The sequence below is a fragment of the Etheostoma spectabile genome, unplaced genomic scaffold (genome assembly GCF_008692095.1).
Source record: "Etheostoma spectabile isolate EspeVRDwgs_2016 unplaced genomic scaffold, UIUC_Espe_1.0 scaffold00018858, whole genome shotgun sequence".
Classification (NCBI taxonomy): domain Eukaryota; kingdom Metazoa; phylum Chordata; class Actinopteri; order Perciformes; family Percidae; genus Etheostoma; species Etheostoma spectabile.
In genome coordinates this window covers 1,645-145,823 of record NW_022604523.1, presented here as the reverse complement: position 1 = coordinate 145,823, position 144,179 = coordinate 1,645, and the positions used below count along the sequence as shown (strand labels likewise).

General features: G+C 41.0%; 3 protein-coding genes, 3 long non-coding RNA genes, 9 other non-coding genes and 1 pseudogene across 17 annotated transcripts; 7 read left to right on the top strand and 9 right to left on the bottom strand.

Moving 5' to 3' along the window:
* The first annotated feature begins 4,400 nt into the window (after nt 1–4,400).
* Nucleotides 4,401–19,798, top strand: LOC116682856 (deoxynucleoside triphosphate triphosphohydrolase SAMHD1). Its single transcript, XM_032509798.1, has 14 exons — nt 4,401–4,579; nt 7,724–7,884; nt 8,121–8,236; nt 8,804–8,898; nt 9,714–9,872; nt 9,963–10,063; nt 10,945–11,053; nt 11,724–11,815; nt 11,953–12,068; nt 13,304–13,437; nt 14,719–14,805; nt 14,955–15,059; nt 15,142–15,279; nt 18,645–19,798. Exons 1-13 carry the CDS (start codon nt 4,526–4,528, stop codon nt 15,256–15,258), a joined length of 1,446 nt encoding a protein of 481 aa, XP_032365689.1. The 5' UTR covers nt 4,401–4,525; the 3' UTR covers nt 15,259–15,279; nt 18,645–19,798.
* A 3,438-nt stretch (nt 19,799–23,236) lies between these two features.
* Nucleotides 23,237–23,308, bottom strand: trnaq-cug (transfer RNA glutamine (anticodon CUG)). Its single transcript has one exon. It is a non-coding gene; the product is annotated as a tRNA-Gln (tRNA).
* A 4,790-nt stretch (nt 23,309–28,098) lies between these two features.
* trnat-ugu (transfer RNA threonine (anticodon UGU)) lies at nt 28,099–28,171 on the bottom strand. The gene has a single exon. It is a non-coding gene; the product is annotated as a tRNA-Thr (tRNA).
* A 771-nt stretch (nt 28,172–28,942) lies between these two features.
* On the bottom strand, nt 28,943–29,015 carry trnat-cgu (transfer RNA threonine (anticodon CGU)). The gene has a single exon. It is a non-coding gene; the product is annotated as a tRNA-Thr (tRNA).
* A 666-nt stretch (nt 29,016–29,681) lies between these two features.
* Nucleotides 29,682–29,754, bottom strand: trnat-cgu (transfer RNA threonine (anticodon CGU)). Its single transcript has one exon. It is a non-coding gene; the product is annotated as a tRNA-Thr (tRNA).
* Nucleotides 29,755–59,329: 29,575 nt separating this feature from the next.
* trnar-ccu (transfer RNA arginine (anticodon CCU)) lies at nt 59,330–59,402 on the top strand. The gene has a single exon. It is a non-coding gene; the product is annotated as a tRNA-Arg (tRNA).
* A 16,610-nt stretch (nt 59,403–76,012) lies between these two features.
* On the top strand, nt 76,013–76,636 carry LOC116682859 (uncharacterized). The gene is made up of 2 exons (XR_004330492.1): nt 76,013–76,128; nt 76,525–76,636. It is a non-coding gene; the product is annotated as an uncharacterized LOC116682859 (long non-coding RNA).
* Nucleotides 76,637–76,704: 68 nt separating this feature from the next.
* Nucleotides 76,705–78,080, top strand: LOC116682858 (complement C1q-like protein 4). The gene is made up of 3 exons (XM_032509799.1): nt 76,705–76,708; nt 76,848–77,015; nt 77,588–78,080. The coding sequence occupies exons 1-3, from the start codon at nt 76,705–76,707 to the stop codon at nt 77,854–77,856; spliced, it is 441 nt and encodes a 146-aa protein (XP_032365690.1). The 3' UTR covers nt 77,857–78,080.
* A 1,941-nt stretch (nt 78,081–80,021) lies between these two features.
* On the top strand, nt 80,022–80,137 carry LOC116682864 (U5 spliceosomal RNA). The gene has a single exon (XR_004330495.1). It is a non-coding gene; the product is annotated as a U5 spliceosomal RNA (small nuclear RNA).
* An 11,608-nt stretch (nt 80,138–91,745) lies between these two features.
* On the bottom strand, nt 91,746–91,862 carry LOC116682865 (U5 spliceosomal RNA). Its single transcript, XR_004330496.1, has one exon. It is a non-coding gene; the product is annotated as a U5 spliceosomal RNA (small nuclear RNA).
* Nucleotides 91,863–115,068: 23,206 nt separating this feature from the next.
* LOC116682861 (C-type lectin BfL-1) lies at nt 115,069–118,176 on the top strand. Of its 3 annotated transcripts, none has more exons than XM_032509801.1 (6): nt 115,069–115,167; nt 115,597–115,694; nt 115,970–116,115; nt 116,713–116,847; nt 117,533–117,665; nt 118,004–118,176. In XM_032509801.1, the coding sequence occupies exons 2-6, from the start codon at nt 115,625–115,627 to the stop codon at nt 118,069–118,071; spliced, it is 552 nt and encodes a 183-aa protein (XP_032365692.1). In that variant the 5' UTR covers nt 115,069–115,167; nt 115,597–115,624; the 3' UTR covers nt 118,072–118,176. The 3 variants fall into 3 exon arrangements, with proteins under 3 accessions (XP_032365692.1, XP_032365691.1, XP_032365693.1); XM_032509800.1 differs by having other exon boundaries at nt 115,585–115,694; XM_032509802.1 differs by having other exon boundaries at nt 115,098–115,167; nt 115,603–115,694.
* Nucleotides 118,177–123,441: 5,265 nt separating this feature from the next.
* Nucleotides 123,442–125,214, bottom strand: LOC116682855 (uncharacterized; annotated as a pseudogene).
* Nucleotides 125,215–125,367: 153 nt separating this feature from the next.
* On the bottom strand, nt 125,368–125,790 carry LOC116682863 (uncharacterized). The gene is made up of 3 exons (XR_004330494.1): nt 125,704–125,790; nt 125,561–125,632; nt 125,368–125,458 (listed from the first exon to the last, which is right to left on the bottom strand). It is a non-coding gene; the product is annotated as an uncharacterized LOC116682863 (long non-coding RNA).
* A 498-nt stretch (nt 125,791–126,288) lies between these two features.
* Nucleotides 126,289–126,776, bottom strand: LOC116682860 (uncharacterized). The gene is made up of 3 exons (XR_004330493.1): nt 126,608–126,776; nt 126,452–126,507; nt 126,289–126,368 (listed from the first exon to the last, which is right to left on the bottom strand). It is a non-coding gene; the product is annotated as an uncharacterized LOC116682860 (long non-coding RNA).
* Nucleotides 126,777–130,478: 3,702 nt separating this feature from the next.
* On the top strand, nt 130,479–130,550 carry trnap-cgg (transfer RNA proline (anticodon CGG)). The gene has a single exon. It is a non-coding gene; the product is annotated as a tRNA-Pro (tRNA).
* Nucleotides 130,551–131,177: 627 nt separating this feature from the next.
* trnay-gua (transfer RNA tyrosine (anticodon GUA)) lies at nt 131,178–131,265 on the bottom strand. The gene is given in 2 exon segments: nt 131,178–131,213; nt 131,229–131,265. It is a non-coding gene; the product is annotated as a tRNA-Tyr (tRNA).
* Between the last annotated feature and the right edge of the window lie 12,914 nt (nt 131,266–144,179).

Below are 144,179 nucleotides of genomic sequence, written 5' to 3'. Positions count from 1 at the left end.
AGATACAGTATTAGGGGACCACTAAGGTCTATGTAAAAGAGACTTCAGATACAGTATTAGGGGACCACTAAGGGTATATAAAGAGACTTCAGATACAGTATTAGGGGACCACTAAGGGTATATAAAGAGACTTCAGATACAGTATTAGGGGACCACTAAGGTCTATATAAAGAGACTTCAGGTCAACATGATGACGTTTTAAATAAACTTCTCATTGTTTTTGAATCGGAGGGATTTTAACTGCTATTTGTCTGATTTAAAGACTTGTTATGTACAGAACACATGTTGTGTGGCTGATTACGTTTAGAAGTCAGAGTGACTAAATCTGATCAGATCACTGATTATCTCCAGTTTGTTGTTAATTAAAATCAGCACCAGATCGCATGTAGAACATTCTGAGTGCTACTCTGTCATAAATAAAACAACAAGAGACTGGGTACCAGCTGATATGTGGGTCTAATTAGATTTTATTAAATCTGAATCGCACTACAGTGTTTTTGTCACTTCCTGTTCCGTCTGAAGGCTGCTGGAAACTGTCCAACTGTACCGCAGCTTTTTGCCCCCCCCGCCCCCCATTGGCTGCTGCCGCCTGCTCTCGTCCACTTTACAGGCGCGGCTCACATCATCCTAGTACCGGATGTAATGTTACTCTAATGAGAAGCGGATCCTGCTTGTTCTTCTGTTGAAAACACTTCAGTGGATCAAACACATCAGGTAAGACAATGTTGCATGTGTTGTGGAACAGAGCTAAGCTAGTTAGATAGAGAGCAAGTTGAGCATCAAGCCAGCCAAAACTGGGATCTAGGACATGACATCTGTGACCACACCCATACTGAAAATCAAACATGTTTACTGTATAATTTTGGAGATTTTTGGAAGCAAAGTCCCATACCTCTGCTGTTAGATGACAAAGAATATGAAACTGGAGGAGCTCTAAATAGAACTGGCTCCATAGTTCCAGGCAGTGACTGATATATAAGTACAGGGCATCACTTACTACAATCCTACTGAAAATCAAACATTTCTACTGTATAATTTTGGAGATTTTTGGGAGCAAAATCCCATACTTCTGCTGTTAGACGACAAAAAATATGAAACTTAAGGTGCTATAAAAGGACTTGGCTCCATTATTCCAGACAATGACTGATATACTTGATTACAGGACCTCTTTGACTACACCCACACTGAAAATCAAACATTTCTACAGAATAAGTTTGGAGATTTTTGGGAGCAAATTCCCATTCGTCCATCGTTAAATGACTAAAACTATGAAACTCGAGGAGCTCTAAAATGAATTTCAAGGCCTTCACTCATGATACAGAGAGATCATTGTCGTACTCCCAAAATGAAACAATTAAACTCTTATTGTTTTAAATAATGTAAATAAAATTGTGTTTTAAAGAGCAGGAGTCTATTTCCATGTCAAGCATTACCATAGCAATGTCTGAACCATCTAAACCTTTCAGACCGTGCTAAGATTAATCAGCACTCAGTGGTTGCAGGGTCCAACAACTATTTCAGTCCATAACAAAATAAATGCAAATAATGAACAAGTGCCAGTTCTTATTGTGATTGTACAAGAGATCCAGCTGTTCTTCTCTCGACAGGAACTGATGGGACACTTTTGATGTGCCTGAGATGGAAAGACATATTATGTTCAGTAAAAATGAGTTTGCTATTCTATTCATTGGATGTCTTCATCCAAAGGTTAGAAAGATACATATGCAATAAAAAGATACAAGTGAGGGAATTGACACGTACCCCCATATTTTCCAATATAGTCCCATTTACATGTAACTGAACTCATACTACCAATCCTCTTTTTCTTTCTTTTTTTTTTTTACCAATTTTGCTTTCCCTTTGTCCAGCGTGTTTCCTTTTTTGTAAATCTGCTTAATGTGTTGTGTTTTATGACCAGCGGCCAATTGTTAGTCTGTTACTGACCATTGCTTCTAAACTAATGTTCCTTTTACTACCAAGACTAATATTGTGACAAAAATTGATAAGGGAATGGATTAGATCTACTTAGGAAATAAAAATGGCATACTTCAATGTTTTTGCAGCATGGTTGGAGTCTGTCAGCTCTGTGGAGCTGCATGCTGGATCAACCAAATACACGCTGCTTGTTGCTGTACTGATGTACTGAAAACACAGAACCACATAAAGTATTATTCACAAATGATTCCCAACCTCATGAAAAGAATTCATAAAAATGCAAACAGAGTCACTACTAGCCAGAAACTTCCAGTGTACATTGTGTATGTTCACAATAGACACTATTGCTTCCTAGTTGTCGAAGTTGGTCTGTAACACATCCAAAAAGTAACAATTTTGATTGCTTCTTTTTTATTTATTAAATTGTATCTGCTACTTCATATTGTACACAGTCACACAAACATTTTTTTATTAGCTAACAATGAGTCATCTGTATGTCTACACAACAAAAAACTGCTTACCCTGGATAAACTGTTCCTTCTTACCACTTCTCTCTTCCCTAAGAGGATCACACCAGCTATGTAATGATGGACAACATAAATTCTTCTCCCCAAATTGGGGTCGTTGACAGTGTGATGGAAGAGACTCTCAATGATCTTGGGAGATAGAATAGAATAGAATAGAATAGAAAGCCTTTATTGTCCTTATACACAAGTACACAGTACCTGTGCAATGAGATTGAAGCAATCCCTTTACAGTGTTGACACAAAATATAAGATAAGAATATAAAATATCAAAAATATCAAACATTTAAAAAAATGTAAAAATGCAGGTAGTGCAGAGAAAAAGAAAAGTGTGTGTGTGTGGGGGGGGGGGGGGCAGGTGCAGTCCGGAGAGCAACTGTATGCATATATAAAATGGCTTGAATACGCATTGTGGGAAAGGAGACAACTGTAAACAAATAAATAAATATTGCACAGTAATGAAATGGTTAAGTACTAAATAATAAATAAATATTGCACAGTAATGAAATGGTTAAGTACTAAATAATAAATAAATATTGCACAGTAATGAAATGGAATGGTTAAATATTAAATATTGCACTGTATGAAATTACACAGATTCCAGTGAGCTTTGAGGTATAATATATAACAGTATTGCACAGTCGGAGGGAAGAAAAAAAGTTTGGGGGTCGGGGGGGGTTCTGTGGAGTGGAGTCAGTGTGCATGTGTGAGTTCAGGGTGGTTATGGCCTTTGGGAAGAAACTGTTCTTGAGTCTGTTAGTCCGTGCTCTGATAAACCGTCCTGAGGGCAACAGGTCAAACAGATCAGAGCCGGGGTGGGAGCTGTCCTTGATGCTGTTCTCTGCTCTGCTGAGGCAGCGGGAGGTGTAGATGTCCGTCAGGGAGGGGAGAGGGCAGCCGGTGATCTTCTGTGCTGACCTTACAACCCTCTGCAGCCTCTCCCTGTCTGCTATGGTGCCGTTGCCTTACCATACATTGTTATGACATGACCCCTGTCATGTACATGAAGGAGTCATTGTGAGTGTTCATGACTATTGTGATTTAGTGTCATTCGGTAAATTTGGACACTTTTAATGCAAAGTTAGCATTTGCCAAATGGAAACTTTACCCACATTTGGTGAGTGGCAAGTGTTCATTTCGGACCCTGCTAGGGCTTTGTGGGCCTTGTGCAAAAACATTTTTCAATTTTCATCCTAAGTCTCTCTTTCTTCAATGATGTTTCTTCTTACAAGTCGGATTTACTTACCCTTCTTCACAAACCTTTCGTCAATTTCATCCTTATAAAATACCATCTGTCCACATTTGTGAGATTTTCATCATCACCATTAGCATTAGCATAATCATAGTCTGTATATTACTATGTATTGCTATTTGTTCTTCTGTGTATGTGGGCGAGTTTTACCAACCCAGGACCCAGCAACCAATTGTTATTCAATACAATAGTGTGTGTGTGTGTAAAGAAATAAATAACATTGTAAAGGCTACCATACACACTGCATGGGAATCATATAAATGCTAGCAAATAACAATAAACCCACTATTAATTACGTTATCTTAATGCAGAGTAGCTACTTCATCATGTAAATAATGCACCTAAAATACAAACGTGAGCGAGGGCGTTCAACAATCACCATTATGAATCAACAGGTGTAACCTAGGTAACAGGTAAAGAACACAAACAACAAGAGGACGTCGCAGTAGCATTGGCAGGCTTATTTAATTGTGAGTTGGGCGTTTGTATTTTTTATTCATGGGGCTGTACAGCTCGCACTGCAACATTTGTTAACTTCAGTAGTCTTCAAAGAGGGATTAATGGCTTCCCATCTCTGAACAGTGGTGATAATATGGTGGCCAGAATATTAATTTAGCATTTAATTCAGCAACTTATTGTTCAGGTATGTTAGTTGAAGAATTTCACTATGAGGGCGGGAACCAATATGATAGGTGTGGTGAAGATATAAAAGTGTGGCAGGCTGGCTTATCTTTGTACAGGTCTGCCCTGATCAGCTGTATAAACAACGTGATCCTGACATCTGTGATCCTTACATCGGTTCAACGCAGATACAATGTCTGACAGCTCCAAAACACCACAGAAGAAATTGAAGATGGACGATAGCAAGGTAAGAAATCGAACCTAACCGTACATCACTCTACATTTTCAGGACTTGAGAGAAGAGGAAGACTAAACACATGGAAGCTGAAGAACTTGTACAGTAGAATAAACAGTGAAGGAGTGTGAACTTACACAGTCACTAAGTCAACATTGATTATGTCTACAACAAAAGATGATGAGACGTCGAGGCACGGACAATGAAGATGAGGAAGATTGCAGTATAAAAAAATGTGAAAAAATACCTTTTTACTGGTAAACCTTTGGGTAAATGGACTACATCCCAGTTTTGTTTTTTACCTTGTGCTAATCGATCCATCAGCATGTTATTCCTCGTAGCTTTGAATTCTTGTTTGGGCTCATTGGGTCTCATGCAAGACCATTTTCCTATTCTTATTCTCTAGCTAGCTCGCCGCTACCCTCAGGAGAACTGGAGCCGGGTTTACTGAGTAGTTACTCTGCTGTAAATTGGAAACCAGCATTAGCTTAAAATCCAGTCCTAATCTTGTCCTCACTAACAAGTTTACAATCATTTCACTGGAGTTACCATTATTATTGTTTGCGTCATCAATACCGAATTCCATCTACTTGGATAGGACTATACTGTAGGCTACAGTACGTTACGCTTGACGCACCTCTACAAGACTACTCGACAAATTCGGAGGCATTCTGCATTTATTAGCGGCAAATCATTGCAGCTTGATGGCGCTAATGTTAGCACATAGTAGTATGGATGGTAACATGAAGGAAAATGAATAAAACAGATCCCAGAGATTCAGCAGACAAGCAGCAAGACATTCCCATCATCCTTGGCCTTATCTGAGAGAGATGTTTGAGACAGTAGGCATCAAGAAGGACTCCTGGCCAATGTGCTGGGGAACTTCTTCATTAATGTCTGTTTAGTCATTCATATTTTAATCCTTTATTTTCTTTCCAGAAGCCATATCTGAGCACACACACATACATGTAGATTCCTTTAAATGTGAAGGGGAAGATTAAAAAAGAGAAACTGGATCTGTGAATTCTCACAGAATTACAACTGAATTCATATCTTGCTTCTCAGTGTGAATCTTATTAACCTGGAGTCCCACTCTCTGTCACCATAATCACATACGGGATGTTTTAGATCTGTTGGCAGACATCCATTTACAGTTTTTCTTGATTGTTTACACACATTTTCTGAAAGAATGCCTCATATTCTCAGAACACTACACACAAATCAAAACACACACAATGGGCAAAACCCCTAATTGCTCCTGCAAAATTAAACTTTACATTCAAAACAATATTATTTCTTCTCAAAATGGTATTTTCTTTTCAAATGACACACACAAACCATCATTTGAATAGACATTCATAAGAACCAGTTGAACACTGATGTGCTCAATGTAAAACACTATGATGAGAGGAAAACACTTCTCCATTCATTAGAATGAATTAGGCCGAATTAGTAACAAACATATTTTATTTGTCCCACAAAAATAATGTACATAGCGTAGGCCTACATCCCATTCCCAACCAACACAAAGTTGCACATACAAAACAGAAGAATTTACTGATTTACTGTACACAGCTGCAGTAAAAATTTAAAAAAAATAAAAATAAAAATAAAACTACTCTGCTGCATCCTCTCTTCTGTTGCGGTCTGGCCACAGCACCTCATCCACATCACAAGCAATGTTTTCCCGGGCCAAGCAGCGTGGGAAATATCTCCTAGCATGGCGATTCCAGCCATGAAGAGCATCAGCTGCTATATCTCTACATGCGTCCTCCATAGCTTGGAGAAGAGGTATACGCATTTGTGGATTTCGGTCATACACTTTCCATCTCCAGGCAGAAAAAAAATTCCTCAATAGGATTGAGGAATGGAGAATATGGAGGGAGATAAACAACTAAAAAGCCTGGGTGGGCAGTGAACCAGTGATGAACCAGAGCAGCCCTGTAGACCTGCTTCATCCTAAGATGATTTCTGCGCAAGACACGGTCCAGAGTTGATAAGCTTACCCTATCAATGTTTTGAAACATGTCATTGTTTTCTATTTTTTTTCTTTGTATTTGCCGTAACGTTATGGCGTTGTTTTGCAGGACCATGTTCCTGATTTCAGTTTCCTGTTCAGGAGACAGAAGACGTTCCCGACCACCTTGCGTTGGTAATCTTTCAGTTCTGCCAAACAAATAGTAAAATACTGTAAATACAAAGTAGGTTGACATTTCCTAAATACAAAACATACTTTACAGTATTTTTACAGTCCTACAGAACAGTCCACAGGCAATACTTTACTACTTTACTCATTGAGTACTGTAGTGAAATGCAGTACTGCAATTTTATAGTGAGAGTAGATTTCTTACCTATTCTCATTTCGGAAAGTCCGGATGATGGATGCTACAGTGTACCTGCTCAGATTTGGCTGTACTCTTTGCCCAGCCTCCCTCATTGTTAGACCATGGTTGACCACATGATCAAGCAAAGTGGCTCGGATCTCATCAGAGATTACGGTCCTTGGCCTTCCTTGTCCTCGTCCTCGTCCTCGTCCTCGTCCTCGTCCTCCCCGTCTTCCTCCTCTTACTCTTACTCCTCTGGCTCTGCCTCTGTTTCCAATGTTGGCATCCATTGCTCCATTGAAGAGCTCACCTGTTGCCCTTTTATGCTAAAGCTCTGATTGCTAATTGGAGAACTGTGTGACGGGTGTTTGCCCTTGTGATGGGTGAGTGTGCATATTTGAATGGGGGTGTGTTCCTTGTGAAAACAGGATATTTTCTGCATGAAACCTGTGCCAAAAGCAGAGAATTGTGTGTAGTGTTTTGAAAAAAGAGTGTTTTAGAACTGCAATTTCAGTGTAAAGCAGTCATTGTGTCTCAAGTACCAAAATTTGTGTGTAAACAATTGAGAAAAACTGTAAATGTAGTCAACGGCATACGAAGAGCCTTTTCTTCATGTCCACTGACGTTTCTCAGCTGCACTCTAAAAAATGGTTGTCATTTATAAGGCTACTCATGCTTTTAAGTAAATTTCCCAGCCTGTACTTGGTTTCTTTTACATGAGTAAAGTAGTTAAATCAGTACTTCTACTTTATTTTTTAACACAAGTATCTGTACTTCTACTTGAGTATGTGAAATGAGTACTTTTGCCATCTCTGTCTGTGTGCTCCGTCAGGTGTTTAATGATCCCATCCACGGGACGGTGATATTACACCCACTTCTTATCAAAATCATCGACACACCTCAGTTCCAGAGACTGCGAAACATCAAGCAGCTTGGAGGGGCCTACTTTGTTTACCCTGGAGCCTCCCACAACCGCTTTGAACACTCCATTGGGTATGTGTGGGTGTTTTCAGATAAACAGTTTTGTGTCTTAAGCGAATCACAATCCAAATTAATTTAAGACTAGTTTGCAGTAAAGCACCACTAACATTAATAAAACCAAAGTTAACACATTGCATACATCAGTACAGGTATAATAAATAGTAAATATCTCCAGTCTTTCAGCAGAATCCTTGTGTGGTAATTGTTTTATGATTCATAATTGCTGTGTATTGTGTGTGTTGATAAAGGGTGGCGCACTTGGCAGGTCAACTTGTGGAAGCTCTGCGTGCAAGGCAGCCGGAACTCAACATCAATGACAGAGACGTCCTTTGTGTGAAGATTGCTGGTCTCTGCCATGACCTGGGTGAGTGATACACATCTTTTCACTATAACACTTCATATGTTTTAAATGGTTATTACTGGGTGTGATTAAGAATGAAAATCTTTAGTTTTCAGCATTTATCCTGTGTCCATTATCCTATGTCTATGACAGCAGTTCATTATGATAAGATAGAGGTTTCAGAAACTTGCATGGCAAATATGATACAAATGGTTCATGCAATGAACTTTTTCTCCTGGAAGGCTTTAGTTCAATCATTCTCTACTAATACAACAGAAACTCAATAGTTTCTTTTAGTGAGCAGTCACGATCTGAGACTTGTTTAGATTCACTAACAACTTCAATTTGATAGAAATTCTGTTGAAATTTGCGTTGCAAAAGTAGCGAGTGTTACTGAACGACTCAAAGCTGTGACTTTGGCATGACTGCCATTATGTTGTTGTGTTGACGGGATATAATGCTGGATAAAATGGCACTCATCCTGACTTCATCAGATCAACAAATAACATGGAAATAATGTTGAAAGAAACAAGCCTGTAAGATTTACCAGATCTACAAACGGTTCATTTGTATTTATTTATCCATATCTAGGACATGGGCCCTTTTCCCATCTGTATGATCAAATGTTCATACCCAAAGTACCACATCCACCAGGTCTACTAGGTGAAAAAATGGCAAAGTGGAAGGTAAGAACTTATTAATAAGTATAATTATTAATAATAATAATAATAATATTATTTATGTTTTGTGATGTGTGATATATTAACCCACCAGCCAGGGCAAAGACATAAACAAAAGGTTTGCGTTTAGCAGTCAAGGTTGCAGCAAAACTAAAGAGCCAAAGTAACGTAGTGCTGGCTTGTTTCTTTGTGAGCCAAAATGAAAAATAAAAAAATGATTCATTCTTTAATCTAATTAATTGTTGATCTGTACCAGCACATACCTCAGTCCTTGTTTTCCATGTTCAGTGAATCTTAGTAGGGAGGGATGTAATAATTGTGTATTAATAGTACAACTTGTAAAACTGAACTTGAACATGACCTGAGAACAAGTGGGCACTTTTTGCAATAATCTCAAGTTGCCTCTCACTTTTATGCTTTATATTTTGTTAATGTTTTGTATGACATGGACATTGTCAATTTCTCTTTTAGTAGTAGTAGTTTAATCGACATGTTCTAAGCAGCTTTAGTTCACTAGATTTCTCCCTAGCTTTGCTGGAGTTCAACTTCTTCCAGTATGAAGTAATTGGTTTGAAAGTATCTTAGCTTAGCATAAAGACTGGAAGCCAATAGAAACAGCTAGCCTGGCTTTGTACAATGGTAACAAATCCTGCCTACCAGCTCAGCAGAGGATCATAGGAACATGAGAGGTCAGCGATAATGTGTTGTCTGCCCAACATGGCAGATAAGACAAGATCTCACAGTCTGTGTATCCTGTAAAACTTCTTTAAGTCATTCTTTTTTAAAATCTCATGATAATATCAATAATGTGTATCTTGTAGCACGAAGAAGCCTCTGTGGAGATGTTCAATCATCTGGTGAAATCGAATGATCTGAAGCTGGATGAGCTGAAGCTGCCCAAGGACATGGATTTCATCAGAGAGATGATTAATGGACCAAAAGACCCTAAGGGAGGAAAGAAGAAACCTCTGGCAGTTGAGGTCAGTCCTGACTGTGTGAATTGAGTGAAATCAGTCAGTATCATCATCATTATTGATTATAATTCCAATATAATGCTATTATCTCCACAGTGGCCATATAAGGGTCGGACAAAGGAAAAATCCTTCCTCTATGAAATCGTGGCCAACAAATGGAACGGCATTGATGTGGACAAGTTTGACTACTTTGCCAGGTGGGGCTTGTTGAACAGAAACTGTAGAGCAAGTCATTGTTTGATGCAGAGTGATAAACTGCTATGTGTTACTCAGTCCAGACTGAGGAATCAGTTATGTTCCTCCAGCAGTGTTACGATTGCACAGACTGGGATATTTTTAAAGAATCCTGTAAGGACTTGGATGAAATGACTGTTGTTTGCTCATATGTGGCCTTCTGTACAGATAAGATTATCCTCTGCAAACAGGTAAAGATATACCCTAATAATAAACCATGGGTGAATAGGTCCATAAAAGAAGAAAAAAAGACACGCTCATTAGCGTGGAACTGCCTCTGATCTACATGTAGCCTCCAAGGAACTTAATGTTGAGATATCTAAAGCAAAACAAAGATATAAGTCTAAACTTGAAAACAGTATGGCTTAAAACACCGGCCTGGTCCTGTATGAAAACCATAGTGGGCATCCAGAATCTGCCTACAGGCAATTTGCCTACAGGCATCGCAGGGGAGTAGAAGATGCCACTCTCACTCTGCTTCCTTTGCTCTTTAAACACCTTGAGGGAAGTGGGTCCCATGCAAACATTCTTTTTATTGATTTAGCATCCGCTTTTAACACAATGCAGCTTTATATTTTAACTATTTTCCAACCATTGTGGATTCATTCAACAAATAGGACACAGAGAGTAAAGGTGAACAGAGCTCTGTCTGGTCAGCTTTACTCTTCCACAGGTTCCTCACAGGGGGGTATACTTTCACCCCTTCTGTTAATGTGCCAGAGCAAATATGTAAATAGGACCATCATTAAATATGCGGATGACAATACATAGCATCCTCCTGGTAGCTTTGATTAGTTTAATGTAAGAGGTCTATCACACTTTTCTTCGCTCTGTCTCTTCTCAGGGACTGCCACCACCTGGGCATGAAGAACAACTTTGACCATCTCCGCTTCATTCAGTTTGTCAGAGTGTGTGAGGTGGAAGGGCTGAAACACATCTGCAGTAGAGACAAGGTGCTGACATTGTTACTCCTGCTTTTGTTAAATGCAATTTTAAAACAGCATCTGTGTATTTTATTTACTTTTATTCTATGCCAGTCTTGTTCTATTCTATTTTCTATTCTCTTTAATAAAGGCTTTTAATAGTTTTAACTGCTCATTAATGTGGCCGACAGGAGCAAATGCACTGCAACTTAATGAAACTCACGCAAATAGACAAAACACAAGCAAATTAAGAAAACTTCTTCATTAATTTGACAACACATGCGCAGCATCTAACAAACGCGCTGCAAACACATAAACGGTGTAAAAAGAATAGCACACAAACCCCAAAAACAGATGTGATGCAAAATGAAAAGCAGACAACAGACTCCAGGCCTCTAGGGAGTATCACCTATGACCTGAGCCAATAAAATAGTTCTGTTTTGGGGGGTTTGTGTGCTTTTCTTTTAGTATTTGGTTGTGTTGTGAGTATGTAAAGTCTGCTTTCTAAATTTGTTGTCAAATTAATGAAGTTGTTTTCTTAATTTGCTTGTATTTTCTTAAGTTGCAGTGTGTTTGTCCCCTGTCAGTCACCATAAATGTTTGTTGGAAAGAACTTTGAATTGTCTTGTTCAAATGTGCTGAATACATAAAGTTGCCTTGTCTGATTAGTTATGACTAAACTATAGGTAATCCTCTGCAGGAGGTGAACAATCTGTATGACATGTTCTACACCAGGAACTGTCTCCACAGAAGAGCCTACCAGCACAGAGTGAACAAGATCATAGAGTATATGTGAGTAGCTAACCTTCCCACGTTGGGCCTCTGACAACAATAAGCTTCTTCAGATCCAGCTAATTTTATTTGCTTCATCATTCATTCTATGTTGTGGTATGCATAAACGTGATAATATGTTGGGTATGGTCATCCAGGACCGCAGAGGCCTTTTTAAAAGCAGACAAGCACATCCAGATTGAAGGCTCACAAGGCCAGCTGTACACTCTCTCTACAGCCATAGGTGACATGGAGGCCTACACCAAGCTGACAGGTATGTAGATACCATTGTTTGCTGTGAGCTTGTGTTTTAACATTAAAAACAACTGACAGGTTTTGAACTATTCTAAGGATTTTGATTGCTTACCTGGACACAAGGACAGGGACTATTGAGGCCACAGTTGCACTACTTTGGCAGAAAGCATACAATGGGGTTAGGATAGGATTTTTTTATTCAAGTTTTAATCATCTATCTATCTAGAAGACGTGGAAACAGTGTTTCAGTGTGAGGCTAGTTAGTCCTTAAATATAATAAGGAATATTTTGGAAAAGGTAAGGGTATTTTGTAAAGGCTAAATAAAAGACACATCCCTCCAAACTCTACATGCTAGCCATGCTTTAACTGTAGCTCCACGCAAGTCGCTTTAGCACGTGGAGCATCCTTAACTTTCTTTTCCTAGTTACTGTTGCTAATCTACAATGGGGCTTTTTATATTAAACAAATAGTCGCAAATCCCAAATCAGGCCCGTAGGATAATAGGCTCCCCCACAACCCCCCCAAACAGAACTTCACACCTGGACAGTACTCAGAAAGGTCACTATTATCACACACCTCCTTTACCCATCCTTTCAGTTACTGTCATCAGGTCAACACTATGGCGTCCCATTTGCAAAGAAGAACATGTGTAAAAACCAACCAAAAGTCAGACGTCCAACAGCTCCACTCGAGCTTCTTCTTGTACTGTTTTTGCTATTTGCACGTCTGCATAGTCACTGTTTTTATACTGTTTCTATATGTATCTTTCATGTTCTTATGTATTTTATGTAATTTGAGCCTGCCCTGTCAAAGAGAAATTTCTGTCACTCTTGACAGACAATAAAGTTTTTCTTATCTCATCCTATCAATAAGGAGTAGAAGTAACTTGCTGAAGTTTTGAAGGTGTACATTATTTATAATGTAATGGATATGGAAATAGTAGATGACAACCGGTACTGTAAATATTAAAGTTATAAAGGTGATATACATGCCACATTGAGCTAACTTTTCATCAAAACTTTTTACATAAAATTAATTTCATGGTAGTGGTAGTTCAATAGAATAGTCTTACATTTTCAAGAACATAATTAATGAAGTAATTCTATTGCATAGGCATATTTGTATTGCTAGATTCTTTGAGTTATGCCTCTGTTTACAATCAATTATTTATTTGTAAAACACTATGAATGAATTTGTGACTTTTTCTGTGGTTTGTTTTAACTCAGCTGTCTTTCACTCACTTTGTCCTGTAGATCATGTGTTTGAACAAATCCTCAACTCTTCCTCCGTGGAGCTGGCTGAGGCAAAGAAGATTCTAGAAAGGATCCTCTCTCGAGACCACTACAGGTTTCTGGGTGAAACCAAGCCTCCACAAGTCCCCACCGAGGTATGCATTAATGTCTTTGTGTACCTTTATTAAATCACACGTTGCATCACAGCCAACATCTGGTAAGGTGCTTTTTATGGTCGCTGCATTGTCTGATAAAGTCAAGATGACTAAGTTGTCCTCTAACTTTGCTGCCACACAGAGTCCCGTCTGTGACTGGGTTACAGATACTGCTGGTTACCCTGCCAGTCTGGGACGGCCCATTTTAATACAGCCAGAGTCACAATGTAGCTGTTGATATTTACATATATGGGGTCTCACTTATAAAACGGTGCCTAGGATCCTTACTAAAAATGTACCTACGCCCAAAAGCCACAAAAGTCTGATTTATAAAACCGTTTGTACGAACATTTGTAAGAAATGTCCCCATTATAAATCAGAGATGACCCACAGGTGTATTTACGTGGATCAGCCTCTTATGCCGCCCTGTACACGCCCATATTTTAACACCTCCATTCACCTGTGAATGCTGATAAGCATGTTAATGACCCTGGCAGTTATTCTTTCCTTGCACCGAATCATGACGACTGGTGGAGAAAAAGCAAAAAAAACTCGGGTAAAAATGCTTGGGAAATGCTGCCAATTGAATTATAATTTCGGCCTGTTGTCGCAGAGTGTAGGGAGATCTACAGACTAACTTTATTAATAATAGCTTCTAAAACGGGAGGGATTACGGCTCTCGGGACAGCTTTGATATACCAGATCTATATGTTAAGATTTATCAGAACTATAAATTATATCCAAACAATCCTTCGTATATATAAAAACAAAGTCATGTGGAAGTACTAGTACTGTGACTTGTCAAAATGGAAGGCATTTTAAATCTCTCACCTTTTCTCCTCCCTCCCTATGGAGAAGATTCTCGGTTGGAAAATTGATTGTTAACATAAGATTTAGTTGATGTTATTCTCATCTTGTGGTTGATAAGTGTACTTAGTTTTTTTCCTTCGGTTTTCTCTTTTATTTTACATCGTCTCTATGGGTATTGTACCTCGATTTCATTTGGGCTACTACAAAAGATCAAGATTTCTTGAAGTTGAATTTAGAGGATGTGATAGCAGTGTGAACAAAATCATATATCATTCAGTAATGTAGACTGCAGGCTGGAAACACTTTTTTATTGTAAAAACCACACTAGTCAACATTTTCTGGTGTTTTAAGATTTATACACGCTGAAGAAAGTTTTGAAACAGCTCCATTTTGGGATGAGAAAACCGCTGTTTTAGATGTTTTTATATTGATCTGCTTAACACTCCTCTCCCTTTCTCTTCCCTCCCCAAGGAGAGCCAACTTCAGTGGCAAAAGGAATTGGTCCCTCAGGGAGGCGATGGGGGTGTCAAGCTGACACAAGAGGACATTGTAGTCTTAGTGAGTTTTTATTCTAATTCCTTTTACTCCATTTTTTAAATCTGGGGTTTGTTAATTATCATTTAATGTGTAAGATGTTGCTTTCCACCATTGGAATAATTTTCTTGGGAGTACAATAACAGGCTTCTCGCTCCCCCTCTCTTGTTCAGGTTGCTACTTTTGACTATGGAAAGAAAAAAGAGGACCCCATCAATAATGTGTTTTTCTACAGCAAGAGAAACCCTGACACAGCATTCAAAATCACCAAAGACCAGGTCAGAACTAAAGCAATCACTCCGTAAGGCAGCCTCTGTTATCACATTATTCTCAACTCCATGCTGCTGTCATTCTTGTCAGGTGTCCAAGCTTCTCCCAGAATGCTTTTCTGAGCAGCTGATCCGTGGTTACATTAAGAAGACAGATGAGCAGAGTGTGGAGGCTGCCAGGAAGCACTTCTCCAACTTGTATAAATAAAAAGGCTTCCCAGAACCTCAGGTAATATTTACATCTAGGCTGTTATATACATAGGACAAGTCTTTATGGTTGCAGGTCTTATCCTGTTTCTGCATCCTGTTTCCTGTTATTTTTCTGTGTTTCCTCCCTGGTCTTGTGTACCCCTGTATGTTATGTTTTTCTGTATGTTCTGTTTCCTGTTCTGTTTTATGTTGAAGTCTGGTTTCTGTCTTGTGTTTGGTTTTACTTTCTGTGTCTTCCGGCTCCTGTGATTACCTGATGTTTTCCACCTGTTTCCCAGCCCTCTTGTCACCTGCCTCTCGTTATCTTGTTACCCACTGTTTTTAGTGTCTGTGCTCCCCTCGTCTCTTGTCAGATCGTTCTTATATCTTTGTGCTGTTTTTCTGTGTTTGTTCCTGTGACCTTTGTATCCCAGTGAGTTTTTCCCTGCCTTTATTCATGGTTTTTGTATTGTCTTTTTCCTGGACTCCTTTTTTTTTGGATATGTCTGTTTTGTGCTCCCTGTGTTTTCTTGGACTTTGGAATCAATAAATCCTTGATTACCTGCACCCGCCTGCCTCCATCATCTCTGCTATTGGGTCCTTATTCCGCTTACCCATAACACAAGTACTGTGTAGGGCCCTCAGGCACCATTACAAATACAGTTTTTTTGGATTGCTTAAGCACGATTTTCAAAACAGGGCCCGTGTTTTCAAAACACTACACACAATTAGCACTACCACACACCCAATTAGCAAAACACTACAGATCCTTTGCATAATTAAACACTCTTGTAAAAACTATACACTTCTGTTTAAAAACCACACTTTGTTACCATATGAAACACACACGTTTCACATTACTATACTCTGTTTGCACGAGTTACACTCTGCTCTGATAAACCTAAAACACTTTTAGCACTTCTACTTCCCTATGATTAGAGTTGGCTACCATCAACAAAGTACAAATATAATGTAAATTCACCAAACACTACACAAGACCAATGTTGCAGACTGAAGAAACTCATTTATTTCTCAACACGACCAAAATGTTGACATGGAGATTCATAATACTGTAACAAAATGTCACTTTACGTATTGTACTGTAAGTTTACTGTAAAAAACAAAACACTAGACATTGTCTCTTCGCCTAGCTGGATCTGGCCAGAGAATTTCATCAACATCGCAGGCAATGTTGTCATTAGCAAGACACCTTGGAAAGAAACGTCTTGAATGACGAATCCATCCTTGCATTGCTGCTACCTCCATCTGGTCACAGGCCTCCTCCATGGCTTGGATGAGGGGTACCTCAGCCTGGAGACGGAGATCATATACCTTCCACCGCCATGCCGAGAAAAACTCTTATATAATGTTGAGAAATGGAGAGTATGGTGGAAGATATAGGACGGTGAAATGTGGATGTTGCTGAAACCAGTTCTGAACCAGAGCAGAGCGGTGGAAAGACACATTGTCCCAGACAAAAATGTATTGCATATGATCGATTTGATTTGCTGCTGTTATGTTGTGCAATTGGTCCAAGAATGTGAGTATGAGTGCTGTGTTGTAAGGGCCCATATGGGCATGGCGGTGGAGGACCCCATTCTGTGTAATGGCTGCACAGAGTGTTATATTACCCCCACGTTGCCCTGGGACATTGACTATAGCCCTGTGGCCAATGATGTTTCTTCCCCTCCTTCGTGTTCTCGTCAGGTTGAACCCAGCCTCATCTACGTAGATGAACTCATGCTGGATCTCCTCTCCATCCATTTGTAAAACTCTCTGAAGAACAGTGTCAGGCAAAATTGTGTTCAGTGTAGATCTAGTATACATATTACAGTACAGTAAAAGATTATGAGACAGTATGCAAGATCACAATGCTTAGGTGAATACATACCTCTGCATAATCATGCCGCAGTCGTTTCACCCTTTCGGAATTGCGCTCGAAAGGCACTCGATAAATTTGCTTCATTTGAATATGTTTTTTTATTAGGATGCGTGCCAGTGTTGATGTTGAGACCTGATGGATATTGTTGAAACCGACGTGGTTATTGACAATGTTAGCTTGGAGCTGATTGAGGGTTATAGCATTGTTGGCCAAAACCATGTTTACTATGTCCCTCTCTTGCTGTTCTGTGAACATAGGAGGCCTTCCCCCTCGTCGTCCCTGACCCTCAATCCTATGTAGAGAAAAAAACAGTAAACAATAGTACAGTCATTTCACAGGAAAAGGTAACAGAAGTGCTGATAGTGCATAGAATACAGTACTGTAAGCAGTTGCTGAAACCGTGCAGATGTTTTTGATGTGATGATATTTTTACAATACCTATTTTCCAGTCGAAATGTTCTTATCACACTTGCCACTGTGTATCGGCTTAGATTTGGCTGTACTCGCAGTCCAGCCTCCCTTAGCGTCAGGCCGTGGTTGACAACGTGGTCAACCAGTGTTGCACGGATTTCATTTGTCAGATTCGGTCCTCTTTGAGCACCTTCTCGTCTTCCTCTTCCTCTTCCTCTACCTCCAGCATGGCCTCCATCTCTTCCTCTTCCGTTGATTCCTCCTCTGTTGATTCCTCTTCCTCCCCATCCTCCTCTTCCTCCTTGTCCTTCTCCTCCTCCTTGTCGTCGTCCTCCTTGTCCTTGTCCTCCTCCTTCTCCTCCACCTCGTCCTCCACCTCGTCCTCCACCTCGTCTTACTATTTCTCTGACTCTTTCCATTGTGCTTGAAGACCGATGAACTCACCTGCTGCTTTTTATAGTGCTTATACACCTGATTGGTGTGTCTACAATTAAGCAAACAAGTGTTTGCACACCTGATGACTGTGTTGAATCAATTGGTTGGAAGGTGCGGTAATTTGACAGTCAGTGCTTTGGTATTGCAAGGAAGTGACTTCATAATAGATTTTTGTGTGTAATGTATGTTAAATGTGTTTAGTGTTTTGCAAATCACTGTGTGTAGAGTTTCGCAACAAGTGTGAGGTTGACAATGTGCTTATAGTTGTGCAAATATGGGCTGATGTTTTGCTTCTTGAGTGTAAGGTTTTGCTAATAGTGTACTACTTTTAACTTTAGTGTGTAAGCAATCCAAAAAAACTGTAAAAGCACTAGCTAGTTAGCTTATGACAGCTAAGACATGAAAGGGGAGAGAGAAACTGCTGCAGGCCAGAACCAAACATGCAACATCTACATCAAGGACAGAGCCTCTCTATATGGGCTCTCCTTATTCCACCAGGCTACAAAGGCACCCCGGATTAAGGTGTTTTGGCTTGATTGAATGATCATAAATATAGTCATCAAAACAGCAATTTACTTTCTGTCCATTGGCTAAAAACATCGGTCTAGTGACAAATATCTCACTCTGAACCAGTCTTAGTAATACTGATGCACTTCTCTGTCTTCATCTACATGCAGAATGGAGACACTGCAACACCATAAGTCATTCCTGGGGGAAATATCCAGAACACTCCACCAGACGTTTTGGAACATGGAGAATAAAAAGTGAAAAAGAAATCAAAAACTCCCTTATTACTTATAAACTTATTGTCTAATAATGATTGATTCTGTAAGGTGAGTATTAGCACAGTGTAGTACTAGACACTGTTTCTCCCAAAAACAAATGAGTACCAGGATAAATTACTGCATGTTTGGGTCATATACTCAGTTTGTTTAGAGCCCTGTTCAACACATATCTTTGTTTGATTATTAAACACACTTTAAATGTCATGTTATGAAACTGAAGCATGTTGTAGGGGACCGGTGTATTCAGCTATCAGGAATATTTAGGCTTCTGTGTTTATTCTGTGTGTATTCCTTATAATCAGGACACGCTGTAAAACACTACCCACATGGAGTGGAGTTAAAGTGAATATTTAAATTGTGGTTTAGTGATTTTTAAATATTAAGGTGTTTGGGGTTTCTGTTAATGTGTGTGCATTGATGTGATAATCTGATGATATATTATATAAGGGAAGCTTTGACTTGGGAAGCAATTTGTATTGCATCCATCAAATGAAATAAGAATTATGATTACTATTACCATTGTGATTACAGTGTACTCTAGCCCAGGGGTGTCAAACTCATTTAGTTCATTTAATTTGATCTCAAGTTATTGGGGGGGGGCTAGTAAACGACTCCAGGAAGATCAGCAACTGTATCTGCCACAGAGTTTCTTGTCAGCTTGATGTTGGCAAACGCAAGTAGGAAAATAGTAGAAAAATAATAACGTTACGGACCCGTGAGAGAGGAGTAACATTCTGAGAAAAAACTCAGAATTTCTAAGATTAAATTTGTGCATTTACAGAAAAAGAACTCAGATATTCTTTGATATTAAAGTGGTGAATTTGTAAATTTGAAAACTTCTCTGCAATTCTGCTCTAGCCTATATCACTGTTTACCATGTAGCTCAAACTGCTATCTTCATTGTAACCATCTGAGTGTGATTAAGATAACATTTTTAATATTGTTTTGTTTTGCTCATAAAGTGAAAATGTATTAGATTATTAAAAAAAATATATTTGGGCTGTAAAGGGAAACCTATCAAAGAGATTATAGCCTTTTAACTGTATCCCCAGATTGTGCTGGCATTATTCAAAATAAAATTCTGTCCAACAGATGAAATCATAACACTTGTGTTTTTCAACTGGGATGATGATGCATCTTTTATTCATGGATTGTGTTGACAAAGACAAATTTGGGAACATTTTGTGTATTAGTAAAGAAAGGCCTAACAGCAATCACTCCTGAATGGAAAGAGAAATAAAGGGAAATGTCTCAGTGCTATTAATTTGTATCAATTCCAGCACTTAGTCACGTATTTTGCAATGATTCAAACTCAAGTAAGTTGCTTGTTATATTCTTCAGTAAGTCTTTTTTTTTGCCAAACGGTGACAAAATCCTAAAATAATCCTTGTCTTTGTTAAATGAAACCCCAAAATTGCTTTTGATGAAACTGTTTATTTAAATAGTTTGTTTTTCATCTTCCCACTGTTCCAATAATCCACACTCTGGTTTGGTGAAATGAAACCAGGCTGACAACATTGTGCAGTTATCTTCAAAATGTCCAACTGAGTCCAAAATGCCCCTGCCAGATGGGAAATAAACTGATAACTGTCTTCACGGTTTAAACGTGTCAAATATTGCCGTACATCACCCACATTGAGTCCAGATGTGTCCGTTTTGGTCCCTGATCCATGCTATTACCCCAAAAGTCCACAGCTAGGCCAAGGGCAACTGGACTTGGTAAAAGGTCCTCCGCAGAAGTATTGTCTCTCATCCAAGAGACTTCTTTAGTGTTTTTTTTTTTTACTCAAAGGTTTGGACACAGAGCCCACTCCTCCACCCATACCTGACAATTGAAAGCTGTGGGGAAAGGGGGGTTCCAAAGCTAACAGACCATTCAACAAGCAATTCTGATGCACTATACCAGACATACTCAACTGGCGGACCTCGGTCCGGGGGCGGACCCAAATGCAATGTCGTCCGGACCGAGACCAAAGATTGTAGGCCTAGTCTTTTCCCACGATCTCAAAACAAGGTTGCTTATCATCACTATGGCAACTGACCTGTATATCAGTCAGGGATTTGGGCTAGTTATCAGTTTGGGCTAGTTATCAGTTTTCAGCAAACAGAATTAAACATGGCGTGTTCAAAGCTGGAAAAAAAACGAAAGGTGGATTCAGAAAACCGAGAGTTTAAGGCGGAGTGGACAGAGAAATATGCATTTGTCCTGCCTGCGCGGAGCACAAAACCGATGTGTCTGATCTGCAATGAGACGGTAGCAATCATCAAAAGTTCAAACGTGAAGCGGCACTATGAAACAAAGCATGGGCACTTCGAAGAAAACTATCCCCAAAACAGCAAGGTGAGAACCAGAAAAATAAAACAAATGCAAGAATCATATCAAGCGTCACGAACTGTGATAGTCAGGTCAGCAACCCAGCAAGAGCGCACGACTGAAGCGTCGCTACGAGTGGCATGGGTCTTGGGCAAGCATAAAAAACCATTCACTGACGCCGAAGTTGTGAAGGAATGTATGAACGAGATAGCGATAGCTCTGTATGAGGGAACCCAGTTTAAAGATGACATTACTCAAAAAATAGGCCAAATATCCCTCTCTGATTCCACTGCAGCGAGACGAACTGAAATGCTCGCCGATGATTTATTGCACCAAATGAAAACTGCGGTGAAAAATGCTAATTGCATTTCATTGGCTTTGGACGAATCCACTGACAACACGGATCAAGCCCAACTAATGATGTTCGTCAGATTTTTTGACCCAGAAAAGGGTGCATTTTTCGAAGATGTCTTGGGTGTCAAAACCCTTCTTGGCCATACAAGAGGCAGTGACATTTATGATGCAGTGATGCAGATGTTGCAAGACCAAGGCATAGACCTGAAGCATGTTGTTTCAATTGCTACTGATGGAGCCCCAAGTATGACTGGGAGAGAGAGGGGATTAGTCTCCCTCTTAAAGGCACATCACCCTGACCTCATAGCATACCACTGTGTCATTCATCAGATGGTTTTGTGTGCCAGCTTGGGAAAGGAGTTTTCAGAAATCATGTCAACAGTGATGAAGCTCATCAACTTTTTGAGGGCGTCCTCTGCTTTGCAGCATCGCCTGCTACGCTCATTCCTCACAGATGTGGATGCAGAATTTGATGATTTACTTCTCCACAATAATGTCAGGTGGCTTAGTAAGGGGAAGGTGTTGGAGCGTTTTTGGGCACTGCGGAAGGAGTTAGAAACATTTCTACTGAATCAGACCAGTCCCAAAGCAAAACCATATGTGGAATTTCTCCAAAACAATAAAAAAATGGAAATTGCTGCATTTTTGACAGACATCACTTCCCACCTCAATGATTTGAATTTGAAGCTCCAGGGCAAAAATAACACAGTGTGTGACCTCATGTCAGCTATCCGCGCTTTTCAAAGGAAGCTGGAAATCTACAAAAGTGACCTACAGGAGGGAAGCCTGCTTCACTTCCCAAATCTGAAAAGCCAAGCTGCAGAGCCACAACACTACAATTATGTGGAATTCGTGGACAAGTTGATTGCAAATTTTGAAACCCGTTTTGGAGATTTCCCCCTGGGAAAACAGGTCTTGCTGTGTGTTGAAAACCCATTCCTGGTGAAAAATGTGACCGAATTCTCAAATGAAGCCCTGAAGGTCTGCCCATGGGCTTGTGCTGCTTCTCTACAAACAGAGCTGATTGAGCTTCAAGAAAACCTTGCCCTGCAGGAATCTCTCTGCGACCCTTCCACCTTCTGGACAAAGATGGCACCTGCAGGTGTCTTGCAGAAAATGGCCCTCCAGATTCTAACTATGTTTCCTTCCACTTACTCCTGCGAGTCAGCCTTCTCAACAATGACAATGGTGAAGAACAAATACAGGGGCAAACTCACCAATGAACATTTGCACCAGTGCCTACGCCTGGCTCTCACACCTTTTGTGCCAAAGTTTAAAGAACTGGTGGCACAGAAGAAGTGCAACTTTTCACACTGACTTGGACAGAACCTATTCTTTGTGCATAGTTCAAATGTTTCTTGTTATGGATTTATCATCTTTTTCGTTTGGAGTTCAAATTTTGGATACGCGACGGCCTCGGACCCTGGAAACATTGGAAACTTGGTGAGTGGACCTTTTCAGTTTGTAGTTGAGTACCCCTGCACTATACTGACCCATTCAGGATGAGCACTGTATACTCTGACTGCAGCAACACAAGTTCAAATCTCAGTGATACCTAATTTTTATGGTGATTACAAGACTGAATGCAAAGTGTGTATCCCCCATGTAACTCAAAGCCTATCACTTCCAGTCAATACTGTCAAATTTGGAGCTCCTTCAAGTTACATTAACAACCAGGTGACTCCTCAACATGCCCCCATCAACATACTGTATACAGTCTAAATGGCCAAGGACATTAAACCTGTAAGCTGACTTTAAACTAGATGTGGACAGTTGAAAGGTTGATTTTTTTCACCTGTGCTGTGGCTTAAAAAACAGGTTCCACTGAGATTTGAACTCAGATTACTGGATTCAGAGTCCAGAGTGCTAACCATTACACCATGGAACCTTTAAAAGTGTTACAAGGGTTTGCTAGGCAGTTTCTTTCATAATATACACATGTGTGATATTGAAACACAACAATCACAACGAAGATGAAAAAGCAACAATTACTGGCCAACTTAACCCTTGTATTGTCCTTTGTGTCACAGGGACATGTTTAGTTTATGTGACCTTTTTTACTAGCCTGCCGTTGTGCTTCGGGGTCCCTGAGACACCGCTTTCATGTCATGTCAAATGCCCTCGAGGCCTCATCCTTCGGGTCTCAGAGACCCATCCTTGTTCAATGTCATCTTTCTACTACCCTTGAGGCTGCAGCCTCGCCATTTGGGACCAAGGGGTGTGTGTGTGTGTGTGTGTGTGTGTGTGTGTGTGTGTGTGTGTGTGTGTGTGTGTGTGTGTGTGAGTGTGTGTGTGTGGGTACATGTGTTTGGGTGTACGTGTATGTGTGTGTGTGTGTGTATTCAAAACAGATTCAAGGTTTGGTCGGGGCCTCGTCCACGCGGGCCAAGAGGCTACGGGCAAACACAGTCTGCACAGTAGTAGGCTCGCATGCAGCACCCGCAGATGTATCTCTTGCAGCCACCGCACATGATGTGTGATTTGCGGCCCTTTCTCTCTGGACAGAGCTGACACCGCTTCCTTTTGCTTTGCACCCTCGGTGTGTCCGGTTCAGAATCCCCGTCCTCCTCTAGGCCCCTTGTGACTGTGCCACCGCCGCCGCTGCCGCCGCTGCCACCGCTGCCGTCACCGCTGCCGTCACGGGCGCCCTTCCCAACTGCTTGAGGAACGCCCTCCTCTTGTTGAGCTTGCCGCATCCACTCGGGCCTGAGCTCTCGCTACAGCACAAAGTTGTTGTAGGCGGACACGTCGAGGATGTTGGGGAATATGGCGAGGGGCCAGCGCGCCGTCTTCCTGCGGCAGCTGTACGTGCCCACGAGCTTGTCCAGGTTGTCCACGCCTCCCTTGGTGTGGTTGTAGTGGAGGATGATGTCGGGTTTGGCTTGCCTGCCGGCACTAACGCGCGCATCCCCTGTGTGCAGCGTGCTCAGCAGCACCACGTTCCTTTGCCTCTTGGGCACCTAGGACCCTAGAGTGGGGACGGGCGTGAAGGCAAACTTGGACGAGAAGACCGCGCGGCCCTTGGTGGCGAGCAACGACCCGGCAGCTCGCGCTTGTTTTTGCGCATCGTGCCCACGCGGTGAGGCGCCGCTCAACGAGCAGCCGCTGGGCCAGCGCGTAACAGGTGAAAAAGTTGTCGCACGTCACGTTATGCGGGCCCCTCAGGCCCTCGGTCATGTCCAGCACCACGCGGGCTCCCAGATTCCTCTCGGGTGTGTGAAAGTGGCGTGTCCAAACAAGAAGATGGAACATGATGGAAAGAGATGGAAGAAAAAATTTAACACACACACACACACACACACACACACTAAGACAATTGTATGGCAATGGTACAAAAAACAAAACGAAAACAACAACAAAGCAACAAATACAACACCTCAAAAGGGCACCAGCTGCTCGTCCACCATCACATCGGCTCCCGGGTTGTAGAGGTGAGGCAGCTGCCGCGTCCACTCGTCCCACACCTCTCGTACGGCCGCCGGTTTGTCTGAGGCTCGGCGGGCAGCTCTTGACTTGCGGTCGTCGAATCGCAACAGTCTAGAGTAAGCGTGGAACTGCTTGATTGGCATTGTGGCGCGGAAAATGGCCCTGCCACTCTCCTCGTGCCACAGGCTCTCCAAGGCCTCGTTGCGGGACCGGTTAACGCCCGCGAGGAGCAGCAGCCCGAGGTACGCTCGCAGGTCTGTGACGTCCATCGCTTTCCACTTGCCGGCTGTGGCACATCTCCATCATCCCTACCAGACTAAAATGTGCCTGCATTCTACAATCATGGCCTGTGCTGACCTCCTGTTCCTCAGATCAAACTAAAGTCTGGTGACAATGCATGTTCAAATTGTAAAACTTCCATCTATTGTTCTAGAACTGCAGCTTAAAATTCTAGAACTGTAGGTTAACATTCTTGAAGTTTGACCTAACATTCTAGATCGACAGCTAAACATTCTAGAACTACAAATAACATTGGAGAACTGTAAGTAACATTTTAGGTCCATAACTCTTAAAATTCTAAAACTACAACCTATTGTTCTACAACTGCAACTTAACATTCCAGAACTGCAGCTTAACATTCTTGAACTTAAACCTAACATTCTAGAACTGAATATTAACATTCTAGAACTACAATGTAACATTTTAGGACCGCAACACTTAAAATTCTACAACTTCAACCTATTGTTCCAGAACTGCAACTTAACATTCCAGAACTGCAAGTTAAAGTTCTTGAACCTTGACCTAATATTCTAGATTGACAGCTGAACATTCTAGAAATTAAACCTAACATTCTAGAACTACAACATAACATTGTAGAACTGTAAGTAACATTGTAGGACTATAACTCTTAATATTCTAAAACTACAACCTATTGTTCTACAACTGCAACTTAACATTCCAGAACTGCAGCTTAACATTCTTGAACTTAAACCTAACATTCTAGAACTGAATATTAACATTCTAGAACTACAATGTAACATTTTAGGACCGCAACACTTAAAATTCTACAACTTCAACCTATTGTTCCAGAACTGCAACTTAACATTCCAGAACTGCAAGTTAAAGTTCTTGAACCTTGACCTAATATTCTAGATTGACAGCTGAACATTCTAGAAATTAAACCTAACATTCTAGAACTACAACATAACATTGTAGAACTGTAAGTAACATTGTAGGACTATAACTCTTAATATTCTAAAACTACAACCTATTGTTCTACAACTGCTACTTAACCTTCCAGAACTGCAGCTTAACATTCTTGAACTTAAACCTAACATTCTAGAACTGCAGCTTACCATTCTAGAACTACAATGTAACCTTTTAGGACTATGAGCAACCTTTTGGTAACGCAACTTAAAAAAATTCTAAAACTTCAACATATTGTTCTTGATTTGCAACTCAAATATCTAGAATGAAAGCTTAACTTTCTAGAACTTAAACCTAACATTCTACAACTGCATCTTAACATTCTAGAACTGCAGCTTAACATTCTAGAATTTAAAGCTAACATTGTAGAATGGCAGCTCAACGTTCTTGAACTTCAACCTAACATTCTAGAACTGCCGAGTAACATTCTAGAACTGTAACATTTCAGAACTTTTACGTAAAATTTCTCAGTTGGTAGAGGGTGAGACTCTTAATCTCAGGGTCGTGGGTTCGAGCCCCACGTTGACTGGTGGAGTTTTAGAGAATGGGAATCCCTCAGTTCTGGACAGTATCAGATTACTATATTGGGGTGGATCGGCTGTCAATCGCAAGATTACCCGTTCCATCCCAGTGTAAAAATCCCTGAAATTTACCAGACTAAAATGTGCCTGCATTCTACAATCATGGCCTGTGCTGACCTCTTGTTCCTCAGATCAAACTAAAGTCTTGTGACAATGCTTGTTTAAATTATAATACTTCAACCTATTGTTCTAAAACTTCAACCTATTGTTCTAGAACTGCAGCTTAACATTCTAGAACTACAATGTAACCTTTTAAGACTATGAGCAACCTTTTGGGAACGCAACTTATAAAAATTCTAAAACTTAAACCTATTGTTCTTGAATTGCAGCTCAAATTTCTAGAATGAAAGCTTAACTTTCCAGAACTGCATCTTAACATTCTAGAACTTCAACATAACATTCTAGTACTGGAGCTTACCATTCTAGAAATTAAAGCTAACATTGTAGAATGGCAGCTTAACATTCTTTTACTTCAACCTAACATTCTAGAACTGCCAAGTAACATTCTAGAACTGTAACATTTGAGAACTTTTGAGTAAAATGTTTGGACCGCAACTCAAATTTGAGAAGTGCCTTGCTAGCTCAGTTGGTAGAATGTGAGACTCTTAATCTCAGGGTCGTGGGATCGAGCCCCATGTTGGGCGGTTTTGTTTTAGAGAGTGGGAATCCCTGAGTTCTGCACAGCATCAGATGGCTGTATTGGAGCTGTCAATCGCAAGATTAGCAGTTCCATCCCAGTGTAGAAATCCCTGAAATTTACCAGTCTAAAATGTGCCTGCATTCTACAATCATGGCCTGTGCTGACCTCCTGTTCCTCAGATCAAACTAAAGTCTGGTGACAATGCATGTTCAAATTCTAAAACTTCAACCTATTGTTCTAGAACTGCAGCTTAACATTCTAGAACTACAATGTAACATTTTAGAACTGTAATTAACAGTAATTTAACTCTTAAAATCCTACAACTTCAACCTATTGTTCCAGAACTACTCACACACAAAACAACAAACTTACTCTCATTCAGAAGCCATAGAAGAGCGGTGCAAATATTTCATCACAGTGATGGCTTGTGGTAAGAAATTGGTCCTGACTCTGTTGGTTTTTGGCGTAAAGTGCTCTGTAGCGCTTACCAGAAGGAAGAAGCTGGAATAGGTTGTGGGTGGGATGGGTGTCCGGGGTGAGATGGGTGAGAGGGCGCGAGGCCATCCGTCATCCCCGGCACACTTGATGAGTGTCTTCGGTGGAAGTCTAAACCAATGATTCCCAAAATGGCTGACCTAACAGCGTGCAGCCCACCTTCACCTATTAAAGCCAGCATTCCACTCCACTGGTATAGACTGTTTTCAGCCACATATAATGTTATAAGACAACATCACATGTCACTTTTGTGTTCTGGAAAATCAAGCAACTGGTAACTTTGTTGCACCAGTTAAGAATCACATGCATATACTTCATTAAGTGAGAACCAGGCACTGCTGGGATTTGGACCCAGGATCTCCTATTTACAAGGCAGGCACTTTAACCACTAAGCTACAGCGCCTTCTACAGAGCAGCCTGTCTTGCAAGAATACAATGAGCTAAAGAATAGGGTTGCTTCCATCCATCCATCTTCGTCCAGCCGTTCCAGCAGGGGACCCCTATGAACTCCGGCAAATGAAAACAGCTGGACGTGTCCTTGAGCGATGCCTCAGGACTCACTGTTCATAGGCAGGCCTACCCAGAACATCAGAAGTCCTATCTATGCAAGGTCTTTGAGAGATGAGAGATCCTTTCCCCAAAGCCCTGGTAAAATCCAACCTCCATGCCATAAGTCCCCTCATCATTAACCACTCCCTCCGGTCAGGCCATGTTCCATCAACACTGAAAACAGCTGTTATCATGCCATTTCTCATGGAAAGCCATGGAAAGCTTAAAACACAGTCCTAATTTAGTCCTCCTCAACAGTCAACATAGCGTTTGCTGTGTGGCATGTCTGTTTTTATTTCTCCCATGTTAACAGTATTGACCAATACGGTAGGCATTCTAACCTCAGCTGACACGCTCACGCCATGCAGGCAGTGTGCAGGAGCCCTAAGCTTCCAAGGTAAGACTGAAATTCATGATAATAAAAACTTTATAATCTTCACACTAAAGTGACACCTCTAAAAACACCTCCAACAAAAGGCTTTTATTCACTTTACATGGACACATGTAATGTTATGATACAAAACAACATCACATGTCTCTTTAGTGATCTAAAAAAAAGGCAATAACTTGGTCGCACATCTTAAGTATTGGCAACCATGTGAAAACACTTCATTCAGTGATAACCAGGCACTGCTGGGATTTGGACCCAGGATCTCCTGTTTACGAGACAGGCGCTTTAACCACTAAGCTACAGCGCCTCCTGCAGCTAAGTCCGTCTTCCAAGAATACAATGAACTAGTGAAAAGGGTTTCTTCCATCCATCCATCTTTGTCCAGCAGCTCCAGCAGGGGACCGCAAACTTTCCTTTGCCGAGCCACATCAACCAGCTCCGACTGGGGGATCCCGAGGCGTTCCCAGGCCAGGTTGGAGATGTACTCTCTCCACCTATTTCTGGGTCTTCTCCGAGGCCTCCTCCCAGCTGGACGTGCCTGGACCATCTCCTACGGAGGCCCCCAGAAGGCATCCTTACCCGATGCCCTAACCACCTCAACTGGCTCCTTTCAACACGAACAAGCAGCGGCTCTACTCCAAGCCCCCACCATCCATTGGGTTAGAGATGCCAGCCCCCCTCCTGAGGAAACGCATTTTGGCCGCTTGTACCCTGGAACAGGGTTGTGGACAATAATAGACGTTGAAAGAAAACACTCCTTTGCAAATGTTTTTTAGAAGGGAAATGCATCGAACACATTTGTTAATGCTTTTAAACCTTGTTTTGAAGGGGCTGAACGTGGCCACATGTAATGTTATGGTACAAGACAACATTACTTGTCCCTTTTTTGCTCTGTAAAATTAGGCAACTGGTAACTTTTTTGCACTTATTAAGAATCACAAATCACATGCACACACTTCAATAAGTGATAACTTTGCACTTCTGGGATTTGGACCCAAGATCTCCTGTTTACGAGACAGGCGCTTTAACCACTAAGCTACAGCGCCTTCTACAGAGCCCTGAGAGACTTCATTACAGTTAGTACCATCAATCAGACAACAACGAGCCTATCTCACAAGTACCTTGGGCAGTTCTGAATGACTGATAGGGATTCCTGGGCATTTCAGTTCCAAAGGATCATTTACCTCTTGAGGGTATTCCAGGTGTAATATGGGTAGTTAATCCACCCCCTTTAGATGATCTGATTCTATTCCAAACAAGTCCAAAGTAACAATTAACAAGTTATTGAATCACATGTCAATGAGAAACATACATGTGTACAGACAAGGAAGGAGCATCGCTGCGTCAGAAACGTTTCTGGTGTGCAAAGACCAAGAAAATGCCACGCAACAGAAATGCCATGCTCACGCCACACAGGAGGCCTTACCCCTGACTTCCACCAGCTGCGGATCCACTCTGCTTCGTGTCTGCTCCGTGATCCACAGCTCGTCAACACCCACCAGGTCCGGATTTGTTGCAGGCCATGACTGACAGCTGAAGTCACATGGACCCACGGGATCTCGCGAATTCATGTATGATCACACGATATAACAGGATGTTGTTTCTATAAACCACAAACCCTGATAAATGAACTAGGTGTATATTGTAGCTTAAGGGTTAATTGCTCTGCATTTCATGTGTCATCTTAAATCTGCATTAATGTACTACTGTTGGTGGGGCTCCTGATCATCGGCCTTGGGGTCTCGCTGACCTACCGCAAAATTGGTAAGACAGCCGCCAGCAAATTCACCCACCAGCTGTCTGGGGAACTTAAAGAGTGCCTACACGGAGTGGTTGAGAGGATGAAGGTTTTACATCTAAGGGCTGACCAGTCCTGTGAACTGTCTCGTAACATCTCAGACCGGACCGTCGAAGCGCAGAAGAGGATTGATACCAACAGGGCCCAGTCGGTGGAGTTGCTTCGTGTAACCACCGGACTGGCAGAAAAGGTGGATGGACTGCAAAAATCACTACGTGATATGGATGCTCGCATGACGCTGAGGTCGGTGACAAATGAGTGATGGACATTGATTCGGATAAATTCTACCGAGTCAACCTAAATTGGACTGCAACTGATCAACTACCCCCCCCCCCCGCCACCCTTCACCCGAGCAGGAAAACAACCAGCAGCTGGCCATTCTATCTCGTCCTGTGCTCTGGTTATCTCTTCAAGGTCACGCCGATGGACTGAGCTTTTAACAACACAGACAGTTTGACGCGCACATTGCACACACAACTCACTATCTCACACACACACCATACACTCCCTCCCCCATCCCACCCCACATCCGTATGTCTGCCCTCGATTCTGTGTTTCTCGCTCCCACTCAATGCCACCTCAAAAAATTCCTTCATGTGTTCACATGAACTGTGTGTTGTCATTTGCATTACGTTGTGATGTTTGTATTACCATGTTGCTGTCTGCATATATCATTTTCAAGGAGTGCGTGTGGCGGCGCTTGTATTAGCAGCGGCCCGGAGGCATGCTCCAAACGGTATTTTGTTGCCTTGTACTTGTACATGTGTAATGACAATAAAGTTATCTATCTATCCATGCATTGTATTTGTGTAAATGTAACATGCCTTTTTCATTTTGGGTAGAGATGATGATGCAAACTGAGGTAATCTCTGCAACGACAAGGTACTGCTGGGATTTGAACCCAGGATCCTAACCCTAACCCTGTTTACTAGACAGGCACATTAACCACCTAAGCCACAGCACCTCCTTGTGCACTTTCACCTTCCATCCATCCATCCATCTTCATCCACTTATCCGGTATAGGGTCGCGGGGGCAGAAGCTCCAGCAGGGGACCCCAAATTTCCTATTCCCGAGCCACATCAACCAGCTCTGACTGGGGGATCCCGAGGCGTTCCCAGGCCAGGTTGGAGATATAATCTCTCCTACCTAGTCCTGGGTCTTCCCCCGGGCCTCATCCCAGCTGGACGTGTCTGGAACACCTCCCTAGGGATGCGCCCAGGAGGCATCCTTACCAGATGCCCAAACCACCTCAACTGGCTCCTTTCAACGCGAAGGAGCAGCGGCTCTACTCTGAGCTCCTCTCAGATGACTGAGCTTCTCACCCTATCTCTAAGGGAGACCCCAGCCACCTTCCTGAGGAAAACCCATTTTGGCCACTTGTACCCTGGATCTCGTTCTTTCTGTCATGACCCAGCCTTAATGACCATAGGTGAGGGTAGGAACGAACACTGACCGGTAGAGCTTTGCCTTCTGGCTAAGCTCTCTTTTCGTCACATCGGTGCGATAAATAGAATGTAATACCGCACCCGCTGCTCCGATTCTCCGACCAATCTCACGCTCCGTAGTCCACTCACTCCTGAAAAAGACCCCAAGGTATTTAAACTCCTTCACTTGGGGTAAGGACTCACTCCCTACCTGAAGAAAGCACTCCATCGGTTACCTGCTGAGAACCATGGCCTCAGATTTAGAGGTACTGATCCTCATCCTAGCCGCTTCACACTCGGCGGTGAACCGATCCAGAGAGTGCTGAAGGTCACAGACCGATGACGCCATCAGGACCACATCATCTGCAAAAGGCAGCGATGAGATCCTGAGCCCACCAAACTGCAACCCTTCCCCACCCCGACTACGCCTCAATATCCTGTCCATAAATATTAGAAACAGGATTGGTGACAAAGCGCAGCCTTGGCGGAGGCCAACCCTCACCTGGAATGTGTCCGACTTACTGCCAAGAACACGTACACAGCTCTCACTTTGGTCATACAGAGATTGGATGGCCCTGAGAAGGGACCCCCTCACCCCATACTCCCGCAGCACCTCCCACAGTGTCTCCCGGGGGACCCGGTCATACGCTTTCTCCAGATCCACAAAACACATGTAGACTGGTTGGGCATACTCCCAGGCTCCCTCCAAGATCCTTGCAAGAGTGAAGATCTGATCCGTTGTTCCACGACCAGGACGGAATCTGCATTGTTCCTCTTCAATCTGAGGTTTGACTATCGGCCGAACCCTCCTTTCCAGCACCTTGGAGTAGACTTTACCAGTAAAATATAAACTGTAAAACATGTATTGTTAAAGGACTTGTTATGCTGTCTGATAAAAGAGAGAGCATACCACTTAGTTGTAACAGCGCTTTGAGCAGTTGTTAAGACTGGAAAAGCGCTATATAAATACAGCACATTTACATTTACATTTAGTTTGTGTCACAGGAGGTCTTAGTCTACCACTACGTTCTATAACCCAACCAGTCAGATTACCACAAGAGGTAATATCTTTTGCAGCTCTTTTAAAGACTCTACCATAATACCTCCTGGAGATGCCAGGTCCTCATACGTGTAAAGCATGCGCTCCACCACTGAGCTACATCCCCTGAAGATTTTCAGTTTTTTTAAAACTTTTTTCTGAGATAGACTAAGACTCATCTTTATTAATCCTTTTGGGATGACAAATATCACTGAATAAAAGAAGAAACCTGGGTAAAACATGTAATGTGAATGTGTATAGGGCTTAAAAACCAGTAATTGCAACTGCAGTGGCTGGAAATCAAACCTGGGCAAAATTCTTGCACTGCTATGGTATAAATCATAGTCAAAAAGTAACACACTCGTTGCCTTTCTGCTGGACAATACAACGTTCACTGCAAATCTTGTAACACAGACTGAAAACAAATGCTAAGAGATACATTGGTGGAGACGGATGGCTTCCAGTACCTATGAGATAACACAATATTGTTTGTGAAGGCACATCTGCAATTTGGTATAATGTGATGTGTCATTGGTTTGCTACCACTCTTAAAGAAAGTCTTTCATTATCAGCAAGATTCAAACCTGCGCGGGGAGACCCCAATGGATTTCTAGTCCATCGCCTTAACCATGGACGGGCAAATTGCAAATCGTAGTGCGCTGCCTGTGTCTGTGGTTCCTCATGGAGTCTGCTTGATTGATTGATATGCTCTCTTATTTTACCATAACAGAGATCTAATATTTTATAAAATCGGGTTGGGCAATTACCCTTTCTGGTTACTTCTTGACAAATAAAGCAAGTAACCACACAAAGAAAACTACTGCAATGGCTGGGAATCAAACCCAGGCCAACTGCTTGGAAAGCAGCTATGCTCACCACTATACCACCATCACTGGACAAAGCAGGAAGTGTCCTTAAAGAGGTAATAGAATGGTTATATAGAGTATTTCACGCTGTTCCTTAACGTCTCCTGATAGGGTATGTAACATTTGTTTGGCGGAAAATGTTGCTTTTGCAGTTTTTTTGGCCCTAATGCTACCCTGTTAAATTCACCATGATTGAAACGAGAGGTGTTCTGCTTTATATGGTCTGCTCATGAATATTTAAATGAGCTGCGGCCTGATTGGACATGACCAACAGCACGCACTAAAAGATCCAAGGTGGAGATAGCATGGATACTTTATGTGTTGAACCGTATCTGTTTGAGCCTGAATCAGAGGAAGGATCTGACATAGAGGAGCAACCTGCCAGTAGATTGGAAATAACCCCTTCAGGCTGTTAAGTTTTGTCATTTAGCATTTACTAGCATTTTCAACACATAGCCCAACATTAGCCATTCATTGTTATACTAGTGTAATACTCACATTTCAGTGTTGTAGCCTAAGCATAACTTTGTATTAGTGTTTTTTTTTTTACCATTGTAAGCAACATAAGTTAATTTGCACACAGACAAATATTTTACAACTTGTACCCTCACAATTTCAGTCAAGATGTCCAGTTGGCTGAAAAGTTAGTGGCTAGTTCATAGAGCTGCTCACAACAAAAGTCTCTTATTCACTTTTGTGACATTGTTACCGTGTATTCTCCTGCTGAATAGTGATTGATTGTGATTATGATTATGAGTTCCGTATATTCTTTGCCATGAAGTAGTAATATGTTATCATACAACAGGACGTCCATTTAGCTTGACAGGAGCCTACTATTTCTGTTCAGTTTGTATGCTGCGTCTAACGTATTACTACTCAAACGTTATCTTGGAACTACTATCCTGCTGATTAGATCATCTGACTATGAGATTATTACCTTAACATGTAAAATCAAAGCTACGGTACATCAATCTTACCGTGACCGGTGTACTTGTGGAAACTGTGCACACATGTCCCAGGAGAGAGAAAATATATGTTGTAGAGAAATACCTAAGGTAACTAAAACTAGAGATACTGTACATTAACTCAAGCTACTTTATGCTTTCTGCTCATTCAACATTATGAAATAGCAGCGGACTCATTGTGTTTATTTTTAAAGGTCATGAGAAGAATGATCCAGGTTCCTGAGGAGACGACCTGTATGATTGACCAGCCGGCCTTTTCTAAAGACTTGTTTTGTTGAATGATGAAGTTCATAGGGAGTGTACATACCTGCGTATCATTCCAATGAAGAGAAAAACAACATTTTTGGGAGCAAACTGGATAACACTGCTCTGCTAAATGCCACCCAGTCATAATGCTACACAAACACCAAAATACATCTGGTTTTGTAAGAATAATTAGAAAGGTTACCTTTACTTTGTATGTGAGGTCTTATTGTCATATGAGACAGTTGTGTCCTGCAAGAAGCCACACCTGGAGCATCTGTTTGGCAAGCTGCATCTTTCGTGTGTTGTCGTTCTTGTGGTGTATTCTGAAATTAAAAAAAACTTTTAAATTAATATATTGCAGCCTATAAACACAATGTTTTCACGAGATTGACTAGATATCATATGAAATGATAACGTTTCCAGTTTTGTTGTCAAAGCAAACGGGATCGACATAGCTAGCTAGCTAGCTGAGTAACGTTACAGCTTAACGCTAGCTAGCAACCAATCTATCATGATTCTACTCAGCTGCAGTTAGCTATCTTTCAGAAATACAATAAAACTTAACCTGACGAAGTGCACAAACATTCATCGGGAACTATAGATGTAGCTACATGACAACAAAGGTTATTTGAAAGGAAAATGAAACGTTAGCCCCTTTGCCAACACACATTCTACCTATGTTAGCTACAGGATACGTTAGCATTGCTAATGTTACTGTTAGCGACAAAATCCTACTTAGCTTGTGGTTGGGATGACCATACAGTCGGAACTGCCCCTTTTTTCAGCAACAGCAGCTTAGCAAATCCTGCTTTAAATTGTCCAAAGTTTTGAAAACTGTCTTTGGTGAAATGGTTTGAGCAAATTAATAATTGAGTGTCAAACTTCACAGGGATCTCCTTTTAGAGAAACATCAGCCATGCCCGTTGAGTGTTTGCTTCCTTGGGAGGACTATGAGAAGTGTCTCCGTTCCCTGTACAGCCTGGAACACTGCATTTACGACCCTGGTTCATTGTCAATATCCTGGAAAATATTCCAAACTTTCTTCTTTGTAAATCCCATCAAAGTACACAATCAGCGTTCTCAGTTTTACATACACTTAACCTAGCTACATTCTGAGCTGGTCTCAGGTCAGTGGCCTGTATGTAAATGTTGGGGCGTGACCATCCTCCTAATACATCCATGGGCGTGACAAAGCCACAGGTTTTGAGACATTGACGTCATCTTTCAGCTTTGTTGGGATTCACCAATTTTCAGCGTTAGTTTCAGAATGTGAGATTTGCAGATGAAAGGCAAATCAACGGGATTTTGAGCTTTTATGTATGTCCTATTTACCCACTGAAATGACAAAGTAAAGCCGGTTTTGCATTCTATCACCCCTTTAAGCATCAAACGTCCCTGGGTGGACTTGAAACACCATCCTTTCGGTTAACAGCCGAGTGCGCTGACCTATTGCGCCACAGAGACTGTTCCTGTCTGTGATTATATGAGCGGGAGCTCGATCTTTAAGCCACAAGCATTTGCTTTATGGCTTTTTGAGGTTGAGCTGCACATGTATGCTTATCAGGCTATTTTCCTGCTACTCAGAAATTGGGGAAGCTGACTCATGCGGAATTGTGGAAGCTTGAGGTGCATTGTATTGTTCTTACATGTCAATTGGATTCTGACTTTGAATTCAAATATTTGGCATCCAGGAAAACTTCAGAACTGATGATGTATCAGTCATTTTGCTATGATCATTGACATACTGTTGCACGCCACGTATCACAAAACTGTTGGGTGGGGCCTTATGTATGTATTACATCAAGTGACCTGCATACCAACGACCGTCAGAGATGGCAAAAGTATTCACTGCCCGTACTCAAGTAGAAGTACAGATAATTGTGTTAAAAAATACTCTGGTTAAAGTAGAAGTGCTGATTTAACTTCTTTACTCAAGTAAAAGCAACAAAGTACAGGCTTAGCCATTTATTTCAAGCATAAAAGTAAAAGTAGCCTTATGAATGACAAAGCTACCTGGACCAGACAGAGCACGCTGAGAAACTACAGTGGACATGGAGAAAATACTCTTTATTCTTTATTCTTTATAAGCCATTGACTACATTTTAAATGTCTGTCTGCTAATAGGCCTAAAACATATAGCCTATTTATATTGACAGAGACTGGGACTCCGGGTTAATAAGATTCTGACCGAGTAGCAAGATATGAATTCAAGTGGGATTTTGTGAGAATTCTGTGAATATTCCCATCCAATTAGATTCAATTTGGTATTGATGATGCAAAAGTAATAACTAACTCCAGTGAAATTATTTAAAATTTAGTGAGGACTAGATTAGGACTGGACTTAAAGCTGATTCAGGTCCCAGGTGTGTCTGTTAAAACACAGACGGAGACAACTTCTCTCTGTTGATGCTTTATTACAATCAAGCATCAGTATGAACATGGAGGGGGGGGGCAGCTCTGCTATGGCTGTGTGTGTGGTAATAAAAGAAATAAATAACATTGTAAAGGCTACCATACACAATGCATAGGAATCATATATGCTAGTAAATAATAATAATAAACCAACTACTAATTACATTATCTTAATGAGCAAGGACGTTCAACAATCACCATTATATCGAATCAACAGCCAGTTGTAACCTAGCCAACAGTAGAAGAACGTAAACAAGCTAACTTTTAAATGTACCAGAACTACAGACCAATACAACAACAGGCTTACATGAACTGACAACATCAGTTCTATGACTTACAGTTCTCAAAGACGCACACACGATCTCAACTGGTTATCCTTCAGACAGCTAGTCTCTTTTTCTTTTCTCTCACTTTTGTCTCCGTGTGGCGTGCACGCCTGCTCGTGGTGTGAGGCGCGTGTCCGCGCTATTCTCCGACATGGACTCCAAATCACACCTGATAGACAACCTTTCAGTACAAAACTAAAGTAACAAGCCAATTTTGTAAAATGAAGGGAGTAGTAGTACCGATATTGTGGTAAAATGTAAGGAGTAAAAGTAAAAAGTCGCCAAAAAAATAAAGAGTAAAGTAAAAATATCCGAAAAATCTACTTGAGTAGAGTAATTAAGGGTTTATACTTCGTTATTTTGTTAACAAAGTATTTGTACTTCGTTACTTCCCATCTCTGATGACTGTAAAGATTAGGACATAAGGCCACTTGGGTTATCTTTGGGTTGCTCTACGGTCTTTTGCAGAAGGCTAAATCCCAGAGTTGGCTCACTCCAGGTTTTTTAAACAACAATCGTCCCTGGGTGTACTTGAACCACCATCCTTTCGGTTAACAGCCGACTGCGCTGACCTATTGCACCACAGAGACTGCATATGTCTAATGTTTTATGAGCGGGAGCTCGATCTTTAAGCCCCAAGCTTTTTCTTTATGGCTTTTAGAGGCTTTTCTGACCCTAACCCTAACCCTTTTTGACATACAGTTGCACGCCACTTATCACAAAACTGTTGGGTGGGGCCTTATGTATTTGCTTGTATTACATCAAGTGACCTGCATACCAATATTTGAAAGGCAGTTTGTTCCTTGTGAAGACAAGAGATTTTCTTCATGAAAATTGTGCCAAAGGCAGAGAATTGTGTGGAGTGTTTTGAAAAAAGTGTGTTTTAGAACTACAGTCTGAGTGTAGAGCAGGAATTGTGCTTGTAGTTTGGCAGAATTGGTTCAGGGGGTTGGTGACTGAGTTACATGTTGTGGTCATTGTGTCTCAAGTACCAAAATTTGTGTGTAAACAATTGAGAAAAACTGTAAGATATTTACCTGAACACGTGCGAGTTCACCTGGAGCTCTGTCTCCAAAAAAACTCACCTAGAAGCTCCGCAGCTAACAAAAGGCTCGTTCGAGATGAGCCAGTCCGACTTGATCCCGACTTGCTCTGACGTCATGCACACGTGGGCAACAATAATCTCACGAGAGCAAGGCGGTCGCAGTTCTGAGACGCAGGCGGCGCAGTTGCTTTTTACCGACTGCGAGAGCCAGGCGGACCCAGGTGGACCCAGGCGGACCCAGAGCATGCTGGGAAACGCCGGCCTCTACACTAAATCAAAAGAGCTGATTGGCTCTTATTTGACTAGGGTTTTCATGTTGTGCATTAAGCGGTTATGTGGTTGAGCACTGATCTGTATGTATATAAATATGTATGTATAGACATATATATATATAGGTATGTCTATACATACATATTTATATACATACAGATATACACATTAATGCAGTATATAAACACATATATACATATGTATATATACATATACATACTGTATATACATATAAACTGTACATATATACAAATACTGTATATATACATGCATATGCATATATATACATACTGTACATTTATATACATATACACACACACACACACACACACACACACATGTACAGTCAATTGTAAAGTTAAATATCGGATTATGTTGACCACTGTAAAAAGTAATTTAATGGCATTAAACCTAACCAGAATAATCAATTAACTCATACAAAGTTTGTTTTTCTGTTTCGGTTTGTGAGAATAACATACAAATGCAGGGGAGAGAAGGATGTTAAGCTGACATCCATCATGGACAACACCTCCCCCCCCCTACAAGACACTGTGGGGTCCCTGAGGTGCTCCTTCAGCAGCAGACTGATCCCCCCCCCTACATCATGACACTGTGGGGTCCCTGAGGTGCTCCTTCAGCAGCAGACTGATACACCCCCGGTGTAAGAAGGAGAGGTACCACAGGTCATTCATCCCGGCCGCTGTCAGACTCTACAACACCTGCACCACCTGATAATGTTGTAGTTTCTGTTCCTGTGTTTCATTTAATCCACACACTCTGTATATCTTTATCTGTATTTATATTTTTCCATCACAAGTACTTACTTTTTCAATGTTATTCATGGTCACAGGTGGATATAATTTATATTATGGTTACCTACTTTTGCTTTATTACTTTAATTACATATTCAATCTAATTTTAATGTCACATAGTTACACTGCAATATATATCTTTTTTAATGTACTACGGCAACCGCACTTTCCAAACCTTTATTTGACGCCACTTTACTTCAGTCTACCTTCTGCTCATTGTTTACTGTTTGCCTGTTTTTCTTGTGTGTTTACTTGTTTTTTTGCTCTTATTGTTTAGAATGCTGCTGTAACAAAGGAATTTCCCCGCTGTGTGATGAAGTATTATCTAATCTAATCAAACGCAAACCACATCTTGTGTGTGTATTACAGTTTTTCTCAATTGTTTACACACAAATACTGGTACTTGAGACACAATGACCACAACATGTAACTCAGTCACCAACCCCCTGAACCAATTCTGCCAAACTACAAGCACAATTCCTGCTCTACACTCAGACTGCAGTTCTAAAACACACTTTTTTCAAAACACTCCACACAATTCTCTGCCTTTGGCACAATTTTCATGAAGAAAATCTCTTGTCTTCACAAGGAACACACTGCCTTTCAAATATGCACACTGACCCATCACAAGGGCAAAGCCCCGTCACACAGCTTTATAATCAGCAATCAGAGCTTTAGCATAAAACGGCAAAAGGTGAGCTCTTCTGTTGTGGAGGATTGGAACATTGGAAACAGAGTCAGAACCAGAGGAGTGAGAGTAGTAGGAGGAGGTGGACGAGGAAGAGGAAGAGGAAGAGAAGGCCAAGGACTGTAATCTCTGATGGGCAAAGAGTACAGCCGAAATGTGAGCAGGTACACTGTAGCATCCATCATCCCGAATTTCCGAAATGAGAATAGGTAAGAAATCTACTCTCACTAGAATATTGCAGTACTGCACAGTATTCCTACTTTGTATTCCTTCACAGTATTTACAGTATTTTACTATTTGTTTGGCAGAACAACACAAGGTGGTCGGGAACGTCTTCTGTCTCTTTGACAGGAAACTGAACTCATGAATATGGTCCTAGAAAATAATGCCATACACAACACTACGGTAAATACAAAGAAAAACAATGACATATTTCAACATATTGATAGGATGAGCTCATCAACACTGGACAATGTCTTGTTCAGAAATAATCTAAGGAGGGAGCAGGTCTACAGGATGCCATTAGAACGCAGTTCAGAAAGAGTCAAAGAATTGCAATATTACTAACAAACAAATTAGATTTGGGACAACGGAAGTTTCCACCGGGCTGCTCTGGTTCATCACTGGTTCACTGCCCCCCCTCCCCCCCAGGCTTTTTAGTTTTTTATCTCCCTCCATATTCTCCATTCCTCAATCCTATTGAGGAATGTTTTTTTCTGCCTGGAGATAGAAAGTGTTTGACCGAAATCCACAAATGCGTATACCTCTTCTCCAAGCTATGGAGGACGCATGTGGAGATATAGCAGCTGATGCTTTTCATGGCTGGAATCGCCATGGCGATATTTCCCCCGCTGCTTGGCCTGGGAAAACACTGCTTGTGATGTGGATGAGGTGCTGTGGCCTGACCGCATCAGAAGACAGGATGGAGCATAGTAGTTTTTTTTTTTTTTTTTTACTGTAACTGTGTACAGTAAATTCTTCTGGTGTTTTGTGTGTAGTTTATGTGCAACTTTGTATTGGTTGGAAATGGGATGTACACTGTGTACATTGTTTTTGTGGGACACAAAATATATTTGTTACTGTGTATTTGTGTTTTCTGAGTATAAAAACAATATTCTCAAATATTTTACAACACACTTATGTATGAAGTGTCTGTAGTAAGTGTAACACCGAACAAAAACAAGGCCTAAGTCATTATAATGAATGGAGAAGAAATGTTTTCCATTCATCATAGTGTTTTACATTGAGCACATCAGTGTTCAACTGGTTGTTATGAATGTCTATTCATATGATGGTTTGTGTGTGTCATTTGAAAAGAAAATACCATTTTGAGAAGAAATAACATTGTTTTGAATGTAAAGTTTAGTTTTGCAGGAGAAATGAGGGGTTTTGAGCATTGTGTGTGTGTTTTTTGATTTGTGTGTAGTGTTCTGAGAATATGAGGCATTCTTTCAGAAAATGTGTGTAAACAATCGAGAAAAACTGTAACTTCATTAATACTGTGAAATTTGTGTAACCACTATTTTGAGTCTACATATCACAACTTAAAAAAAACAAAACAAATTACTCACAGAGTCAAAGTTCAGTTTCAATAAATGTATCGGTTTATTTGACAATTGTAGTGACAACATCATCAGTACAACTGTAAAAACACTATGCAATTACTGCTCAGATAGGCACAACCTGTTGGCAATTATAACCCACACAATAGAGCAAGTGTGTGGAGTAGTCAGACAATTAGCTAGGTTTAAAAGGCACTTACAGAACCTGGTTTGGATCACAAACAATGGAGGACAAAGTGTGTGTAACAGTGAGAGATAGCCAGGGTGCTGTAATGCTAGGAGTGAGCAGAGAAATTGCTCAAAGACTGACAACTGGTGAGCAAAAAAAAAAAAAAAAAAAAAAAAAAAAAAGGTAGAGGTCAGTTATCTTAATACCTTTAATACATGTAGGTGGCAATTATTGAAATGATTAATCTTTATGTTTCAGACAGCAGATATGCCAATGATATCCTGGAGCAGATTAGAGCTACAGAAACCAATCAAGGTACATCTTTTTACTATGCCAAACATGAATTCGAATATGCATGTTGACCATTCTTTTCAATGTTCTGACTCTCTTTCTCTGCAGTAAACCCACAAATAGCAAGGGTTGTGACCCAACCTCCTGTCATCCCCACTCCTCAACCTCCCTTCATCCAAGGCCCTGTATCTGCTACTCCCCAGCCTATAGTTCCCCCACCCACACTCCAGTCCATACACAGCCAGCAACCATCACCACTCCTAAACCTCTATTCACCTTGGGCCCTACATCTACTACTCCCTAGCCTATAGTTTCCCCCCCCCCATCCAGTCCATACACAGCCAGCAACCGTCACACCGAGCCCTACACCTGAAACCTACCCACCACAGCAGTCATCCTCGTCAAGCAGCTTCCATCCATTTTCATCCTCACAGCCAGAATCCCGGACAGGTACAGTGAATTTGTTTGTAATCAAAAGGATTATAATATAATGTTAATGCTTTTAACAACACTGCAATGTTTTACAGAATTCACACACAGAACCACAATGCTGCTACTGGAGCTGACCAGACAATACAGCACATATAAAACAACAACAAAACGGCCTTTTACAAAAAAACTGGAACATGCTTTCACAGACAGAGGATACACCTACACACTGGATAAAATCAGAAAGAAACTTGGTAACATGCTTACAACGTACAAAAGGGCCAAGGACAGATCTCAGGCAACAGGTAAGCTGGGAATGTTACCTGGTAAGTGCCTTCTCTGTATGCACATCTTAAATGTTATAGGGACATTCTGAAAGGTTATCAGTCTTCCATATATTCTCAGTATTTTCCACCCATGGCTATAGCACAGCATCAGCACACTCGGACACTGAATATTTATTTATTCAGCAATAAAAAATTAACATTCCTGTTTATGGCTGTCTTGATTTTAACTAACTGTCCTTTCTTGCAGCAAATTTATAAAATATTTGGTGGTTCCGGAGTGGGGAATGCATCACCAGGCACCATTATTTCCACACCAGTCTTCCCCAGTCAGAATCCATTACCACTCCAAACTCCCTCAGACGTTATTCATCAGTCCGACAATGAAGATCCCCAGCCTGGTCCCTCAACTGCCAACCCCACTACTAAACGTACCACACATAAAAAGAGCACATCATTTCATGATACATATCGGTCCCATGCCGAGAGAAGGACGGCTGCATTGGAGTCGCTGGTAAGGCCAGAAGTAACTAGGTGGAGACGCCCAAAAGAAAAAAGGAGGTTGCATGAAGAAAAGAAAAAAAAAAAGTTACTTGCATGGGGCAGGTCTTAACCCAACTAAAAGAAATCATTGGATTTCTGTTAAATTATATTCTGTGTCTGTATTAATACATAAAAGAACTGAAACACCATAAAGTGAGCAGTGGCAAATGGTTCACATTCCCAGTGGTGAAATACTCCCACAATCCCCTGCAGATTTAGCCTGGGTTCTTACCACCAGTTACCATGAGCTGCCACTCGGAGGCACAGCAGAAGTCTTGATGATGTATAGGCGCTTCAAATCAAAATGCTTTAGGATTAAAACTGTAAAGTAACAGTCTCAAAATTGAAGCATTAGATGGGTTTAATGAAACATTTGCTGTAATCCTCAGTGCCTTTTCAAACATTGCAATATTGTATTACTACTTTGCATTTGACCTAAAGTGCCTCACATCACCCTGTGGCATACTGCACACCAGCTCACAAACCTAAAAAAGGTATGACTTCAAACTAAAGAGTATCTCATCCTTAAAGGTGGGCACAAATCATATCTCTGTAATGAAAGGCATCATGGTTGTGGGGCTGTGGTGGGTGTGGCTCTTCAATGTCGGGTTGAAGACCCAGCTCATCTTCATTGACCTGGTCACCAGACTCCAAACAAATGTTGTGTAGAAGGCAACATGTTGTTACTGCTGCACTGATGTTTGCCACTTCCTTCATGTGCAGACACTTCAGGCTCCTGAACTTTGACTTTAAGATGCCAAATGCATGCTCAATGGCCACACGGGCTGCATTGAGCTTTGAGTTAAAGCGCCTTTGCCCAACAGTGAGGTGCCCATTATCCCTGTAGGGCTTCATCAAATGTAATGATGAAGGGTAGGCTGAATCAGCAATGATGTGCGTTCCTTCTGGTACAAGAGCCTGAGGATTCAATTCCAGTTGCCGTGCTACATCAGTGTTTCGAAATGCTCTCGCGTCATGCCACCTTCCAGGGTGACCTACATTGACATGAAAAAAGCGACGCTCGCTGTCAAAGACTGCGGTGAGAATGATGGAGTAAAACTGTTTCCTGTTATAATAAGCTATGGGGTTGTTGCAAAATGGTTTGACGATGGGAATGTGACAGCCATCAAGAGCAAAGACTGTATTTGGAAAGCCGGCTGTTTGAAAATGTAATTGTGATGTGTTCAGTGCTTCCCCTGTGGGCCATGAAATGTGATGTGACAGATGTGTGTTGACCAGGGAACAGAAGTGATGGAGATGGGTTGACATGGTGGATTTTAAAATGTTGAATCGGTCTGCAACACCCCTATACGACTCCTGATTGGCTAGAGTCCACAGGCAGGCAAGAACAGCGTGGGTAACCGGCAACTTGGTATGCTGTCTGTTCGTATAAAAGGGTCCCAACATCCTCATAACATCCTATAGCAAAGAAAAATTAATGATCAAATGTACATACAGGCTACAAATGTTAGTGAGAATAGCGTACTAAAATGATTCAGATAATCTTCCTAGACTTACCTCTACTTGTCCTCTCGACAGTCTGAAATTACTTTTAAAGTCAGTCACACTGTAAAAGGTACGACTTGCTCAACAAAATGTGGTATTTTTGGAACCAACCTAGGAGAAGAATAATGAAACTGATTTTATACAGAGTTATAAAAAAAAAGTTATATTAATATGGTTGCTGACAACTTTGTATGAAATAATTATCTAACCCTGCTGCCGCCACCCGCTCTTGCCTACTTTACAGGCGAGGCGCAGTTCATCTCGAACGAGCCTTATGAGAGAGCTCTGTCTCCTAGACTTCCTTATGTACAGGAGGCGGGGCCACCCACTAATGGCTCAATCAGGAACACCTGAGATAGGCAGAGAGGGAGAAGAAGAACAAGAGGAGAGCATAACACTGCACACTAGAAAATTCTAACAACGGTTTTATGTGGCAGGGCCCCTTTAATTGATAATACATGGCCATAATCACCTGTAGATCTTCATTATTCAGAGTGAATGTAAAAAGGTTTGTTCTCACAGATGCCATTTCATTGAGGTCAAGAGAAGAGCCTTCACATAATAAAAGTGAGATACAAGTCACTCTCCCAACTGATTGCTGCCAAGCTGATTCACCTGCTCCCAGCTGCACAGCAGCAACCCATCCACTAATCAACTCTGCACCATAGCAACCACTCTCTGCTGGCCACATCCTCGGCTCAGCTTAGTCACTTGAAGGCAAGGCAAGGCAAGGCAGCTTTATTTGTATAGCACATTTCAGCAACAGGGCAATTCAAAGTGCTTTACACAAAATCAGTTAAACAGATAAAACACAAGTAAAAACAGTTAAAAATCATAAGCATTAAAAACCGGTAAAACACATGAATTGACAGTTAAAAAAAATAGACACATAAAACACAAGAATAAAAGTTACAGTGCAGCATAAGCAATTTCAAGAAATGAGCATTCATTTAAAGAAAGGCAGCATCAAAAAGAAAGGTCTTCAGCCTTGATTTAAAAGAACTGAGAGTAGCAGCGGATCTACAGGTTTCTGGGAGTTTGTTCCAGATATGAGGAGCATAGAAACTGAAAGCTGCTTCACCCTGTTTAGTTCTGACTCTGGGGACAGAAAGTAGACCTGTCCCAGATGACCGGAGAGGTCTGGGTGGTTCATAGTGTAGTAGCAGATCAGAAATGTATTTTGGACCTAAACCGTTTAGTGATTTATAAACTAGCAAAAGTACTTTGAAATCAATTCTTTGAGACACAGGAAGCCAGTGTAAAGACTTCAGAACTGGAGTGATGTGATCCACTCTCTTGGTCTTAGTGAGGACTCGAGCAGCAGCGTTCTGAGTCAGCTGCAGCTGTCTGATTGATTTTTTAGGGAGACCTGTAAAGACCCCGTTACAGTAGTCAAGTCTACTGAAGATAAAGGCATGGACAAGTTTTTCCAAATCCTGTTGACACATCCTGTTTAACCCTTGATATATTTTTAAGGTGATAGTAGGCTGACTTTGTAATTGTCTTAATGTGGCTGTTAAAATTCAGGTCTGAGTCCATGACTACACCAAGATTTCTGTCTTTGTCTGTTGTTTTTAACATTGTGGTTTGAAGCTGAGCGCAGACTTTTAATCGTTCCTCTTTTGCTCCAAAAACAACCACCTCAGTTTTTCCTTCATTTAATTTCAGAAAGTTCTGGCACATCCAGCCGTTAATTTGTTCAATGCACTTAGTCAGTTTTTGTATTGGACTATAGTCCCCTGGCGATAAGGTTATGTAAATTTGTGTGTCGTCCGCATAACTATGGTAACTTATTTTGTTGTTCTCCATAATCTGGGCCAGTGGGAGCATGTAGATGTTAAACAGAAGAGGCCCCAGAATAGAGCCTTGGGGAACTCCACACGTCATATTTGTATGCTCGGATGTATAATTACCTATTGTCACAAAGTAATCCCTATTCTGTAAGTAGGTTTCAAACCAGTTTAGTACTGAGCCAGAAAGTCCTACCCAGTTTTCCAATCGGTCTAGTAATATGTCGTGGTCGACCGTGTCAAATGCAGCACTGAGATCAAGTAGTACTAAGACTGAAATTTTGCGACTATCTGTGTTAAGGTGGATGTCATTAAAAACTTTGACGAGAGCCGTCTCAGTGCTGTGGTGTGGTCGGAAACCCGACTGAAAGGTATCAAAACTGTTGTTTAGTGACAGGAAATGGCTAAGTTGTAGAAAAACCGCTTTTTCAATGATTTTACTTAAAAACGGAAGGTTTGATATCGGCCAATAGTTGTTCATTATTGATGTGTCTAGATTGTTCTTTTTTAATAGAGGCTTGATTACTGCAGTTTTCAGGGCCTGTGGAAAGATACCTGAAAGAAGAGACGTGTTCACAATCTGTAGAAGATCAGAAGCCAAACAACTTTTGAAAACACCCGTTGGTAGAATATCAAGGCAACAGGAGGAGGATTTCAGATGTTGTATAATGTCCTCCAGGTTTTCATGGTTGATTATATGAAATTCTGTCATATTGGAAATAGTTTTGCTTGAACACTGTGACAACACATGTCCTGTACTTGATATGGAGGCACTGACTGTTTGTCTAATCTTCAGAATTTTGTCTTTGAAGAAGGATGCAAAGTCATTGCAGGCTTTGGTAGATAAAAGTTCAGATGCTACTGGCACTGGAGGGTTTGTTAACCTATCAACAGTAGCAAACAAAGCACGTGAATTATTATTGTTTCTAGAGATAATATCAGAGAAGGACCTTCTTGCATTCCTCAGTTCCAAATTATAAATGCGAAGTCTCTCTTTATAGGTGTTATAATGGACCAGGAGATTTGTTTTTCGCCACCTTCGTTCAGCTTTTCGACACTCTCTTTTTTCTGTTCTCACCAGTGGGACATTTCTCCATGGAGACCTTTTCTTACCAGAGACTACTTTTACCTTAGTGGGAGCAATAGCATCAATAACATTTGTAATTTTACAGTTAAAATTATCTACAAGCTCAGTCACTGATAGCCCAGAGAGGGCGGGTGTGGAGGAAAAAAGCTGAATAAATGTTTCACTGGTGTTTTCAGTGATATACCGTTTTCTGATTATCTTTGTTTGGACACTTTTGGGCACAGAGATAGTGCCGTTAAAGAAAACACAGGAATGATCAGACAGCAACGTCAGTCACCAAAACCTTGGAAATGTTCAGACCCTTGGAGACAACCAAGTCCAGAGTGTGTCCCTTATTGTGAGTGGGCTCTGTCACATGCTGAGTCAGTCCATAGTTCTCAAAAACACAACACAGTTCTTTGGTCCCCCTGTCTTGGGGGTTGTCAACATGAATGTTAAAATCACCCGCAATGATTACACAATCAAAGTCAATACAAATTATAGACAGCAGTTCAGTGAAGTCATCAATGAAGGTTGCACAATATTTAGGTGGCCTGTAGATATTTAGAAATATCGCTTGAGGGGAAGATCTTAATTGAAGAGCAACATATTCAAAAGAAACAAAATTTCCATAACATATTTTCGTACAGTGGAATGAGTCATTAAACAAAATAGCAACTCCACCTCCTTTCTTATTCACTCTATTCTCACTCATAAAACTGAAGTTGGGGGAGCTGACTCAATAAGAACAGCAGCGCTGTTATTATGGTCTAACCAGGTTTCAGTTAAAAACATAAAATCTAGATTGTACTTAATAATAAAATCATTGATTAAAAATGATTTTCCTGCCAAAGACCTGACGTTTAGTAAGGCTAGTGTTAGTGTGTTTTCATTTTTGGGACAGGCTGTAGCTGACGAGGAATGGATGCTAAATTTGCTAAGTTTGCAGTTAAGTGCTTATTCACCATTCTTTTCCTATTACCTATCACAACATAAATTGAGGAAGAATTGAATCCACAGGGCCCAGGCTTGTCTTGGAAAAAGTCATTAGTATCACTAGTCCTGCAGCCAAGGCCCAACACATATCAGATAGTGCTTGCCAGATTTTGCACACAAGTGTCCTTATCAGTCTGGGGGGAAGGAGTTTTCTGACATCCTGGTAGTGGTGCTTGGCGTTTTACTTTTGCCCGGGGTTAAGCCATGGGGGTAGGAAGGGGTGTATAATTGATGGGGGAAAGGGAGTGTGGAGACATCAGTAGAGACAGCGATGAATCCTCAGAAGGTTCGGGGTTGGTAGGGGGGTTTGAGGGGTGCTGGACGGGTGAAGAGGGGAGTGGAGGTTTCATGTCTCGGCTCTCTGGTCTCCCAGGGTCAAATCTTTGCACAGGTGGGGGCTGTGCTGGATCACTGCCGCACTTTGTTTTGTCTTCCTTTTGTTTTGATTCGTCTTGTCTCGTGTCCTTGGCAGAGGGAGCAGATGTGTAGCGCAGAAAGTAAAGCAGATTAGAGGTAAACAGCTTTACTCCTGGGTTGTTAAGGGAAAGTCTATCTGCTTTAAAAAGATGTCTGCGCTCCCAGAAAATGTTAAAATTGTCAATGAACTGCAAAGAATGGACGGTACATTCAGCTGAAAGCCATTTGTTTAGTGCCAACAGCCGGCTGAATCTCTCATCTCCTCTTCTGACTGGCGGTATAGGGCCACTGATAAACACATCTGCGTTTAGGGGGCTGACACTGTCCAGCAGTTCCCTAAACTCCAGTTTCTGCAATTCAGACTGTTGCTTTACAACATCACGTGACCCGATATGCAGAATAATGTTCTTCACAGTTGGGTGTGCTGCCACGATATCTGGGATTTTTTGGGTCAAGTCAGACACCGTGTCTTTGGGAAAACAGAGTATTTTGGTGTTTTACTGTTTTTTAAATCTTTACAGCAGAGTCACCCACAATCAGGGTTTGAGGCCCAGTTGTTAGCTTTTTACTTTTGAATTGCTCTCAGTCCTTACCCTGCTGTGTGGTGATGAGACGCAGTCCCGGTCATCAGATGTCTGTCCAGCGTCTTGCAGCAGAGGAGCAAATCTGTTATCCAGTTGCACACCAGGTTGTTGGGGGGGCATTTTGTTGCTTATTTTCCCTTTTGCAGCTGTCCACGGCTGTGTCCTACTAGGTACAGGGGTTGAAGAGGCGCTCTGCCCGGATGATAGTGCAGGCCAGCCGGTCATATCACAAATCTCAGGGTGCTGTGCCCTGCCCGTTAGTCGTCCTCCCATTTCCCAGGAAAATGATTTAGTCTTAGGCTTCGCACCAGACGAGTTCCAGGGAGGACTGCCACTTGTTGATTTATTACCAGTTCCACCCTCCTGTTTCTTTGTAGTCTTGTTGGTGCTAATCAGCCGTGTGTTAGCATGCTTCTGTCCATTGTTATGGGTCCATGGTAAAGTGGTGTCATTTCCACAAGATCCGTTCACTTCCACGTTCACTTCTAGTAGGTGAACCTTGGTTTCCAGAAGTGCAATCTTCTGAAGGAGTTTGTAGTAGTCTTCCACGGAGAAAGGAGGCATCTTGCTGCTAATTAGCTTTAGCTACAATCACTGTAGGACAGGCTTAAGCTATTGGTAGGCCACACTCACGCAGAATAATGTTAAAATATGGCAATAGCCTACTGTCTACAAAAAATGTATAGTCCAGTGTCTTTGAAGTGTCCAAGAGCCGCTGCTCATAGTTTCTCTCAGAGGAAAAGCAAGATTATCAGCAAAAATATGCAAGCCGAGGCAGGAGCAAGCAGCAAAGCGTCTGCACTGTAAGAAGCAGGAAGCACAACTAGGAAAATGAAGAAAGAAAGGCAAAATAAGAAATGAATGTTGCAGAAGCTGCAAGGGACATACACATACACACACACACACACACACACTATATACATATTTGGTTAGTTTTTCTAGAAGTCAAACCTAACATTCTAGAACTACAAATAACATTGTAGAACTGTAAGTAACATTTTAGGACCATAACTCTTAATATTCTAAAACTACAACCTATTGTTCTACAAGGCAAGGCAAGGCAGCTTTATTTGTATAGCACATTTCAGCAACAGGGCAATTCAAAGTGCTTTGAGAGGGACCCTCAACACTGGCACGCATCCTAATAAAAAACCATATTCAAATGAAGCAAATTTATCGAGTGCCTTTCGAGTGCAATTCCGAAAGGGTGAAACAACTGCGGCATGATTATGCAGAGGTATGTATTCACCTAAGCATTGTGATCTTGCAATCTGTCTCATAATCTTTTACTGTACTGTAATATGTATACTAGATCTACACTGAACACAATTTTGCCTGACACTGTTCTTCAGAGAGTTTTACAAATGGATGGAGAGGAGATCCAGCATGAGTTCATTTACGTAGATGAGGCTGGGTTCAACCTGACGAGAACACGAAGGAGGGGAAGAAACATCATTGGCCACAGGGCTATAGTCAATGTCCCAGGGCAACGTGGGGGTAATATAACACTCTGTGCAGCCATTACACAGAATGGGGTCCTCCACCGCCATGCCCATATGGGCCCTTACAACACAGCACTCATACTTACATTCTTGGACCAATTGCACAACATAACAGCAGCAAATCAAATCGATCATATGCAATACATTGTTGTCTGGGACAATGTGTCTTTCCACCGCTCTGCTCTGGTTCAGAACTGGTTTCAGCAACATCCACATTTCACCGTCCTATATCTTCCACCATACTCTCTAGGGCTGCACGATTATGGCCAAAATGATAATCGCGATTATTTTGATCAAAATTTTGATCGCGATTATTCTCACGATTATTTGTTGATTTTAACCAAAACAAATTTTATTGTCACATAGGCTATTTATAACTGCGAGAGGGAGTGTGATGGACGCTACTCACAGAGAGACGGCTGATCATTATGAACGGGTCCGGCACGGGTCGAACGGCGGATACACACGTCGTGTGTATTAAACGTCTGTATCTTCACTGCGCTGCATTTTTATGAACTATGATATTCTGGCCATGGGTCACATCTCTGGTCCTGGTCCAGGCTTCGGTACAGCAGCTCCGTCTCCCACGCTCTTACTCTACCAACTGAAGTTAGCTGCATTCAAAAACTTCTTCTGTTCTTCGCCGTAGCGGCCGCGATAACAGTTACCCGCGGAAACACTGGTACAAATACAGGTTTGCCCCCTCATACTTAACAATATACAGCTGTGTTAATGAAAAATTAAAACTGTAGACATATATCAGAAGTGTGGACCGGCGGCCGCTGTGTGGCGGGGCGCGGAGAGTAAGAGGAGAGAGAGTAGGACGAGAGAGCGTAGAAAGATCCAACACAGGCACGGCTTTACAGACGAAATGGGTCATGTAACGCAAAATTAAACCGTATCCATATAAACAGCATTGCAGCGGATGCGAGGACATTAGCACCGGTGCGTCCTAGAAGAGCTAACAGCTAACAGACGCTACTAGCTAACAGCTAACAGACGCTAACTAGCACCGACTAGCACTGGTCACTGCTGTTGTCTGAAAAACAACAAATGGGACAAAGTGTTGCGTTTACTGGTAAACTGGTAAACCTTGAGACTGACGTATTACCGACTGCTATCTGTTGAGTTTTCCTCACGCTACTCTGTCCTCTGTGACTGTCTACATCTAGAAACTTAGCTGCACGGGGTGCAGTGAACTACTCTGACTGGCTCATGAGCAGACGGCTTTGTGGAGCGGGAGATTGGCTTTGCAAAAAACCCGGAGCGTTCTATGAAATGACGCTTTATAAAAAATAATCGCTCGATCACGCAAATTTGATCGTGGGAAGTCCAAATCGTGATCGCGATTAAAATTCGATTAATTGTGCAGCCCTAATACTCTCCATTTCTCAACCCTATAGAAGAGTTTTTCTCGGCATGGCGGTGGAAGGTATATGATCTCCGTCTCCAGGCTGAGGTACCCCTCATCCAAGCCATGGAGGAGGCCTGTGACCAGATGGAGGTAGCAGCAATGCAAGGATGGATTCGTCATTCAAGACGTTTCTTTCCAAGGTGTCTTGCTAATGACAACATTGCCTGCGATGTTGATGAAATTCTCTGGCCAGATCCAGCTAGGCAAAGAGACAATGTCTAGTTTTTGTTTTGTTTTGTTTTTTACAGTAAACTTACAGTACAATACGTAAAGTGACATTTTTTTACAGTATTATGAATCTCCATGTCAACATTTTGGGCGTGTTGAGAAATAAATGAGTTTCTTCAGTCTGCAACATTGGTCTTGTGTAGTGTTTGGTGAATTTACATTGTATTTGTACTTTGTTGATGGTAGCCAACTCTAATCATAGGGAAGTAGAAGTGCTAAAAGTGTTTTAGGTTTATCACAGCAGAGTGTAACTCGTGCAAACAGAGTATAGTAATGTGAAACGTGTGTGTTTCATATGGTAACAAAGTGTGGTTTTAAACAGAAGTGTATAGTTTTTACAAGAGTGTTTAATTATGCAAAGGATCTGTAGTGTTTTGCTAATTGGGTGTGTGGTTGTGCTAATTGTGTGTAGTGTTTTGAAAACACGGGCCTTGTTTTGAAAATCGTGCTTAAGCAATCCAAAAAAACTGTAAGCAAACAAGTGTTTGCACACCTGATGACTGTGTTGAATCAATTGGTTGGAAGGTGCGGTAATTTGACAGTCAGTGCTTTGGTATTGCAAGGAAGTGACTTCATAATAGATTTTTGTGTGTAATGTATGTTAAGTGTGTTTAGTGTTTTGCAAATCACTGTGTGTAGAGTTTTGCAACAAGTGTGAGGTTGACAATGTGCTTATACTTGTGCAAATATGGGCTGATGTTTTGCTTCTTGAGTGTAAGGTTTTGCTAATAGTGTACTACTTTTAACTTTAGTGTGTAAGCAGTCCAAAAAAACTGTAACACCCCCACTCGTCCTCTATTTCATCGTCTTGGATTACTGAGGCTCACTGAACATAACGTATATCATAATGCCTGTATGATGTTCCAGGTTGTTCACAGGTTAAACGGCCGGTTATGTGAGCTTGTCCCAATCAGTCGTCCCCTGTATACTTATGATACAAGGGGAAAATACCGAATTACTGGTAAAAAAACGTTGGTTAAAATGTACGAGCCTGAGTATAGTTTGTAGGGGACCGCAGATTTGGAACGAGCTTGAGGAAAACTTAAAGTTGTTGCATTCTGTCTCCATCTTTAAGAAACGTGTCAAGGAAAAATTGCTTTCTTCATATTGTTGATAATTTTGTAAATGTTACAATTTGTGCTGGGATTGTTTGTTTTGTTTGTCCATGGTAATTGAGTTTTGGAGGTGTGTTGGTTATTGTGTGTTTGTTTTCGGGCCCCCTCTGAAAAGCTTTTAGTAGCTTATTTGGGGTTCCCATTTCATGCGTCCTGTATATGATTGTTGTGCCTCATGGAATTGTGTTTGAATGTACAGTGATGAAGTGTGAAATAAAAACGAAACGAAACGAAACGATAAGATGGTGTCGTCTATCGTTGTTTCTGAGATCAACAATACCTTCCGAAATTGAATAGCTATTGCATACCCGGTAATAAATAAAGTATTTCTGATTCTGATTCTGATATTAGAGAAGAGCTCTCGTTGGCACTGTAGGCGGACAATTTAGAAAATTTAGCTACTTTACACTTTGAACTCCTAAATCTCCTCTGAATCACCATGTGCACATTTTCAAGACTCACTGGCATGCAAACCACCATCTACAGTAGGTAAATCACTGGCTAGCTATGCATGAGTACCTCATACCTTTTACCAGGTTCAGGTGGTTATTAGTTATGGTCAAATGAAGCTTCATTAAAATTTCTGAACAATGTTCATCATTTTCTGAACGTATTCACTCAGTAGTGTTTTATTATTGGTTGTGCATCTGTGATTGCCCTAGAGGTCTCTCAGTCCAGCACCTCTCCCACTCATCTTTGTTAGTTTTACACTGTCCAGCATAAATCACTGACACCATACCTCACACTCATCCATGCATACACACTCACCACTGACTAAACTGACTACCCCCATCATTGAATTATCATTTCTTTTGTCGTGGTCATATTCTTGCATTTCCTTCAACCTTTGCACACGTTCTTTTATCCTGGCCTTTTCATGGGGTCATGACAAAGCATCTAGTGTCGATCGTAGCCTTTGTGTGAGTACATAGGTCTCCACATACATTGTTTTTATTAAGATCGAAGACCAAATTGTTAGTTTTTCTGAAATTTTTCCAACCATTGCATCTCTTTTCATAGCCTCGTTGGCGCAGTAGGCAGCGTGTCAGTCTCATAATCTGGAGGTCGTGAGTTCAACCCTCACACGGGGCAGGTGTTTTAAAAACAAAAAAAACACAACTGATGCTGAAAATACAGTGAATTGCAGATGGTACATGCACATGAATGGAAGTTGTGATTCTATGGCTATTTCTGAGATTGAGACAACAAAAGGCACTCTTTAAGAGTGGTAGCGAACCAATGACTCATCAATGACTTGATGACTCATATACCAAACTGCAGATGTGCCTTCATTAACAATATTGTATTATCTCATAGGTCCTGGAAGCCACCTGTCTCCACCAATGTATCTCTTAGTCCAGATGTGTCCGTTTTGGTTCCTGATCTATGCTATTACCCCAAAAGTTTACAACTAGGCCGAGGGCAACTGGACTTGGTAAAAGGTCCTCCGCAGTAGTTTTGTCTCTCATCCAAGAGACTTCTTTAGTTGTCGTTTTTGACACAGAAAGGGTTGGACACAGTGCCCACTCACCCACCCATATCTGACAATTGAAAGCTGTGTGGAAGGGGGGATTCCAAAGCAAATAGACTTTTCAACAAGCAATTCTGATGCACTATACTGGCCCAATTAGGATGAGCACTGTATACTCTGACTGCAGCAACACAAGTTCAAATTTCAGTGATACCTAATTTTTATGATGATTACGAGACTGAAAGGTAGCTATGCTCACCACTATACCACCATCACTAGACAATGCCATGTTCACTGCAAATCTTGCAACACATCTGGGAATTGAGACTGATTTTTGCATTAAGTACCATAAATGCGAGGAGGTCACAATAACCCACAACATTGTGCTATGCAACTTTGCTCAAATCCTTCTCTACTGCTGAGTAAAGCAGGACATGGGTAAAGTGCAGAGAGATGTTAGACACTTGTTAAGACAAATTTCCACTTTATTGCCTTTGTAATACTTGTTGCATCATTTCCTTTGTCAGAGTAAGATACTTTGCAGCCTGGGCCATAATACCTAATGGATATGCTAGGGATTGAACCCGGGTCCTCATACATGCAAAGCATGCACTCTACCACTGAGCTACATCTCCTGAAGATTTTAACACAGATTTTAATAGAGACTGCGCCTGTCTGATTTTTTTTATGAGCGGGAGCTCGATCTTTAAGCCACAAGCATTTGCTTTAGGGCTTTTTGAAGTTGAGCTGCAACATGTATGCTTATCAGGCTATTTTCCTGTTACTCAGAAATTGGGGAAGCTGAATCATGCGGAAATGTAGAAGCTGGACGTTTATTGTATTGTTGTTACATGTGAATTGGATTCTGACTTTGAATTCAAATATTTGGCATCCAAGAAAATTTCTTAACTGATGATGTATCAGTCATTTTGCTGGTGGTTTCTTGGTCACAGCAACAAGCTTGATCATTGACATACAGTTGAACGCCACGTATCACAAAACTGTTGGGGGGGGCCTTATGTATTTGCTTGTATTACATCAAGTGACCTGCATACCAATGACCGTAAAGATTAATATGTACATTGTTTGCAGAACTGTACCTTCTAATAGACATAAGGCCACTTTGGTTATCTTTGGGCTGCTCTATGGTCTTCTGCAGAAGGATCAATAAAATAAAAAAAACAGCAATGCCAGAGAAAAATGATAAAGAAAATCTTTTAATAAAGCATTTGCATTTTTCAATAAAGTTTAAAAGCATACTGTTAGTTACAATATGTTTGTTTGCAGGTAGTGTGGCCGAGTGGTCTAACGCGCTGGATTAAGGCTCCAGTCTCTCAGTCGTGGGTTCAAATCCCACCACTGCCATTTGCAAATGTCACAAAGCTGGAAAGCTTGGAGCTGTATTATTCGTGCTAAACTGTCATGACGTTGCTTGGTGAAGTAACTAAAGTCATTAGAATAAACTTGGTGGACTCCTTGCACAGATTGTTGTGCTTAAACTCGAGATTCAATGATTGGCTAAACCCTCCATTCCACCACCTTGGAGTAGACTGTGGAGTTCTTTAACTACCTCAGCGACTTCCACCAGCGAAATTGACAACAATCTCCCATCATCCTCAAGCTCTGCCTCTACCTTAGAGGATGTGTCAGCTGCATTCAGGAGTTCCTCAAAGGGCTCCTTCCACCGCCCTATTACCTCCTCAGTTAAGGTCAACAGCATGCCATCTTTACTGTGCACAGCTTGTATGGTTCTCCGCTTTCCAGTTGCAGTTGACCTGGGTTCAATTCCCAGCCATCGCAGTAGTTTTCATCATGTGTCTGCTTGCTTTATTTGTCAAGAAGTAACCAGAAAGGTTACTTGCCCAACCCGATTTGATAAAATATTAGATCTCTGTTATGGTACAATAAAGGGAGCATATCAATCAATCAAGCTGCCTCCACAAGGAACCACAGACACGGGCAGTGCGCTGCGATTTGCACTTTGCCCGTGTCTGGTAACTATTGGAAACCACTTGAAAAGTTTATGAACATTTGCACATACAGGTATAGTCCTGGTTTTCAGGTTGTTGTGGCCAAGTGGTTAAGGCAATGGACTAGAAATACATTGGGGTCTCCCAGCGCAGGTTCGAATCCTGCTGACAACGAAAGGCATTCTCTGAGAATGGTAGAAAAATCAATGATAATGACAGATGTTCCTTTATGAACAGAATGACTCGCCAGAGCTAGGTTAGTAACAAGCACTTCTGGAACATGGATGCACACAAATGGAAAGATAAAGGAGAGAAGAGCTCAGTGTGTCAAAGGAAGTCCCCCGGCAGTCTAAAACTATTACAGCGTAACTAAGAGAGACAGGGTAAAGAGAGGAGCCTGGTTGGGCTAGAACTCTCCCCTGCTGGATTGGGCTGTACTGCACTGCCTTCCTCTAGTTTATTATATTATTGATTATATGGTAAATTTTATCTGACGACTATGAAGAAAAGCAGAGAAGAGAAGGGGTGCCATGTCTGCGGCTATACACCCTCCCCAGCTGATCTAGACGAACGCTGCGACTCCTCAGTCATTTACTATAAGCTCTATCAAAGACGAGAGTTTTAAGTTTACTCTTAAATTTGATGACAGTGTCTGCGTAAACTTGCGTACACAAGGTCAGAACAGAAATGAGATTTTTTTGTAGCCCAAGCTCACGTTCAAATTGATAAATGCCGAGCTTTGCGTAGGAATCGGCGTACGCCCTTCCTATGCCTGTTTTAGGTTGTACGCACGTTTCATAAATGAGGGCCAATGTGAGCACAATAAAGATTTCTTGAAGGAAGGTTTGTCTTTTAAAGTTATAGTATAGTAGTTCTATTTTTTTCCCCAATTCTTCTGGTCACACTTGGGACTACTCCACATCTTTTGGCTGTAGTTCTCTATTCTGTCAGGGCTTAACTCTGTCTTTTATTGTCTCTTGTTATGTTTCGGTGCCCGCTGTTGCTAGAAGTTTTATGCTTTTGGGTCGTCCAACCATCTTTACATACGTTCACACTTCCGATTCTTGTGAATGTGATAACACAGGACCCCCTGGAGGGAATTTTATCAAACTTTGCAAAAACATTCACATGAACTCCCAAATCAATTGATGAGATTTTGGAGGTCAAAGGTTCAATGTCAAAGTGACTGTGTCCTTATGTCTGTCCATCCGATTCTTGTGAAGGCAATATCTCTGAACGCCAAGAGGGAAGCACTTTAAATTTGGCATACATAACCACTTGGAGTGGCGGATGAACTGATTTCGATTTTGGAAAGGTCAAGGTTACTGTTTCATCACGTCTCCAGAACTGTATATGTATTTCTCCTGAACTGGTGAATTTGCACTATGAGATGCCCCAGTGGCCTAATGGATAAGGCACTGGCCTCCTAAGCCAGGGATTGTGGGTTCAAGTCCAATCTGGGGTGATTTTCAGCAGAGTGGTGCAGCGGAAGCGTGCTGGGACCATAACCCAGATGTTGATGGATTGAAACCATCCTCTGCTAGCTCCATTTTACTGCTGACACAATGGTAGACATTTTCAAGGGGTGATGCACAAAGACATTATGACCCTCAACCTGATTTCCATGGTGAGATAAAGCACCATGAAAAGTAATGTTCTTGAGGAAAATCATGTTCTGGCAGTTTACTGTCCATTTTTACAAATCAACATCCACTCGACAGGACCCCTGTAGTAATACTGACTTTCCAGTGATGTGATTGGTAAGTGGTTTGGCTGTTTACAGGTTTTGATCATATTCATCGGATGCATGGACGGGACTTCAATACCCCGGTTCTACCACCTGATCGCTGTCTTGTCTTTGTCGTTCGACAACTATTCGGGCTCGCACCTAAACACACCTGAAGCATCTCAGCCGAAAATCACGCTGCACCTCAAAAGTGCTCTCAAGCACTCCCGGCTGTGCATTTGCAGAAGAGCGCCTTGTTTTCTTTTAGCTTGGAAGAAGGCTTTAGCTTATGCGGGGTAAACAAATTGAACCATAGTTCTACTCATTAGTTTGTCCACTTCAGTTATGTATTCAAGCACATCCTTAGAGCTAATGGCCCTCATTTATCAACCTAACATAGAAACCAGCGCAGATATGAGCACAGAAATCCTCTTACGACAGGCTTCACGTGAGATGCATTAAACGTTCGTATCACACCAATCAGAGGGTAAGAATGATCGTACATTGATAAATGCAGCGGCTGGAAATGATCATAATTTAAATATCATGCCCCAATATATTCTCGGTTTTGAAGCCTCGGCCCTACTATTTACGACAAGGCCAGACGTAATCCGGCTAAGAAGCGGCAGTTTTTTCCCCAGAGCTGTCTCTTTATTGAACTCTAATCCTCACTGATCCCACTCCCCTCATATACTGATAGACTCTCCTTTCCCTCCTCACACCTGCCTCCTTTTAGTTATTTGCAATACTATAATGTGCACTTGCTCTGCTGACTGTTACTATAGTAACAACTGTTTATATCTGCATCTTGCACTACTTACCTTGACTGGTATTTCAATTTCCACTGCCGACTGTTTCTTTACAGTACCAATTGTTTACATATACATTTGCAATACCGTACTTTAACTGTAACATACAATTACTTTCCACTGCACTTTAATTCGGATAACTTCTTCCCAAACTTTATTTGTACTACCTTAAATCAATTGTTATACTGCTCATTTTAGCCTAAATTATTACATATATCTATCTAAAATTATGTTTATAGTAATAGCCATCTGTGTGTTATGTTCATTGTACATAGCTGTAAAAAATCTATTTATAGTAATATCCACCTGTGTATTATATTCTGCACATATCCAGCTGTAAATTTTGTTCACTATACTAGTTATCTATATATTATAGTCATAGGACAAATCTATCTGTAAAATTCTGTTTATAATAGTATTCATTTCTATATTTATTTAGTACACATCGATGCCCTGCACTTATGGAACCATTGTATATCCTGCACTTGCTGCTATTGCACTTCTGGTTAGACCCAAACTGCATTTTGTTGCCTTCTAGTCTAATCTAATCTAATCTAATGTAGTAACCAGCGCAGATATGAGCGCAGAAATCCTCTTGTGAAAGGCTTCACAAGATTCATGAAACGGTCGTATCACACCAATCAGAGCGTATGAATGATCGTACATTGATAAATACCGTGGCTGGAAACAATCTATTTATGACATGGCCAGACGTAATCCGGCTAAGAAGCGGCACTTTTCAGAGCTGGAGATTTAAACCCTGAAATCTCAGGTGCTCTGGTGCCGCCAGCTACCACTAGGCCCAGGAGAATATGCCACCTAAGAAAAATACAATCCTACCCGATGAGGTTGAGGGAGATTGGATACACCACTGCCAGGCCGAGTGAGAAGGAGAGAGAAGGAGACGCTGGAACAACAAAGGCAAAAGACATACCAAAGGCATTTATGTTAATAGCGGGGACATTGAGGATTGTCATACTCTGCCGAACAAAAACAAAAAGGCTACTCCATTGGTAATAATCCAGTTCACCAACAGAAATAAAAAGTCAGCACTCCTCAGACAAGGAAGGAAATTAAAAGGCAAGTTTACTGGATAAGTTTGAAGAAGGAATGAATCAAGAGCAACATAGGCCTACACAAGGTAACTGCACACAAACTGAATTAGACATATCAAACACAATGATCGTGGCAAATTTGAACAGAAACTTTTCTGTTACATATGATCAACTGAACTTGGAAACTTTCAAATACACAGAACAAAAACCACAAGACATTGAAAACAACATTGACCCAGATAATAATTTCTACATTGGTTCTTACTGCCAGTGTGAATATTACACAATTAACAGCAGGAGCCTTATTACAAACCTTTCAAAATATCAAGTTTCCAGCAATTGCAATAACAGAGACTTGCCTTACGGTAGAAACACAGGAGTTGGTGGAGATTGAGGGATATATGAACTGTCATTCATTAAAAAGAAACAATCAAAGGGTGGGGGGGTTGCATTATATTTTGACCAAAGATATCAATGTCAAATAGTTAATATATTTTGTTTTAAATACAGTGATCATTTACATGGAGGTTGATGGACATATGCTGCTCTATACACATTAAAAGTATTGATTATTTACATGGAGTCTGGTGGGTTTGGTGATAGTGATGTCGGGGCTGTTTTATGAAAAACTATAAGGATCTTACTCTTTAACTAAAAGCTCTCTCTCTGTAGGGATCCATCCCATAATGTTGTCACACACTTACAATAACAGTCTTTCAGCACTTTAAGTGGATGGAAATGTTCTCTTATTAAGGAGTTTAAACACAGAAACGGCAGGAAGGATAAATCCACCAAATCAAGTCACAAATAATCAGGACGACGCCTCGTTTTATTTCTTTTATTTTGTATTTAATTCCACAAAGTAGGAAAACATGTTAAACTACAAAATAACTTGAGAGCTTACAATTAAAAATGGCCAACTTCTAGTACGTTGGTAATGATGAAAGGACCAATTTAAACAAATATTGAATTTGTGCTTATTGAACTCACAATGCTCAAAGATTATAGTTTTTACCAGCTTTTGGGAGTTTAGAAATATATAAGGGTGACAAAAATGTGTTCCTATAATGATTACACTGACTTCCTGTCAGCCCCCAAAAATGTTATGTTTCTAGAGATGAGAAGAAAGTTTTTACAAAATAAAACCAAAATAAAAATGTCTGTTTTCCAACCAAAACATCTTTAAACATTTTAATGTTTCTCCTTTGGGCCTTCTTCCCACAGTGGGTACATTGTGGTTAGGGTTGGGTACCGAAACCCGGTGCTAGTACGGCACCGGTGCCTTAACACCCGGTGTCTATTGGACCCAATAGTAACGGGGATTTCGAGCCTCATTTTGGTGCTACAGAAACACCAGCGCTGCGTTTTTCCATCTAGTGGTTGTTTTTGTCATTTAGCAGCAATTTACTGGAGAAATATGTTATTACATTTTTTTATTTACATTTAATTTGGACCATATAGGATTAAACAAGCTGTTCTTAAATGTTGCTGACTCTCTTTTAGTGCTCCTTTTTTTTTTTTTTTTTAAACATATGCATTTGAAAAATATATTTTTTTAAAGGATGGGTTCAAGCACCGATTCTGGTGCCTAAATGGTAAAGGGTTCTGAGGAAAGGCAGAAAACAGTCCAGCTGATCCACAACAACATACATGCTGCTCAGAAGATAAAGTTACTGCTGGTGAGCCTTCAATGTGGAGAGAAGATCAGAATATAAGAACACAGCTATCAGGGCATGAGGAGGAGGAAACAGCTTGGCTCTGAAACATGTTCACAACGAGGCAGAGTGAATGCGCTGGTGTCTTTTAAGGTGACTACTATTAGAAAAGGTTTTCCCACATTGCTCACAGCTGTACGGCTTCTCTCCAGTGTGAATGCGCTGGTGAGTTTTAAGGCTACCACTACGAGAAAAGGTTTTCCCACATTGTTCACACCAGTACGGCTTCTCTCCAATATGAATGCGCTGGTGTCTTTTAAGGTGACTACTACGAGAAAAGGTTTTTCCACATTGTTCACAGCTGTACGGCTTCTCTCCAGTGTGAATGCGCTGGTGAGATTTAAGGGCATCACCACGAGAAAAACTTTCCCCACATTGTTCACAGCTGTAAGGTTTCTCTCCAGTGTGAATGCGTTGATGTGTTTTAAGGGTACTCTGTAGCGTGAAAGCTGCCCCACATTGATCACAGCTGTACAGTTTCTCTCCAGTGTGAACTCTCTGATGAATCTTTAAATATCTTGATGTTGTGAAGGATTTGTCACACTGCTGACAGCAATGACGTTTAACTCCTCTTCCTCTCCGTTTCTAGCAAGAGACAGAAAAACCAAGAGAGTGAGTTAGTGAGGTGCCATGCTGTAGAGCTCTATCTTAAACTAGAAACAACATTTAGAGCATGTCTATGGAACATTGTTTGACTGACGCATTACCTTTCTTAATTACCTGCCAACATCACTATTATGGAGTTGCATTATGGGAAATGTAACATACAGTGTTGGTTAGTTTGTGATAAATAAACTACTTTTGATCAATTTATGTGTGGCCTCCATTTTGTTGCCAACCTTTAGCCAGCCGGTAACAAATGGGGGACGATCGGGGATTTTAGTGCCGGGAAAGTTGTAAATGTAACATTTTCCCACAGAGTTTTAGCTTTCACTGGTATCTGTAGGGGTTACCGTGTTGTCTTCATGTTGCTGGAACAGCTCTACTCCAGTAAAGTAAATTGGAACCATTGTCCCTGATACGCATTAACAATGAGGGGCACCAGTTGACCTTCAACCTTTTGTTTTGGGTTGTTGTTTTTGCTAAATCAAACTTGTATAGCCAGCAGTATTGTGTATATAAGTAATATGGTAGTGTAATGTGGTATTGTCTACACAAGCTACATTTGCTCAAGCATTTCTGAAGCTCAGCAGAGCTTTCTGCTGTGCTCTGGAATAAAACTGTTGAGCATCACTGACGCCTCTGAAAAACACTGGCGCATATGTCGTGGTCATGGATGTTTAAAAAATAGCTTTGATGTACAGTTGTGTTCAAAATAATAGCATCACTAAACTCATAAATCATATTTTTTGGTAAAAGTGATATTTCTACATGGCATATAATTTACTAGTAAGTGTTGTAGAGTCCTAGAAAACCAACAGTCATGACATGCATGCTGCTCATTCTGTGGAATTGAATCTGTAATTAAAAGGAGCATGTTGAAAATAATAGCAGTGTTGTGGTCAATTAGTGAGCTAATTAATTCTGTGAAGAAACAGGTGTCAGTTATGGCCAATAATTAATCTATATCCTGTATAAATTTACATATTTAAAGAAGGAAGGAAGCACATGTTGTGCATGCTGGTTATAGTGCATTTCACACTGAAATACAAAATGGCTCGTTTCAGACATTGCTCTGAGGAACAGAGAACTTTGATTAAAAGTTGACATGAGAGGGGAAAACATATAAAGAAGTGCAGAAGATTATAAGCTGCTCTGCCAAAATCATTTCAAATGTCCTCCGACCCCCCTGCACTGAAATCAAGCCCCAGTCCACTGTGAAGACAGTAAAGCATGGTGGTTATGGAATGTTTCTCATACTGTGGTGTTGGGCTTGTTTATCACATACCAGGGATCATGGATCAGTTCCAATATATCAGAATACTTGAAGAGGTCATGTTGCCTTATGCTGAAGAGGAAATGCCTTTGAAACGGGTCTTTCAACAAGACAAGGAACCAGACACACTAGGAAGGAGCAAAGTCTTGGTTCCAGATGAACCAGATTGATGTTATGGAGTGGCCAGCCCGATCCCCGGACCTCAATCCCATAGAACACTTGTAGGGTGACATCATAAATGCGGTTTCTGAGCCCAAACCCAGTAATGCAGAGGAATTATAGGATGTAGTTCAATGGTCCTGGGCTGGAATACTTGTTCACAGGTGACTCCATGCAACACAGAAATGAAGCAGTTCTCAAAAATAATGTTATGCAACTAAGTATTAGTGCAGGAATTCAAACCCTGACACATTTTTTCCGTTAATACAGTAAATATTTGAGTTTGTAAAGAAAAATGCAAAACTGCTAATATTCCTTTTTCTTCACTTCCTGTAAAGGTAGAACACAAACTTAATAAATGTTGGTCATGTTTTGATTTGGAAATGAATGGGTTGGTGCATTGGTATTATGGAATTAAAAGCTATTCTAAAGGATTTTGAGCATTATTCACTTCTTTAAGAACACTGCTGTTATTCTGAACACAACTGTATGTAAAGATTTTGCATACAAAGATGTAATGATAGGTGGGAATGGGGGTGGCCTCATACACCCCCCAAATAATACATGCATGTCCATCAATCTGCGTTTGTATATCAACAGACAGAGTGAGTGAGTTAGTAAGGCGCCATGGTGGAGCGAGCTAAGTAAAACCAGAAGCTTCGTTCACAGCATGTCTGTGTCTAAGTTCCACTGCTGCATTACCATGGTTACGGTTCTTTGTGGGAGTGTTTGACACCCAGTTGAACTTGATCTAGTATCTGTAGGGGTTATCAGCCTCTCCGACTCAGGGGATTGGTTGGCACTCTTTGTTTCTTAATTAGATCAAAAATCTAAATTTGGTCACAAAAAATACTTTACATGAGAACCATAATCCAGAAAAACAAAGTGTGAATATATTGTTGAATCTGTTGAGTTAAATTGGTAGAAATGTACATTACGATAAACGTGACTGCACATTATATGAAAGGCACCGAAGAGATTATCCACACTGATTTTTCCCGGCCTTTATTTATCCTTGTTGCCCCCCCGGCCACTATCAGAGGGCCGCAGTTTAATTGACTACCGGCTTTTCTTTGAGGAATTACGGTATGATCTATAAATCCTAAAAGACATTTGTGAAACCTGTGTGCATTCATTAATATTGACATTAGATTTCTGGGACTCTTCAGTCTGGAGTACCCTCTTTCCTTCACTCGCCTCCTCCTCCCTGACACCTTTCCTCTTGCCCTCTTTCTTCTTCTTCTTCTCCTCCGTCTCCTCGTGTCTCTGCATGTACTCGGTGATAAGGTCCAGGTCCAGGTTGTCTTGTGGCTCCCATGTGTTATCCTCACTGGAAAGGTGAGTGCAGACAGAAAAACATCTCCTCACACTTTGTTTTTTAGGAAATACATCTCACCCTAGCTGCTAATTTGTATTATTCCTTTTATCTGTTGCCATATTGTAAACTTATTTGCGGGTCTGCACCTTAGTGTCAAAATACCAAACCTTCAACTTTGAGGGTATGGTACAATACCGAAAATTATGCTGTAGAATGTGTGTGTGTGTGTGTGTGTGTGTGTGTGTGTGTGTGTGTGTGTGTATATATATTCAGGACTAAAAACACCAATTTTTAATATTCTAGACTCATACTTACTCTGAGAACCCCTTCCATTTCAGCAGAAACTCTACTCTTCCCTTCACCACTCTGCGGTCCAAAACCTTCTCCACCACATACTCCTCCTCCTCTTCCTCCTTCTCCACCACATACTCCTCCTCCTCTTCCTCCTTCACTGCTACAGGCTCCTCCTCCTCTTCCTCCTTCACTGCTGCAGGCTCCTCCTCCTCTTCCTCCTTTCCTGCTCCGGTCGCCAGCTTGACGTCTGCTGAGGACTCCTTTGGTAGACCCGGGGGGGGGGAGATAACGATACAAGGGTTAGGCTGAATCTCATTTCTCTGTCTTACCCTTACTCCTTCCCCTCATTTTTGCGCGTTCACGCTGGACCTAGTGGTGTCCCAATACGTTTTGTGATCGAGGGCTAAGGGGTGCATGGCCCTAGAAACCATAGACAGTGAAAGAAAAAATCTAGGGATAACGCGGGCATACTTCAAACCGAGGGGGTAGGATAGACATGGTGCAACAGGAAACAATGCCTGCCGCATCGACCAGAGAGACGCATAAAATAAGTATTTTCGTCTTAAATAATTGATTTAAAAATTCTGACAGTCTTGTTTTGTGGTCTATGCAGTCCTGTACATGTATACTTGCAACCATGTTCCTAACGGAAACCTTTTAAAAATCGCTAGCTTGCAATGCTAACGCTAATCGCTAACGTTAACGTTGATTAGCACAACAGTCCCACATTTCTCTGCCTTGAATGGACTGTATACATCATATATATATATAAAAATAAATATTAACGGTCTATGATACATCGCCATGTGCTTTACATATACCGTCCTGTATCGCACAGGAGGACACAGCAGCTGGTCCACTTTGGGGCTGAAAACGCAGAAGTTTCCTAAATCATATGTTCATGTTGTACCCATTCATTATTGCATTGGTACTGTATTATTGTAATAATTTTTAATTAATTCCTGTTCATGCAGTTGTATATTGTTGTTGGTTTTGATACGGGACACTGATGAAATACGAGGGGGGAGGTGGGGCACTCATATTAGATATATGAGTGCCTTTTTATGTGTGTGACATGTTAGTTGTGGTTTTAATAGTTGATAATGGTTCTGTAACATAATTTTATGTAATGTTTTTGCCTGTTATGTTTTATTTATTTGTTAAAATGTTTTTGTAAACATCAATGACATCCAAAACGGTGATAACTGAAACAGATATACAACACACCATGTATACATGGTGTTACATGGTGTTACACAGTTTCTATGCTCCTCATATCTGGAATAAACTCCCAGAAACCTGTAGATCCGCTGCTAATCTCAGTTCTTTTAAATCAAGGTTGAAGACCTTCCTTTTTGATGCTGCCTTTCTTTAAATGACTGCTCATTTCTTTAAATTTCTTATGCTGCACTGTAACTTTTATTCTTGTGTTTTATGTGTCTATTTTTTTTTTACTGTCTATTCATGTGTTTTACCGGTTTTTAATGCTTATGATTTTTAACTGTTTTTACTTGTGTTTTATCTGTTTAACTGATTTTGTGTAAAGATCTTTGAATTGCCCTGTTGCTGAAATGTACTATACAAATAAAGCTGCCTTGCCTTGCCTATACATGGTGTATATGTATGTATACATGATACATGTGTATACACATATGTGTTGCAAACAGACCTACATAAAATAACTATAAAATATATAAATGCATATGACACTGTTGTCCAAACCCACACAGTCGCAGAAAGAGAAGGCATCTTGGAAGTTTATGATCATTACTGTATGGTGATGTAACCAAGTGGTGTCCCATTTCATAGGGGTATGTTTTCACCCCTACCACGTAAGTGCCAAGGGGTAGGGGTAAGATGGAGAAATGGGATTCAGCCTTAATTTCAAACCCTTATTCACAACGCGAGAACATGTTTTACAACCATACGCACAAATCTCTATAAGCTATGTCTAATTCTTTGTGCAATTATTGTTCATAAAGAACAGACACCTAGAAAACAACTAGAAAAATAAGTGACTTCAATACACGCTGTGAGCATATATATAAAACAATATTCATGTTTTTATATTCTTCTGACAAGTGGCCGCACCAAAATAAAAAGATTAAGAACCATTGTGGTGTTCCCAGCGTGATGAATGTAAACTACACTACATACATCCTGTATCTAGGCCACGTTATTGGTCCAGGGATGTGAGACTAATTGAGAAGGTTATGAAACCAATGTAAGCTATAATAAAAAACATTAGGCCTACATATTAAGGAGTAACACAAACTGTCCTTTATTAGAGAAGGATAAGGAACAAGAAAATGAAATCATGAATGTATTGGTCTCTGACCAGTCTGCCATTAATATCATCTGGGAATATCACTACATTAATATCGTCACACTTAATCTTTGGAGCGCGTCCTGTAACCTGAAGCTGAGACCACGGACGCTGCGCTGCTCATCTCTACTTTTACAGAGAGAGTGGACACTGATGCGACTCGCAGGTCTGCCGGCAGGTAGCGGCCACCGGCCACCGACCAGCGACCAGCGGCCGCACACCAGGCAGCCTTAAAACACTACCGTCCCACCGGGAAAAGTCCCACTCCGCATCTGGGTGCCAGTGCAACTATTTCTAACCATCTAAACAGCTGTAGTAGGGTTTAAATAAAACTCGCGACAACAATAGTGATAAGTAGACTAATGCATGTTAATAAAAATAAAGTAGAACACATGCAGAAGACAACGGAATAACTGTTAAACACGTTTATTTGGGATCAGACGGCAGCTGATTTGACACATGAGACTCCAGGATTAATCTTAGCCTGGCTGTTAGCCTGCTCTGGACCAGGCTAGCCGCAAAGAATAAATCTCAATGGTTACTTGGCTGGGTTTAATTTAATCTGGTTTCGTGCAACCGAGTCAAAGCCAAATTCAACCAGGACAACTTGAATATCCAGGCTTAATCCCTTATCCTAGTTTTGTGCAGCAAGCCCCTGCTCTTTATGGATAGACCTGGGAGATAAATAACATCCCAGAGTCCGGTCTAGACCTGCTCTTGATGAAAAGCACAATGAGAAAACTGTTTTGGGGATTTTGCACTTTATAAATAAAATTGAATTGAATATCTGTGTGGCCTTTTTGTTGGCGGCCTTGAGCCAGGCGGTAACAACCAGGGGATGGTCTGGGATTGGTAGAGCTGGAAACTTGTCTTTGAGGGAGTGTTTGACTCCCAGTTGACCTTGATCTAGTATCTGTAGGGGTCATCAGCTTCTCCGACTTAGGGGATTGGTTGGCACTCTTTGTTTCTTAATTACATAAAAAATATTTGATCACAAATTAATAACATTATCAGTAACAATTAAAACCGTAGACAAATGTCAGAAGTTGGGACCGGGGGCCGCTGTGTGGCCGGGGCCGGAGTAAGAGGAGAGATCCAACACAGGCACGGCTTTACAGAAGAAATGGGTCATGTAACGCAAAATTAAACCATATCCATATAAACAGCATTGCAGTGGATGCGAGGACATTAGCACCGGTGCGTCCAAGAGGAGTTAACAGCTATCAGACGCTACCAGCACCGACTAGCACTGCTCACTGTTGTTGTCTGAAAAACAACACAGACGGGACAAAATGTTACGTTTACTGGTAAACTGGTAAACCTCGAGACCGACGTATAACCGACTGCTATCTGTGGAGTTTTCCTCACGCTACTCTGTCCTCTGTGACTGTCTCCATCTAGAATCGATCGTGGGAAGCCAAACTCGTGATTGCGATTAAAATTTGATTAATTGTGCAGCCCTACCTCTTTCCTTCACTCACCTCCTCCTCCCTGACACCTTTCCTCTTGCCCTCCTCCTTCTTCTTCTCCTCCGTCTCCTCGTGTCTCTGCAGGTACTCGGTGATAATGTCCAGGTCCAGGTTGTCTTGCAGCTCCCATGTGTTCTCCTCACTGGAAAGGTGAGTGCAGACAGAAGAACATCTCCTCCAACTATGTTTTTAGACAATTCATTCTCACGCTAATTAGCATTCCTATGATTCATTTTTTCTATTTCTAAGGTTATCTATTTTTCTATTTCCATCTTGTAAGGTTATCAAAGTCAAAATACCAAACCTTCAACTCTGAGGGGATGATACCATGCTGACACTTACTTGCAATATGTAAATATTTTATGTATCTCAGGACCAAGATCACCAATTATTAATATTATAGACTAGGGCTGCACAATTAATCGAATTTTAATCGCGATCACGATTTGGACTTCCCACGATCAAATTTGCGTGATCAAGCGATTATTTTTTATAAAGCGTCATTTCATTGAACGCTCCGGGTTTTTTGCAAAGCCAATCTCCCGCTCCATAAAGCCGTCTGCTCATGAACCAGTCAGAGTAGTTCACTGCACCCCGTGCAGCTAAGTTTCTAGATGTAGACAGTCACAGAGGACAGAGTAGCGTGAGGAAAACTCAACAGATAGCAGTCGGTAATACGTCAGTCTCAAGGTTTACCAGTTTACCAGTAAACGCAACACTTTGTCCCATTTGTTGTTTTTCAGACAACAGCAGTGACCAGTGCTAGTTAGCGTCTGTTAGCTGTTAGCTAGTAGCGTCTGTTAGCTGTTAGCTCTTCTAGGACGCACCGGTGCTAATGTCCTCGCATCCGCTGCAATGCTGTTTGTATGGATATGGTTTAATTTTGCGTTACATGACCCATTTCATCTGTACAGCCGTGCCTGTGTTGGATCTTTCTACGCTCTCTCGTCCTACTCTCTCTCCTCTTACTCTCCGCGCCCCGCCACACAGCGGCCGCCGGTCCACACTTATGATGTATGTCTACAGTTTTAATTTTTCATTAACACAGCTGTATATTTTTAAGCATGAGGGGGCAAACCTGTATTTGTACCAGTGTTTCCGCGGGTAACTGTTATCGCGGCCGCTACGGCGAAGAACACAGAAGAAGTTTTTGAATGCAGCTAACTTCAGTTGGTAGAGTCACAGCGTGGGAGACGGAGCTGCTGTACCGAAGCCTGGACCAGGACCAGAGATGTGACCCATGGCCAGAATATCATAGTTCATAAAAATGCAGCGCAGTGAAGATACAGACGTTTAATACACACGACGTGTGTATCCGCCGTTCGACCTGTGCTGGACCCGTTCATAATGAGTCAGCCGTCTCTCTGTGAGTAGCGTCCATCACACTCCCTCTCGCAGTTTTAAATAGCCTATGTGACAATAAAATTTGTTTTGGTTAAAATCAACAAATAATCGTGAGAATAATCGCGATCAAAATTTTGATCAAAATAATCGCGATTATCATTTTGGCCATAATCGTGCAGCCCTATTATAGACTCATACTTACTCTGAGAACCCCTTCCATTTCAGCAGAAACTCTACTCTTCCCTTCACCACTCTGCGGTCCAAAACCTTCTCCACCACATACTCCTCCTCTTCCTCCTTCACTGCTGCTGCAGGCTGCTGCTCCTCCTCCTCCTCTTCCTCCTTCACTGCTGCAAGCTCCTCCTCTTCCTCCACCTTTCCTGCTCCGGTCGCCAGCTTGACGTCTGCCCCAAGGGGGTGGTTTCAAATCGAGTAACCGGGGTAACAAATGATTTTTCTTAATTGGGGTTCACTACTTAACTCTCATAAGAGAAACCCTGGAAAGCAGAATCACGAAGTCAGTGAGTGAGAGAACGAACCGCCGTTTTCGTCTCCAAATCTCTGTCTGTTCATTACAAATTCTCCCAAACACAAAAGCATAAAACAGTCCTCAACAACAACATTCCCCTCGTGAAAACATGTTTCACTTCAATTTAAAAACCGTAACACCATTTTCTTTACTCCCCATTTTTCAGTGGGCAAAATCTTCCACACTCAAATTCCCAGAAATAGTCTCGTCCTTACCAAAATAAATATCACCCTTACTGTACCGTTTCAATAATAATATATATCTCTTCTTTCTACCTCCAAAACTCCTCCATTATACTAATGTCATCATGGAAATCATAAACCCTCTTTGGCTGGAAATAAATATTCAAACGACTTCAGAGTCAAAACATGAACCATCATACACCTGGGGATAATAGTTCAACTTATAATACATTCCTTTTCTAGTACTCTGAACTTTTAGGAAGAACCCCCCTTTAAGAGTTAAACAACATTTTAACATTAACAATCCTGTCAGGATACGTTAAAAACCACAAAATAACTCATTACCAGGGAATGGAAGCACCAGCACCCAGAATCACACACACAACCCTATGTTAACTAGCATGTTAGTTAGCAGTATTTAGCCTGTGTCTATGTTAATGTTAACTAGCATGTTAGTTAGCAGTAATTAGCCCGTGTCTATGTTAATGTTAACTAGCATGTTAGTTAGCAGTAATTAGCCTGAGCCTATGTTAATGTTAAATAGCATGTTAGTTAGCAATAATTAGCCTGTGTCTATGTTAATGTTAACTTGCATGTTAGTTAGCAGTAATTAGCCTGTGTCTATGTTAATGCTAACTAGCATGTTAGTTAGCAGTAATTAGCCTGTACCTATGTTATCTACTAACACATACCTACCTCTCCGTCTCTGCTGATTGGGAATGATTGAGATTTGTCTTGCACAACTACCAGAAGACTTACAGCTTTCAGACAGGTTGCTCACGTCACATCTACGTCTTCAAGCTCAGTTGGAGGCTGCGCAGTAACGCTCAGCATCACCGGGAAAGAGCTTCTAATAGACTTCACTGGTCTCCGTCCAGAGCAACGGGACATATTGGTCCATTTCTTTAACTGTCTATGATACCACCCCGATACACACCTGTTAGCTAGCCGCGAGCTCTATTGTTTACGAAACCGTTTCCCGCGGTTACAAACGCGGCTCTTTAGCTCGCCTTTACACATCATAAACTCCATAACTACCCCCCCACAGCTTCAGTCCACCACACACACGGCAGAAGGAAACCGTCTGTTGTCATTTATACCAAGTACCAACCTGGAAAGCAGAATTACGGCATAAGAGAGTGAGAAAACAAACCGCCATCCTCGTCTCCAAAGAGGAGGAAAGTGTCCGTCACCTTGGTACCGTGGTGTACCGATACCCGCACATTGGTTCCGCTTTCTTTGTTTCCCCGCTACGTTAATATTGCTTACCAATAAAAATGTGAAATTCGTACTAAACGCTACGCTGGTTATTATGTTATCCCTTAAGGGTGTATCACACATTCAAGCTGAAATAAATGTGGCGATATGCTGCTCTATACACGCTATAAGTAGTGATTATTCACATGGAGTCTGGTGGAGATATGCTGCTCTATACACTAAAAGTAGTGATTATTTACAAGACCTGCGCCGCTCGGGCTTCTATTCGCTTATTGTTCACACGCACTCTGGCTGCCGTGTAAATGAGCAGTTATTAAGATATTTACCTGAACACATGCGGGTTCACCTGGAGCTCTGTCTCCGAAAACACTCACCTAGAAGCTCGGCAGCAAACAACACACAGCTATCCCACCGCCAGCCCCACACTTCCGGTTTCCTTTAAATCAGGGCTTTTCAGATTAAAAGTCTAAAAGACAGAAGACCGCCGCCTGCAGGTCATGTAAATAATCACTACTTTTAGCGTGTATAGAGCAGCATAACTCCACCAGACTCCATGTAAATAATCACTACTCTTAGTGTGTAAATGTAAATGTGCTGTATTTATATAGCGCTTTTCCAGTCTTAACAACTGCTCAAAGCGCTTTTACATCTACAGGAAACATTCACCATTCACACACATTCACACACTGTGGCCAGGGCTGCCGTACAAGGTGCCACCTGCTCATCAGATAAACATTCACACACATTCACACTCCGATGCGCAGCACCAGGAGCAACTCGGGATTGGCAGGCAACCGCTCAACCACTGAGCAACAGCCGCCCCATAGATAGATAGTGTATAGAGCAGCATATCTCCACCAGACTCCAAGTGAATAATCACTACTTTTAGCATGTATAGAGCAGCATATCTCCACCAGACTCCATGTAAATAATCACTACTTTTAGCATGTATAGAGCAGCATATCTCCACCAGACTCCATGTAAATAATCACTACTTTTAGCGTGTATAGAACAGCATTTCTCAACCAGACTCCATGTAAATAATCATTGCTTTTATAGAGCACTATCACCAAACCCACCATAATCCATGTAATCTGGGGTCTCATTTATAAAACTGCACGTGAGATCCTTACGGAAAGTGTACGTACACCCAAAAGCCAAAAATGAATCAGTACTCTTTAACCCTCTGAGACCTGAGGGGTAGTTTTACAGTTCATTGTCCGTCGGATTTATTTGATAAAAAAGCTTGTAAAACATCAACCCTGTTGTCTAGATATCAACATCATTTTTTTTAGGACAAAATGAGTTATTAGAATATTTGGGTTAGAATGAGGTCACTTGAATGTTAAAAATGGTTGTAGGGCCTTTAAAACAAATAAATAAATAAATAAAACAGAACATGTATCTTCCAGACATGTATTGATATCACAGACATATAAGTAAAACCTAAGCCATTTTCCATTCTAAAACACTTCTCATATGTCTTGGGTGTCACACTGTGAAGAAATAATCATTATAACTTATACAGTTGACAAAATACATTTTTTCAAAAAAGTCCAGACGCTGTTGCCCTCATGACATTTACTTGCCAATAATAACATAATAATGTCATATTTATTCATATTACACCCACAGCAATACTACACAAGCATTTGTGTTGTCTAAAACAGTTCTCCATGTCATTCACTGACTTTACCCCGTAAGGTCCTCAGCCTCCCTGCACAAACTGCTCCCCCCCCCCCCCCCCCCCCCCCCATTTCCTGGAATCCGACAGCCTGACTGAATAACAGAAAAGACTTCCTTTTCATGTAGTTAATAATTATTCTAACATTATGAGACCACACTTTCACAATAACCAGATCATATGAAGCGTCTGCTCTCAACTTCTCCTCCAGACGTCTTTGCTGCTCTGAGAGAGATGACCGCCTCGCTGGTCCAGCTGAAGGCCGACATGGCTACAGGTACAGTCAGGATCTCTTTACATCGGGTCCCAGCAGGTCAGAAATATAAGTATTTTTCTACGTATTGGAGCAAAGTAGGGCTGCACATAGCTACTGATTATTTTCCTTGTGGATTAATGTGTGGATTATCTTCTAGATGAATGGATGAGTTGTTCTGTCTCTAAAATGTGGATACATTTTCCCAAAAAGCCCAAGATGACATCCTCAAATGTCTCGTTTTGTCCACATCTCAAATATATTCAGTTTCCTGTCCCAGAGGAGAGAAGAGACTAGAAAATATTCATATTTAACAAGCAGACATCATACAAGATTCTCAGTTTTTTCATAAAAATGACTCAAACCGATTTATCGATTATCAAAATAGTTTGAGATTCCTTTGATAAAGGACAACTGATCCATGCAGCTCTACAGCAACGTCTCAATGAACTGAAGGAGTAGAAAAATGAAGCTAACAAAGAAACTGTCTCTGATCCTGCAGAACAAGCCCAGCTAAAGGCTGAGGTGGACACGCTGAAGGCTGAAGTGGACAAACTGAAGCAACAACTGACAAGTATTATTCTCTGATCATTTTTCTTGCTGCTGAGAGATTTATAAAGATATAAGAAGAAATTCAGTTTCCTTTCCCAGAGGAGAGAAGAAAAATAGAAAATATTCATATTTAACAAACTGACATCACACAAGTTTACCTGTTTTTACATTAAAAAATGACTCAAACTGATTCATAGATTATGAAACTAGAATAGATAGAAAGCCTGATTGTCATAATACACAGTGCAGTTGCAGTGCATGTGCAACGAGATTGAAGCAAAACCTTTATGGTGTCAACATAAAATATATAAATATAAAATATAAAACATAAAATATAAAATAAAAAAAACTATACATTTCTCTCTGTCTCTCTGTCTCTCTCTCTCTCTGTCTCTCTCTCTCTCTGTCTCACTGTCTCACTCTCTCAGTCCGACAGGTTGCATTCTCAGCCTCTCTGCTGGCTAAAGGTAAAACAGGTAACCAATATATCGGACCCTTTTCCGCGGACACTACCCTGATCTACAAAAATGTCGAGACCAACATTGGAAACGCCTACAACCCAAACACAGGTAGCTTTGATATTCTAACAACACATTTTAGGGATGCACTGATGTAAACATTTTGGCTGAATACCAATATTTATCAGTATTGTATTTAGACATTATGATCTTTATAAAACAAGTTTCTATAATAAGTGTTTTGTATGTACTTAAACACATCTTAACACTGTGAATTCTTTCGGTTTTGCTAAATATTTGGAAAAACCCATAAATCATAGATTATTGTTATAAGTGTCTGATAAGGGGGGAGGTTTTTAAAGAATATGTTATATAGTACTATATATAGAATATGTAGTCCTGGTCCTGGGAGAGGACGGGCCAGTGAGCAGTGAGCCAGAAACACTCAAAATAAAATTTGTTGTTGCTGCTGACAGACTCAGATCATTATTCTAAGTGTGTGACAACATTATGGGATGGATCCCTACAGAGATAGACCTTTTAGTTTAACATGTCATTAACAAAAGAACGTTTAGTTGATAGTTTGATGTATTGTGCATCCCTAATACATTTCAGTGATATGTTGATGTTCAAACAGTATCTTAAATTTCCATTTGTAAAATCACAAAAAAACCATCCAACAGGTGTGTTCACTGCCCCGGTGAGAGGAGCGTACCACTTTGTGTGGTGGGTCACTTATGACGATGGTGGCCGGCCTGCAAGTGCTGTGTTGGTCAAGAACTCAGAGAATGTTTTCATGGCGTGGGAGAAGCAGGGGAGTGCTTCAAATGGCGTCACGCTGCTGCTGGAGGTGGGAGACGTTGTGTTTCTGCATCTGTGGCCTGACACTGTGGCGCGTGACAACAACAATCACCACACCACCTTTAGTGGACACCTGCTGTTCCCCATGTGAGACAGAAACAGCAGCTCTGTGACAGGTTGTTGTTGTCTCTAACAAGTCTTCATAGCATTTCATAGACTGGATCTGATTTCATCTGCATCCAAATAATAATAATGACTAATAATTGTAGACAGGAGCCTATGTTCCTTCAAATATAAAGTGGTTAATTTTTCTGATTCTCTCTTGTTTCTGTCATTTTAATCAAATAATAAAAACAACATAAACATATATCATTGCAACCATCTGTGAACGTTTCTTTCTTCTAGTTTTAACCCTAACGTATTGAAATCAAACTCAACGTCAGAGAGTTAAGCTGTTACACGACGTCCACATGAGATTCTCTGGATGTTGTCTGATTCAGTCTCTTTCTAACATGAAGCACACAACAGGAGATTTCTAAACTTAAATGAGTAGTTTTGGTGTCTACCCCTAACCAAACGGTGCCTGTTTCCCAGTAAACATCACGTCTCTAGATTAGCTGACCCCGCACTTCAAACCGCAGATCGGTTTCCACATGTCAAAGAGTTGGTTTCACAGGGATTGGGAGCAAGTGACCTTTAACATTTAAATATGTAACATTTCAATTGTAGTTATACTGGTCCCCGTTAGAGGGCGCCGCCTAAAAAAAAACAAGAAGTTTGTTGCCAAGCAACCACAACCTCGTCAGGGCTTGACTGGCAAACCTCATTCGCCATTGGCCCAAAAACAGAAACCTGGACCACGAGAATCGTGTCTTCCAGGCAAGATGGAAACAGATCATCTTCAGGAAATAATTGTACCATTAATGAAAGATGATTTTTGTCATTGCTTCTGTGTTAAGTTCATGATAATAATAATACCCCCCCCCCCCCCCACACACACACACAAGAGACAGACACAGCAGGCACTGCTCTACCAGACACCCAAACATGGGGAAGTGAAGGTAGAAGAATCCAGAAGTTTCCCTTTAAAATGGATTCATATGAATGTTTTCTGCTGTAGAGGAAATAAGTTCAACATTAGAATAATCTGCTTCCTGTCTTTGTTCTTCATGCTGACGTATGATTGGTTAGTACACACACACCTGTCTGCTGTAGTCTTCTATATAAGCACACACACACCTGTCTGCTGTAGTCTTCTATATAAAGCTCCACGGGTATCAGACGGCCCAGACCAACAGGAAACTGTTGTTCTGTCTCTAAAATGTTGATATGAGTTTCCCAAAAATCCCAAGCAGAAGACTGATGTGGACAAGCAGAAGACTGTTGTAGACAAGCAGAAGACTGATGTAGACAAGCAGAAGACTGATGTAGACAAGCCAACCAAAAGACTGGTGTTGAAGCAACTGTTTCTCTCTCTCTCAATACAATTCAATAAAGCTTTATTAGCATGACCACAGTAACATACTGTATTGCTAAAGCACATAAACAGGGAGACATTGATCACATTTACATCAACAAACATATCAGCATCAACATGACAACATTACAGGTTTTGAGTGTGTTTATTGTCCTCTGAGGGAAATTTGTCTTGGGCATCAGTGCTACATAATGCTGCTGTAAACATCAATAACACATAGACTTTACACTCACACACAACATACAATCCACCCTACATTACATTACATTGCACAAGTATCAATGACCCTTCCCTGTCAATCATTGATTACAATGTCAATAAAACCTGAATAATAAAAAACATATAATTCTGTGTAATTGCACTAGAGCAAATGTCCGGTGCTTGTGTCTGAATTTGGAGAAATATTTAGTTCGGACCGGCTGTAGTTGGGTGCATTATCTCTCTTGCTCTCTCTCTCTCTCTCTCTCTCACTCATTCTGGTAGGAAGTGCAGCTCTGTCTCGACTGTGTCTCTCTTGCACAGAAGCGCTCCTCTTTGGGGAGCCATTGTTGTCTGTAGCGGCTTGTCTCAATGGCCAGGTTGTCTAACTGAGTCTGTCCTTGGTCTCTCTCTCTCTCTCTCTCTCTCTCTCTCTCTCTCTTTCTGTCTCAATGGCAAAGTTGTCTCACTGAGTCTGTACTTGGTCTCTCTCTCTCTGTCTCTCTCTCTCTGTCTCAAATGGCCAAGTTGTCTTGCTGAGTCTGTCCTTTGTCTCTCTCTCTCTCTGTCTCTCTCTCTCTCTCTCTCTGTCTCAATGGACAGGTTGTCTCACTAAGTCTGTACCTGGTCAACGGTTGTACTCACTCTGGTTTCTCTTCATAATGCACAAGTCTTTCGCCTTTTACTAAAGACTTCCTTGGAGGGGAACGCCGATGAGTTGAAAATATTTTTGGTGAGCTTTGCTGTTTGGCCGAGTCTTTTATACTTGCTTTTGCTTACCTTTGCTTTTACTCATCAGCACCCTAAATAGGGCGGAAACACATTTATTTTTTTGTGTCGACAGAGTTGAACTCTCAATAACCTTCACAGAAAAATCTCCTTGTCGTGAAATCGTGGCCAGGGCTACCGAAGTTTCCATAGTGCACTAGTTATCACATTGAATACAAGAATATCCTGTCTAAAATTGATGCAGAAAAACTAGTCCATGCATTTGTCACTTTTAAGATGGATTACTGCAATTCTACTAACCAATTGAAAAGTTTATGAAACTTTGTGCAAACAAGTATAAAACTGCTTTTCAGGTTGTTGTGGCCGAGTGGTTAAGGCGATGGACTAGAAATCCATCGGAGTCTCCCCGCGCAGGTTTGAATCCTGCTGACAACGAGAGGCATTCTTTAAGAGTGGTAGCAAACTAATGACCCATCGCAGTATATCAAATTAAAGATTTGCCTTCGTGAACTATAATCTCATGAAAGGTTTGGCTGGCTCTGATTTATTCACTCTATTTGATCCGTAGAACACAGTCCCCTCCGCCCCTTCTCTCTTTTTCTCTCTCTCTCTCTCTGTCTCTCTCTTACACACACACACACACACACACACACACACACACACACACACACACACACACACACACACACATAGAAGGTGTGGAAATAAAAAGAAAAAAAAGAACCAAAAACAAAAAAAATCACACTGATCATAAAAAAATTAAAAGTTAAAAGAAAATATTGTGCATGAGTTATATTGAGTATGAAAACTCTTGTTCATTACATTTTACTTCATAATTGCGACCACATTGTTGTATTCATTGTTGCAAAACTTGGACCTAAACTTTGGAACGCTCTGCCCCTCCATGTCCAAACAGCCCCAACAGTTGAGTGTTTTAAGTCTCGTCTAAAGACACATTTTTGTTTTTTGGCTTTTAACTCCATGTGAGTTGTGTGGTCCTCTGATCTCGCTTATTGTTTTACTGTATTTTATAATTTATTCATTTTATCTATTTTTTAATTTTGCTCTTATTTTGTTTTTACAATATTTTATATTAATTGTTTTGTATGTTTGAGTTTTCTGTGCAGCACTTTGGTAACTTTGTGTTTGTAAAATGTGCTATAGAAATGAAGTGGATTGGATTGGATTGTTCTATATATAGTTGGTTTGTTACCATGACAACACCATTGATCTGAAGCTTAATGCTGATGCTGTCACGTAAATAGTTTCCTAAACAGCAATAAATATAACAATTTCTGATCAACCCATATCAATTACATGCTTCAAATACCATACAGGTTAAAGCCCCGCCCATTTCAAGACAATCCGACCCACTTACGGGTTAAATCCTGTCCACTTCCAGGTTAGGCCCCGCCCAGTCCGAGTACGGATACAGATACAGATAAAGATACAGATAATGCTGTACTCGCTCATCCTTAATAATTATGTGTTCCTAAAAATTTCATGAATAACTTGTTTTGTTAAGTTACTTGCCTAGACCGGTTTGAGAAAATATTAGGTATCTGTTATGATACAAATAAGGGAGCATATCAATCAATCATTATATACCATTTTACCAAATCGCAAATGTGCCTTCATGAACAATACTGTTTTAAATCACAGGTACTGGAAGCCACCCGTCTCCACCAATATATCTCTTGTCATTCATTTTCAGTCTCTATGCCCAGATGTGTTGCAAGATTTTAAGTGAACATTGTATTGCCCAGTGATGGTGGTATAGTGGTGAGCATAGCGCCTTCCAAGCAGTTGACCTGGGTTTGAATCGCAGCCTTTGCAGTAGTTTTCTTTGAGTGATGTTTCTTGCTTTATTTGTCAAGAAGTAACCAGAAAGGTTACTTGGCCAACCTGGTTTAATACAATAATAGATCTCTGTTATGGTACAAATAAGGTGGCATATCAATCAATCAAGCTGCCTCCACGAGGATCCACAGACACAGGCAATTACGATTACAAATACAAATACGATGAGCACTTTGCCCGTGTCTGGTATTACTAATCCGGTTGACTATTGACTTGCTTTCTGCTTCTTACAGTCCAGACGCCTTGCTGCTTGCTCCTGCCTCTGCTTGCATATTTTTGCTGATAATCTCGCTTTTCTTCTGATAGAAACTATAAGCAGCGGCTCTTGGACACTTTTAAATCACTGGACTATACATTTTTTGTAGACATAGTAGGCTATTGCCATATTTTTAAAAATTTTCTGCGTGAGCGTGGCCTACCAATAGCTCAAGCCTGTCCTACAGTGACTTTTTTTGGGCTTCCTGTTTGGCCAAGCCTTTTGTACTTGAAAAATAACATGAAAAAAATATATGCTTTCCTTAAATACGAAGAACTGCTAAGTTCTTTATTCCAAATATCATGTCTCAGACATTTGTTCCAGATAAAAACACTAGTTTTCGGAAGTAAGATTTGAACCCATGTTTCCAATGGAGACCGCGAACTGAACGCAGCGCCTTGGACCGCTCGGCCATCCTGACTGATCCAGCAGATCTTAAGGAGGACCTGTCTCAAAAATTATAATTATAATATAGTAAATTAAACATGTCATGAAATAGTAGTTTTTCAGTCATCCATGTCATAGTTAACAAGGGAAGGTTTCTCAACTGTCAGCCCAAACATATGGGCGTTCATGGAGACATGGAAGAAAGTCACCAGGGTGGCAATGTGCTTGACAATGGCATGGCATTGTGCGGGATGTGAAGGCAATGTGCAATACAGGCCAAATCCTATGGTGGGAATCAAGATCCACCAATGTTTCTGTCCACAATGTCCACCTGAATCCAGAAATGTCCCTGCCAGATGGGAAATAGACTGACAATTGGGTCAACATTGTGCAAATGTCTTAAAAATGTCCAACTGAGTCCACAAATATACCTGCCAGATGGGAAATAAACTGATAACTGTCTTCATGGTCTAAACGTGTCAAATGTTGCTGTACAATGCCCACATTGAGTCCAGATGTGCCTGTTTTGGTTCCTGATCCATGCTATTACCCCCAAAGATCCAAACTAGGCCGAGGGCAACTGGACTTAGTTAAAGGTCATCCGCGGAAGTTTTGTCTCTCATCCAAGAGACTTCTTTAGTTGTTTTTTTACACAGAAAGGGTTGGACACAGTGCCCACTCCCCCACCCATATCTGGCAATTGAAAGCTGTGGGGAAAGGGGGGTTCCAAAGCTAAGAAACCATTCAACAAGCAGTTCTGATGCACTATACTGGCCCATTCAGGATGAGCACTGTATACTCCGACTGCAGCAGCACAAGTTCAAGTCTCAGTGATACCTAATTGTTATGGTGATTACGAGACTGAATGCAAAGTGTGTATCCCCCATGTAACTCAAAGCCTATCACTTCAAGTCAATACTGTCAAATTTGGAGCTCCTTCAAGTTACATTAATGACCAGGTGACTCCTCAACATGCATCCTGCAAAATACTGTTTTCAATCTAAATGATCAACGACATTAAACCAGTAAGCTTACTTTAAACTAGATGTGGAAAGTTGAAAGGTTGATCTTTTTCCCCTGTGCTGTGGCTTAAAAAAAGGTTCCACTGAACTCTTTGCTTGCAGATTGCTGGATTCAGAGTCCAGAGTGCTAACCATTACAACATAGAACCTTTAAACTTGCTGGAAAGGTTTTCTATGCAGTTTCTTTCATAATATCCACATGTGTGATATTAAAGGTTAAACTTAAGTCTATTTCCAGTCTGTTGATGTTTAACAAAGCATCTGTTGCGGATGTGAAATGTCTCCACCTGCTGAAGAGTAAACTCAATGGCATGTCGTACACATCTGGACTCAATGTGGGCATTGCACGGCAATATTTGACATGTTTAGACCATGAAGACAGTTATCAGTCTATTTCCCATCTGGCAGGGACATTTCTGGATTCAGGTGGACATTGTTGACAGAAACATAGGATTTAGCCTGTATTGCACATTCCCTTTCCATCCCGTGCAATGTATTGCCATTGTCAAGCACATTGCCACCCTGGTGACTTTCTTCCATGTCTCCATGTCTCCATATATTTGGACTGACAGTTGAAAAACCTTCCCTTGTTAACTATGACATGGATGACTAAGAACCTCCTGTATAATGACATGTTTAATTTACTATATTATAATTTTTGAGACAGGTCCTACTGAGCATCTGTAGGATCAGTCAGGATGGCCGAGCGGTCCAGGCGCTGCGTTCTGGTCGCAGTCTTCACTGGCGGCGTATGTTCAAATCCCACTTCTGACAGCTAGTGTTTTTCTGAGACATGATATGACATGATATTCCCAATGATATTGGGAATGAAGAACTTAGCAGTTCTTTGTATTTAAGAGGACATGAATGTGCGCAAGAAACACAATTGGAAGTACAGCGTTTTGTGAGCATCTTTATTGTCAACCCATGTAAAGTTACCATGTGTTTGTACACAGTAGACATATCTACTGCTGTATTCACTGTCTGTGGCAAGTCCTTCAAAACCTGTTCTTGACTTGCTTTTTCCCACATCCTCTGAACGCTTTGCTTACTAAATGACTTAAGTTGGCCAATAATTGTTGCTTTTTCATCTTCGTTGTGATTGTTGTGTGCCTTCAATTTTACACATGTGAACATTATGAAAGAAACTGCCTAGCAAACCCTATAAAACACTTTTAAAGGTTCCATGGTGTAATGGTTATCACTTTGAATCCAATGATCTGAGTTCAAATCTCGGTGGAACCATTTTCTAAGCCACAGTACAGGTGAAAGAAGTCAACCTTTCAATTTTCCACATCTAGTTTAAAGTAAGATTACAGGTTTAAGAATATAAACTGCATTGCCCAGTGAAGATGGTATAGTGGTGAGCATAGCTGCCTTCCAAGCACTTGACCTGGGTTTGTTTCCCAGCAATCACAGGAGTCTTTTGTTGTGGGGTTACTTGCTTTATTTGTCAAGAAGTAACCAGAAAAGTTACTTTCCTAATCCAGATTTGATAAAAAAATACTTTTCAACTATGATTTATACCATAGCAGTGCAAGCATTTTGTCCAGGTTTAATTTCCCGCCACCACAGTTGCATTTACAGGTTTTGAAACCATATACAACATTAACATTACATGTTTTACCCAGGTTTCTTCTTTTATTCAGTGATATTTCAATATCCTTGTGGGAGTCATCCCAAAAGGATTAATAAAGATTAGTTTAAGTCTATCTCAGAAAACAATCAAAAAAACTGAAAATCTTTTCACATTTCACTTCAGACACTTATAACATTCAATAATTTTTTTAAATATCAACAGCCTGGATATTGACTTTATGCAAAGCACATGAAATAGCAACAGAAGCTTTAGACATCAACAGACTTAATGCTTATAGAAAGCATAGGGAATAGCAAAGGATGGTTTCGATCCACCGACCTCTGGGTTATGGGCCCAGCACACTTCCGCTAAGCCACTCTGCTCTGCTTTCCCACTGGCAACCAAGGTTCCAACAGGTCATGGGTTGCAAAGTTAAACATTTGGTAAACTATCTTTCATGTGAGCTTCCTGATTACTCACTCATTGATTATTCACATTTAAAACTTGTGATTGGCCGGTGTTTAAAAAATCCATGACAAAGCATCTGTGACTGAATCTGTGTCAAAAATTAACATGTCTAACAGAATTTTAAACATTTACAGTAAAATATGAGTGGTGCATTTCCCCACGAACATGCCAAAACGCTCTTTTCATCAGTTTCCGTAGTCAAAGTCAAAGTCAAAGTCTGCTTTATTGTCAATTTCTTCACATGTCAAAACATACAAAGAGATCAAAATTACGTTTCCCTCTATTCCACGGTGGAGACAAGACATTTTTAACCAATTAGGTCCACAGACAAACATAACATTCAAGTAAACAATATAAAAAGTAAAAATAAGAAGACATATACAATGAGGAAAATAAGAGCAGCAAAATTTGAGTTAAAAATGTGCAATTATGCATACAGTCGACAGTCAATGTAATAGTGCAAAAGTAAGGCAGTAGCATAGTGGTGCCAGTTATGTAGAGCAGCAGAAATGTGTTCCGAAGTGTTTTCAGGACTCATTGATCATGTGCAAACACTTCCGTGTTTGGCCCCGCCAGATACAGATACAGATAATTCATATGATTATATAGAAAAAGCTGTACTTGCTCATCTTTATTATTTAGCCTTTTTACGCACATAACTACAGCTCTGATTTAATACAGGACTAATGTCAGAGATCGTACAGAGCTTTCTGCAGACCTTCACTGACTAAATACCTATTCCCATAGCGGGAGTTGAACCCAGGCCACCTGGGTGAAAACCAGGATTCCTAACCGCTAGACCATATGGGAGGGACTACATGTTAATAACAGGGATTTCATGAATCAATTCATAGTCTGGCTGGAAGCAGACCTTCTCTTGAACATGAAGAAGCTTCTTAACGCTGACATTGATGACTAAGAACCTACTATATCATGACTTGTTAAACTTACTATATTATAGTTTTTTAAACAGATTCTTCTGGATCAGTCAGGATAATGTCTGAGACATGATATTAGGAATAAAGAACTTAGCAGTTCTTTGTATTTAAGATGAAATTAATTTGCACGAGAAACGCAATTGCAAGTACAACGTTTTTTGAGCATCATTATTGTCAACAGATGTAAAGTTACCATGTGTTTGTACACAGTAGACATATCTACTGCTGTATTCACTGTCTGTGGCAAGTCCTTCAAAACCTGTTCTTGACTTGCTTTTCCCTCATCCTCTGAAAGATTAGCTAACTAAATGACTTAAGTTGGCTAATAATTGTTGCTTTTTCATCTTCGTTGTAATTGTTGTGCATTCAATATCCTACATGTGGATATTATGGTAGAAACTTCCAATCAAACCCATGTAATACTTTTGAAGGTTCCATGGTGTAATGGTTAGCACTTCTGGGCTCTGAATCTAGCGATGTGAGTTCAAATCTCAGTGGAACATGTTTCTAAGCCACAGCACAGGTGAAAAAGGTCAACCTTTCAACTTTCAACATCTAGTTTAAAGTAATCTTACATGTTTAACTGTGTAATATACACACTGGCAGTGAGAACCACTTTAGAAATTATTATCTGGGTGAATGTTGTTTTCAATGTCTTGTGGTTTATGTTCTGTGTATTTGAAAGTTTCCAAGTTCAGTTGATCATATGTAACAGAAGGGTTTCCAAGTTTGCCATGATCATTGAGTTTGATACGCCCAATTCAGTTTGTGTGCAGTTACTTTATGTAGGCCTATGTTGATCTTGATTCATTCCTTCTTCAAACTTATCCAGCTCGGTGATGTCCCTGATGAGATTCACTTTTGCTCTCTCAGGCGTCGACCCATGAAGTTTGATGTATATTTTACAATTTCTTGCCCATGTTGCCTGGGTCTTGTTTTGTTTTCTGAGTATGTGTGCTTTCTTGGCGATATCAACGTTTTTCTTGGTGAGGTGTTTGTTGATGTAAACTTGGGTGCCTTTTCATTTCCTTCCTTGTCTGAGGAGTGCTGACTTTTTCTTTATGTTGGTGAACTGGACAATTACCAAGGGAGTTGCCGTTTCGTATGACAATCCTCAATGTCCCCGCCATCAACATAAATGCCTTTGCTGTCCAAAAAGCAAAACACCTGTTGTTCCAGCATGTCCTTCTCCTCCTCGGTAGCTTCACTCGGCCTGGCAGTGGTGTATTCAGCGTCCGCGGCCACCCTGGCATAGTTCCGGTGTTTGGTTCTCAGGCTGCTGATAATCACATCGTATTGCTCGAGGTCAGCAACTCAAGTCTCCTAAAAAGCAATCTTTCAGTCCTTTTCAATGTTTTGCCTCTTTATCATTTGCATTTCACTCATCAGATCCATGATTTTCTTCTGTTGACAGTTGAAATCTCCGCCGACAAGAAGTCCAGAGATTTCTTGATCTCCTCAACCTCATCAGGTAGGATTGCATTTTTCTTAGGCGGCATATTCCCCTGGGCCTGGTGGTAGCTGGATGCACCAGAGCACCTCAGATGTCAGGGTTTCATTCTTCACCTCTAAAAAATGCCGCTTCTTAACCGGATTACGTCTGGCCATGTCATAAATAGTAGAGGCGAGGCCCCAAAACCGAGAATATATTGGGGCGTGATATTGTAATTACAATTGTTTCCAGCCACTGCATTTATCAATGTACGATCATAATTACGCTCTGATTGGTGTGATGCAAACATTTCATAAATCTCACGTGAAGCCTGTCGTAAGAGGATTTCTGCGCTCATATCTGTGCTGGATTCTACGTTAGGTTGATAAATGAGGGCCATTAGCTCTTAAGAGTTGCTTCAATACATAACTGAAGTGGACACACTAATAAGTAGCACTATGGTGCAATTTGTTTACCCTGCATAAGCTAAAGCCTTCTTCCAAGCTACAAGAAAACAAGGCGCTCTTCTGCAAAAGTACAATTGGGAGTGCTTGAGAACACTTTTGAGGTGCAGAGGGATTTTTGGCTGAGATGCTTCGGGTGTGTTTAGGTGTGAGCCCAAATAGTCGTTGAACGACAAAGACAAGACAGTGATCAAGCGGTAGAACCGGGGTATTGAAGTCCCGTCCATGCAACCGATGAATATGATCAAAACCTGTATACAGCCCAACCACTTACCAATCACATCACTGGAAAGTCAGCTTTACTACAGTGTCCTGACAGGGTAGTGGATGTTGATTTGTCAAAATGGACAGTAAACTGCCAGAACATGATTTTCCTCAAGAACATTACTTTTCATGGTGCTGTCAACCACTTTTCCAGCAGTTATATCATTATTCATTTCACCATGGAAATCAGGTTGAGGGTCAGAATCTCTTGATGCATCACCCTTTCCAAGTGTCTAATATTGTGTCACCAAAAGAGAGTTAGCAAAGGATGATTTCAATCCATTGATCTCAGGGTTGGGGGCCCAGTAAGCTTCCTCTGCAACACTCTGCTGATATTCACCCCAGATGGGACTTGAACCCACAATCCCTGGCTTAGGACACTAGTGCCTCATCCATTAGGCCACTGGGGCTTTACATGCACCAATTTCACCAGTTCAGGAGAAATACATATACAGTTCTCGAGCCATAATGAAACAGTAACCTTGACCTTTGCTCTCAAAAAACAAAATCAGTTAATCTGCAAAATGGTCATGTATGCCAAATTTAAAGTGCTTCCCTCTAGGCGTTCAGAGATATTGCATTCACAAGAATCGGATGGAGAGACATGAGGACAAAGTCACCTTGACATTGAACCTTTGACCTCCAAAATCTCATGCGAGTTCATGTGAATGTTTTTGCAAAATTATAAGAAATTCCCTCCAGGGGGTCCTGTGTTATCACATTCACAAGAATGGGAGTTGCATACGTATGTAGAGATTGTCGGACGACCCAAAAGCATAATAGTTCTAGCAACAGCTGGTGCCGAGACGTAAGAATAGACAAAAAAAGAGGTGGGGGAGACAGAGTTAATCCATAACAGAATTGAGAACTACAGACAAAAGACGTGATGGTATTCATACAAATATGTAGTAAACCTAAATATATCTATTTCTGATATACCAAAAGTTGAGCCTAGACAATCCTTGTTAGTATAATGGACAGTATCACTCTGGCTCCCATTCTACTTTTGGAGACTCTAGGAACCACAAGTAACCCTGCATTCTGGGAGTGCAGTGCTCTGGTGGGGTAACAAGGTACTATGAGCTCTTTAACACTCTGGGCCCTGAGGCCATTTTTACAGTTTAATTTCCGTCTGGATTTATTTTATAAAAAAGCTTGTAAAACATCAACCCTGTTGTCTACAGTCAAGATATGAACATCATTTTTTTTAGGACAAACTGGGTTATTAGAATATTTGGGTTGCAGTGAGGTCACTTGCACGTTAAAAATGGTTGTAGGGCCTTTAAGATAAATAAATAAATAAAACGGAACATAAATCTTCCAGATATGTATTAATATCACAGACAGATGAGTAAAACCTAAGCCATTTTCCTCTCTAAAACACTTCTCATATGTCTTGGGAGTCACACTGTGAAGAAATAATCATTATAACTTATACAGTTGACAAAATACATGCATTTTTTCAAAGAAAGTCAAGACGCTTTTGCTTTCATGACATTTACTTATTGCAATAATAACATAATAATGTCATATTTATTGATATTACACCCACAGCAATGCTACACAAGCAAATATGTGTCTAAATAGTGCACCTTTTGGCTTTCCATAGAGCCTATAGGCCTTTTTGTCCCGTCTGGCTTTCCATACAAGAGGGGTGACTTTATCTCCCATATATGGGCCTGTGTTTCTGGAAACAATGGACAGCAGAGACAGAGAGAGAGAGGGCAGAGACGGAGAAGCGAGCTAGTTGCAGAAATGAGCCAAAACGCGATGAATTTTGGACATAAAGTGGACCAATCTTGGATATAACAGTGTGGATTTAAAGCCCAAAGAGGCTGGAAGTTCCAGGCTCAATAGAAAATCCCCTGTAGAGGCTAGAAAGACCCGGAAAAGACCTCCGTAAACGCGAACTCGTCAGGATTTAAATTAACCGGAGGTAAGCTAATCGCTTGTATGGTTAAAAAATGATTAAACTATGAATCAGAGGTGCTTTTTTACTCATGGGCGAGTGTCTCGGGTAACGAGGGTTAAAATGGTTTTGCTTACCTCAGACTCTTGCAATAGGAGAAATCGGAGCTTCTCTCTCCAAGAATAGTGTCTCATTCACCAAAGAGCAGCACCACATGTGGGCGTGGCGGGCAGCATACAGTATTTGGGGGCACTGCTCTGACTTACCCGTGTAGAACGCTGCGTCGCACATTAGTGCCCTGCTAAATTAATATGTTTTTTATTTGGGGTGGCCAGTGACATTTCTAGGCCTCTGTAGAACCGCCACTAAAGGCACATCTGCAATTTGGTATAATGTGATGTGTCATTGGTTTGCTACCAACGCTAAGGATGCTTTTCATTGTCGGCAAGATTTGGACCTTTGCGGGGAGACCCCAATGATTTTCTAGTCCATCGCCTTAAACACTCGACCACAACAAACTAAAAAGTGGTGTTAAACCTGTGGCAGCCCGGCACTCCCAGAGCAAATGCCTCACTGATTTGGGCTCGCCACATCCAGGTCGAGGACAGGATGAGTGTGCTGACATGCCCCAGGAGTGCATAACGGACCTGACCGGGAGGATCTCATGAGACACCATCCATGACAAGTCCCGGAGTCTGTTTGGGAGAGCCAAATGATTCATATTGCACCAAACAGTTGAGGCCTTGCCAAAAAACAGCCCACGCACTGGACTCACTGGTTCCCGCTCTTGCACAACTGAAATCAGAGAGCGATGATATGTTGAAACATACACTTCTTGCTTTAGGTGAAAACATTAAAATATGTCAGAATAAAAGCTTAGGTTGGTGGCAGGATAAAAGACCCAGGTACTTTAAGATCAGAGGGTAAGGTCTTCAATATTCTGAGGTATGATCCTGTGGCTGCTGATAAGTGTATAGCTGTAAATCTGCTCCCTAAAAACAATAACAGGTCCGGCACACCTTTAAGGTAAGCTTAGGTAAGCAAGAGCAAGTGCAAAGGCTCGGCCAAACAACAAAGCCCACCAAAAATAGTTTTGACTCATCTGCGTTCCCCTCCAAGGAAGTCTTTAGTAAAAGGCAAAAGACTTGTGTGTTCTGAAGAGAAACCAGAGTGATTACAGCCGTCTGCTCGAGAGCAGCAGAAAACCCTAGTCGACCCAGTCCAAACCATCGTGGTAAGCCTCACTGGGTGTCCAAACTAAAATGATAAGAGGCAACTTGGTAGACTCCTTACTGATGTTTATATCTGTACTCACAATTCCCTTTTTTTTTAAACACCAGCTAATAACAAGTGTTACATGTGAAAAATCAATGTGTGAGTAATCAGGAAGCTCACACACATTGTTGCAAGGTCTACCAAATGTTTAACTTTACAACCCGTAAGCTGTTGGAACCTTGGTTGCCACAAGTTCCCAAACCTCCCCTCAAAATGTGTGTATATTAAAGATTTTCCAGCCCCAGAAATTGAACAGCAGAGTAAAGTGGCGCTACCCAGAACGTATTTGTCCACTTTCTCATCTCCTTTTCTTACCAATCAAACCCGAAGCTCCCTTCCATTTTCTGCCAATCATGAGAGACTTCATATCCATTTCTTGCCAATCAAAAAAGCGCCTCCTCTTGGCAACGCCCATCTCCATTTCCTACCAATCAAAACGCATTTTGTGCTCAATGGATGACTCATCGCGGTAGAAAATATAAATAGTTAGATTGTACTATGCATACAATACTATGATGTATTGTGATTTATATGTTATGTGTGTTTTACTCTTTGTACAGAATTAGTTTGTTGATTCTCTTATTTTCCTCCCTGGCGTAAAAACCTTTGTATAGTCAGTAATTTCTTGTGCTAAACAATATTATTTGTTACTTAAAGACATATTGTTTTGTTGGGATCAATAATGTAATAAAGTTGGCATGTATTATATTAATTGGCTTCATTTCAATATTATTCCAAATTATAGTGTACACACTGCTGAGCATATGACTTGCCTTTATACACCCTACTTCCCTGCAATGATTACTGTATGACATACTTGCTTTTAGAGAAAAGAGAACTAAAAATGCTTGGTTTTACCTTTCATACATTGTTTAAAGAAAAAGAAAATTATTTATTACTAAACAATACTTATTATAAAGACTAACTTTTAATATTGACCAAATATAGCACAATTACTAAATGTATGCAGTACTAACAACAGATATATTGTTCAAAAGTCAATCTAAACTTTATAAATTATTTGTTTAAATTGTTTCCCAACCTTACTAATATCTTATTCCTCCAAAACTTTGTTTAGTAGAACAATAAAGTTGTGGACAGTGTTATTGGATCTTCTGGCACTAGGTGGGGATCGAACCTGTGACCTTTGAATCCACATTAAACTTCCCTTATTTCCCAGAAACATTCAAATTTCAGCAATTAAATTAAAATCTGACTTAATAGAAACTATAAAATTCTTACACTATGTGTGTAATTTAGCATCTTTCTCATCTTTTCTCTCATTTCTTCTATTTTCCTCCTTTTTCCTCCTCCTTTTCCTCTTTTTCCTTCTTCCCTCCCTCTTCCCCTTTTTCCTCTTCTTCCCCCCCCCCTTACAGACTATTGTTCCCCAGCTTTGGCGCAGTTGGCAGCGTGTCAGTCTCATAATCTGAAGGTTGTGAGTTCAACCCTCACACAGGGCAAGTGTTTTAAAAACAAAAACAACACAACTGATGCTGAAAATACAGTGACAGGTGGTTGAACATGGAACGGTCCATTCAACGTGGCTGAATGGAAGTTGTGATTCTATGGTTACTTCAGAGATTTCTGACATTGAGACAACGAAAGGCATTCTTTAAGGATGGTAGCAAACTAATGACTCAACTATGACTCAATGACGCATATACCATTTTTGTTCATTAACAATATTGTGTTATCTCATAGGTACTGGAAGCCACCAGTCTCCACCAATGTATTTCTTAGCATTTATTTTCAGTCTGTGTTATAAGATTTGCAGTAAACATTGTATTGTCCAGCAGAACAGCAACAGGTGTGTTAATTTTTGACTATGATTTATACCGTAGCAGTGCAATCATTTTGCCCAGGTTTGATTTCCAGCCACTGCAGTTGCATTTACAGGTTTTGAAGCCATATACAACGTTAACATTACATGTTTTACCCAGGTTTCTTCTTTTATTCAGTGGTATTTCAATTTCCTTGCGGGAGTCATCCCAAAAGGATTAATAAAGATAAGTCTAAGTCTATCTCAGAAAAAAAGGGGATGTAGCTCAGTGGTAGAGCGCATGCTTTACATGTATGAGGACCTGGCATCTCCAGCAGGTATTATGGTAGAGTCTTTAAAAGAGCTGCAAAAGATATTACCTCCTGTGGTAATCTGACTGGTAGGGTTATAGAACGTAGTGGTAGACTAAGACCTCTTGTGACACAAACTAAGCAGTATGCTCTCTCTTTTATACCTCAGACTATCAGACAGCACAACATCACTTTAAATGTACATGTTTTACAATCTCTGTTACTGTAGTGTAGTATATTTATTGTATTACACTCCAGTTTTTATGGGTGTAACGGCGGAAATGAGCACTGTGGTTTCCATTTTTATAGATTAAATAAACTTAACATGACATTCAGCAGGTGGAGACATTTCACACCAGACACTTGCAGCAACAGAAGCTTTGTTAGACATCAACAGACTTAATGCTTATACAAAGCATAAGGAATAGCAGAGGATGGTTTCGATCCATCAACCTCTGAGTTATGGGCCCAGCACGCTTCCGCTGCGCCAAAGCTGGGGAACAATAGTCTGTAAGGGGGGGGGAAGAAGAGGAAAAAGGGGAAGAGGGAGGGAAGAAGGAAAAAGAGGAAAAGGAGGAGGAAAAAGGAGGAAAAAAGAAGAAATGAGAGAAAAGATGAGAAAGATGCTAAATTACACACATAGTGTAAGAATTTTATAGTTTCTATTAAGTCAGATTTTAATTTAATTGCTGAAATTTGAATGTTTCTGGGAAATAAGGGAAGTTTAATGTGGATTCAAAGGTCACAGGTTCGATCCCCACCTAGTGCCAGAAGATCCAATAACACTGTCCACAACTTTATTGTTCTACTAAACAAAGTTTTGGAGGAATAAGATATTAGTAAGGTTGGGAAACAATTTAAACAAATAATTTATAAAGTTTAGATTGACTTTTGAACAATATATCTGTTGTTAGTACTGCATACATTTAGTAATTGTGCTATATTTGGTCAATATTAAAAGTTAGTCTTTATAATAAGTATTGTTTAGTAATAAATAATTTTCTTTTTCTTTAAACAATGTATGAAAGGTAAAACCAAGCATTTTTAGTTCTCTTTTCTCTAAAAGCAAGTATGTCATACAGTAATCATTGCAGGGAAGTAGGGTGTATAAAGGCAAGTCATATGCTCAGCAGTGTGTACACTATAATTTGGAATAATATTGAAATGAAGCCAATTAATATAATACATGCCAACTTTATTACATTATTGATCCCAACAAAACAATATGTCTTTAAGTAACAAATAATATTGTTTAGCACAAGAAATTACTGACTATACAAAGGTTTTTACGCCAGGGAGGAAAATAAGAGAATCAACAAACTAATTCTGTACAAAGAGTAAAACACACATAACATATAAATCACAATACATCATAGTATTGTATGCATAGTACAATCTAACTATTTATATTTTCTACCGCGATGAGTCATCCATTGAGCACAAAATGCGTTTTGATTGGTAGGAAATGGAGATGGGCGTTGCCAAGAGGAGGCGCTTTTTTGATTGGCAAGAAATGGATATGAAGTCTCTCATGATTGGCAGAAAATGGAAGGGAGCTTCGGGTTTGATTGGTAAGAAAAGGAGATGAGAAAGTGGACAAATACGTTCTGGGTAGCGCCAACGAGGCTATAAAAGCATCTGAAATGATTGGGAAGATTTCGGAAAAGCTAACAATTTGGTCTTCAATCTTAATTAAAAAAATGTATGTGGAGACCTATGTACTCACACAAAGGCTAAGATCGACCCTAGATGCTTTGTCATGACCCCATGAAAAGGCCAGGACAGAAGACCGTGTGCAAAGGTTGAAGAAAACGCGAGAATACGATTATAACAAAAGAAATGATAATTCAATGATGGTGGTAGTCAGTTTAGTCAGTGGTGAATGTGTATGCATGGATGAGTGTGAGGTATGGTGTCAGCGATTAATGCTGGACAGAGTAAAATTAACAAAGATGAGCGGGAGAGGTGCTGGACTGAGAGACCTCTAGTGCCTGGCGGACACGGATTACATCTAGCAGCTCATGTTCATCTGCAAAAACTAGCAAGAAAACACACACAACTTCCGTGTAGGCTACTTCAAAATAAAAGCATTTCTTGTGACAGTCTTCAGTATTAAATAAATAAAGTTGTGTACCTTTACATTTTAAACTAAACATTTCACAACAACATTCAGTCGGGTCCGCTACAGTCTGTTGGGCTTTTTCTCTCCGTTTGAGTCGTATTTCCCTTTTTGCATATTCTTCCCTCCTCGTTACTGTCCATTAGAAGCTGCTGCTCAGTGGGTGAAACATGTGGCGCATGTGTCTTCTCAATTTTGCATCAGTAAATCTGTGATCGATACCGTGGTCTATTTGAGAAAGCCGTAAATGAGCACTTATCCCAGCTATCTACACCTGGCTCAACATAGTTCACCTTCTCATCCTGGCTCGGCAAACGTGCAACCGATTAAGCCGCGATGAGCAGATCACACTAAGTCAAGCTGCGCTTCTTCACTTATCCTGGATATCTTTATTCTACTTTTGTGCCACAGGCCCCTGATGCTCTAGGCTACGCCCAACAGTTGGTGGCAGTAGTGCAATAACACAGTAGGCTCGTTCGAGATGAGCCAGGTCTGCGCAGAATCGATCACCGGCGATCGGCGCCCGTTGCATGCCGGTTAGATTTGTGTCCGACTTGATCCCGACTTGCTCTGACGTCATGCACACGTGGGCAACGGAAATCTCACGAGAGCAAGGCGGCCGCAGTTCTGAGACGCAGGCGGCGCAGTTGCTTTTCACCAACTGCAAGAGCCAGGCGGACCAAGGCGGACCTAGAGCATGCTGGGAAACGCCGGCTTCTCAGCTGATTTAACACCTAATTGGTTAACAACATGATGACGTTTTATATAAACTTTTTATTGTTTTTGAATCGGAGGGATTTTAATTGCTAATTGTTTGATTTAAAGGCTTATTCTGTACAGAACACATGTTGTGGCTGATAGAGACTTCCTGTCCAGCCTGAAGGCAGCTGGAATCGGCTGGAAACTGTCCGACTTTACCGCAGCTTTTTGTCCCCGCCCCCCGCTGCTACCGCCTGCTCTCGTCCACTTTACAGGCGAGGCGCAGTTCATCTCGAACGAGCCTATTTGCTGGCAGTCTGAAAAACAATGTAATGATGGGGGCGGTCCCTGATATTCCCAGGTGGCATAAACGCACCAAAAGGACACCCACAGAGTCCTGGGGTGTGGTCTAATCAGCCAGTTTAACTGGAAACACCTGTGTGGGTGTTCATCTACAGATAGGAAACAGGTGTGTGTATGTTTCTCTAGACCATGGGTCTCAAACTCGCGGCCCGGGGGCCAATTGCGGCCCGCGGGATGATATTTTGTGGCCCCCTACTTGACATCAAAGTAAAGTGTTAGTGCGGCCCGCGCGTGAAAACTGAAACTGAAACTTTTTGTCATTGTGCATGTCACTTATGGGCTACCGTAGTAGTCTCCTGACAGCAGCGTAACGGTTGTAAAGCTAGCTAAGTACCCTTTGCGGCAAATGCCTGAGGTTTGACAATGTGATGTCTGTTGTTGTGAAATGCACCAACCATATCAGATCTAGGGGTTTAAAGCACCGGCAGTTCCGCGCCTTTTTCTTTGAGGAAATAGAGGGGTTTTTTTTAATACTTGATGCGGCCCAGCCAAACCCAGACTCTACTTGCAGCGGCCCCCAAGTAAATTGAGTTTGAGACCCCTGCTCTAGACGGTATATTAACTCGGCTTTGAACTAGTCCACTCAGAACCGATAACAGGACTCCTAATAGCCGCTGCAGAACAACCTGTTGCGATTGTCAAAGGTAGATTACACTGTGATATGTTTGCATGGGTTTGCTGTGATTTTGGTTTGGGTTGATTGCATGTGTTTGCTGTGTTTTCTGTTTGGGTTTATTGTGGCATGTCCTGAGTTTGTTGTATTGCATGTTTGGTTTTGTGGTGGCTTTATTTCCTTGTTTTAGATGGGTTTTCTTTATGGAGACTGGAGACCCTCCCCCCCCCCGTTTGTTGTTGTCGCTCGGACTTAACAAGCTCAGAATTACACAAGTGGACACACCTGGGCTTGAGGAGGGCAGGTGTGTGAGAACAAGGCGGTGAAAAGGGGAGAAGCTCGGCAGAAGCGAGAGAGAAGCCACGGGGAAGCAACGGGCGAGGGCAAGAGGAACTGGCGGAAGAGGAGAGCAGAGCAGAATCAAAGCAAGAGAAGTGAAGCCAAAGACACACGGAGGATAGCGGTAGCTGAGACGAGTGGACGGATGGGAGAAACTTCTACGATAGACACTCCGAGAAGGACTGAAACGCGAGAAAGCAGATAAGTAAAGGAACGTCTGCCGGCTATCCTCGGAGAGTGTGTGGCGTGAAGTACTGCTTGTGATCTTTGTTCTGAGAGCTCTCTCTCTCTCTGTTCCCTCCTAGTGCCAGCTACGGAGCAACGAAGACGCTACGCCGACCAGACGAAGAAGGACCCCGGCTTCCGGGAGTGAAACGTGGCTGCTGTTTGCGTCATTACTGCCTTGGACTGAAACGAACATTGAACCATAAACGACAAGGACATGACTCTTAGTATAGTATATGAATTTTAACCCTTCCTTGCTGTCTCTTTTTATATTTTTAGTCTTAGCCTTGTTTTAGTCTAGAATAAAGAATTACATTTAGACCAAGCTGTGTTGGTGTGTCCTATTTTGTCAGTGGGAAGATTTTAACTGCTGGTAGACCGCCTATTAGTTTTAAAAAAAGAACACTCCCCCTCCTCGCGGTGGGTTTGTGACAGAGCCATAAAAACACTACATGTCAAACTACTTGACCATTGCCTTTCTATTCACTGACTGATCACAGCCGCATTCCCTGATGGAAAATTGCTAGAACTCTGTGTTTCATGGCTCGTTAGTCTATGGGTATGATTCTCGTGTTGGGTCCGATAGGTCCCGGATGAGACCACTTTGCATAAAAGTGGAAATATGGATTGAATAATCTGGTTTATTGAGTGTGATGGAAAAGAGTGTCATTGGCGTGGCAAATTCATCACGATTTTACTATTACTTTTTACTGACAAAATAAAGTCTGTATTTTGTATCAAATGTTTCCTGTAGTCAAATGAGATCGGAAAGCTGAATCGGGCCGTGGAGCCATGAAAGCGCCCCATGACAATCTACCTGACCATAGCCTTTCAAGTCAGTAACAAATTCAAGTTGTATTTCCTTTTTACCAAACTTCAAGTTCCAATTTTGGCAAATGTAGACTGTCGTCCAATAGATGGTGGAAACTAGGCTTATCTGCTGTCACTTTTGACCGAAAAATTCAAGTTTGAATGTTGGTAAAATGTTTTGCTTCAAAAGTAGTCTTTCATCCAATATAATCAGACAGCTCAATCTGGCAGTGTTGCCATAAAAACACTACATGCCAAACAAACTACCTAACAATTGCCTTATGAGTCACTGACTGATCACATTAAGTTGATGGAAAATTGCTAATAGGCTATTATGTGGCTTGTTCTAGTGGTATGATTCTCGCTTTGGGTGTGAGAGGTCTCGGGACGAGTCCTGATGGCAGGAGCTGTTATAATCTTTATCTGTAATTTAACAGTGTTTTCCTATTTTGTGAAATTTCATTTAAACTTTTTCTGACATTTCATATTTTCTGTGACTGAATGTGGTTTTAAATCTGTTGAAGTCTGTTTAGACTGAAAGTAAAGACCCTGATGATGTCATACAAAATCAGAAAATAGAAAGCTGATTCATTCATCTGACTTGTTGAAAAACATCAATGATTGAATTGTTTTAAATGTTTTGCAATGTGGAACAATTAAATAATAAATAAAAAATTAAACGAGGCCTTGTGCTGATTATTTGTGACTTAATTTGGTGGATTTATCCTTCCTGCCGTTTCTGTGTTTAATGTTGTATATGGCTTCAAAACCTGTAAATGCAACTGCTGTGGCTAGAAATCAAACCTGGGCAAAATGCTTGCACTGCTATGATATAAATCGTAGTTGAAAAGTAACACCTGTTGCCTTTCTGCTGGACAATACAACGTTCACTGGAAATCTTAACCCAGACTGAAAATAAATGCTAAGAGATACACAGGTGGCTTCCAGTACCTATGAGATAACACAATATTGTTCATGAAGAAACATCTGCGATTTGGTTTACTTTTACGCGTCATTGGTTTGCTACCACTCTTAAAGAATGCCTCACGTTGTCAGGAGAATTCAAACCTGCGCAGGGAGACCTCAATCGATTTCTAGTCCATCGCCTTAACCACTCGGCCACAACAACCTGAAAAACACCACCATACCTTTTTGCACAAATGTTCATAAACTTTAATTGGTTAGCAGTAGTTACCAGACACGGGCAAAGTGCAAATCGTAGTGCACTGCCTGTGTCTGTAGATCCTCGTGGAGGCAGCTTGATTGATTGATATGCTCCCTTATTTGTATCATAACAGAGATCTAACATTGTGTTAAATGTATTTTTTATTTTCAAGTTTTTCAAGTTTTATATAACAAAACAGTACAGAAAAAAAGCCACAAACAACGGAGCTGCCAGGAAAATCAAGATTAAAAGCATGTCTTGGATAAATGTCATATTGCTGTTTTCTACACGTTCAGATGTCATAGCAATACAAGTTGCAATACAGTCAAGTGCACATCTCTACAGAAAAGAATCACATGTTTTTAAGATAGTCAATGAATGGTCCCCAGATGCTCAGAAAGCGGTTTTGTGTTTTAGAGTTTTGCATGCGTATCCTTTCCATCTGGATGATCCCAGTCATTTTGTTAAGCCATTTTTGAAAGCAGGGAGGAGTGGGCGACTTCCAGTCCAGAAGAATAATTTTCTTTGCGGCAACCATGCCAAGCATTAGTGCTTGTTACATCTCCTGTCCTCCTGAGAGCCTTTTCTGTGCACCCAAAGATTGCCAGCTCTGGGTCAGGGGCAATGTCCAAGTTAAACCCCAGACTGAACCACTGAAATACATCACACCATAATTGAGAATAACCAGAAAAGATGTGATAGCAAACTCTCTGCACCTCCGCATCGACCACACAGTGAAGAAAGTGACGGGTAGATTTTATGCAGCTTAAGCTTAGAATGATGTAATCGATGAACAACTTTATATTGAATCAGTTTATATCTTGCGTTGATAGAGCATGTATGGATTCTAGTCAAAGCTTCAGTCCATGTATCGTTGGACACCTCAAGCCCCAGTTAGTTAGACCAAGCTTCTTCTCTGAGATGGATGCAGAGATGGCGAACAGGGACACAAAGCGAGATATTAGGTGCCTGGAGTCAGGAGGAAGCAGCATGAGATCGTAGAATAGGCAACTTGGTGGCATGCTTTCAAAGTTTGGTAATACACCTTTAGCAAAGTAGTTGATTTGAAGATATCGAAAATGATGAGAATTTGGTAGATTAAATTGCGTTGCCAGCTGACCAAACGAGGCAAAATGTCTGCCCACATATAGGTCTCCGAGGGCAACAAGTCCCTTCTCTCTCCAGTCTGCAAACACCCTATCCGCTTGGGATGGTAGGAATGAATGGTTATGGCATATGGGGGTGTGTACAGAAGTGGTCGGCAGCTTGCAGACGCTTCTTATCTGATTCAGGATCCTAAGGGAGTTTCTCAAAATGAAGTTTTTACCAATACATTTACGAGGAAGCTCTGTTCTGGAAAAAAGCAAGGCACATAGGGAGAAGCCGCTGTGCACCGCTGTGGGTTCGATGTTGAACCACAGGGAGAGCTGTTAGGAGCCCCGCTGGGCTGACCCCGCCGCCAGTACATCAAGGCCCTAGCATTGGCTGCCCAATAGTAATTCCTGAATACTGGGAGACCAAACCCCCCCCTCCTCTGTAGACTTGCAGGTGCGCTTTAGATATGAAATGTGCCTTGTACCACCCAGATGAAAGGAAAGACAATTGAGTCCAGATTCTAAAAAAATGCTGAAGTGAGAAAGATTGGCAGATTCTGAAATAAGTACAAAAACCTAGGGAGAGCCACCATCTTGATTGCATTGATACGCCCCACCATGGACAGTGGCAGACTTCTCCACTTCTCTATGTCACCTTTTAGCTTCATGATCATCTCAGCAAAATTAAGTTTAAATAATTGCTTGGGGTCCCGGGGTATTTTGAGCCCTAGATAGGTGAAATGGTCTTTCACCAGTGTAAATGGCAGTGTGTCAAGGAATTGTGGGTCTAAACTGTCTGATAGGGGCATGAATTCACTCTTTCCCCAGTTGATTGTGTAGCCGGAGAGTTTGCCAAATGAATTAATGAAGTCGAGCAGAGGGGACGCCTCTGGGTCTGAGAGATATAGTAATGTATCATCTGCATAAAGACCCACCCGGCTTTCCACCTTGCCTATCTTAATGCTGCTGATGCCAGGATGGCTCCTGATCCCTATCGCAAGGGACTCCAGGGCCACATCGAAGAGCAGGGGCCACAGCGGGTTACACTGTATGACTCCGCGGTGCAGCCCAAAGGGCCCAGATCTGTCACCATTGGTAAGGATGGAGGATTTTGGGCAGAGGTATAACATTTTAACCCAAGCAATGAAGGTGTCCCCAATTCCAAATCTCCTAAGAGCTTCGAGCATGAAAGGCCACTCTATTTGGCCAAATGCCTTGGCCGCATCAAGGGCCAAGACAGCTGCTCTGGGGTCTCCTGAGTTGCCGGCGTCGTACATTGCAAAATGAGAACCTACCTGGGATAAACCCTGTTTGGTCAGGGTATATAATTGAGGAGATGTGCCTTCCTAACCTGTTAGCTAGCACCTTTGTGACAGATTTCTGGTCAAAATTGAGGAGCGCAATGGGTCTGTAGTTTCCAGGCTCAGTGCCGTCCTTGCCTTTTTTTAACAAAAGACAAATATTTGCTTCATACAGCGACCTCGGAAATGCTTTGTTCTCAGTGGAGTCTTTGATCATTCTAAGTAAGAGTGGGGCAAGTGTTTTATGAAATGCCTTATAAAACTCGCAACCAAACCCGTCTGGGCCAGATGCTTTGCCAGAGGGAAACGATTTAATTGCCTCAACTAACTCATCCTCCACGAAGTCTGCGTTAAGTTCCAACCTAGATGACTCGTCTAATGTCGGAAGGCAAAGGGAGTGAAGAAACAACTCTCCTGTTTTGGATTTTATTTTATAAATTTCACGACTCGCCTGAGCACCCTTCAACTGTCTAGCCAGCAGCCTCTCTGGTCTATCACCCAACTCAAAGTGTTTCCGTTTTATTTTAAGTATGAGTTTGCCAATGGTTTCACTGAGAATGTGGTTATATTCGTATTTTAGCTTCAAAATCTTGTTTTAATCTTCCTGCGACATATAGGCCCGTTCAAGAGCTGGAAGTGCATTTTCAATATCGACCAGGCGACGGCCCGGTTCCCTTTTATTTGAAGCTTCAAATGAGATTATATGGCCTCTCATAACAACTTTGAGGGTTTCCCAGAGCATTGAGTCCGATACGTCTCCTATGTCATTGATCTCAAGAAACTCCACCAAGCGCGCAGACATGTAGCCCATAAATACTTGGTCAGTCAGCAACCATGGATTAAAGTGCCAACAGTAAATTTGTTTTGGCAGGGGAAGCTTCAATTGTAAAGATACTGGACTGTGAGCTGATATCAATATATTATATTTAGTATGTACGTTGTTGGGTATTAATTTTGCATCCACAAAAAAAAATTGTCAATCTTTGTGTATGATTTATGGACATGTGAGGAGTAGGAATAATCCCGGTCCGTCGGCTGTTGCAGTCTCCATATATCAATTACGTTTCTGGATTTAAGCAGATTATTCAATATTTGGACAGATGCTATGGTGGTTGGAGCGCGAGAGGAAAGTCTGTCAAGGTATAGATCAAGGTAACAGTTAAAGTCACCGCCATAATTAGATTAGTGGTGCTGAGGTCCGGAATTCGGTCAAATACTTTGCGAAATAAATTGGGTCATCCGTATATGTTCAGAAAGGTGACAGGGAACAAAGCAATGTCTCCAGTAATCATAATATACCTGCCATTTGGATCCGTGGTTGCTGAAGTAAGTTGGAATGGAATACTCTTTCGAAAGAGAATGGCAACACCCCTGGCTTTGGAGGTAAACGGTGACTGATAAACTTGAGAGACCCAATTCGCTCTCAGCCGCCTCTGTTCTGTAGCTTTTATGTGGGTTTCTTGCAGAAACACTATGTCTGCTTTAAGTGACCTCAAGTGCATAAAAACCTTACCTCGCTTGACTACATACCCAAGACCGCGCACATTCCATGGGACCAGTGAGATGGTACTCATGTCTGTCTGGTTTTCACCGTTAGGTCTCAACATGTCGACTACGCGAATAGAAAAAGGATAGCAATCCATGAAACCCCAAAAAGATGAACAGGTAAAAACAGTTGTTTTGGCAGCTCTGGACAACATGAAACACGGATAGACCCCACCTCCCTCCCCAAAGAAAATTCCCCAAGCGAGGCATAATTTCCCCTCTCATACACTGACTGAGGGCCACTGGACGTATGGCTTGCAAGCACTAGCTCTAACCAACCAACCAACATTTTCACCTAAACAAGCCTCTACCGTTCTAAACAACCAGAATTGACATGAAATGTTAAAATATTACCCTCAATGATTGTGAAAGTGTTCTTTATGCTCTATCCAAAGTACCGTGAACATAACCTGACTGCAGGATCAAAACTCTTTCAGACCGTGTCTAGTCATTTCCAGTATCCAGCTGCAGGTTGCCAACAAGCATCATAGCTTCCTTGGGGAGAGGTGAATATCTTCTGAGGCCCATTGTGTTGGAAGTGGAGCTTGGCCGTGAAACGTAGGCTGTGCTTGATTTTCAGCTCACACAGCTCTGCCATAGCGGAATCCCCGTCGCTGCTCCATCACCTCGGCAGCATAGTCTGGAAATATGAAGACTTTATGTGCACCATACATGAGGGACTGTTGTTGAGCGAGCCGTATTATCTCTTTCTCCTGAAAGTGGTGGACTCCGGGCGATGATTGTGCGGGGTCTGGCCGAAGGACCGGAGGCTCCGTCTTCTGGCCTGTAGAGAGCGATGGGCGCGGTCAACAATTACCGGCTTTGGGAAGAGAATCTCACCCAACAGTTTAAGAATGAGAGCACTTACAAATTCAGCTGGATTCTCCTCTCCTTTGGGAATCCCTACAAACATAACATTGTTGCGCCTTGAGCGGCCTTCCAAGTCATAGACCTCTTATTCCATACTCTGCACACTAGCATCCCCCGTCCAGCCAAATTCTTTGAAGATAAATGTGAATAATGTGATCTTGGGTGTTTAAGACATGGATAGCTATTATAAGTGATACAAAGAAAGATATCTACTTAAACAGTTACATTTTTCTATCAAACACACAGATAAGGTAAAGAGTTGTGCAGAAGAACAGAGCTGCAGCGGACTTGCAGCTCAGTAATGATTTTGATCATAAATTATAAAGTGATATGTTCCCACATCAGGTATTGGATAGACTGAAACACTAAGTGCTCAGGTTTGTTCTACTAATATTAAAACTAGAAGTCATAAAGAACATGTTAGACAGCAATTACTCCTGTTGTCCTCGGGTCCAATTTGACCCCTTTAAAAAAAAAAAAAAAAAAAATGTCACTATCTAAAAATTTGGGATTCTTTTTAACCAAATTACCAAAAAATATTGATTGGATTCCTTAAAATGCTCTTTGCAAATACAGTCTATCGCTTTCATTCCTCTGATCTGAACTATTATAAATAATTCATAATTTCTGCTCTTTAACTCAAATATTAGTTACAATTCTATATAAATGAGGGTTATTGATTATAAAACCAAAACATACTGTAAATCTAGTGGTAGTAAGGGTGGGTTAGTAAATACATAAAAAGTTTGACAAAGGGACAAACAGGTCAATTTAGTCAGTTTTTGACCCGGGACTACAACACAAGGGTTAATTTGTGTTGTAACCTCAAGATAAAAACAATTTCTTTTGGTATAAATTCATCTAAGTTTATTGGTTGAGACAATATTAAACCCAAGTCAAATCGATGAGATTCCATTCTATGTACATTTAATATTGTACTCCAGTGAAGCTGCACTATAGAATTTGTTTGTATTTTGAGTTTCTTTATGACAAATAGTTTTATCAAGTTAATCTTGAAAACATTTTATTTGGGTGACTTTTGTTGCTTTCAAGACAGGTGTTTGCTCTGTATCACAGCACAGAGTTTTAATTGCTAAAACCACTAAACAATTATGAATAGGTATGCTGCGTTATTGGAGGGATATGGCAGCATAATTAATGGCGCTCACAGCATTATGGTTTTTAAAATGAAAAAAGAGTTTTGCTTTGTGGAAAAAAAAAAAAAAAAAAAAAAGAAAAAAAAGTTTAATCTGAGTCCTACCGTGAACAATTTCCAAAACCAGCGATTACTTTTCAGAACTAAATGGATTTTATAGAGTTAAACCAGGAAGAGAGAAAGAAATGTTTTATTAGGGATGCTAAGTGAGTATTGATAAAAACAGATGCTTCTCAGAGTTCTGTTTCGTGCCACACAGTGCCTCACGTCGGCGTTGGGTCCATCTTGCTCCCACTCCAAGACTAGTGACAAACTGTACCACAAGATTGAAGACAACCACAATCACAGCACCACAGAACACAGCTAGAGACATTTGTGGTCTGGCTACAGTTCTTGGCCTAGAGCGAAAGGAATAGTGGATCAAGGCTGACCGTCTGATTGTGACCTCAGCATCTGGAGATTTACTGTGCCAAACCAAAGAGCAAGCAGCAATGTCCACATGCCCTCACCAAATCCTTGATGAGCTTTCTATTACAAACTGAATACTGCTTCAGATGGGTCAGCCACACGATACTCCATCCTATCTGGAGGTACAGACCAATGGCCAGCAGATGGACTGAGGGGGAGCAGCAGAGGGTCCAGATCTGACACCTCTAAAGTAGCCCACAGTCACATTCTGAGAATACACATATTGGTAAATTTACAAGTTTTTACTGAGTTTCCTGTCTATTCTTGATAATGAAATTATTCAAACAGCACATATTCCCAAAACGCTTTACATACATAGTCAATAGTTTTTGAATATTAAGTCACTTCAGGCCATTTGCTAGGGAAAAAAACAAAACAAAAGACACTTTAGTTTTAATAGGGCCTTTGTTGCCTTTAGCGCTCGGGACCCAAGTCAAAATTTACCCTAAAGAGAAAATTCTCAAACTGAAATAGACTCAAGCCTACTAGATGGTACGCGCTACTCGTGCCATGCAGACAGCAGCAAGAGTGTTGATCCAAAGTGATCCCTTTATTTTGGAGGCATGCATAAAGTCTTGCAAAGGGAAACTGTTGGCAATTTTTTTTTAATTCATAGCTTGTCAGCAATAAGGTAGAAATTTAGTCAGTTGAGTTTATATAAATTAAGAGATAAGGTACAGCAAATCAGATGTCAAACTGACGTCAGTTTGATCAAGGGTACCGACGTCTGGTTGGCGGGATGATCATACACTGGATGTACAGTTGAACAAGGGAAAGGAGTTCTGGTTGGAGCGCTGGTTCCTGGTGAAGAGAACTGATGTTGAAGCCCACATTTTCTCATAGTGGTCACCTTAAAAGACACCAGCGCATTCACACTGGAGAGAAGCCGTACAGCTGTGAACAATGTGGGGAAACATTTTCTCAGAGTAGTACCCTTAAAACTCACCAGCGCATTCACACTGGAGAGAAGCCGTACAGCTGTGAACAATGTGGGGAAACATTTTCTCAGAGTAGTACCCTTAAAACTCACCAGCGCATTCACACTGGAGAGAAGCCGTACTGGTGTGAACAATGTGGGGAAACCTTTTCTCAGCATGGTAGCCTTAAATATCACCAGCACATTCACACTGCCTCGTTGTGAACATGTTTCAGAGCCAAGCTGTTTCCTCCTCCTCATGCCCTGATAGCTGTGTTGTTATATTCTGATCTTCTCTCCACATTGAAGGCTGACCAGCAGTAACTTTATCTTCTGATCAACATGTATGTTATTGTGGATCAGCTGGACTGTTTTCTGCCTGTCCTCAGAACCCTTTACCATTTAGGCACCAGAATCGGTGCCTGAACCCATCCTTTTAAAAATACATTTTTAAATATATATTTAAAAAAATAAAAAAGAGCCCAAAAAGACAGCCAGCAACATTTAAGAATGGCTTGTTTATTGTTATATGGTCCAAATTAAATGTAAAAAAATAGTAATATTTCTCCAGTAAATTGCTGCTAAATGACAAAAACAACTACTAGATGGAAAAAGGCAGCGCTGGTGTTTCAGTAACACCAAAATCCCCGTTACTATTCGGTCCGATAGATACCGGGTGTTAAGGCTCCAGTGCCGTACTAGCACCGGGTTTTGGTACCCAACCCTAACCACAATGTTTAAAGATGTTTTGGTTTGAAAAAAAGTTTATATCGTTTTTATTTAGTAAAAACTTTCTTCTCATCTCTAGAAAAACACAACTTTTTTTTGCTGAAAGGAAGTCAGTATAATTTTCATTTTAGGAATTCATTTTTGTCACCCTTATATATTTCTAAACTCCCAAAAGTTGGAAAAAACTCTAACCTTTAAGCATAGTGAGTTTAATAAGTGCAAATTCCATATTTGTTTAAATTGGTCCAAACAGTCCTCACCATTACAACATACTAGGAAGTTGGCCATTTTTTTGTTGTTTAAAAAAAATTTATTGTTGTTTTGTAGTTTAACATGTTTTTCTACTTTGTAGAATTTCATTTAATAATCTTTGTCTGACATTTCATATTTTCTGTGACTGAATGTGGTTTCAAATCTGTTGAGGTCTGTTCAGACAATTAAATGAGGCCTCGTGCTGATTATTTGTGATTTGATTTGGTGGATTTATCCTTCCTGCTGTTTCTGTGTTTAAACTCCTTGATAAGAGAACGTTTCCATCCACTAAAAGTGTTGAAAGACTCAGATTATTATTCTAAGTGTGTGACAACATTATGGGATGGATCCCTACATAGATAGACCTTTTAGATAAAGAATAAGATTCTTTTAGTTTAACATGAAACGGCCCCAAAATCACCATCACCAAACCCACCAGACTCCATGTAAATAATCACTACTTTTAGTGTGTATAGAGCAGCATATCTCCACCAGACTCCATGTAAATAATCACTACTTTTAGTGTGTATAGAGCAGCATATCTCCACCAGACTCCATGTAAATAATCACTACTTTTGGCGTGTATAGAGCAGCATATCTCCACCAGACTCCATGTAAATAACCTGGGGTCTTATTTATAAAACTGCATGTATAATAAAATAAAATAAATCAGATTTATTAAAACCATGCACATGCACATCTGTAAGTAATATTTTGTTTATAAATCATATATTATCTACAAGTGTGCATATGTGAATCAGCATCTTATCCCTCCCTGTACACGCCCACTTTTAATTTTAATATATTGTTATTTAAAGCATAACTTGTGTATATTTCAACCTGGGGCCTGTTACACGAAACCAGGATAAGGGATTAAGCCGGGATATTCAAGTTATCCTGGATGAATTTAGCTTTGACTCGGTTGCACGAAACCAGATTAAATTAAACCCAGCCAAGTAACCATGGAGATTTATTGTTTGTGGCTAGCCTGGTCCAGAGCAGGCTAACAGCCAGGCTAAGATTAATCCTGGAGTCTCATGTGTCAAATCAGCTGCCGTCTGATCCCAAATAAACGTGTTTAACAGTTATTCCGTTGTCTTCTGCATGTGTTCTGCTTTATTTTTATGAACATGCATTAGCCTACTTGTCACTATTGTTGTCGCAAGTTTGATTTAAACCCTACTACAGCTGTTTAGATGGTTAGAAATGGTTGCACTGGCACCCTGACGCGGAGTGGGACTTTTCCCGGTGGGACGGTGGTGTGTCGAGGCTGCCTGGCGTGTGGCCGGTGGCTGCTACCCGCCGGCAGACCTGCGAGTCAGGTCAGTGTCCACTCTCTCTGTAAAAGTAGAGATGAGCAGCGCGGTGTCCGTGTTCTCAGCTTCAGGTTTCTACAGGACGCGCTCCGAAGATTAAGTGTGACGATAATAATGTAGCGATGTTCCAGATGATAATAATGTCAGACTGGTCAGAGACCAATACATTCTTGATTTAATTTACTTGTTTCTTATCCTTCTCTAATAAAGGACAGTTTGTGGTACTCCTTAATATGTAGACCTGATGTTTTTTATTATAGCTTACATTGGTTTGATAACCTTCTCAATTAGTCTCACATCACCGGACTAATAACGTGGTCTATATACAGTACGTATGTAGTGTAGTTTACATTCATCACACCGGGCACACCACAATGGTTCTTATAATCTTTTTTTTGTTGTTGTTGTCACTTGTCAGAAGAAAAAAAACATGAATATTGTTTTACATATGCTCACAGCATAGTTGTCACTTTCTGATTGTTCTGTATGAACATTAATGTACAAAGAATTAGATATGTCTTATAGAGATTTGGGCATGGTTGTAAAACATGTTCTCGCGTTGTGAATAAGGGTTTGAAATTAAGCCTATAGTCCGTAGGGTACATTTTCCGAGGAACATTAATTACCTCTGCTCTCTTTTAAGGTAAAGGCTAAATAATAATACATTTTATTTATATAGTGCTTTACATGGTAGGCTAGTCAAAGACACTTTACAGTAAAACCAGCACATTTATCGCATAAAAATAGAAACATGAAACTAGCATATAGCAATTAAAACACAGTGTAGCCTACAACTTTGTAAAAATGTGGAGTGATTATAGTCTAAGGAGATATTTTTACATCCTCACACATTCATTCGTGTCCGCTATGTTGGGTTTATTCTCTCTCCGTTTGAGCCGTATTTCCCTTTTTGCATATTCTTCCCCTCCTCGTTACTTTCCATTAGAAGCTGCTGCTCATTGGGTGAAACATATGGTGCATGGATCTTCTCAATTCTGCATCAGTAAATCGATACTGTGATCTATTTGAGAAAGCCGTGAACGTGCACTTATCCCAGCTATCTACACCTGGCGGGACATAGCTCCACCTGTTCATCGTGGCTCGGCAAACGTGCATCCAATTAAGCCGCGATGAGCAGGTCACACTAAGTCAAGCTGCGCTTTTTCACTTATCCTGGATATCTTTATTATACTTAAGTGCAACAGGCCCCTGGTCTTCATCATCACCCAAAAGGATGTAGCCCGTTGGATGATACCGTCTTGTGGTGTAAAAACTGATGTTTTTCATTAGTCGTGTGTCATGGACAGACCCCGGATACCCCACAAAAATGTCCAGAAACCTGCCATTTGAGTCACATATTGCCTGCATGTTGACTGAGTAAAAGCCTATATAATTCAAGTAGTCTAATCTGTGACGCTGTGGTGGTTTCATCCGTATGTGGCTGCCATTGATTGCTCCAACCACACTGTGGAATGCAGGGATCCCTGAAATTTTGACAAATCCCTGACCAACTTCAGGCAGGTCCGCTGTTTGAGGGAAGTAGATTGCGCTCCTTAGATTGTCCCATATGTTCTGGGCCACTCTGTGGATGATGCGGTGAACTGTAGCCTTTGGTACATTAAAGACACGGGCCACCACTCAATAGGAGAGTCCATGTTCCAGCCAATGGCGTATATAAGTACTTCAAGCTCAATACCCCAGCCGAGGTCCTGCTCCCTTTGCAAAAGCCTCTGCAAGCTGTGCATCGCTCTTCTGGTGAGGCGGAAATCCTGCTTTAGCTCAGTCTCAACATTGAACCACATGCACAATAGAGGCATGTTGGGGTTTATGGCACAGTATGTTGTTGGAAAATGTTTGCCTCTTCAAAGAACAAAGCACACAGTTTCCTCCTAGCTTGATTTCTTCGACTTGTTGCAGACAATCGCAGAAAAATCACTAAAACCCACGCAATCGACATACACATGCTCGCAGATTGCATCTTGGAAGTTTGTGATGAACACTTGTCCCCTCTGGTGACATAGCAGCCAGCTAGCGGTGATTCTTGGTGACGTAACCACAACCAAGTGGTGTCCCATTTCATAAGGGTATGTTTCAGCCCTAGACCTTACCCCTTAGTTTCAAGGGCCAAGGGGTAAGGGGCAGGGGTAAGGGGTAGGGGTAAGATAGAGAATATGGGATTCAGCCCAAGTCTAGTTTCCCTGAAATTTAATCTTTCTCGGATGTTTACAGTAAAAAACAGTAAACTTTTTAACTGAGTTGTAATTTTTAGGTTCACAATTAAAAAGCCCATTTGCTGCTTTTTTAAAACTATCCAGTTATAGTAGTTTCACTCAGGGAAAGTAAAGTCAGAAAAACTTTTTATTAATTATTCCTTAATTCTTCCCAGGATAATTCAGAGCTGCTAACAGCAAGCACATGTTCAAAGTCTCCTCCGTTTGCTGTACAAGCACTTCAGGGTAAGGACACCTTGTATCTATAATTAACTTTCAATTTAGGGTTTGACAGTAAGATCAACACTCTCTCTAAATAACCCTGAGGCAACAACGCTTAAAAGATGCTGCAGGAAAAACGTAATAGACCCTGTTACAACCCTAGTTTATGCCTGGGGGAAGCTAGGAAGTAACATATACCCAAGAAACCGTATACCCAAATTACCATTATTGGTGTTCGGCTTCATCGCTCTTGGTAATTTGGGTATACGGTTTATGTTACTTCCTAGCTCCCCCTAGATATAAACTAGAGTCGTAACAGGGCCCATTGCAATTCTCCTGCAGCATCTCTTTTTGTTGCCTCAGGGTTATTTAGAGAGAGTGTTGATCTTACTGTCCAACCCTAATCTTAAAAGTATTTCATTATAGATACAGGTGTCCTCCTTACCATGAAGTGCTTGTATAGCAAACAGAGGAGACTTTCAACTTTTGCTTGCTATTAGCAGCTCTGAATTAACCTGGGAAGAATTATGAAAAATTAATAAACAGTTTTCTGACCTTACTTTCCCTGAGTGAAACTACTATAACTGGATAGTTTTAAAAAGGCAGCAAATGGGCTTTTTTTAAATGTGAACCAAAAAGTTACAACTCAGTTAAAACGAGAAATATTACATTTGAGGGAAACTAGACGTGGTTAAGGTTCTTGAAAACAATAATTTGACCATTTTGACAAAAGAGACTTTTAGCGTCCATCCATCCATCTTTATCTGCTCATCTGGTATTGTGTCGCGGGCGCAGCATGAATATAGGTGAGGGTAGAAACAAACACTGCCTGGTAGATTGAGAGTTTTCCCTCCTGGCTCAGCTCCCTTTTCATCACAATGGTGCGATAAAAGGAATGTAATACTGCACCCACTGCTCTGATTCTCCGACCAATCTTCCGCTCCATGGTCCCCTCACTTGCGAACAAGAACCAATGTTATTTAACCTCCTACACTTGGGACAAGGACTCACTCCCCACCTGAAGAAAGCACTCCATCGGTTTCCATCTGAGAACAATGGCCTCAGATTTAGAAGTGCTGATCCTCGTCCCAGCCGCTTCACACTCGGCTGCGAACCGATCCAGTGAGTGCTGAAGGCCACAGACCGATGACACCATCAGGACCACATCATCTGCAAAAAGCAGCGATGAGATCCTGAGCCCACCGAACTGCAACACCCCGACTACGCCTCAATATCCTGTCCATAAATATTACAAGCAGGATTGGTGACAAAGCGCAGCCCTGGCGGAGGTCAACCCTCACCTGGAACGAGTCCGACTTACTGCCGAGAACCCGGACACAGCTCTCACTTTGGTCATACAGAGATTGGATGGCCCTAAGAAGGGACGCCCTCACCCCATACTCCCTCAGCACCATCCACAGTGTCTCCCGGGGGACCCGGTCAGACACCTTCTCCAGATCCACAAAACACATGTAGACTGGTTGGGCGTACTGCCGTCAATGACAATAGGCAGTATCTAACTCTATCTGGAAAGGAAAACAGCCATGACTGGTGACGTCTTGTGAGAAGGAAAGCGGATGGTGGCCTCTGAGTTCACAACTTCAAACATTAATTTTGGTCCGTCATATCGAGGCCCCTCCTCACTGGGTTTAACCCAGATGTGTCGGTTTTCTGGCATACCTTAGAAAGTGCTATGACAGAGCCTTGGTCACTCGATGACGTTCGTTTTGCCAAAATGTCTAAAAAAACAGTGCCAGCTATGCTTTGGACCCATTATCTCACATCTTGTCAAGACTTGGAGATTGGCTGAAACACACTGTAACTGTAACAGCTTGAAACTGGCTAACTTGTTCCCCTTTATTCAAAAACACAGCACTCCTGATTGGGGGGAGGCGATAACAGCCCCACAATGGGAACAAAGGGCTCTTCATTGTCTTAAAGACATTTTTAGCAACGTTGGTTTATTGCCTTTTTCTGACTTGAAGAGGACACTCAATCTGCCACGTTCCTCTTTCTTATTTTACCTTCAATTAGGCAAGGCGAGGCAAGGTAGGCAAAATCAGTTAAAAAACAGTTAAAAAAATAAAAACCAATAAAACACATGAATAAACAGTTAAAAATAAAAACCATTAAGATGCATAAAACACAAGAATAAAAGTTACAGTGCAGCATAAGAAATGAAACATTAAAGAATGACCAGTCATAATTAAGATCGGCACTCAAGGCGTACGGTGTCCCTTGGCAGAGGCCTTTGCCCATCCCAGAGATATCTGGCTGCTCTGCCCTTCCTATTGAGAGGATCTGGGCACGCGATTGCCCAGGCCTGGGTATCGATCTCGACTGGCATGATGTATGGTCTAACGTTCCAGATGTATCTCGCAATCCAGACCATCAGCAGATTCAATATAATTTCATTCATAGGACATATCTCACTTTCGAATTTCTCTTAAAACTTTCACCTTTCTGACTTTAGATTAACTTCTTTTGTAGTTGATGAAAAACAAACCACGTGTTTGGTCTCACCATAAAGTCCCACCTTGACCCGGGGCTTATTGACTTGTGTTGACTTAAGCTTTTATGTTTTTGACACTTGTGTTTGATCAGTTAAATCATATGTATTCAGGGCATCAGCTGTGGATATTTAACCGAGGCAGAGATCAGACTGACATCCAGACGGACGAGGAACAAGGAACGAGACTACTCCACTACTTCACCTGAGGTGAGTCCCGTTTGTCTCTCTGTGTTTCAATAGAACAGAAAAGGACATTTAAAGGTTTCAAATTTCAGTTTAAAGATCTCAACAATGTGAGCTGCTCTCAGAGCTTCATCAGGGATAAAAACTAAAAACCACATGCACTTTGAATCAACTAAAAGACTTCAGAGAACATGAGTGGGATTCCTGGTTCAAAATCAATTTATAATCATAACTGTCACTTATTGTCTGTAAAAACTAGCAGAATTTGATTCAAAGATGACTTTCTTGTCTGTTAAGGTGGGGTAAGTTCCTAGTGATACTGATTTAGTGGCCAGTTAGTCTCTCTCAGCCTTCAGAGCTATAACCAACACTTCAGTGTTATCCTGGTTGAGTTGTTTATGCATATTCTGTATATGTATAATTGTTCCTGTGGGTCATTAGATTATATTCCAGCTGCAGAGTACTGTGAGATCCCTGAACCATGCGTCCCGTTGTGGTTACTGCCATCCTTCTTCTGGGGGTACTGATGTTCATGTCGGACTCTGCAGCCGGTAAGAACACACAGCCACTAAATAATCAGTCTACACGGACAACAGGAACAAGACGTGGCCGGGTTGGTTCAGTGGGTAGAGCAGGTGCACATACTGAGAGGCTTATGCCTCGACACAGAGTTCAGGGTTCAAGTACGACCTGAGACAATTTCCTGCTGGTCTTCCTCTCTCTCTCCTATCTCACTTATTCTCCATTAAAGGCAGAAAATAAAATAATCTTAAAAAAAGACTACAGAAACAAAAAAAGGACAAAACTTCTTCTTTCTCTGATACAGGGGATCTTGCACAAGTGTGTAAGACCATATATCCGGTCACACCGTGTAAAAACAAGAAACTCGGTGAAGGCTGGTTCCAGATGGGTAGCAACCGCTGTGTGAAGGCGTTCTACAATACTCAGCATTTGGGCCATTCTGATGCAGAGGTGATGAAACACACACATCTGACTTCAGACAGTAAATGTGACCTCATCCTGTTCAGACAGTCTTTCAAGTTCAGCAAAAGATGTGAGGAAAGAGGACTTGAGAACAAGATTTTCTTTGGGACTTGTGACATTAAATAGTATATTCTATAAGTATATTCTGATTACTGAGGTACAGCTATGGAGGGTCATCTGACCCAGTATTTAAAATTAAAAGAAAAATAACAAATACATTGATATTTTGGCAATGTAATGATGAAAAGTGAAATGTATTTTGAAATAAAAGCTTCAATTGAAATGTGTAATATCGAAAGAAAAAACAAACATAAGAACGTTTAAAAGAGAACGTTTTTCATTAAGATATAAAGCCTTATTTCACCTCCCTCTGGTTTGCATGTATTGTTCTCCAATTAAACATTTTATGAAGGTAGTCATGTGTTTTCTGTCTCCTCAGAGCAGAGGTTAGGGAATGTGAACGGGCTTCGTGATGGCGGACCGGATCAATTTCCGGGTTGAGCGAGGATAGATCAAACACGCAAATTACATGACAAATGATGAATTATCAGAGAAAACTAATTCTCCTGATTTTGTTCATTTCAGATGACTTGTAGAAAATTCCCAAATGGCCATCTGGTATCGATCCACAATGACGCAGAGGTGAATCAAGTCCAATGTGCCATGTACAAAGCCACCACCGGAAAAGCTCACTACTGGATCGGAGCCTTCCTTATTGATGTAAGCAGTAAATGTTTCTGTTTGTGAAGCCCTATTTAGCCCTAGTTCACACATTCTCATGAATAGGTTTGTATGATATTGCTCAAACTTATGCACAATTCATATACTACAAAGGTATGGTGTCTGCTGGCCCGTCACATAAAGAGTGGTCACATGACAGTTAAGTTTAGCGGTCTTCCAGTTGAATGTAGCTGAGAAAATAAGATTCTGAACCGGGTACAAAGCTCCGTGAGGTCATAAACCCCGTTTCCAGGATGAAAGTCTTCACTTCTCCTGGACACAAACACGGCTCCCCCGGTTGAAAGCCCTGTGTATAAACTTTGAGATGGCAATATAAAAAATGCATTTGGATGCAAAAATTCCAGATATTTTCTACTTATTTTATTTCTTTACTTCAAGTAATGTGTGCTTTGATTTCAACTAAACCACAAATAGTACATCTATGTCTTCCCTTTAATAAATGTAAAATCAGAGAGATAAGATATGCATTATTTCATTAGAAAAAACATATCCTACCTTTAATAGTTGAGAAAATGTACAGTTCAAACCTGTCAGCCAACAAATAAATGTTGGTTGTTGGAAGCAGGTAATTGGTGGCAAAGTGGAAAGTTAATCTGATGATAATTGGCCATTTGGCCAAGTAGTAAACCTCAGGCAACCATTTGTTTTCCGTTTGTCTTTTTAGGATGGTGATTTTTACAAACACAATTATCGTTTTGTTTGGACGGATGACAGTAGTTTTGGTTACACCAACTGGGCTGGTGGCCAGCCTGACAATGCTCGGCGCAGAGAGCACTGCGTTGAGATGAACTATTGGGGTAAGTAAATCAATGGTTTAGGAGGAGAGGTAGTAGGTTATAAGAAAGAAATTAATTTATTTATTAATTTTACCTCAGACAAGATAAGAGAGGCTATGGTGAAGGAGTGTAATTATTAAAGCAGCACAACAAACGGGTCAAAGTAGAGGGGTATGAACGAAGAACAGGACCCTCATTTTTAACTGCATATGATCTTTTCTACTCATAGAATTTGACTAATCTATTTCTTTGTGTGATTGAGAGTTTGGGAACATTTAAAACTTCTCCAGACCATGAAGACCAACAAACCCTATAGAGGATGTGCTTCCTACTGACACTGGTTAACATGTTTCTTTCAGACTGGGGACTCTGGAACGATGCAAACTGTAATGAGAATAAGCCCTACGTGTGTGCAGTGAATGTCTAGTGGTTCAGAGAGAAACTGAAGAGCAGCAGTTGGACCAGTCTGCTTCAACTGGAGCCACTGCAAGCTTTTACATTTACTGCAATAAATATTCAGCATCAGAAAACATGTTGATGATCCCTGTTTCTTTTCCTGTTTGTCACTGAACTATCTGTCCTCATGTCATCTACCGGGATGGGTAACACTTTATATAACCATCATTTATAGATGGTAAATTGATTGTTAATTAATCTTTAGTTAATTGTCATTTAACTGTTAGGAAACAGTCAGTTTACTGTTAACAAACAATTAAATTATAATTAATAATGATTACTAATTGTTAATAGTAATTTGTTAAGGGTTACTAGTTGTTCTGTAAACCGTCTACTAACAGTGTCTGGATGGTTATTATAAAGTTGCAACAGATGACTTTAATACCTTGTTAAATAGTTAATAAATACTTTATAAACCATCTATAAACATTATTTAGATAGATAATTAATACTTTGTTAAGGGTTACTAGTTGGTCTGTAAACGTCTATATAACAGTGTCTGGATGGTTTATTAAAGTCGCAACAATTACTATAAAACCTTGTTAAATAGTTAATAAATTCTTTAAAAAACAATCTATAAACATTATTAGATTATTAATTTGTTAAGGGTTGTCTGGATGGTTATTATAAAGTTGTGACTAATATTTTTTCATAGTTATTAGTAGGTGTTGATAAAGAAATGAGAAATGTTTTACCCGTCATTAATTATATACAAAAAACAGTATATAAATTAAAAATGCACCTGCAAGTCAAGTGGGATATAAAAAAAAATTACTAATAAAACCTTTATTACAAAATGTAATCAAAATTACTTACTGAAACTTTACATTTTTTTAAACATCAAATAAAGGGCTATCCGTATATTTTCCATGCTTGTATTGAAAAAAAGTGTTATTGCTGCTCCTCTAATTTTACAGTGTGGTCAAAAATTTAAAAAGAACATTGCAGTTTGTTGTATCCTCCCATTAGTTCTTCAAACTTTTGTGGGGGGGGGGGGGGGGGGATATGGCAAGGTCTGCGATCGCCGCTTTAGACCTCACTGTCGGCTCCGTCACTCCAGCATGTGCACATGCTTCTCCCAATTTCAAGCCATGGTTGTATGCCCTCAACACCCTCTTGTATCTGTTGATGATCTCTATTCTGACTGCAAAAGTAGACAACAACAGTTCAGAAAGATAAACCTTTCAATCATTTGACTACTTAAAATTAGTATACAGCATAAATAGGGGTATGTCCGAGGATCTGCTCAGAGACCATTTGACTGTGATTGAGTGGAATGAATGGATGGGTAAAAAACCCCATAATGGTCACTAGGACGCTTGCTCCACAATATTGCTAAGCAATATAAATAGAAATAAATTATATCAAGTTTCTGGAGCTTGTGATGTTAATCGCTGTGTGTCTTTTATTGTTATTGTGGTCTCTAAAGTACCCCTACCCCAGCATATAGATTATTGTATTTTGTATGCTAAGTTTTTGTGCTAACTATGTTTTAGTAATCCCTTTGTTCTTGTCTCCCCGTGTTTATCTGCGGTACATTGTTGCATGACAAATACTTTCTTCACAAATTGGTTCAATTTACTGATCCAACTATATTATCACTGCACAAATAATCTGTTTTATGGACCACTAATAAAAGATTTAAGTGTACCAAATAAAGTAACTTGATGCTTTATACACTTAAGTATTAATTATCTAAATAATGTTTATAGATGGTTTATAAAGTATTAACTATTTAACAAGGTATTATAGTCATCTGTTGCAACTTTATAATAACCATCCAGACGCGGTTTATAGACTGTTTACAAACTAACTCTTAACCCTTAACAAAGCACTTATAATAATTAGTAATCAGTAATAATTATAATTTAATGGTTGTTAACAGTAAACTGTTTCCTAACAGTTAAATGATAATTAACTAAAGATTAACTATCAATTTACCATCTATAAATGGTTATTATAAAGTGTTACCTGGTGTTTTAATTTATGGTTTATAGACTGTTTACAAACTAACTCTTAACCCTTAACCAAGCACTTATAATAATTAGTAATCAGTAATAATTATAATTTAATGGTTTGTTAACAGTAAACTGTTTCCTAACAGTTAAATGATAATTAACTAAAGATTAACTATCAATTTACCATCTATAAATGGTTATTATAAAGTGTTACCTGGTGTTTTAATTTTATAGAATTTTAAGAAAAAAAAGATTTAGGAACATTGAAAAAAGTGACAAATATAGGGAAAAACAAAAACATCCAAAAAAAAACGCAGAAGTAATCGAGAAAGCCGTTATAAAGTGATAAAGAAAAACGACAAAAAAGTGACAAATGTTAGAAAAAGCTTCAAAACAAAATGTCCAAAAAAAAAAAAAAAACTTGGGAAACGTGACAAGTGTCTTAAATAGCAAAATGTGTCAACATACAGCACTTTCAAGATGGAAAGCAAAGTTCACTTAAAAAATATTCCACCCTGGAAGCACTCGTTCGTATTTTAACAACAATACTTGTCCTAAATTTCTCATTGCTACATGATGCGCATTTTTCTGGCTAAACTCAACTACCACAGCCCCCTTGAATTAAATATTAAAGCCTAAATCATGTTCAGAGTGAAATTCATGACTTCAGTGTGTACAAAACTGAGCTGCTCATCTAACATACTAGATCATATCAGCCTCGTCTCACTGGTAAGTTCTGTTTAAGATTTTATAAAAGCACTTTTGTAAAGACAACTCACAGTAACATTTTTTAAATGGTCCAGGGTTTGCCAGGTGGCAAATTTTACACTGTAGTCCTTTGGCAAGCTGTTTTTAGACCACACGTCTATGTTCAGGTCCCAGTTACATTGCAGCTCCAAGAGCTGAAGCACAGCCTCAGGGTTCTGCTGACTGCTCCTAACACCCAGCTCATATCTAGAGATGTGCAGGCTATGAAGTCAGGGCCACTGAGAATTTAAAAAAATAAAATTATGCAAACATCTCAGTCATACCTTTTTTGTAAGTTTTGTCACTGTGGTCCTGAAACTTCCTTTGTAACCACATAAAGCACTAACTTTATACAGCAGTCAACATTTAAAGATTTATTTCAGTCTCAAACCCTCAGGCTGGGTCCAAGCTCTAGGATCTTGCATGTTAAGTTTGCAACAGTTCTTTGAGCAATTTTAGGTACATACATTTTCAAGTAGTCTCAATAACCAGTCAAGCGCATTTAAGAGACAAATTTATTGAAGTTCACATTTAAAACTTCCCGTCCCAAAACATGGAGTCACTATAGTGTTGATGACCCTCTGGCTCCTGTTGAGAAAATTTAAACAGAATGACACAAGACCAATTACCAAAACTTCAGGTAACCAAATGATGACAAAGTTCAGATAAGCAAACTTACCTCTTGTATCATTTACAAAGCCCAGATGCTGTCATTGAGACATCGTTTAAAAAGCCGAACGCCGTCGTTGAGACATCATTTAAAAAGACTGATAATTTCTTTGAGACATCGTTTAAAAAGTTGAATACTTGCTTTGAGACAGTGGTTTGAAAGCCGGATACTTTCTTTGAGACATCGTTCGGAATGCCAGATACTTTGATGTACTGAGGAGAAGGCCGGAAAGCAGGTTGCATTGCAAAGCATCTTCGGGTGCATCTGGTAGTGGCCACTGGTGTTTGAAGCGCTGTAGTGGGCTTAATGGTTACTTCCTTTGAGACATCGTTTGGATAGCTGGATGCTTTAGACTCAGAAGGCTGGTAAGCAGGTCTCACTGAAAAACATCGTCGGGTGCATCTGGTAGTGGCCACGGGTGTTTGAAGCGCTGTAGTGAGCTTAATAGCTTCTTCCTTTGAGACAGTGCTCAGAACGCTAGTGACTGTGCCCGAGACGCTAGAGACTGTGCCTGGAACACTACTGGTGCTTGACACAGTGCCTGCAACGCTAGAGACCGTACCTGACACAGTGCCTGGAATGCTAGAGATGTTGCCAATGACTGTGCTTGAGGCACTGCCTGGAATGCTAGCGATGGGGCTGGAGATGTTTCCTGGAATGGTAGAGACGGTGCCCGGAACTGTAGCAGCTGTGCCTGGAACATGTGCGATGGTGCTTGATATGCTAGCAAGGGTGCCTGGAATGCTAGTGGTGCTCGAGACTGTGCCTGACATAGGGCCTGGAACACTTGAGACTGTGCCTGGAATGCTAGAAATGTTGTTTGAGACACTGCCTGGTACGCCAACAACGGTTCCCGGATCACTAGAGATGTTGCCTGTAATGCTAGCAACAGTGCCCGGAACACTAGTGACGTTGCTTGATATGCTAGCAAGGGTGCCTGGAATAGTAGTGGTGCCTGACACACGGCCTGGAACACTGGAGACTGTGCCTGGAACGCTAGTGGTGCCCAATACAGTGCCTGGAATGCTAGAGATGTTGCCAATGACGGTGTTTGAGACACTGCCTGGTATGCTAGTGGTCGTGCCTGGAACACTAGAGATGTTGCCTGGAATGCCTGATACAGTGTCTGAAATGCTAGAGATGTTGCTAGCGACGGCGCTCGATATAGTGTCTGGAATACTAGAGACCGGGCTTGATATGCTAGCAAGCATGCCTGGAATGCTAGTGGTGCTCAAGACAGTTCCTGGAATGCTAGAGACGGTGCCCGGAACGCTAAAGATGTTGCGTGACACGCTAGCAACAGTGCTAGAGACTGTTTCTGGAACACTAGCGCTTGAGACATTGTTTGTCAAGCTGGATACACTGATGTACTTAGAAGGTTCAGTTGATACACGTCTTTGAGTGGACAACATTTGCACTGTAGTGGGGTTGATGGTGGGACCCAGTAGACCTGGAGAGACCAGACAGATGTTGGCATGTGATGTATTAAGGATGCGGTTCAGTTCAACAGGTAAACAACCAACCTTCAGTCGAGTGTGCAGAATGCACAATATGGCCGACCCCAGCTGTGTCAGACTGAAACCTGTATACTGACAGTAGTCCAGCCAGAGCATATGCACACTGGATTGTCACCCTGCAAGACAAGAAATAGCGTTGTTTGCATTAAGTTGAGGGAGTTGTATTAGCTAAAATAGTTGGGTTGAAAATCTACCTGTCAAATCATTGCTGGAGACCGTTGGTGCCTTTAACTTCTTGCTGAAGAAAATCTCGTTTTTGTAAGTCACAGACTCCTTGCCAAGCTGGAGAAATCAAGCATAACATTTGGGTGCTCATATTGCCAGATATAAAATTGTGAATGAGTTCAGTTACATTACGAAGCAGTACCTCGACTGTGGATCCACAGCTGTTTATTGGAAAAGAGAAGAGAGCCCTGGTGCCCTCAATCTCTTTGGGTCTACAGTTTTTATCTACCAGGTGGATTCTAGTAGGAACTCCTTCACTTGTGATGGCCAGAGACAAGTCAGCCACCACAGTTATCCTGCCATCAGCTGAACAAACTGCAGAGAACTGAGTTTTAGCACTTTTGTAAGCTATATAGGGATCTTAGAGTTGGGGGGAATCCTTACCAATGAGTTCAGTAGCAGAGAACTGGCAAGTCTTGATAGTTGAAATTTGGCCTTCTGTTTCACAATTCCGCATGAGGAGCTCAAACGTGCCAACAAAGTCCTTTAAAGTAATGTTCTAAAACACATGCCGCATATTGACTGATGTCCATGTATAAAACATCCCATTAAATACAAGTGTTTACGCTCTAGTCTCACCTTGTACTTGTAGCCATGAGTGAAGAGCGGCACCTCAAGCAGCAGTCTTTGGCTATTGTTGCTCATGATGTAGCCGTACTTAGCTGCCAGCTCTGTTGTCAGCAGCTCTGAGCCTATGCAGATCTCCCACAGGGGGTCAATACGCCGGTGGTAGAAAATATGTTGATTCAAGCAGGATGAAGTTTGTGTAAAACATGACATGTGGAAATGCCACACATGTAATGCAAAGCCCTTTTACCTGCTGCATGACAACAGGGTCATCAAAAGGCACCTTCAAAACGTAGCCATGAGTGTGGTTGGAAACAACTTTTGCGATGTTGTGGCTGCTTGCATTTGTAAAGGGAACTGTAAAATCCCGGCCATTCAAATTAACTGCAACCAACTCCATGTCTTCCGGGACGTCCCCGAGGTAGACCGTGAATGTGCGCTCCTCAGAAACTGTTCCTGAAACAAAAAGCCATTCAGATTCTCGTTTCTTCAACTTGGCAAGTGCCTTGTGATGGCTTAATGAAGCTTTGTGAACCAGTGGCTATTGTCTGAGCCTACTAGATGGCACTCTGCTCAATTGGTTGAGAATATACTGAATTGCAATGCCTTGGGCATTTCTCTTAAGTGCACATCTAGTGGGCTCAGATGTTAAGGTGGTTCATGAAGCTTCATCAGATCACTACAAGTGCCTGGTTAAACTTACTGTTTTCAGTTAAAATTGTGCATGGCAGCAGGGGAGTGGCCAGCATCCTGTGAATGCGAAGTCTGGTGTCACCATGAGCCTCATCCACTGAGATTTGCTCCAAGTAGAGATGAAAGATGGAGAACTCGTAGAGGTTCCCAGACACGATGCTCTGAAAGAAAACAAGGTATCAGGAAATGTATTTAAATATGCAACTGGCTCAAAACTCCTCATTTTAAAACATGTTTAATGAACAATAGCCCTGCCTCCTGACCTTCCTGTATACTCCTTCAGCCTTATAGGGGATGCTGATCTTGACTGTCGAGTTGTGCTGCTTCACAATGTAGCCTCTCTTCTCTGCAATTGGCTGCGCCACAAGTTCACCATTGACTCCAATGTTGACCTGCATCTGGTTTAGATCTGACACCCATGGATGTAGCACCTCAGAAGTCTCCCACATAATGTAGCTACTGTTGTCATATGATCCTTTATCTGAGAGATATTACACCAGTATTAGTTTTATTTGCTGTATGTCAAGGGGGAACAAAAAAAAAAAAAGCCACAGCATAAAAGATGGCAATACTGACGCATTGAGCAAGCAGCCACCAAGTCAACCATGACTGAAACCCAGCTTAGTCGGGACAACAGTGTTGCATGGACCACCTCTACTGGAACACCATTCACCTGGGGGGTGCAACACACAAGATAAATGCTTGTACTAAATGCTTTACTGTACAAAACGTACCATTCTGGTATTAAAAAAAAAAAAAAAAAAAACACAAAAGAGACTAGATGCACTAAACTCTGCATCAGTGGTATACCTCAGTGCTGTACGATTCAGGTTGTCCATACGGAGTACGAAATACAAGCCTTCCATCTGTTAAGTCAAATGTATATCCGTGCGTTTTAGCCGTGTTAAGGCTAATGGGCAACACCCCCGGCTGCGCCCTCTGAAACATCACCTGCCAATCTGAAGTGGCTGAGGAATAGGCCTGAATAAAGCACATTGTCAAACCATTTTATTGTATAAACAAATTTGATGCATGTTATCCAACTGCAAATGACAAATTTCCCAGAAGACATGTCAAACATACCCTTTTGAAACTAGCATCCCAGTCATCCTTCTTTGTCCCTGTTGGACAGGCCACATCACTCCTCACAGACACCTACAAAGAAACTAAGGGTAGTTAAGATATTTGGAAATTGCACAGGTTACATAACATGCAACCAAGCTTACTTCCATGTAGTTGACCTCACAGGTGACCTCTCTGGGAGACCAGGGAAGAGGGGGAGAACAGGTTTTGTTCAAAGCATAGGTGACATCTTTTCCCTTGGATGTCACATTCAGGTTGAAGCGGAATGTGAATATTTCATCCTCCTGAAATATCCAGTCAAAAGATGAAAACACGTGTTCCTGAAATGGCTCCACAGTGTGCAGAAATAACCCAAAACTATTGTATGCCATTTGTACCGACCTTGTTGTCAGTGTGACAGCTGAAGTAAGAGGCTCTGAGCTCCAGATGTTCTGATGCAGGGACAACACTGACACTGTAGCCGCACTTTGCTGCTACTCCTTAGTGATGGGGTACACACCCGTCTCATCTGAAAGACAAATCCCTAGTTTTGTCTGCGCAAACAAAGTTTTCACTCTATTCAGTGAAATACTTGGGATTAATGGTCAGATTTACTCAAAAGTAAAAACCCGCCAGGCCAGTTTAAGAATAACTTACAAAATAAGGTTAAATAGCCATTGTAGCTCAATAGTGAGAAACACATGGTTTCTGACCCTAGCTTGTAATGCTGTGCAGGACTTACCAACCGCCTCAAAGACAAATTCATTCCCAGAGTAGGAGAGATCAACAGCTATCATGAAGTAACGATCACGACACTCCATATGAACTCCTGCATGAACAAATGGGTTCAAATTGAAATATATGCACCAAGGACTAACAGGCATGTGTTTAAGCAGAGGTTTTAGCTCTTACCATTGGGAATATGATCACATTTTGCAGTTGTCCACACAGACAGGAGCAAGGTCACACTGTTAATACAAATTTAATGCATTAAAAACATTAATTGAAACCATAGGGTGCACTAATGGCAACCAACAGCTTGTAAAGCGACATGACCCTGCAAATTACCTGAGGTAACACCCAAAAGCCATTGCCACTGATGTTGGCAGTGTCTAAAGCTAACCTAGCTGCTAGCAAACTACACCTGCTAATCAACACAAGCTAAAGTGAACCACTTGCTTATATATCCTGGCCTAACTGGCACGATGTGCTGCTGTCTGCTACACACCAGCTTTTATAAGTCTTACCTGAGAGTCAAAGACCACTCTAATCAACTGATTGAGAGAAACCTTGAATGCTAATGAGCTACACATGTGGATGTCAGTGATTGGTCAGTGAACAGCCTGACTTTTTAAAAACTGGTGTGTAGCAGACAGCAGTTTGGCCAGAGTGTACTGAATGTACTGAATGTAATGAAGTTCCTGGTTTTAATTTGACTCTTTATTGATGTTATGAGAGGATAATGTACTAATAAGCACATTAGAAAATATTTTCTAAATTTAAAGAAAATAACAAATTTAATTTAATTATTGGTAGAATTACCCTGCACATAATTTATTGGCCAGCAGAGGACAACGTTGTCTTTCTAATAGATAGATAGAGAGATATTTAGTTATCCTAAGAAAAATGGGAAATTACGGTGTTACAGCAACACACGCAAATCAGTCGCACAACACACAATATAAATGAGATACTAGGAAAAATACACATACATACAATATACATGATGTAATAATAATAGGAATAAAATACAAGAACAAATATTTGCATAAATACAGGATGGGAAACCCAAAATGTGCAAATGCTTAAATAATATGCTAAAATGTATGCTAAATGTAAATAAACCAATTGTGCAGGTTGCATTAGTGCAGTAGTGTGGTGTCTAAAAGTCTCATCTAGCCCCCAGTGATGACATGTTAAAAAGTGTTATTGCCTGTGGTATGAATGATTTCCTGAAGCGGTCCGTGCGGCATTTAAACTGTTGGAGCCTCTTTGAGAAGCTGCTCCTCTGTTGGACCAGTGGGGGGTGGAGAGGGTTGTCGGGGTTATCCATGATAGATAACAGTTTGTTCAGTTACCTCGTCTCCACCACAGCTTCAAATGTGTCAAGTTTGCAGCCAATCACGGAGCCAGCCTTCCTGATCAGTTTGTTCAGTCTGTTTGTGTGCTGGCGCCGATGCTGCTGCCCCAGCAGACGGCGGAGGAGAATGAAGATGATGATTAGGATGATGAAGCCAACAGAACCACATCATCTGCAAAGAGCATAAAAAGAATCACCTCCTGCTGCGCCTTGTGACATGTTGTTCATGTCCAGGAGTTGTGCTCTTTCCATCGCTTGACAATATCCCATTTAGGGTCAGGAGTTCTCCTACCATGCTGAACACAGCCTGAGCCAAGGCCGCTTTCCCCTCATGAGTAGTCCAACGCGACTTCCTGGAGGCCTAAGCTGGTAGAAAAATCTCCCCTTCAGGAAATCAAACCCCAGTCTTCCATGTGATACTGTCCATTATACCAACGAGGAACATCCTAGCACTATTTTTGGCACATCAATCGATCGGTGGCGCTGTTTCAGTAGCCACGGGAAAACATGTAAATATATTTAGGTTTACTACATATTCACTGTCACTCAGAATCCAAGACAAAGCATCTGTGACTGAATCTGGTTATAATAGCGATGTGTCAAAAATTAACATGTCTAACAAATTTCAAACATTTACTGTAAAAGTGACTTAGTGCATTAGACAAATTAAAAAGCTGGATGTGCTAGAACTTTCTGAAATTAAATGAAGGAAAAGTCAAAACTACGATGTTAAGAACAACAGAGAAAGCCAGAAATCTTGGTGTAGTCATGGACTCTAACTTAAATTTTGACAGCAACATTGAGACAATTACAAACCCCCGCAGCCACTGATGTCAATTTCCTGAACGAGCTAAATTACTTTTATGCTCGCTTTGAAAGTGACAACAGAGAAACTGCCACCAAGCTCAAATCCTCAGCCAACCACCCCCCATCACACTCTCCTCCACAGACGTCTGTAAGGCACTCAGCAGGATCAGCACGCACAAGGCTGCTGGACCAGATAACATCCCTGGACGCGTACTCAGGTCATGTACAGAGCAGCTTGCTGGGTTTTTACAGACATTTTCAACCTGTCTCTGACCCAAGCAGCTGTACCAACACTCCAGCCCGAAGTGCCTTAACGACTACCGTCCTGTAGCACTCACACCCATCGTAATGAAGTGCTTTGAGCAGCTGGTCTTGGCACACCTAAAAGACTCGCTACCATCAACATTGGACCCACACCAGTTTGCCTACCGTAGCAATAGATACAGACACAGATAAGTCATATGGTTAACAGATACCGATACAGATAATGCTGTACTCGCTCATCCCTAATATATTATGTGTTCGTAAAATTCCATGAATAACTTGTATTATTAAGTTACTTGTCCAGCCCAGTTTGAGAAAATATTAGGTGTCTGTTATGTTACAAATAAGGGATCATATCAAACGATCATTATATACTATTTCACCAAATTGCAAATGTGCCTTCATGAACAATACTGTATTATCTCATAGGTACTGGAAGCCACCCGTCTCCACCAATATATCTCTTATCATTCATTTTCAGTCTCAATCCCCAGATGTGGGGTTTATTGGGTCTATTGTTATTATTTACTAGCATATATGATTCCTATGCATTGTGTATGGTAGCCTTTACAATGTTATGTACTTCTTTTATTACCACACACAGCCATAGCAGAATGGCTTATGTCTATTAGAAGGTACAGTTCTGCAAACCATGTACATATTAATCTTTGCAGTCATTGGTATGCAGGTCACTTGATGGAATACAACCAAATACATAAGGCCCCACCCAACAGTTTTGTGATACGCGGCGTGCAACTGTATGTCAATGATCAAGCTTGTTGCTGTGACCAAGAAATCACCAGCAAAACTACTGATACATCATCAGTTCTGAAATTTTCTTGGATGCCAAATATTTGAATTCAAAGTCAGAATCCAATTGACATGTAAGAACAATACAATGCACGTCCAGCTTCTACATTTCCGCATGAGTCAGCTTCCCCAATTTCTGAGTAACAGGAAAATAGCCTGATAAGCATACATGTGCAGCTCAACCTCAAAAAATCATAAAGCAAATGCTTGTGGCTTAAAGATCGAGCTCCCGCTCATAAAACATCAGACAGGCACAGTCTCTGTGGCGCAATAGGTCAGCGCAGTCGGCTGTTAACCGAAAGGATGGTGGTTCAAGTCCACCCAGGGATGTTTGTTGCTTAAATAACTTGGAGAGAGCCAACTCTGGGATTTATCCTTCTGCAGAAGACCATAGAGCAGCCCAAAGATAACCCAAGAGGCCTTATGTCTAGTGACATCAAACGTAATGTTAGTCACGGTCCCTGTGTGTGTCATGTGGAGAGTTGTTATATTATACTATCACTTTTTACTGACAAAATCAAGTCTTGTTTTGGTAAAAATATTTTGTATCAAATGTTTCCTGTTGTCAAATGAGATCGAAAGCTGAATCGGGCAGTGGAGCCGTGAAAAGACCCCATGCCAATCTACCTGACCATAGTCTTTCAAGTCAGTGACAAATCCAAGCTGCATTTCCTCTTTCAAACTGCATTTCTTTTTTACCATATTCAATTTCTAATTTTGACAAAAGTAGTCTGTCGTCCAATAGATGGTGGAAACTAGGCTTATCTGCTGTCACTTTTGACCAAAAAATTCAAGTTCCAATGTTGGTAAAATGTTTTGCTTCAAAAGTAGTCTTTCGTCCATATAATCAGAAAGCTCAATCTGGCAGTGGAGCCATAAAAACACTTCATGCCAAACAAACTTCTTAACGGTTGGCTTTCGAGTCACTGACTGGTCACATTTACTTGATGGGAAATTGCTAATAACCTATGTTTACGTGGCTCGTTGGTCTAGGGGTATGATTCTCGCTTCGGGTGCGAGAGGTCCTGGGTTCAACTCCCCGACGAGCCCTGAAGCAAGGTGCTGTTCCAACCCTAATCTGTACTTTAAAATCCAGTTATTGTTAAAATAACACAGATTAGGAGCAAGCACAATTGTAGTACAGCATGTTGGCAATTTTCATATCCTGCTTCAACTGCACGCAATAGAAAAAAACTGGGAAAAGATATAAGGAACAATGAGCAGGACATGGCTCTCCTTGTTCATTGGTCTAGGTTTATGATTCTTACTTAGGGTGCGATAGGTCCTGGATGAGACTACTTTGCATTTAAGTAGAGGAATGGATTGAATAATCTGGTTTATTTATTGAATATGATGGAAAAGAGTGTCACGCGCGAGGCAAATTCATCATAATACTACTATCACTTCTTAGTGGCAAAATCAAGTTGCTTTCCAGCCGCTGCATTTATCAATACGATCATTCTTACGCTCTGATTTGTGTGATACGAACGTTTCATTAATATCATGTAAAGCCTGTCGTAAAAAGAATTTCTGTGCTCATATCTACCCCACCTCTTTTTTTTGTTTCATGTTATGTCTCGGCAAGAAGTATTATGCTTTTGGGTCGTCTGTCCATCTCTAAATCAGAATCACAAATTCTTGATTGATCCCTGAAGGGAAACTCTGGAAAAAAACTTCTCCTTCGAGCCAGATTTGAACCAGCGACCTAAGGATTTCAGCATTATGCATCTACAGTCCTCCGCTCTACCAACTGAGCTATCGAAGGGAGCCAGCACATGCAAATGCACTTCCCATTCCTGTGAATGTGATAACACAGGACCCCCTGGAGGTGCTTTCAGTGATAGAGCGCATTTCCAGTCTCAATGCCCAGATGTATTACAAGATTTGAAGTGAAAAAGTGCTGTCCAGTGATGGTGGTATAGTGGTGAGCAAAGCTGCCTTCCAAGCAGTTGACCTGGGTTTGATTCCCAGCCATCGCAGTAGCTTTCTTTGAGTTGTGTTAGTTGCTTTTTTTACAAGAAGTCAGCAGAAAGGTTACTTGCCCAATCTGGTTTGATAAAATCTCTTTGAGTTGCACGACAATTAGAGATCACGATTAACTATTGCAATTATTTGTTGATTTTCTTCTCCAAAGTGCTGGAAAGGAAGGTTTCACGAATTGTTGAACCTCAGGTTAACAAAGAACAATCTCAGCAAGGTTAGGGTGATTGATGGATGATTCTAGTTACTTCACCAAGTTCAGGCCAAATGACACAGCTGTAAGACATCACATTGGTTAGCTTCCAGCGATGTAATATTTACATCGCTGTGGTGGGATTTGAATCCACATCTCCAGAGAGACTGGAGCCTTAATCCAGCACCTTAGACCACTCGGCCACACTACCAGCAAGTATCAGCTCTCCACATTGTGACAAACACAGGCACCGTAACTAACGGTATGCTTGTAAATGTTATTGGGAAAAAAACCTTTGCAAGGAAAAAGCATATACTTTATTAAAAAATGTTATCACACTTTGTCATTTTTCTCTGGCATTGTTGATTATTAGAATATTGTAACCAGCATTAAGTGAGTAGGTTTAGGTCTGTATGAATATGGGCTGAGCATTTACCTGGGCTGAACTTGTGAACATCTTCTTTTGCATATTCACTGTAAAGAGCCATTACTCCTCCAACTGTTAACTATTGTTCCAGAGACAATAGGATATACAGTTTTAGATGGCAAGGTAACTGTCCAAGACCAAAGATTTCATTGAAATACCTCAAGTGATCAAAACAGGGGGGGGATCTGCATGTTCTTTCTTACCAGCAAATTTCTTGAGGTCCAAATGGCATCTTTGATGGCGGCCAGGGTGAGACACTGATTTGCAAAGTGTATAGCTGTAAATCTACTCCCTAAAAACAATAACAGGTCCGGCACTCCTTTCCCTCTTTTCTCTTTTGGCTTCTTCATCACTCTTCTTTTGCACTCGTTCTCACTTGGACCTCCACGGGAAATAAAAGATGGCTCGTTCCAGGTCTAAAATCACTTAAAAAAAGAGCTGATGAGTAAATCAAAGCTAAAATCACTGCCTTTTTTAAAACACCAATGTGAATAGTCAAAGTGTGAGCAATCAGGAAGCTCACATAAAAGATAGCTGTTGGAACCTTGGTCCTTCCCAAACCTACCCTCAAAATGTGAATCACAGATTTAACAGCTCCTGGGCAGGTTAAGGAGAGCAGAGTGGCGCAGCGGAAGTGTGCTGGGACCATAACCCAGATGGGGAGATTTATCTACCAGCTGCTAATTGTTTACCACAGCTACATTTAGACTACTACTACCACTGCTTGGCCCATTTTCACACAGCCCTAAAGCTACTCACTACTCAAATCAACAATGCCAGAGAAAAATGACAAGAGTGATAACATTTTTAATAAAGTACTGGCATTTTTTCATCAACAGTTTCACTCTACCAATTGACAACTCCTTGGTCTCCCCTTCCCAAGAATCTGGGCGTAATCCTCGACTCCTCCTTATCCTTTCAGTCTCACATAAATAATATCTGCCGGTCTGCATACTTCCACCTACGCAACATTAACCGCCTCCGTCCCTCCCTTACCACTCACACTGCCTCCATCCTTATCCACAGCCTCGTCACCTCCCGCCTTGACTACTGTAACTCCCTCCTTTTTGGCCTCCCTCAAATATCCCTCCATAAACTTCAACTTCTTCAGAACTCAGCAGCTCGTGTCGTCACCAGAACCCCCTTTCCATCATATAACCCCTGTCCTCCAGCAGCTCCATTGGCTTCCAGTTCAATTCAGAATACAATTTAAAATCCTTCTCCATACTTTCAAAGCCATCCATAACCTTGCTCCTCCATATCTATCAGAACTCCTTCACATTGCCGTCCCCTCACGCTCCCTCAGATCTTCCTCCTCCATCCACCTCACTGTCCCCCCAGCTTGACTTGTCACCATGGGGACCAGAGCCTTCAGCTGCTCTGCTCCCCAGCTCTGGACTGACTCCCACCTGTCCTCCGCAGTATCGACTCTCTCCCCCTGTTCAAAACCAGACTCAAAACCCACCTGTTCCAGCTTTCTTATTTGTAAATACACTCTTCCTGTCATTTTTTCATAACTGTTTATACTTTTCAGTTGCCTGTATCTGTCTTTTTTTGTCTGTAAAGCGACCCTGAGTGCTTAGAAAGGCGCTGTTAAATAAAATGTATTATTATTTTTATTATTTTTCAATAAAGTATTTGTTTTTGCCTTGCGAAAGTTTTGTTCCAATAACATTAGAATATGTGGGTGTGGGACGCCCGGGTAGCTGAGTTGGTGAAGAAGGCGTTTGCTGCATGTCATTCCCTCTCTCTCTGCCCTTACACATCTTCAGCTGTCCTATATAAACAACAGGAGTTGGTGCAGATTGAGGGATATGAACTGTCACTCATCAATAGGAAACAATCAAAGGGTGGGGGGGTTGCATTTTATATTGACCAAAGATTTCAATGTCAAATAGTTACTAAAATGTCCTTTGTTTTAGATACAGTGATTATTTACATGGAGTCTGGTGGACATATGCTGCTCTATACACGCTAAAAATAGTGATTATTTACATGGAGTCTGGTGGGTTTGGTGATGTTTTATGATAAACTAAAATGATCTTACTCTTTAACTAAAAGCTCTATCTCTGTAGGGATCCATCCCATAATGTTGTCACACACTTAGAATAATAATCTGAGTCTTTCACCACTTTTAGTGGATGGAAACGTTCTCTTATCAAGGAGTTTAAACAAAGAAACGGCAGGAAGGATAAATCCACCAAATCAAGTCACAAATATTCAGCACGAGGCCTTGTTTATTTTTTTTTATGTATTTAATTGTTCCACATTACAAAACATTTAAAACAATTCAATCCTTGATGTTATTTACAAGTTTGCTTTCTATTATCTGATTTTGTAAAACATCATCAGGGTCTTTAATTTCAGTCTGAACAGACCTCAACAGATTTAAAACCACATTCAGTCACAGAAAATGTGAAATGTCAGACAAAGATTATTAAATGAAATTCCACCAAGTTGGAAAACATGTTAAACTACAAAACAATAATTTGAGAGCGTACAATTCAAAATGGCTGACTTCTAGTATGTTGGTAATGAGGAGAGGACAAATTTAAACAAATATTGAATTTGCGCTTATTAAACTCACAATGCTCAAAGGTTAGAGTTTTTACCAACTTTTGGGAGTTTAGAAATATATAAGGGTGACAAAAATGTATTCCTTAAAAGAAAATTACACTGACTTCTTGTCAGCCCAAATTTCTTTTTATATTTATAGAGATGAGAAGAAAGTTTTTACCAAAATAAAAGTTTCAAACATGTCTACGTTTTCCAACTAAAACATCTTTAAACGTCTTAATGTTTCTCCTTTGGGCCTTCTCCTTCCCACGGTGGGTACAATGAGGTTAGGGTTGGGTACCGAAACCCGGTGCTAGTACGGCACCGGTGCCTTAACACCCGGTATCTATCGTACCGAAAAGTAACGGGGATTTAGGGCCTCATTTTGGTGCTACTAAAACACCGGCGCTGCTTTTTTCCATCTAGTGGTTGTTTTTGTCATTTAGCAGCAATTTACTACAGAAATATGTTGCTACATTTTTTATTTATTTGGACCATATAGCAATAAACAAGCCGTTCTTAAATGTTGCTGACTGTCTTTTGTGCTCCGTCTTTTTTTAAATATATAAATTAAAAAATGTATTTTTAAAAGTATGGGTTCAGGCACCGATTCTGGTCCCTAAATGGTAAAGGGTTCTGAGGAAAGGCAGAAAACAGTCCAGCTGATCCACAATAACATACATGTGATCAGAAGATAAAGTTACTGCTGGTCAGCCTTCAATGTGGAGAGAAGATCAGAATATAACAACACAGCTATCAGGGCATGAGGAGGAGGAAACAGCTTGGCTCTGAAACATGTTCACAACGAGGCAGAGTGAATGCGTTGGTGAGTTTTAAGGCTACTACTACGAGAAAAGGTTTTCCCCATTGTTCACACCAGTACGGCTTCTCTCCAGTGTGAATACGCTGGTGAGATTTAAGGTTACCACTCTGAGAAAATGTTTTCCCACATGTTCACAGCTGTACGGCTTCTCTCCAGTGTGAATACGCTGGTGAGTTTTAAAGGCATCCCCACGAGCAAAGGTTTCCCCACATTGTTCACAGCTGTAAGGTTTCTCTCCAGTGTGAATGCGCTGGTGAGTTTTAAGGCTACCACTATGAAAAAGGTTTCCCACATTGTTCACAGCTGTAAGGTTTTCTCTCCAGTGTGAATGCGCTGGTGAGTTTTAAGGTGACCACTCCGAGAAAACGTTTCCCCACATTGTTCACACCAGTACGGCTTCTCTCCAGTGTGAATACGATGGTGAGTTTTAAGGTGACCACTCTTAGAAAAGGTTTGCCCACATTGTTCACAGCTGTACGGCTTCTCTCCAGTGTGAATGCGCTGGTGAGTTTTAAGGTTACCACTATGAGAAAAGGTTTTCCCACATTGTTCACAGCTGTACGGCTTCTCTCCAGTGTGAATGCGCTGGTGAGTTTTTAGGGTACTTTGTAGTATGAAAGCTGCCCCACATTGATTACAGCTGTACGTTTCCTCTCCAGTGTGAACTCTCTGATGAATCTTTAAATATCCTGATGTTGTGAAGGATTTGTCACAGTGCTGACAGCGGTGAAGTTGACTCCTCTTCCTCTCCGTTTCTATCAACAGAGAAAAACCAAGAGAGTGAGTTGCCATGCTGTAGAGCTCTATCTTAAACTAGAAACAACATTAGAGCATGTCTATGGAACATTGTTTGACTGACGCATTACCTTTCTTAATTATCTGCCAACATCACTATTATGGAGTTGCTTTATGGTAAATGTAACATCCAGTGTTGGTTAGTTTGTGATAAATAAACTACTTTTGATCAATTTATGTGTGGCCTCCATTTTGTTGCCAGCCTTTAGCCAGATGTTTAGTAACAAATGGGGGATCATTCAGGATGTTTAGTGTCGGGAAGTTGTAAAAGATTTTAAGCTTTCAGTGGTATCTGTAGGGGTTACCGTGTTGTCTTCATGTTGCTGGAACAGCTCTACTCCAGTAAAGTAAATTGGAACCATTGTCCCTGATAGCCATTAGCAATGAGGGGCACCAGTTGACCTTTGACCTTTTGTTTGAGGTTGTCGTTTTTGCTAAATCAAATGGTATAGCCAGCAGTATTGTGTAAGTAAGTAATATGGTAGTGTAATGTGGTATTGTCCACACAAGCTCCATTTCCTCAAGCATTTCTGAAGCTCAGCAGAGCTTTCTGCTGTGCTCTGGAATAAAACTGCTGAGGATCACTGACTCCTCTGAAGAACACAGGCGCATATGTCGTGGTCATGGATGTTTAAAAAATAGCTTTGATGTACAGTTGTGTTCAAAATAATAGCATCACTAAACTCATAAATCATATTTTTTGGTAAAAGTGATATTTCTACAAGGCAAATAATAAAAGTCCTAGAAAACCAACAGTCATGACATGCATGCTGCTCATTCTGTGGAATTGAATCTGTAATTGAAAGGAGCATGTTGAAAATAATAGCAGTGTTGTGTTCAATTAGTGAGCTGATTGATTCTGTGAAGAAACAGGTGTCAGTTATGGCCAATAATTAATCTATATACTGTATATATACATATTTAAGGAAGGAAGGAAGTACATGTTGTGCATGCTGGTTATAGTGCATTTCACGCTGAAATACTCAGCAAAATGGCTCGTTCCAGACATTGCTCTGAGGAACAGAGGACTTTGATTAAAAAGTTGATATGAGAGGGGAACACATATAAAGAAGTGCAGAAGATTATAAGCTGCTCTGCCAAAATCATTTCAAATGCCTTGAAATGGCATCCAACGCCTGACCGACGTGGGAAACAACCAAAGGACACATTGACTGGCCAACGGAGAAATGGAGCAACATTCTGGGGACTGATAAGAGGGAAACTGTTCTTTTTGGGTCTAGGAGCCACAGACAGTTTGTCCTCCGACCCCCCTGCACTGAAATCAAGCCCCAGTCCATTGTGAAGACAGTAAAGCATGCTGGTTATGGGATGTTTCTCATACTGTGGTGTTGGGCCTGTTTATCACATACCAGGGATCATGGATCAGTTCCCATACATCAGAATACTTGAAGAGGTCACGTTGCCTTATGCTGAAGAGGAAATGCCTTTGAAACGGGTCTTTCAACAAGACAAGGACCCAAACACACCAGGAAGGAGCAAAGTCTTGGTTCCAGATGAACCAGATGGATGTTATGGAGGGGCCAGCCCAATCCCTGGACCTTAATCCCAGAGAACACTTGTAGGGTGACATCATAAATGCTGTTTCTGAGGCCAAATCCAGTAATGCAGAGGAATTATGGGATGTAGTTCAATGGTCCTGGGCTGGAATACCTGTTCACAGGTGACTCCAGGCAACACAGATATGAAGCAGTTCTCAGAAATAATGGTTATGCAACTAAATATTAGTGCAGGGATTAAAACGCTGACACATTTTCCCAGTTTATACAGTAAACATTTGAGTTTGTAAAGAAAAATGCAAATACTGCTAATATTCCATTTTCTTCATTTCCTGTAAAGGTAGAACACAGACTTGATCCATGTTGGTAATGTTCTGATTTGGAAATGAATGGGCAGTGTTCCTAATGCATTGGTATTATGGAATTAAAAGCTATTCTAAGGATTTGGAGCATTATTCACTTCTTTAAAAACACTGCTGTTATTCTGAACACAACTGTATGTAAAGGTTTTGGATACAAAGATGTAATGATTGGTCGAAAGGGGGGTGGCCTCATACACCTCCCCACAAAATACATGCATGTCCATTGATCTGCGTTTGTAGATCAACAGACAGAGTGAGTGAGTTAGTAAGGCGCCATGGTGTAGTAAGCTAAGTAAAACCAGAAGCATCATTCACAGCATGTCTGTGTCTAAGTTCACTGCTGCATAACCATGGTTACGCTCTGTGTGTGTGTTAATAAAGTTTGGATTGAATATCTGCGTGGCCTTTTTGTTGGCGGCCTTGAGCCAGGCAGGAACAACCGGGGATGGTCTGGGATTGGTAGTGCTGGAAACTTTTCTTTGTGGGAGTGTTTGACTCCCAGTTGAACTTGATCTAGTATCTGTAGGGGTCATCAGCCTCTCCGACTCAGGGATTGGTTGGCACTCTTTGTTTCTTAATTAGATCAAAAATCTAAATTTGATCACAAAAAATAATACTCTACATGAGAACCATAATCCAGAAATACAAAGCATGAATATATTGTTGAATCTGTTAAGTTAAATTGGTAGAAATGTATATTACAATAAACCTGACTGCACATTATATGAAAGGCACAGAGGAGATTATCCACACTGATTTTTCCCGGCCTTTATTTAACCGTGTTGCCCCCCAGACCACTATCAGAGGGCCGCAGTTTATTGACTACCGGTTTTTCTTTGAGGAATACGTATGATACATAAATCCTAAAAGACATTTGTTAAACCCTCTGTGTGCATTCATTAGTATTGAGATTAGATTTTGGGACTCTTCAGTCTGGAGTACCTTCTTTCCTTCACTCACCTCCTCCTCCCTGACACCTTTCCTCTTGCCCTCCTTCTTCTTCTCCTCCGTCTCCTCGTGTCTCTGCATGTACTCATGATAAGGTCCAGGTCCAGGTTGTCTTGTGGCTCCCATGTGTTCTCCTCACTGGAAAGGTGAGTGCAGACAGAAGAACATCTCCTCACACTTTGTTTTTAGACAATCCATTCTTACTCTAATTGTCATTCCTATTATTCCTTTTTTCTATTGCCATCTTGGGTTATTTGTGGGTCTGCACATAGGTCAAAATACCAAACCTTCAACTTTGGGGGCATGATACCACGCTGACACCTATTGCAATATGTAAATATATATTATATATCTCAGGACCAAGAACACCAAGCATTAATATTATTATCTAATCATAATATAATAATTATAATAATAATATTATATATATATTATACTTACTCTGAGAACCCCTTCCATTTCAGCAGAAACTCCACTCTTCCCTTCACCACTCTGCGGTCCAAACCTTCTCCACCACATATTCCTCTTCTTCCTCTTCCACCTCCTCCTCCTTCTTGCGCTTTTTTCCTGCTCTGGTCGCCAGCTTGCCGTCTGCTGAAGGTGCCTTTAGTAGACCCAAGGAGGGGGAGGGGGGACATGCAGAGATAATGATACAAGGGTTAGAAGAACTAATGGGAGGTGTGAGTGAATTTGGGGGACGTCTGGTCACCATACTCTAGGGTGCTAGTTAGTGTCTGTTAGCTCACAGGGCTCTAGGTGCTAGCTGGTGTCTTTTAGCTTACAGGGCTCTAGGATGCTAGTTAGTGTCTGTTAGCTTACAGGGCTCTAGGGTGCTAGTTAGTGTCTGTTAGCTTACAGGGCTCTAGAGTGCTAGTTATGTCTGTTAGCTCACAGGGCTCTAGGGTGCTAGTTAGTGTCTGTTAGCTTACAGGGCTCTAGGGTGCTAGTTAGTGTCTGTTAGCTCACAGGGCTCTAGGGTGCTAGTTAGTGTCTGTTAGCTTACAGGGCTCTAGGGTGCTAGTTAGTGTCTGTTAGCTCACAGGCTCTAGGGTGCTAGTTAGTGTCTGTTAGCTTACAGGGCTCTAGGTGTGAGTAATATTTTCCTCTAGGTCGCAATCCGCTGCCTCTCCATAAACAAAGCAACGTTGTTTATATCGATATGGTTAATTTAGCGTTACAGACCCATTTCTTCTGTAAAGCTGTGCCTTTGTTTGTCTCTCACTCTTAGTCTCCCCGCAGCCCCCCCCCCCCATTCACTAACACAGGCTCCCCAGCAACAGAGACAGAGCGGTGACTGCACCGATGTCGAGCTTCTGACATTTGTCCACAGTTTTAATTATTATTAACACAGCTGTATGTTGTTAAGCATAAGGGGCAAACCTGTCTTCGTAGAGGGACAGCGTGTGGACGGACAAACCTGCTGAACCCATTCCTAAGGAGTCAGTCGTCACTCTCTGAGTACGTCCATCACCCCCCCCCATCCATTCCTAATGATCAGCCGTCTCTCGGGAGTACGTCCATCACCCCCCCCCCATTCATTCCTAATGAGTCAGCCGTCTCTAAGTGAGTACGTCCATCGCCCCCCCATCCAATCCTAATGACAGTCGTCTCTCTGTGAGTACGTCCATCGCCCCCCCCCATCCATTCCTAATGAGTTAGCCGTCTCTGTGAGTAGCATCCATTGCATAACCCCTCCCCCCCCTCTCCCTAGCTCTCTTTATCAGTTATTGTTGAAAACAAGTGAGTCATTTTTTTTTATATATCCTAGGCTATTTCAGATAATTTTCATTTCCACGTGTTGCAGCTGTATATAGTACAACATATAACTTCAACATAAGAAGAATGTAGCATAATATGGATGTGAAAGCAGTTATAAATACCTATGTTACAATAAATTAGTTTTAGTTAAAATCAACAAATAACCGTGATAATATCGTGATCACAATATTAATCAAAATAATCATGATAATCATTAGGCCATAATCGTGCAGCCCTACTATAATACGGAAAGTAACGAGGAGGTGAAGCTAGCCCTCGTTCTTAGCCTCGCTCTGGACCAGGTTAGTCGCAAAGAATTAATCACCATGGTAACTTGGCTGGGTTTAATTTAACCTGGTTTTGTGCACCGAGTCAAAGCTCAAATCATCCAGGATAACTTGAATATCCCGGCTTAATCCTTATCCTGTTTCGTGCAACAGCCCCTGGAGGGGGAAAACCAGAAGGCACAACACCAGATCAACATCAAAGAACAAAGGTGCGTTCAAAGCCTCGTGCTGCTGGGCGTGGCTATCATTATGAACAGAACAGCCTCTCCAGTCTGATTGGTCCGTTCTCTGCAGTTCAACAAATTATCTTACTGGAACATTATTTATTATCTTAGTGCTCATGCTACTGAAGAAAAGAAGGAGAAATGATGCCGCTTCCCTACCTGTAGGCGCTCCTAAACCTTCACCGCCCGTCCTTTCCTGTCTTGTTATATTCCTGTAGTCCGGAAGTGTCCCCAGATGTAGAGAATTCATCAGTTAGGATTATTGTCCTGTAGAGTCCGTGCTAACTAGCTGCTAACTTCACGTGCCGACCTCGTTCCGTCTCCTCGCCCTGCACCGTGTTGCTGGGTATGATTGTTTTCCTCATGTTGCTGCCTACACAATCAACCTATCCCCGCCTTTCCGGTTTAGTTCACACCCCGGGACAGCCCCCGACATCCAGCAAGCGCTCCACTGTGGAGCGCCAATACGCTGCGTCATCTCTCTGAGCGGCCATCTTAGAAACAGCTCTCATGGCTATCAACACGCTAATCAGGCCAGTTGTAGCCAATCACATTCTCTTTCCAGGGGTCATCGCTTGATAGGAACATCCATGGAGCCTAAGCCCCGCCTCCAGAGCCAGCAGGCTCACACATGTGATTTATGAAAACAAAGCTGATGAGTTTTTTCATGTCATCTTTATTGCAAAAATAGGAAACAGAACCTAATGACATATAAAAGTATATAATACAAACATAATGACATAATACAATACAATTTTGCCAGGGGAAGCTTAAAGGCCGTTAAATAATGAAGACCATATGTTAATTTTTATTGCCTCAGAATCAGATCAGAATACTTTATTGATCCCCCAAGGGAAACTCTGTGTTGCAGTTGCACAAATAGTATAAATATCAGAGTAGAAATACAAACAAGAAATATAAGGAGTGTGGGACATGTATGGTATTTACATAGTTAAACGAATGTTACTATACATTATTTGCATAATTAACATAATTTAGGAATTGCAATGGTAAAAAGTAAAATAATAATAATAATAATATAATTGGAGCAGTTGAGTATTGCAGACATGTCAGGCCAGTGTTATTGCACAAACAGATAATACAGATAATATTGTCCAGTTTCAACCTCTGTAAGTGTCTTAGAGCCAGGAGTTATAAAGTTGATGGCCACAGCAGAAATGACTTCCTGTGCGCTCTGTGGTGCATTTTGGGAGAATGAGTCTATCACTGAAGTGCTCCTGTGATTTAGCAGCAAGCCATGGACTGGTGCGAGACATTGTCCAAGATGGCATGTAGTTTGGACAGCATCCTCCTATCTGACACACCCACAGAGAGTCCAGATCCACCCCCACGACGTCACTGGCCTTGCGAATCAGTTTGTTGAGTCTGTTTGCGTCCGCTACCCTCAGCTGCTGCCCACATGCAACAGCAAACAGGATAGCACTGGCCACCACAGACCATAAAACATCCTCAGCATCGTCCTGCAGATGTTGAAGGACCTCGCCTCCTCAGAAGTAGAGACGGCTTTGGCCCTTCCTGTAGAGGGCTCGAGTGTTCTTGGCCAGTCCAGTTTATTGTCCAAGTGCACTCCCAGGTATTTGTAGTCCTCCACAATGTCCACACTGACCCCCTGGATGGAAACAGGGCTCACTGCTGCCTTGGCTCTCCTTAGATCCACCACCACCCCGGTCTTTGCCACGTTGAGCTGTAGATGGTTCTGCTCACTCCATGTGACAAAGTCCCCCCCCCCCCCACAGCTCTGTACTCAGCCTCGTCCCCCTCGCTGATACATCCAACCACAGCAGAGTCATCAGAAAACTTCTGAAGATGGCAGGACTCTGTGTGGTAGTTGAAGTCTGTGGTGTAGATGGTGAAGAGGAATGGCACCTGGGCTAGAGCTTCAGAAGGCAGGAGATGACAGATTACCACATCTGTCACGTAGTCAGTTTGTAGTCTTAAATACCCAGTCTCTTGCGGTCCTTGACTAGTTTTGCCCCCCCCTGCTTTGCATCGCTCCAGGTAAGTAAAAGCAATCTGTTATGCACCTTTGCATTGCACTAAAATGTCCACATTTCGACCTGATCCACAATAACATTACTTGACCCTCACATACATTGGTTTTCAGGTAAAAAATGTTGGTCCAGGGTTTAGTTACTGTTTTGAAAAAGGAAATAATTGTTAAGTGAATATGTTATAATTCCAGATAAGTATTTATGACCCATCAAGACGACAAAGATACATCCGCTGTCGGGGGTCTGATTTAAAGGAAATGGTCCTTTTAAAAGTGTTGGGGTCTAAGCCTTAAACTATGAGGAAGAATTTTGACAAATCTAAGTTAACCCAAAAGTTTCTCTTTCAAATGTTACATCTGTATCGGCCAAGTCCTGACCATTCCCTGACCGCGGCGGTGAAGCGACGAATCCTAGCCACTAGACCATCAGGGAGTCACATCTGTCAAGTTTGTCTTTGTAGATGTGAGTTTCCTTTCACTTACTGGAATGACTCATATTGTTTTTTAGGCGAGAATGGCAACCGTAGTTTTTAGATGTTAAATGTGCGCACAAGAAAGCTGAGAGATTACTGTGGGGAAATGGAAATGACTAGTTAACTGAAGATTTTAAATATTGTGAAATTAACAGAACATATAACACGTTAAACATATACGATACGGGCATAAGCATATATACCTGCAGTCTCAGTCTTTGATGATAGGGTAGCGTATGCGCCCCGTCATAGTTACGACAATTTTGTTGATGAATGAGTATTTCACATTGAACACTTAAGATTGGGTGTTCATTTAAAAACAGGG

Coding starts and splice junctions, on each gene's coding strand:
- LOC116682858 (XM_032509799.1), top strand. Junction 77,016..77,587: donor CGCCTACAACCCAAACACAG/GTAGCTTTGATA, acceptor ACCATCCAACAG/GTGTGTTCACTGCCCCGGTG.
- LOC116682861 (XM_032509801.1), top strand. CDS start 115,625: ATGCGTCCCGTTGTGGTTACTGCCATCCTTCTTCTGGGGGTACTGATG. Junction 115,695..115,969: donor CATGTCGGACTCTGCAGCCG/GTAAGAACACAC, acceptor TCTCTGATACAG/GGGATCTTGCACAAGTGTGT. Junction 116,848..117,532: donor TCGGAGCCTTCCTTATTGAT/GTAAGCAGTAAA, acceptor TTGTCTTTTTAG/GATGGTGATTTTTACAAACA.
- LOC116682856 (XM_032509798.1), top strand. CDS start 4,526: ATGTCTGACAGCTCCAAAACACCACAGAAGAAATTGAAGATGGACGAT. Junction 8,899..9,713: donor AAAAAATGGCAAAGTGGAAG/GTAAGAACTTAT, acceptor TGTATCTTGTAG/CACGAAGAAGCCTCTGTGGA. Junction 15,060..15,141: donor TCAAAATCACCAAAGACCAG/GTCAGAACTAAA, acceptor CATTCTTGTCAG/GTGTCCAAGCTTCTCCCAGA.